This window comes from Carcharodon carcharias, chromosome 14 (genome assembly GCF_017639515.1).
Source record: "Carcharodon carcharias isolate sCarCar2 chromosome 14, sCarCar2.pri, whole genome shotgun sequence".
NCBI lineage: Eukaryota > Metazoa > Chordata > Chondrichthyes > Lamniformes > Lamnidae > Carcharodon > Carcharodon carcharias.
In genome coordinates this window covers 97,720,990-97,865,168 of record NC_054480.1, presented here as the reverse complement: position 1 = coordinate 97,865,168, position 144,179 = coordinate 97,720,990, and the positions used below count along the sequence as shown (strand labels likewise).

The 144,179-nt window shown below is 43.1% G+C and overlaps 1 protein-coding gene across 1 annotated transcript; it reads right to left on the bottom strand.

Moving 5' to 3' along the window:
- Positions 1 to 33,012: 33,012 nt before the first annotated feature.
- Positions 33,013 to 136,139, bottom strand: LOC121287557 (SAFB-like transcription modulator). The gene is made up of 16 exons (XM_041205488.1): positions 135,946 to 136,139; positions 127,947 to 128,037; positions 126,328 to 126,389; positions 122,467 to 122,506; positions 114,340 to 114,772; positions 106,464 to 106,513; positions 104,604 to 104,719; positions 96,082 to 96,197; positions 79,222 to 79,349; positions 77,073 to 77,440; positions 63,977 to 64,119; positions 61,080 to 61,218; positions 59,693 to 59,793; positions 55,799 to 55,955; positions 37,973 to 38,067; positions 33,013 to 35,029 (listed from the first exon to the last, which is right to left on the bottom strand). The coding sequence occupies exons 1-16, from the start codon at positions 136,069 to 136,071 to the stop codon at positions 33,637 to 33,639; spliced, it is 3,558 nt and encodes a 1,185-aa protein (XP_041061422.1). The 5' UTR covers positions 136,072 to 136,139; the 3' UTR covers positions 33,013 to 33,636.
- Positions 136,140 to 144,179: the final 8,040 nt, after the last annotated feature.

Here is a 144,179-nt window from a genome sequence, read left to right as displayed (position 1 = left end):
TTGAGTGGACAATGATCTGGCAAATGGAGTATAATGTGGGAAAATGTGAAATTGTCCATTTTGGCAGGAAGAATAAAAAATAAGCTTTTCATCTAAATGGAGAGAGATTGCAGATCTCTGAGATTCAGAGGGATCTGGGTGTCCTAATGCATGAATCACAAAAGTTTAGTATGCAGGCGAAGCAGGTAATTAAGAAAGCTAATAGAATATTATTGTTTATTGCAAGGAATTGAATACAAAAGTAGGGAGGTTATGCTTCATTTTACAGACCACACCTGGTGTACTGTGTAACAGTATTGGTCTCCTTATTTATGGAAGCATGCAAATGCGTTAGAAGCAGTTCAGAGAAGATTTACTAGACTAATACCAGGAATGGGTGGGTTGTCTTATGAGGAAAAGTTGGACAGACTAGGCTTGTATCTGCTGGAGTTTAGAAGAGTAATAGATGACTTGATTGAAACATAAGATCCTGAGGGGTCTTGACAGGGTAGATATGGAATGTATGTTTCCTCTTGTAGGAGAATCTAGAACTAGGGGTCACTGTTTAAAAATAAGAGGTCCCCAGTTAAGACAGAGATGAGAATTCTTTTCTCTGAGGGTCGTGAGTCTTTGGAACTCTCTTCCTCAAATCATGGTAGAAGCAGATTCTTTGAATATTTTTAAGGCAGAGGTAGATAGATTCTTGGTAAGCAAGGGGGTGAAAGGTTTTCGGGGGTAGCTGGGCATATGGAGTTGAGGTTACAATCAGATCAGCCATGATTTTATTGAATAGTGGTGGAGGCTTGAGGGGCCGAATGGCCTACTCCTAATTCGTATGTTTTAAAGGACTCAATAGATGCTGAGAGGCTGGTTTCCCTGTCAGGAGAATCTGGGATAATAGTGGGCAAAATATGGCTTGTGTGTTCCACAGCTTCTGATGTCAAGACGCAAAGACCAATTCCTGTACCAGGCGGGCATCGCACACTTTACAGCACCCTCCACCAGCGCAAATACAATCATCTCTATGGGTCCTTGAGTGCACATAAATAGGGTGGCACTGGTTATGAGCATGGCTGTAATGGGCAGGAGGTGTCAGAGGCAGAGCTGGCTGTGGGAAGTCCCCCTCAGAGGATGGAGGACAGACACAGCCCAGCTCAGCTGGACACAGATGCAGGGCCTTGGGAGTCATGGGAAAAGAAGTTCTACTTAGTCCAGCAGCAACAGATGTACTCCCCAAGTTCCCTGAGCCAATGCATAGTCGTGGGTGAAAAGTCCTTCCAGCTCCTTTGCACCACTATAACTCAGGGCTTTAAGCACATGAGCTCTTCCATTGAGGGAGTGGCTGACTACATAGAGAGCTATATGCAGCAGCATGCAGGTTTAAAAAAACTGACATTCACAGAATGCCTACCACAATTTGTAGCCTTAACCTGTAAGTGGTGCTGATGGTGCAAAGATGTTTGTCAGGGTTGCCAGTTATACTCCAGGTGGTGGTCCCCTTCAGCCAACAGGAGCACCAGCCAAGAACTGAAATAGTCACTGAGGAGGGTGAGAATGCCACCCCATCATCATCAGCCTCCTTGGGCCCTCTGACAGTGGGAGCATCTGTGTAACAGGACCTAATGACAGAAGCTTCTCCCACAATGATGCAGCTGCAGCAGCCTCTGGAGGTGCCCCTACAGGTATCTCTACAATGAGGACAATTGCCACATGCATCTCAGCCACAAGCTGAGACAAGTAAGCTGCCTTCACCTCCTCTGAGAGCACATGGGGTGCACCATGTAGAACTGGCCAAGAACGGAGGCAAAGAACTGAGTGGGTGACTTGAGCATTTAAACTGAGCATTTTTTTTGTCTATTTGAGACAGGTGAATAACAATGCATGAAGCCAGATATGTGATCTTTATTTATGGTGGGATGAAGTGGTGAAGGAGAGTAGGGGTCCATGAAAGTGACACTGATGACTCTAGACAGACTCATTGACAGTAGGAGCTGAGCTATTCCAGGCTGCATCTTCAATGGAAGTGTTCTCACAAGCAGCTCAAGGCGAATTTTATACTACGCCTTTCCTCCTAAGTTAGAGGCATTCAGCTGAAATGAGCGTGAATCAGATGATGCCTGATGTTGGTGTCTCTGTGCCTTTGTCTCTCATACAGGGGTGAGGAACCACCTCTTTGATGGATATCCCATGCCTCTAGAATCCACCAACGGAGTTTGTGACATGGAACGAAGAGCTGTGGCAGCTTGGACTGGCAGAAGATGAGTCTTGGCAGCTGCCAGGAAAGTGACTGCATGCCGGAACCAGAAACTCTGGTTGTGGTTACAGGCCAGCTAAACATCGAGGGAGTGCAAGCCCTTCCTGTTGATGAATCCCATTGGCTGGTAGTCGGTGCCTTGGTGGCCCCATGGGTGAAATCAATGATGTTCTGTACCTCGGGGAATCCAGCAATTGTGGCAAAACCCACTGCCCACTGTGCCAACGAGGTTCCGTCTGTCTGGAATTGAATGTACTGTCCAGCTCTCACTAATAGGTTATCAGTGACCAGCGAGATTTTTAAAAATTCATTCATGGGATGTGAGCATCGCTGGCTAGGCCAGCATTTATTGCTCATCCTAATGGGCCTTCAGAAGGTGATGGTGAGCTGCCTTTTTGAACCACTGGAGTCTATGCAGTGACGTGTAGCTGTTTCCGAGATGCCAGCAAGATCCGCAGCTGATACTTGGAAGGAGGCAGAGGTATTGACAGGGAACGGCGAGCACAGTGACTCCGACGGCACTGACGGGGAACGGCGAGCACAGTGACTCCGACGGCACTGACGGGGAACGGCGAGCACAGTGACTCCGACGGCACTGACGGGGAACGGCGAGCACAGTGACTCCGACGGCACTGACGGGGAACGGCGAGCACAGTGACTCCGGCGGCACTGACGGGGAACGTCGAGCACAGTGACTCCGGCGGCACCGACGGGGAACGTCGAGCACAGTGACTCCGACGGCACTGATGGGGAACGGCGAGCACAGTGACTCCGACGGCACTGACGGGGAACGGCGAGCACAGTGATTCTGATGGTACTGACAGGGAATGGCAGGCAATGTTGCAAGGTGTGATGTCTTGTGCCACGAGGGCACAAATCTCTGTGACTATTTTCCTGGAGGGCCACAATCTCCTCTGACACAGTTTGTTGGTCTCCATATTCAGAAGCAGATCCTTTGCTGACGATATGGCTTCTGTTGTCTTCCTGCCTCTTTACTCCCCATTGTCACTGGATCCAAAATCTGAGAGTCTCACTCCCATTGCCACCTGCTGCCTTCCCTCTGCTCAGGTGGCCTCCCAAATGTGTCAGGAAGCTTTGTCACTTCCTCACGCCCCCATGATGCCATCAGGGGGTGATGATCCCCTGCACTGCCCCAACGGATACTGACCACTCTCCCCTCAACCTCCGCTGTTCCAATGGTACCTGTGTGCCAATGGCAGAGTGCCCCCTCTGAGCCATTTATATTTATTCCTTGATCAATATCACTAAAGTGGATTATCTCATTAATATCTCTGCTTTTTATAAGACCATGCTGTGAACAAATTAGCTGTCGCTTTTTCAACTGTAGAATATTAACTACACTTTAAAAGTACTTAATTGGTTGTAAAGCACTTTGGGATGTCCTGAGGTTGTGAAAGACACTATATAAATGCAAGCCCCTTCTTTCTAGACTGTAGAAGTTTAGCTTCTATATAATTCCTCCTCACTCATCCCTCTACACTTGGATTATTCTTGCTGCTAACTTCAGTGCCTCTTCTACTGCATGTGTATCTTTTTTTAAATACAGTGGTGACCAGTTGACTGTGCTGTAAAATTGTTCCAACCAGTAATAGTTTGGTGTAACCTCTGTAGGATTGCTACTCCCAAGGTCTCCTTTCTAAGCCTTCTTGTTTTAGCAACAGCATTTTCTTTTGCAGCAACATACATCATTTTTCATGTTAAACTTCATTTCCTGTTGATCTGCTCAAATGATTTTTACTAATTTGTTCTTGTGACGCTCGAGACTTGTAACCAAAGGCCTGATTTTAACCCTTATATAAGTGAATAGGTTTTGAGTGTGTTAAAATTTCACCCCTAGTATTTATTACCCATTTCCAATTGCCTTGAGAGCATTGAGTCAACCCTAGAGTGTGGGACTGACATCACAAGCTGGCTGAAACCGTTTCAGGTTCTCTTCCCTGAAGGATATTGATGACCCAATTGGGTTTTTAGGAACAATCCAATGTTCTTTTCTCCTGGTGCCAGCCCACAAATCCCCAGATTCCGAATTGTAGAGTGTACAATAACGTAGTGGGTATGTCACTAGGCTAGTAATCTACAGACCTGGACTAATAATCTAGAGAAGTTGAAATCCCATCGCAGTTTAAGAATTTCAATTCAGTTTAGAAAAAAAACTAGAAATAAAAATGTTGGTCTCAGTATAAAGTAATCATGAAGTTGTCGATTTTTGTTTAGAAACCCAACTGGTTCAATAATGTATTTTTTAAGGATTAAAATGGCAAGTGTCAGGGAGGTTTGGGTCTTTCTTGCAGACAGTCCACAGGTGTTCTGCAAAGCGGTCGCCCAGTTTACGTTTGGTCTCTCCAAAGTAGAGGAGACCGCATTCGGAGCAACGAATGCAGTAGACTAAATTAGGGGAAATACAAGTGAAATGCTGCTTCACTTGAAAGGAGTGTTTGGGTCTTTGGACGGTGAGGAGAGAGGAAGTGAAGGAGCAGGTGTTGCATCTTTTGCGTGGGCATGGGGAGGTGCCATAGGTGGGGGTTGAGGAGTAGGGGGTGATGGAGGAGTGGACCAGGGTGTCCCAGAGGGAATGATCCCTACGGAATGCCACCGGGGTGGGGGGGTGAAGGGAAGATGTGTTTGGTGGTGGCATCATGCTGGAGTTGGCGGAAATGGCGGAGGATGATCCTTTGAATGCGGAGGCTGGTGGGGTGATAAGTAAGGACAAGGGGGACCCTATCATGTTTCTGGGAGGGAGGAGAAGGCGTGAGGGCAGATGTGCGGGAGATGGACCGGACACGGTTGAGTGCCCAGTCAACGACCGTGGGTTGGAAACCTCGGTTAAGTAAGAAGGAGGACATGTCAGAGGAACTGTTTTTGAAGGTAGCATCATCAGAACAGATGCGACGGAGGCGAAGGAACTGAGAGAATGGGATGGAGTCCTTACAGGAAGCGGGGTGTGAGGAGCTGTAGTCGAGGTAGATGTGGGAGTCGGAGGCTTGTAATGGATATTGGTGGACAGTCTATCACCAGAAATTGAAACAGAGAGGTCAAGGAAGGAAAGGGAAGTGTCAGAGATGGACCATATGAAAATAATGGAGGGGTGGAGATTGGAAGCAAAATTAATAAATTTTTCCAGGTCCCAACAAGAGCATGAAGCAGCTACCTCAACTACAGCTCCTCACACCCCGTTTCCTATAAGGTCTCCATCCCATTCGCTCAGTTCTTTTACCTCCGTCGCATCTGTTCTGATGATGCTACCTTCAAAAACAGTTCCCCTGACATGTCCTCCTTCTTCCTTAACCGAGGTTTTCCACCCACGGTCGTTACAGGGCCCTCAACTGTGTCCGGCCCATCTCCCGCGCATCCGCCCTCACACCTTCTCCTCCCTCCCAGAAACATGATAGGGTCCCCCTTGTCCTCACTTATCACCCCACCAGCCTCTGCATTCAAAGGACCATCCTCCGCCATTTCCAGCATGATGCCACCACCAAACAAATCTTCCCTTCACCCTCCCTGGCGGCCTTTCATAGGGATCGTTCCCTCCGGGACACCCTGGTCCACTCATCCATCACCCCCTACTCCTCAACCCCCACCTATGGCACCTCCCCATGCCCACGCAAAAGATGCAACACCTGCCCCTTCACTTCCTCTCTCCTCACCGTCCAAGGGCCCAAATACTCCTTTCAAGTGAAGCAGCATTTCACTTGCATTTCCCCTAACTTAGTCTACTGCTGCCAATGTGGTCTCCTCTATATTGGAGAGACCAAATGTAAACTGGGCGAGGCGCTTTGCAGAACACCTGCGGTCTGTCCACAATAAAGACCCAAACCTCCCTGTCGCTTGCCATTTTAACACTCCACCCTGCTCTCTTGCCCACATCTGTCCTTGGCTTGCTGCATTGTTCCATTGAAGCCCAACGCAAACTGGAGGAACAGTACCTCATCTTCCGACTGGGCACTTTACAGCCTTCCGGACTGAATATTGAATTCAACAACTTTAGATCTTGAACTCCCTCCTCCATCCCCACCCCCTTTCCGTTTCTTCCCCCTTCCTTTTGTTTTTTCCTATAATTTATATAGATTTTTCTTTTCCCACCTATTTCCATTATCTTTAAATCTATATCTTTTATGCCCTGTTAGCCTTTCCACCCCACCCCCACTAGAGCTGTACCTTGAGTGTCCTGCCATCCATTCTTAATTAGCACATTCGTTTAGATAATATCACCACCTTCAACGCCTCTTTGTTCTTTTGTCTCTGACATCTTTTGATTATCTGCTCCTATCACTGCTTGCTTGTCCCTACAACCACACCACCGCCCCCCCCACTTCTCTCCCCCCACCTTAAACCAGCTTATATTTCACCCCTCTCCTAATATTCACTCAGTTCTGTTGAAGGGTCATGAGGACTCGAAACGTCAACTCTTTTCTTCTCCGCCGATGCTGCCAGACCTGCTGAGTTTTTCCAGGTAATTCTGTTTTTGTTTTGGATTTCCAGCATCCGCAGTTTTTTGTTTTTATCTCTGAGGTTATGTTGTAGCTGTGTGGGGCACTGGTTGGGCCGCGGTGGGTCGCTGTGTGCAGTTCTGGTCGCCGCACTGTGGGAGGGGTGTGGTTGCACTGGAGAGGGTGAGGAGGGGATTTGCCGGGATGTTGCCCGGGCTGAGGTGTTTCAGTTGTGAAGACGTACTGGATAGGCTGGGGTTGTTTGCCTTGGAGCGGGGAGGGCTAGGGGGGAACCTGATGGAGGTGTGCAGGGTTGCGGGGGGCATGGATAGGGTGGGTGGGGGGAGACTTTTCCCCTTGGCGGTGGTGTCAATAGCCAAGGGGCATAGATTTAGAGTTGGGGGGGGTGGTTGGTGGTGTGGTGGTGGGAGGTTTTGGGGGCGATTTGAGGAGGGACTTTGTCGCCCAGAGGGTGGTTGGAATCTGCAGTGCGCTGCCTGGGGGGTTGGTGGAGGCAGGAACCCTCACAACATTTGGGAAATATTTAGATGAGTGCTTGAAGTGCGATAGCATATAGGCCAAGTGCTGGAAAATGGGATTAGAATAGATAGGTGCCTGATGGCTGGCACAGACACGATGAGCCAATGGGCCTGTTTCTGTATGACTCCAGCTGAAGCCTAACCAACAATTATAAACTTCTAGCACAATCTCTCTGCTTTTATACTCTATACCTCTACTTATAAGCCCAAATAACCTATATGGTGTTTAACCATCTTTAAGAATTTGCGTATAAAGAAATATATGAAATAGGAGCAGAAATAGGCCATTCGGCCCCTCGAGCCTGTTCTGCCATTCAGTAAGTTCGTGGCTAATCTGTTTGTGTTTTGAATTCCACATTCCCATCTACCCTCCGATAACCTTCAATTCCCTTGCCTAACAAGAATCTATTCACCTCTGCCTTAAAAATATTGAATGACCCCCAGAGAGTTCCAAAGTTGCACAACCCTGAGAGAAAAAAATTTCTCCTCATCTCCATCCTAAAAGTGCAACTCCTAATTTCAAAACAGTGCCCTCTAGTTCTGGACTCACCCAAAGAGGAATCATCCTTTCCACATCCACCATGTCAAGACCATTCAGGATCTTATATATCAAATAGGTCACACTTCACCCTTCTAAACTCCAGTGGAAACGGCCCTGCCTGTCCAACCTTTCCTCATAAGACAACCTACTCATTCCAGGTACCAGTCTGGTAAGCCTCCTCTGAACTGCCTCCAATGTATTTACGTCCTTCCTTGTGTGGGGAGGCCAAAACTGCACACATTGTTCAAGATGTGGTCTCATCAATGCCCTGTATAACTGAAGTACAACATCCTTACTTTTGTGTTCAATTCCTCTCATAATGGAGGACAGCATTCCATTAGCCTTCTTGATTATGTGCTGTAGCTGCATAGTAACTTTTTGCGACTCATGAAGTAGAACACCTAGATCCCTCTGCACCTCAGAATTACATGGCTACCAAGATGTCTCAACTCACTTCCACTTTTCAAAGTTATGCCATTTATACAGTAATCCATATTAGTCCTCCAAAAATGCATCACTTCACACTCTTTGCATTGAGCTCTAACTTCATTTCATCATCTTGTCAATGTTATCTTGAAGCCTATAACATTTCCTCATCACTACCTATTACTTTGCCAAGTTTCGTGTAATCTGCTAACCTTATAATGCTGCTGTCTACATCTGAACCGAGGTCGTTCATAAAAATTAGTAAGATTAATGGACCCAAAACTGACCGTTCGGCCACATCATTGCAAACCACCTCTCAGTCTGAAAAACATGCATCCACCATCAAACTTTGTTTCCTGCTACTGAGTCAATTGTGTATCCATACTGCCACTTTTCCTCTTAATTCCATGGACCTTTTTGTCAAATGCCTTCCAAAAGCCCATATTCAAACTTGATTGAATTCTTTGAGGAAGTGACAAGAAGGGTTGATGAAGGTAATGCAGTGGATGTTGTGTACATGGATTTTGGCAAGGCATTAAACAAGATCCCACATGGCAGATCGGTCAGGAAAGTAAAAGTCCATGGGATTCAGGGTAATGTGGCAAATTGGATAAAAGGTTGGCTTTGTGACAGGAAACAAAGGGTAATGGTCGATGGATGCCCTTGTGAATGGAAAGTTGTCTCAAGTGGTGTTCCACAGGGCTCAGTGTTGGGACCCTTGCTGTTTGTGTTATATATTAACAATTTGGACGTGAACGTGGGGGGCACAATTGGGAAATTTGCAGATGACACGAAGATTGGCTGAGCAGTGGATAGTGTAGAGGATAGCCATGATCTCCAAAACGATATAGATGGGTTGGTGGAGTGGGTGGTAAAGTGGCAGATGGATTTTAATATAGAGAAGTGTGAGGTCATACATTTAGGGAGGTCAAACAGTTACAGGGATTACAAAATAAATGGGAATATACTAAGAGGGGTAGATGAAGTGAGAGATCTTGGCTTAGTACACAGGTCCATGAAGGCAGCAGTTCATGTAGACAAGGTTGTAAGGAGGGCATATGGAATGCTCTCCTTCATGGCAGAGGTGTAGAATATAAAAGTAGGGACGTAATGTTGGAATTGTATAAAACACTGGTGAGGCCACGGCTGGGGTATTGTGTGCAGTTCTGGTCACCGCGTTACAGGAAGAACGTGGGAGCTCTGGAGGGAGTGCAGAGGAGGTTTACAAGAGTGTTGCCAGGGTTAGAAAAGTGTAGCTACGAGGAGAGATTGGATAGGTTGGGGTTGTTTTCCTTAGAACAAAGAGGGCTGAGAGGTGACTTGATTGAGGTATACAAATTTATGTGGAGAATAGATAAAGTGGACAGGATAAAATTGTTTCCCTTGATGGAGACTTCTAGAACCAGGGGACATAGATTCAAGATAGGTGGCAGAAAGTGTGGGGTGTACATAGGAGGAACTTCTTTGTGGGTGTCTGGAATTCGCTGCCCGGGTTGGTGGTAGAGGCAGAAACTTTAAACTTTTTAAAAAATGTACCTGGATCTGTACCTAAAGTGCTTTAAACTGCAGGGCTATGGGCCGGGTGCAGGAAGGTGGGATTAGAAGAGGCACCTGGGTGCCCTCGGGCTAGTATGGACAAGATGGGCCAAATGGGCACCTGGGTGCCCTCGGGCTAGCATGGACAAGATGGGCCGAATGGCCTCCTTCTGTGCTGTAACTTTTCTATGGTTCTGACTCCCCAAAGCCTGTCCACTGTCGACAAGGCACAAGTCAGGAGTGTGATGGAGTACTCCCCATTTGCCTGGATGAGTGCAGCTCCAACAACATAAGAAGCTCAATACCATCCAGGACAAAGCAGCTTGCTTGATTGACACCCCATCCGCCACCTTAAGCATTCACTCCCTCTACCACTGATGCACAGTAGCAGCAGTGTGTACCATCTACAAGATGCACTGCAGCAACTCACCAAGGCTCCTTCAACAGCACCTTCCAAACTGGTGACCTCTACCACCTAGCAGGACAAGGGCAGCAGGTGCATGGGAACACCTCCTCCTGCAAGTTCCCCTCCAAACCACACACTATCCTGACTTGGAAATATATCACTGTTCTTCCACTATCACTGGCAACTTGTATAAGGGTATTGCAACATTTTGAGAAAGCATAAGCAATTGTCATGGTTCATGAAGAATTTTGGCCCTGGCTTTGCCAATCTTCTCTAATCTTACTGAGCGCTGCTGCTTGTTTCACCCTGAATTGGGAGAAATAGCAAAATATCCAGCACACGAATGGAAAGAAATAGTGGGATAAAAGGGAATAGAGAACACATTTGTCCTTATCCTCACTGTCAGTTACTTTCTCCTTCAAATACCACTCTATTTCTGATAGTAACAATGTTTGATAGAGTGGAGGAATGATTGGAAGAGAAAGAGACACCAATGGTACATAATTGTTTAGTATTGTGGCTGAGATAGAAACCAGATAGGAGAGTGGGAGATAGGGAACATAGTTGCAAGGTTGTGTCTTCCAGTGCTTTAGAGAAAAAGGTTAGAGACAGAGCAAAGAGAACACTGAATGCTGGAAAACAAATAAAAACAGAAACGGCTGGAAACACTCAGCAGGTCAGGCAGCATCTGCAGAGAGAGAATCATAGTTAACAATCAGACCTGTGTCTTTAAGATCTTCCAGTTCTGATGAAGAGATTAACAGCTCTTTAACAAGTGCTGAGCCAGGGAAATGGAGCGGGGAGGGAGGGGATGGGGCATGAAAAGCATGGAGGGGATGGGGCATGAAAAGCATGGAGCGTAGGTAGGTCCGTAAAGGGTGGAGGGCAGGAGTGATTAAGCAGAAAAAGGGATGATGGTGCAAGGCAAAAGGGGTGGTAATGGGAGAAGTAAAGAAACAAAGGATAGTTCTATGGGAGGTGGCACCTTCTTTCTCCTGCTACGTTTACCACGCTCCCCCACTCCCACCCTTGTTCTGCTTTTGCACCTTCCCTTTAATTGGCTCTTAAGGGGCTGTTAACAGTCATTAGCAAAGTACAAATGGTGGCAGTGGATAGATACAGTCACCACATATAGGGCTGAGGAAGTAAACTTGAAATAAAGTCAGAAGCTGGGGCGGGAGATCGAAAATACAAGTGATTGACTTTATCAGTGAGATGCATGTCATAGGTTGAGGGGGAGATGATTACTTAGTTGCATGGAGAACAGAAAGGTAAAGATCAAGACAGACATTGGTGTTATCAAGAGTGATTGATCAAGGCAGACACATCAGAACTTGAGATGGTTCTTGGATGTGAAGTGGGGGTACGTTGTTTTTGAAGGGTGAAAGGTGGCATGAGTCATTTAGGAGTGGGATAGAGAGCAAATAGAAGACTGGTGATGGGAACTGGTCAAAGAGAGCCCCATCAGGCATTAAAGGTGTAAGGTATGGTTGCATATGTGGGTATGTAGGTTGATGTGAAGATGCAGCTGAGGTAGACAAGCCAGGCAAGGATAGCAGTGGAGGAGGGCAAGTGCAGATGAAGAACATGATCACAGAGGATGGAAGATTGTTAAGTGTAGAAGGTGAGATCAGTCAGAACAGAAGGGACATTGTTGGAGACTTGGGGCTAGTAGAGGGGGATGATCTTAAAACAGATAACCCTAAACAATAATTTAACCCAAAATCTAACACTAAACTAGAGAAGTTTTTAACTCTAATTTAGTTCACGTTTTTACTGGCTGAAACAGAAGGACAAAGCCTGATCAAAGAGGATGTTTGCACAAGTGCAAAAGCATGAATGTCTATCACTGGGCTTTGGCCTCTGACCAACACAGTGGGACAATTATGTTCAATCGTTAATATGATAGTCAACTGGCACCCTCTTGCAAAATAGGTGTACAATACACATTGGGCTTATCTGTAAAAGACAGGGAACAGCAGGAAGATGACCCACCAAATTACCCAGCATGAATTGGAAGGCCACAGGTGTCCTATCTGAATTTAGGCTTTTCAGACAAAGGATGGGGCTATGCTTTTTAGATTTATCCACCAAAGAACTGGAGAAACAAGCAGTGAAAATAAAGATACCCATTGGAAACGAGGGGTTGCATAGAGTCAACACTTCAGGCCTGTCTGAGGGGGATCAGAGGATCCTGTTAAGCTGAGGAACATGCTGGAGGATCAGCTTCACATAAAAGTGAACTTCAGGATTCATGTTTGGGAGCTGATGTGCTATAGATATCAACCACAAGAATCATTGGGTAGAATTTTCCACTCCCGCTGGCAGCAGGAATTGTGGCGGGTGGGGAGGCGCTTAATTTGGCGGGAGATAAAAAACCTGTTTCCTGACGGCGGGATAAACTGTTGGAATTTTGGTGGGTAGAGCTTCTTGACGAACAATGTTGGGAACCCTATTTGCATGCATTACCATCTCATACTTGCTCATTGAAAGGCCATGTCACCGGAATTAAGCTCTCCCTCTAAACTAAGTTCCCTGCCAGCAAGAGTTTAGAATTTTCAGTTTTATGGCGGTATGTAAGTGGAGTGCACCTGGCGAGCTTCACCTCTTCCATGACTTTGAGGTCCATGCAGCTTTCTCCTTCGTGAGGACCTCACATAACTTCACTCATATTGAGTGCTGTTAGTAAACACTGTGCCAAGGCTGTACATGGGAGGCAGGCTAAGGCTGGAAGGGGGAGGGTAGGGTGGAGTGAAAGCTGGATAGAGGAGGCAGTCTTAAGGGGGAAGGGTGGGGAGGGTGCCAGCGAAGGGAAGGGGATAAGAGAATGTCTGGGAAGTGGAGGGGGATATCTTAGAGAGTGGGATTGGTGGTGTCAACAGTGAAGTCCTGGGGGGAGAACTCAGGGTGATACATTGATAACACTGGTAACAGGAGTAGGAGGGAACAGTCACAGTCAGAGTGGGGAGTGGGATGCAGTAGGGTGGCAGGTCCAGGGTGAGATTCTGGCAGGTGAAGGTCTCATTGGGTGGGTCATGGAGAAGGATAAGATAGGAGGCTCGAATAACGGGAGGGGACAGGGTCAGGGTGGGCATGGGGATTGTAATAGGTGTGAGCTCTGAGGGGAGGTAAGACTTGTGGAAGTGGATCATGATAGAGTCCAGGGTAATGGGGGGAGGTTAAAGGGTGACAGAGGGAAGAGGAATGGTGATATTGGTGAAGATCAATTAGTGAGATCCCTCGCAGTGGGAGGAAGGTATTTTCAGGTGAGTGGAGTTCAAGGTCAGCACAAATGGCCGACTAAAGAGCCACCCTACTAATTATGAGGTGACTGGATATCAACCAAGCTCATTTGTGTTCTCCTCCTTATGATTAAGGCCGCATCGCAGCAGGTTTGTTTCCAACTCATGGGTCTTATAACATCGATATCCCAGCAAGGTGTGCAGTTGCCGTTCATTCTGGGTCATTTGGCTGCAGTCAGAGGCAGGGATGTAGGGAGGGAGGGAGGTATAATGCTTCCAAGGGGCAGGGCTGGTGGACAGCAGCCAACTCATGACTCCAAACCTCCATCCTCCTGGATGAATGGTCATGGCTGACAAGGGATCATGTAGTTAGTCTTTCTATGCTGCCAGGGCAATGGTCTCTCTATAGAGTTTTGAGAGTAGTGGAGACAAGTGAAAAAGTGTCTACTTGAGGCTTCTTGCACATGGCTCTTATCACCCTGGTCAAAGAGCAAAGTCTCTATTCACATTTATGTATGAACGGGAGGAAAACCAATCTCTGGTCCTCCAGGATGTCCTTTACCTGGAAAGGGTGGGGTGGGGATGCTATGTCTGGACAGAGGCCAGGTGAAGGGCTTAGCACTGGCCTGCTGGCTTTGGGATGGAGGGAAACCTGTAAAGAACATGCTCATGTAATGTATCACATCAATTCATTCACACATCCACTGAGGTGCCGATGCTGCAGGCTGCAGCAACCCTGCCTTGGTAATGACTCTCACCCAGATGTGGAAGTGGAGGTCCCATCGCAGATTGGCACAGGGCCAGCAGGAGAAGGGCCTGAGAAGCGAGAGGAAGTGGGGCCTTTATAAAGTGAAGAGGCTGGTGAACATGGAACACTGCAACAGCGAGCATTGGTCCCGCCATGGTTGTATCGTTGTTGGTGCTCTTATCCAGAGATGAGTGAAAGGCAATGCTGGAGATGCTCTTGTAAGTCCCAGGATGTGGTTGCTCACATCTGCCAGCTTCTCCAGTACGAGCTGCGGCCTCAAGGACTCAGGAGCAATAATGTGGAGCTCCTGGCCAGCAATGAGTGAATGTCTATCTGTATGCTGTTTAAATATGGTGCCAGAACCTTCAGCTGAATGAAGTGCCAGCAGGGTGAGTGACCTGCTCACCATGCCATGAGATTCACCAAGTTCCTTGTGGATGCATAATTATTGAGCTGAAAAGCAGAAGATTGCACATATTCACCCGGGGCACTGCCAAGCAGGAATCACGATGGCTTTCCCACCCGCCACCGGACTTAGTCTCTCCAAAATGGAAAATTCCACCCAATAGATCAGTTCATCAGCAGGTGCCATGATAAGGGAAAAGACTGCGATTTTTTGGAAACTGAGCTGTCTGAATGGATAATGGAGCTGGCTATAGCTTCAACGCCGATCAAAGCCTTCCAAACAGACCTTTTGGAGAAAAAAAGGTCACAATATGAACACACTGCTAAAAGATGACAGAAAATACAAAACCATTTGTGGCTGGACAACACCAGCAAGCATTAGGTACAGCTACCAGTATTGGCGTGGTATCCAGGATGCAGAAAGTAAGTATATGGGAAGTGCAGTCTGCTGCTTCCACTGCAAAGCTATCCTGCATTCCAAGATCTTTGTAAGTTAAGTGGTGTAAAAGGACATTGGGCTCACCTATACAGGAAATCTGGTTCCAGAGGTGTGACCAGAGGTTAAAATAAGATACAACCAATCAAAATGTACGTGCAGCATACTGGCAGCAACAACAGGGGGTGCACCAGAGTCCCGCATAATCACAAGCACATACACAAGGTTAGCGACAAGACAGACTAGGGTGAAGTTTCAGAGCAGAAAGATCTTCAATTGGAAAATGAATGTGCTTTCCACATTGCGAATGTGACATGATGTGTGGATAAAGTCAAACCAGTTTGAGGCTTTTGCTACTATTGGCATCATATCCCCGAAGAAAAGTGGCAGACACACGCTCAGAGCCCAAGTTGACATGGGAGCGAGTGCGAATATCTTACCAGTCAGAATCCTGAAGGATATGTATCTGGATCATTGGAAGTCAATGATACAACCTGAGACATCCAAACTAACTGTGATCACCCAATAGGTCACACTTTCATTGCATTGGTATGTTGACATCAAAACGCAGCTATGGCAAGTCTATATGGAACCACAAGTATTCTACCTGGTGGACATGAGTGGACCAGCAGTAACAGGGTTACCAACATATATGGAACTCAATATTGCGACCATACACGAGATCAAATATACAACTTGTGGCAGAAGCTTCAATGCTTTAATGTCAGTGCTGATGCTATACTACATCTCAGAAGGTGCAATTCCATTGATAACCCTCATAGAAAGCACAGTATCCACATGTACGAGTAGCCTAAGAGTGAATTGGATGACATGGTGAATAACAGCATTATCCATCGTGTGCCTCAGCACACCTACTGGGGCAGTTCCATCATGGGCATCCTTAAAAAAGATGTACAATCCGGGAATATTAGACCCAAGCCATCTAAATCTTACTCGAAAGAGATGCCTACACAAGATTCCAACATTAGATGAATTGAATCCCAAATACACAGGAGCAAAGTTTTCCTCCAAGTTGGACACCAAACACTGATATTGGTCGATACATTTAACAGAGGGATCTCAAGAAATCACTATGTTCAGAACACCATTTAGTAGATACTGCTTACAGAGATTACCTTTTGGTTGATCCATCAGCCAGGATCTGTTCCAGCAGCACATGGACAGAATTACAAGAAATATTTAGAGATGTGTATGCATTGCCGATGATACTGCTGTGATGGGCAAAACCAAAGAAGAGCGTGACTGAAATCTACCTCACTGATGGCAACAGCTTGTTGTGACAGACTTGTCTTCAACAGCAAGAAATGTCAGGTGAATGTAGATCAAGTCAATTTTTTTGGCTCTACTTATTCAAGTACTGGGATCTGTCCTGACCCAAGCAACCTTGAAGATGTATGACTCAAACCTACTCCCCAGGACAATGAGGACTTGCAGTGATGCCTCAGATTTTACAACTTCTTGGCGTCATGCACACCCAACTTTACCAATAGTGATGATGCTTTAAGGAAGGACGTTCCATATGTATGGCAGAGGATCATCAACACATGTTTGAGTCACTTGAACAGTCATTGTCAGAAGAGAATTGTTCAACAATTCCATGACCCCAGTAAAGAGATGGTCTGAGAAGTCAACGCATCTCAAAAAGGGTTAGGAGCATGCATTATGCAAGATGGCAAACCAATAGCAAATGGCTCCAAACATCTATCGCATGCAATCCAATTATCCAGAGTGTGAAACACTCACTGTGGTATTCAGCATCACAAGTTTCCACACGTACCTATTTAGTCAATGAATCATTGTGGAAGTTGACAATAAACCATTGGAAATGATTTGGTGCAGGCCACTGACGAGTGCACCATGTAGACTACAACAGCTTCTGATAAAAATAAAGGGATACAACTTCAATGTCTGTTACAAACCTGGTAGCAAAATGGCTACTTCAGACACACTGAGCAAATCTGAAAAAGACTATGGGTGTTTTGTGTAGACATCCAAAGTAGAAGATATACTCAAGGTTGATCTGATGAATTTTGATCAACACAAACGCAACCAACTTCAGGAGGAAACAACAAACGGTCCTCAACTGAAGGCATTATGGAGAGTCATTGGAGAAGGTTAGCCTGATACGATACGAGAAGTACCAGACACCCTCCGATGTTTTTGGCTGTGCAGAGATAAACTAATTATTTCAAGAGGTGTGATTTTTAATGGGAAACAAGTGCATGTACCTGGAAGCTCTTTGCCAGGTCATATTGTCACAGTTACACCATGGGCATATGGGCATAGAGGGAACAAGGCGCCTGGCAAGGGAAACTGTATATTGGCCAGGAATCAACAAAGATATTGAGAAGGTAGTGAGGATGTACAAAGGATGCCAGAGTCACCAACCCACATCAACACAAAGAACCTTTATAACCCTCACTAGATTTTATCGTACCATTGGTCTAAAATTGCAACAGATTTATTCACTATCCGTGGTGACAACTTTTTCCTAGTCACCGACTACTTTTCCAAGTTTCCAATCATAAGAACATAAGAAATATGAACAGGAGGAGACCATTCGGCCCCTCGAGCCTGCTCCACCATTCAATAATATCATGGCTGATCTTGTGCTTTGATTTTCATGTTCTCATCTAACCCCAATAACTTTGATTCCCTTGCCTGACAAGAATCTATCTACCTCTGCCTTAAAAATATTCAATGGCCCTGCCTCCACCACCTTCTCCAGAAGAGAATTCCAAAGTCACACCGCCCTCAGAGGAAAAATTTCTCCTCATCTCTGAAGGATACCTCATCAACTAAAGGATACCTCAAGTGCATCTGTGGCAGATGCAATGAGTGCAATATTCAGTTTGTTCAGTGCATCTGAAGAGATCATATTGGATAACAGGCCATAGTCTACTGACAGATCTTTTAGGGATGTGTGTGCTAAATGGGGCATAAACCATGTGACAGCCTTGACACACTATCCCAGATCCAATGGTCTCGCCGAATGAACGGTTCACACTGTTAAGGCAAAAATCATGAAGTGCAGCCAAAGAAAACAACACCTCAGCATTGCCATCTCACACTTTAGAGCAAGACCTTCAGATATGAGCTTACCGTCACCAGTGGAAATCATGTTCAGAAGGCAGGTTAGGACCTGCAAAGTCATCACTTGTCCCAATTCTAGGAGAAACCTCTCAAAAAAAACAAGGCAGAATTAAGAAAGTACACAACCGACATACAGGTGCGGAACTGCCTAGTCTGGGTCATACATCCTACTCAGTGAAACTGGTTGCCTGAAGAAGTGTGCAGTAAGCCTAGATCCTAAAAAGCCACAACACAGAATAGGGCTATGTTAAGGAGAAACAGAAGCCAGCTAAGGGAATTGTGCAACTGCATAACACACAGCAGTCCTACTGAATCTAAGACATATCCAAAGATCAACACAAAGTGAAATTATGGAAGATCAACCATGAAAACAACCAACACTCCAATAGCACACAGGATGCCAATGCACCCTCAAGTTAAGGACCCCTAAGTGATAAGTCTAGATCTTAGGAAGGTTATACCATGAGATCCAGAAGGATTAGTATGCCACCAACATGGTATACAGACTCTTGAACTCTTAAAAAGAGGTTTATCTTTTATGTAAGTAGTCTTTGCAACCACCCTACTTATTTTTACTCTTAATAAATGTAATGTTGCCTTGGCGAAAAAAAAGATGTTTGAATATCACTAAGGGAATATGCAAATGAGAAAGTTACCAGGATGTAGAGCAGCATGTGACCAGCAGCTAGCAGTGTTTCTAGGAATTGCCGCTGTGCTGTGCTTGTGAGTAACAGTTGCTGAATCCATAAAATAGGGTTGTCTACTGAGCCACCCAGTATTGTATCTTCAAATAAATCTAACCTACATATAGTTTACCAGTTGTGGTGTGAGATTGGTAAGTTTGTATAAAGCAGATTTAGAAATTCAACAGGAAGGCAGAATGTTAGTGAATATGTTGCACTGTTTAGGGGATGTGCCTGCCATAGCTGCAGGTATGCTGAAGTTGCAAATGTTGGGTGTAAGGCTGGCAAGCACTGACGGGTATGGTAGGGTGGACTATCTAAAATGTTAGACTCAAGTACTGATGACTAAAGATTGCTGATGGGCGAGTGATGCAGGTGTGGTGCATTTACATCGTGAGAAATCGATGGGCAAGAGATGCCAGGTAAAGATGCGTTCACAGACCTTCAGTTGTGTGAGGTCTTTGAACTTCTTGCGGCACTGTGCCAGGCTCTGGGAATTGGCCACCTGCTCCCATTCCTTCTGAGGGTGTGTGTTGAAGACCTTTTGGCTCCCTGCAGAAAGTCCTTCCCCCTTTTCACTTCCTGTACTAATGCCACTAGCATCCCATCAGAAAGCCTGAGAGCGCACACTGTTTCCTGCTGCTCCATTTTCTGTGCTTCTGCGTCTTTCTGAATCTTACGCACACAGTCTGCAGCTATGTGCAAGTATCTGAAACATGTGCTAGTAATGCACTCTGCTGGGCTCCCTTTTCAACGTGTAGCATTCAGGAGCAGGTTGCATGCCAAAACGATTTAAATGAGAAGGTAGCGTGAAGTTTATGTGCTGCCTGTCTTAATGGGATCACACATGGGGCCTGTGCAGTCAAAAATGTGCTTCAATGAATTTTCCTCATGTATTTTGAACAATTGTTGATATTCATGGCAAAAATGAAGCTTTTCACAGTTGTGAATGCAAAGAATGGATTTCAGGATGTCATATTTGATGAAGGCTCTCATTCCTATGTTTCAACATTATTTGGAAAATACAGATGCTTGTACATGCCTTTCAAAAACTCAATTACTCCTGAAGATTTTCAAATACTACGCTGGACAGCACTGTTATCAAATTATATCAATATTAATCGGGGTGTAATTCTGTGGTGCAAACTATGAAAGACATTGGTATCATGTCTCAAACATGCAGCTGTAGATTATGCCTCAAGATCTGTAACTGAAACGGAGATAAGCTTTGTTTAGAAAGATTAGGAAGATTGTTTTTTGTTTGGAGAAGTTCAAACAGTACTTTTGGGAAAGAAGTGACTGAAAATTGATCAAAAAGTGCTTAAAGCCATTTTCGAAAGATTCTAGTGCACCCAAAAGGCTTTTAAGAATGGTGTTACATTTTTGAAATTATGTATTCAATGTGGGGAGATTTTGTTTGGTGGTATGCTGAGCAAATGGCAAGCCTGGTCAATAATAAAGTCATGTCAATTGACACATCCTGAAGCAGAACAAGAGATCAAGACTATCACATTTGTTAGGAGATGGAATCTCCAATGAAGTTAACTACCGGAAGGAATGAAGATCTGTTGAGAACAACAATTAGCAAATCATGTTCTGACACAAGAGAAATGCTACTCGATTATTGTGTATTGTAAACAGATGGACTGGTGTTTGAAGGTCATTGAATTATTACAGTACCACTTTGGGTGAGACTGTAAAGAAGGCAAATGCACATGGGATACAAGGTAATTTGATAAGGTGGATTCAAAATTGGCTTAGCTTTAGGAGGCAGAGGGTGATGACAGAAGGATGCTTTAGTGACTGGAAGCCAGTGTCCAGTGGCGTACCGCAGGGATCTGTGCTCGGTCTCCTATTATTTGTAATTTATATAAACGACATAGATGACTATGGGGGGGGGCGGGGGAGGGTGTAGGGTTAGTATGTTTGTGGATGACACAAAGATTGGCTGGGTGGTTAACAGTGAGGTTGAGTGTTTTGGGCTACAGGAAGATATAGAGGGGATGGTCAAATGGGCAGATAAGTGGCAGATGGAATTTAACCCTGAAAAGTGTGAGGTGATACCTTTGGACGGAGTAATTTGACAAGGAAGCATTCAATGAACGGCATGGCACTAGGAAGTTCTGAGGAACAAAGGGACCTTGGCGTGTGTGTCTATAGATCTCTGAAGGCGGAGGGGCATGTTAGTGGGGTGGTGATAAAGATATATGGGACATTTACCTTTATCACTCGAGGCATAGATTACAAAAGTAGGGAGGTCATGTTGGAATTATATAGCATCTCAGTGAGGCCACAGCTGGAGTATGCGTACAGTTCTGTTCGCCACATTATAGGAAAGATGTGATTGCACTGGAGGGGGTGCAGAGGAGATTCACCAGGATGTTGCCTGGGATGAAACATTTAAGTTATGAAGAGAGGTTGGATAGACTTGGGTGTTTTCATTGGAGCAGAGAAGACTGAGGGGCAACCTGATCGAGGTGTACAAGATTATGAGGGGCATGGACAGGGTGGATAGGGAGCAGCTGTTCCCTTTAGTTGAAGGGTCAGTCACAAGGGGGCATAAGTTCAAGGTGAGGGGCAGGAGGTTTAAGGGGGATGTGAGGAAAAACTTTTTTACCCAGAGGGTGGTGACAGTCTGGAATGCGCTGCCTGGGAGGGTGGTGGAGGTGGGTTGCCTCAATCCTTTAAAAAGTACCTGGATGAGCAGTTGGCAGGTCATAACATTCAAGGCTATGGGCCAAATGCTGGTAAATGGGATTGGGTAGGTAGGTCAGGTGTTTCTCAAGTGTTGGTGCAGACTCGATGGGCCTCTTTTGCATTGATTCTGTGATTCATAACAGTTGAGTTCACTGAGCTGTCAATCAAAGCTACTGCAAGTGGAATATCCACCCCTTTTTGACATGAGGGGACACATTTAATAGCTAAATTCACTGGAACAGAATCACCGTCCATAATAAGTCTTAGTCTGCAAGGGACCATCCTTAGGCATTTCTCTGTTCAGAGAGAGAGTGAGGGACAAGTGTTTACAACTTCAGGGAAACACTTTGCATCAAGCATGGCTGAGCAGCAATCTCTCTTGCTTTTTGCCTGCCATGGGCTTGAATAGAACTATATCTAGCCAGCAAAATCAGCATCCTGGTCAACACCATTGACCAGAAACTGAACTGGAGCAGCCATATAAAAACTGTAGCTACAATGGCAGGCCAAAGGCTGGGAATTCTGCAGTGAGTAACTCACCTCCTGTCTCCTGAAATTCTGTCCATCAACTACAAGGCACAAATCAGGTGTGTTATGGAATGCTCTCCACTTGCCTGGATGAGTGCAGCTCCAACACTCAAAAAGCTCAACACTGTCCAGGATAAAGCAGCCTTCTTGATCAGCATCTCATCCACCACCTTAAACATTCACTCCGTCCACCACCAACGCACAGTGGCAGCAGTGTGTACCATAAACTAGATGCACTGCAGCAACTCACCAAGGCTCCTTCAACAACATCTTCCAAACTTGTGACCTCTAGTATCAAGAAGGACAAGGGCAGCAGATGCATGGGAATACCACCATCTACAAGTTCCCCTCCAAACCACTCACCGTCCTGAATTGGATCCTTCAATTTTACAGGATCAAAATCCTGGAACTCCCTTCTGAACAGCACTGTGGGTGTACATACTCCAGATAGGCTGCAGTGGTTCAAGAAGGCAGCTCACCACTCTCAAGGACAATTAGGGATAGGCAACCAATGCTGGCCTTGATAGCAATGCCCACATCCCTTGAAAGAATTTTAAAAATCTACCTGGTGGTAAGTGTGGTATTTTCTGTTGTCCAAATCAATACAAGACAAAGAGGCCATTCCATGGGTGGAATTTTCCATTCTGGAGTCTAAGTCCAGTGGCTGGCAGGAAAGTCAGAGTGCCTCCTGCTGAGTGGCGGGATGGATGAACACAATCTTGCTCATGAATTATGCATCTGCGAGGAGCTTGGCAAATCTTGTGGCAGGCACCCGGATAGCCATTCACTCATTGCAGGACAGGAGCACTGGACAGAAATGTTTAAGAGGAGAAAGCAGTCTTCACCTCACAGTTCAGCAACAACTTCCTGGAGAATCTTCTCCAGGCCATCTACGAAAGGCGGATGAAGCTGTTTCCTCGGGATGCGAGCAGGAGGTCCGCCCACCAGACCACGGTGGTCTGGGAGGAAGTCAATGGGGTGGTTAGCACCAGTGGAGTCCAGAAAAGGACCAGCCTGCAGCGCTGCTAGAGAATGAATGATCTGCGCTCTACCAGGGTAAGTGAACCTCCTACTCACTGCAAACTCTCACTCTCATTAGGGCATCAGGCAGTCTACGGGTTAAAATGCACAGGAATGTCACACACGACCAGCAGATAGGACATCAACACCGAATACGTGCCAGCCACTTTAAGCTCTGCACCTCATTTTAGTTCCTGTATAAACAGCTTCTTAAACACTTACTGGGCACAAACATGACAGATTTGCCTTCTGCAATCACAAATTAGCTGGACATTCAGAAAATGAAATCCTTTTTGATTGATGAGTCTGACAGGCTGTTGCTAGGGAGTTCTCAAGGCCACATGTGTGCAGTTGATGGTGCCCTGCACTTGCAGGAAATTAGATATTGCTATGAACCCCACAGCTCTGGTACAAAAACAAAAAATGCTGGAAAAACTCCGCAGGTCCAATATCATCTGTGGAGAGAAAGACAGAGTTAACGTTTCGAGTCCGTATGACTTCTTCAGAGTTAAAGGGAAGTAGAAATGTGGTGAAATATATACTGTTTGGCGGGGGAGGTGGGGGGGGGGGGGGGGGGGTGTTGGTGGAATAGGTGAAACTGGATAGAAGGCCAGCGATAGGTGGAGGCCAAGGAGAGATTGCAAAAGATGTCTTACACAAAAAGTCAAAGGGTTGTTAATAGCTAAAGGAGGTGCTAATGGTGACATTAAGAGTGGAAAGAATGTGATAATGGCCGGGCCAGTGACAGATGGCTCTAGTGGGGGTGGGATGGGGTGGGTGGTGGGAAAAAAGATCGAAAATAGGCTAAAAGCTGGGAATAAAACAATGAATAAAAGTGGAAATAAATTTAAAAAAAAATAATGAAAATAAGTGGAAAAAAATTAAATAAAAAGTAAAAATGAATATAGAAAAAAGGGGATCAAAAAGGGATGGGGATGGAGATAGAGTTCATAGTCATAACTGGCTGTAACCCTTCCAGACTTAACATTGAGTTCAACAACTTCAGACCATGAACTCTCTCTCCATCCCCACCCCTTTTTGATGTTGGAGATGGACCATGTGAAGGTGATAGAGAGGTGGAAATTGGAAGCAAAGTTGATAAATTTTTCCAGGTCCAGACGAGAGCATGAAATTTATCAATTTTGCTTCCAATTTCCACCCCCTCCATATGGTCCATCTCTGACACTTCCTTTCCCTTCCTCTGTCTCAATTTCTGGTAATAGACTGTCCACCATCATTCACTACAAGCCCACGACTCCCACAGCTACCTCGACTACATCTCCTCACACCCTGCTTCCTGTAAGGACTCCATCCCATTCTCTCAGTTCCTTCGCCCTCGTCGCATCTGTTCCGACGATGCCACTTTCCAAAACAGTGCTTATGACATGATAGGATCCCCCTTGTCCTCACTTTTCACCCCATCAGCCTCCACATTCAAAGGATCATCCTCTGCCGTTTCCACAAACTCCAGAATGATGCCACCACCAAATACATCTTCCCTTCACCCCCCCTGTTGGCACTCCATAGGGATCGTTCCTTCTGGGACACCCTGGTTCACTCCTCCATCACCCCCAACATCTCATCTCCCTCCCACGGCACCTACTCATGAAATCACAGAAGACGCAACCTGTCCCTTTACCTCCTCACCGTCCAAGGGCCTAAACACTCCTTTCAGGTGAAGCAGCGCTTCACTTGCACCTCCGTCAATTTGGTCTACTGCATTTGCTGCTCCCAATGCGGTCTCCTGTACATTGGAGAAACCAAACCGGGTGACTGTTTTGTGGAACACCTTCGGTCTGTCTGCATGACCCAGATCTTCCTGCCGCTTGCCATTTCAACACCACATCCTGTTCTCATGCCCACATGTCTGTCCTTGGCCTGCTGCAATGTTCCAGTGAAGCCCGACACAACTGGAGGAACAGCACCTCATCTCCCGATTAGGCCCTTTACAATCTTCTGGACTTAACATTGAGTTCAACAACTTCAGATCATGAACTCTCTCCTCCATTGTCACCCCCTTTTTTCAATATTCATTCTCATTTCTTAATTTTTTCCCATTTAAAAATTTTTATTTTTTATCCACTTATTTTCATTTATATTCATTGTTTTATCCTATTTTCAACCTTCTTTCCCACCACTGTCCCCTTCCCCCCGCCCCCCCAAGGACCATCTGTCACTTGTTCATGTTGTTATTTCCAGAGTGCTTACCCTTGTCCTGCCATTATCACATTCTGCTTTCTGATCTTCATGCTACCATCAGTACCTCCTTTAGCCAGTATCACTATCATTAACACCTCTTTGTCCTTTTGTCCAAGTCATCTCTGGCAATCTCTCCTTTGCCTCCAACTTTCACCAGCCTTCTATCCAGCTTCACCTGCTCCATCCCCCTTAAAGAGCATAAATTTCATTCATAAAAAAATTACATTTTCACTTCGCTTTAACTCTGATGAAAGTCAAAAGGACTTGAAACGTTAACTCTGTTTTTTCACTCAAAGATGCTGTTAGACCTGCCGAGTTTTTCCAGCATTTTCTGTTTTGGTTTTCTTCATGTTTGCTTTACCAACTACGTCATTACAAAGTAAAGACGAAGATGGTTCTTCTGACATTTGTGAACGCATCCAGCACTTTTCAACCTCCCTGTCACTCACCAAGTCCCTCCCATTCTCCTCCAGTTACCACCTTCTAATTCCATTCCCTTCTGTGACCATCCAGCCTACTCCCGTTACCCTTGACCCCATTATTTATGTAGAATCGATATTCCTATTCTCCCCATTTCCAGTTTTGATGTTCCCATGTTAATCTGACCCCTCCCTTCTCAAGGCCACCTGCACCCTTACTTTTAGAGACTCCCAACATGAGACCATCCAATGTCCACCCTCCAACCCCCATGACATTGGAATTACGACCTTACTGGATCCAAATGCTCCCCTCCCCCAAAAATGTGCTGTGCCCTCTGGGTTCCAGTGCCATGCATTGAACACTAGGATCAAGTACTGTAGATGATGAACCACACAATTCTGTGCATGACCATCACTGCCCAGAGAAACCTTCCCCTGTCCAAGACCGGGACTAAGATATGCCCGCTATGCAAAGCCCTCCAAAATGGCCCGGACAGTCTTCCAGACTTCCCTAGACAATCTCTGAAACATGCCCCTGATGGTGTGGCCTCATTCCCAGTCTTTCACCCTTCCCCTCTGGTCTTTGCTGCCACCCCAGTCCTGCCTCCCTCTCACTCTTCCCCCTACATTCCTAGCCCTGCTCCCTCTCACCCATCCCCATTCTCCCATCCCTAGTCCTGCCTCTGTCTCATTTCTCCCTGCTGGTCGTGCCTCCCATGCCTAGACTTGGCACAGCTTATGCTACAGCTATCTGATGTGTAGCAGTGATAGTTTAAAAGGAAGACAAAAGCAGTGTCTACTGACATCCAAGTCATGTATGAAGTGAGCTTGCCAGATGCGTGACACTTATATAGTCATTAAGCAGAACGTTCTAATTATCCGCTGGCGGGGAACTCAATTTGGATTGGGCGCGATTCCAGTGAGTTGGTTTTTTAATGAGCGTTCATGAGGTGATAATGAATGCAAATGGAGTTCTCAACATTGCTCATTGGGAAATGCGACCCGCATTGAAAGTTGGGAGAACAAAATTCCAAACTATTTTCCCGCTGTTGGGAAACTGATTTTTTGACTCATGCCAAATTAAGTGCCCCTGCTCGCCACAATTCCCATTGCTGGCAGGGGCGGAAGATTCCACCCTATGTCTTATCCAGAAACCAACTGAACAAGACAAGGATTAGTTCCAAGACCTGGACTACATTAATTCACATACGATAGAACATGAAGACCATGACAGTTCATAGGAGAGCTCATCCTGCTTTTGGAAATTTGGTTCAGTTATTTTAAATGATAAAATACATTGGGGGAGAAAACGAATTATAAATTTGTTTTTTTTTTGCCGATTTGGTCTTTTCTCGTGTGGAGTAAACAATGGAATAGACTAGTTTCTGTGCTGTATAATTCTATATAAACGTATGTGAAACTTCTAAGTAACCAGACCTAACCAGCCACACCAACAACATTTCTATTAGAGTTGGTCAGACTCTGGATATTCTGCAAAGAGTGGCTCATCTCTTGACCTCTTAAAATGTCTCCATCACAAGGCTGAAGTCAGTAAAATGCTGGAACACTTGCCCTGCTGCATTGATGCAGCTGCAACTACACTGACGTGGCTTGACAGGACTTTTTAATTGTTTGATAGGCACCCCTGCCATTCATCTCCATATCTAACACTGACACAGTGTTGCTGCAGTTTGCAATAAACAGGATGCAATGATGACATGTCACCAAGATTACTTCGAAAGCACCTCTAGCGCATCAAGATAAGGGCAAGTTGTTGGGTAGACTAGATCGTCCACTCCTGCCATACAAGTGCTACTATTATTACTATTTGAATAAATTAGCGCAGTTAGCGTCAGTGTAGTGTATTTTTGCTACAAAATATTGCTGTAGCAGTGTTTCATCAGCAAGACTGTATGAACATAGTAAAATTTAAGTGTCGCTATCAAACTTTTGATGTTCTGCACGTTTCATATCTGCACAACATTTTTCTCAGCTCCTTCATATACCATGAAGATGCCACCATAAATAACAATAAATGATTCTCAAATAACAGCTTTATACTGCTCTATAGGATATCTATATTAAAATCTTACCTGTGGTACACTGTGTAAACATGTCAGAGTAGTCAGAACCTTAAGTGGAGACACTGCACTGGTGGGCAAGTGTAATTACAGCATGGCAAGTTAATTTAATCACCACCCATCATAAAAGCGGACATAGGAATTTATAATGAAATGTAAAAAATGACAGATTAAAATAGTAAAAATAAAGGTAGTGTGACAAAGTCCAATTCTCCCTCAACCTCTAACCTACATCCCCTGAAGATTATGCTTGGTCTTGATTCCCTGTGCGTAATGAGGGGAAGCCAGCTAGTAAGCTACTGAAATTTTCATATTCCTGCATTGTGCCACGCTACAAAATTATAACTCGTCATAATTACGTGACTTATAATGAAAATGTTGACACAATCCAGATTCAACAAAACTGCCTATATAAATCTGGTCCAACCCATGTGTTGTAAATAGATGCAGCCTTAAAAGAAATAGTAATGTATCAAAAGAAGTAATACTATGAATGCAGAAGCACAACTCAGTAAAATATCAAAAGTCATGTGAACAGTGGACCAGGAAAATGAATATAGAGCTGTATTAATACATTTATGCAAAGTGGTTTTGGTTGTGCCAGTATTGAAACAGAAAGCAAGAATTTGCATTTATATATCAGATCCTGATCTGACTTTAGAATCCAACGAAGCCAATCATTGGGATGAGGTGCCATTCAGAATTCCATCCTAAACTATTTGGGGGTTGGGCTTCAGGCGAAGTATAACTTCAATCCATGTCTGCGTCCGTCATAAATATGTCAAGAACCATGATAGGGTCCCCCTTGTCCTCACTTATCACCCCACCAGCGTCCGCATTCAAAGGATCATCCTCTGCCATTTCCGCCAACTCCAGCATGATGCCACCAGCAAACACATCTTCCTTCGCTCCCCCCCCCCACCCCCGCCCCCCGACAGCATTCCGCAGGGACTGTTCCCTCCAGGACACTCTGGTCCACTCCTCCATCACCCTCTACACCTCAAACCCCTCCCACGGCACCTTCCCATGCAACCGCAGAAGATGCAACACCTGCCCCTTTACTTCCCCTCTCCTCACCGTCCAAGGGCCCAAACACTCATTTCAAGTGAAGCAGCATTTCACTTGCACTTCCCTCAACTTAGTCTACTGCACTCGTTGCTCTCAATGCGGTTTCCTCTACACTGGAGAGACCAAACGCAGACTGGGTGACCGCTTTGCGGAACACCTTCGGTCTGTCCGCAAGCGTGACCCAGATCTTCCTGTCGCTTGCCATTTCAACACACCACCCTGCTCTCGTGCCCACATGTCCGTCCTTGGCCTGAAGCTCAACGCAAACTGGAGGAACAGCACCTCATCTTTCGACTAGGCATTTACAGCCTTCTGGACTGAACATTGAGTTCAACAACTTTAGATCATGAACTCTCTTCTCCATCCCCACCCCCTTTCCAATTCTCCCTTTTCCCAATAATTTATATATTTTTTTCTTTTCCCACCTGTTTTCATTAATTTTAAATGTATTTCCATCCATTGTTTTATCTCTACCTTTTAGCCTATTTCGATCCCTTCCCCCCACCCCATCCCCACTAGGGCTATCTGTACCTTGCTCGTCCTGCTTTCTACCCTTAATGTCACCCATTAGCAAATTTCTTAGCTAATATCACCACTGTCAACACCTCTTTGTCCTTTTGTCTATGACATCTTTTGGCACCTATCACTGGCCCTCTATCCAACTCTATCTGTCCCAGCCCCCCTTAAACCAGCTTATGTTTCACCTCTCTTCTATTTTTCCTTAGTTCTGTTGAAGAGTCATACGGACTTGAAACGTTAATTGTATTCCTCTCCACAGATGCTGTCAGACCTGCTGAGCTTTTCCAGGTATTTTTATTTTTGTTTTGGATTTCCAGCATCCGCAGTTTTTTGCTTTTATATGTCAATTTCCTCTTTCAAATGTCTATTAGTTTTCTTTCACAATGGTTAAGGTTTCAAGAAATACTGAGGAATTTGCTGAGTTGGTAACAGTTGAACACACTTTCAAAACAAAAGTTGTTTCAGAATGTCACAGTGGTGTCTGATAAAAATGAGAAACTTTAGTCTAAGCCATGGACCATCCATGCTCTATTAGATTAAATGGATTAATTGCCATTGGTAAGAATGCCTTTTGAATTGGTTTACACTCAAAATGCCAGATGGCATCCAGTTCCACCAAGAGTGTTTGTTCTTCATCCAAATCAACTTGAATAAAGCACCATACGTGTGGCTCAATGATAGTGCCCTTTCCTTGGAATCAGAAGGCTGTGGGTTCAAGACTTACTCCAGAGACTTCCATACAATATCAAGACTAACGCTCCCAGTTCAGTGCTGAGGAAATGCTGCACTGTCGGAAACCATCTTTCAGATGAGATGCTAAACCAAGACCTCTTCTGCCTTAATATAAAGGCAAAATACTGCGGATGAAACAAAAAAAAATGCTGGAAAAACTCAGCAGGTCTGACAGCATCTGTGGAGAGAGAGACAGAGATAACGTTTTGAGTCCGTATGGGCTGTTCTGCAGATCGACTCTTCTGCCCTGTCAGGTAGACATAAAAGATTCTTTCATACTATTCTGGATCACCAGGGGAGTTCTTCCCATTCGTTCCCTCCGGGACACCCTGGTCCACTCCTCCATCACCCCCTACTCCTCAACCCCCTCCTATGGCACCACCCCATGCCCACGCAAAAGATGCAACACCTGCCCCTTCACTTCCTCTCTCCTCACCGTCCAAGGGCCCAAACACTCCTTCCAAGTGAAGCAGCATTTCACTTGCATTTCCCCCAACTTAGACTACTGCATTCGTTGCTCCCAATGTGGTCTCCTCTACATTGGAGAGACCAAACGTAAAATGGGCGACCGCTTTGCAGAACACCTGCGGTCTGTCCGCAAGAATGACCCAAACCTCCCTGTCGCTTGCCATTTTTACACTCCACCCTGCTCTCTTGCCCACATGTCTGTCCTTGGCTTGCTGCATTGTTCCAGTGAAGCCCAACGCAAACTGGAGGAACAACAACTCATCTTCCGACTAGGCACTTTACAGCCTTCCGGACTGAATATTGAATTCAACAACTTTAGGTCTTGAGCTCCCTCCTCCATCCCCACACCCTTTCTGTTGCCCCCTTCCTTTTGTTTTTTCCAATTAATTATATAGATTTTTATTTTCCCACCTATTTCCATTGTTTTTAAATATTTTAAAATCCTTTATGCTCCCCCCACCCCCACTAGAGCTATACCTTGAGTGCCCTACCATTCATTAATTAGCACATTCGTTTAGATAATATCACCAACTTTAACACCTGTGTTCTTTTGTTCTGTTGTTTGTGACATCTTTTGATGATCTGCTTCTATTACTGCTTGTTTGTCCCTACAACCACACCAACCCCCTCCACTTCTCTCTCTCTCCCCCCACCCAAACCACCCCCCCCACACACACACCTTAAACCAGCTTATATTTCACCCCTTTCCTGGACTCACTCAAGTTCTGTCGAAGGGTCATGAGGACTCGAAACGTCAACTCTTTTCTTCTCCGCCGATGCTGCCAGACCTGCTGAGTTTTTCCAGGTAATTCTGTTTTTGTTTTGAGTTCTTCCCATTATTTATTGCTCTACCAACATCACAAAGATTATAGAACAAGAATTAATGTTTCAGGTCATTGCCTTTCGTTAACTCTGTTTCTCCCTCCACAGCTGCAACCTGACATGATTATTTCCAGCATTTTCTGTATTTATTTAAGATTTGCAGCAACTGCAATATTTTACTTTTCCATTATAAATTATCTGGTTATCTCATTGTGTACAAATTGGCTGCGCTGTTTCATGCATGACAACAGTAATTACTTTTAAAATTAGTTGTAAAGCGCTTTCTTTTTCTGACCTCTTACCCTCTCTAGACCTTCTCATTGATAAGTGCCAGTATGGCATCAGCCATTTCAATTTCCCTAGTTCTGACAAAAGCTCATCCGCTTGAAACATCAATCCTGTTTATCTCTCCACTGATGCTACCAGACTTGATGTGAATTTCCAGCATTGTTTTTATTTCAATTAACAGCCTTGTGTGTAAAATTTCTCTTCCTTATCTCTGTAAATCTTCGTAAACCTCTACGTTTCTCTCTCTGGCTTCATGTACAACATCCCTCTGTTTGCTCTACTACTGCCTAGCTCTGCTTTCTACTACCTTGGTTCTGGATTTCCTACCTTCAACCCATCCGCCTTTCTGCCTCCCTCTTCTCCTTTAAGACCGTCCAATTCTTTGATGAACCTTTTATTTTTTCACCCACTTTGTCTTTTTTAAAATTTAATTCATGGGGATGTGGGCTTCACTGGCTAGGCCAGCATTTATTACCCATCCCTAGTTGCCCTTGAGTTGATGGTGGTGAGCTGCCTTCTTGAACTGCTGCAATCCATGTGGTGTACCCACAGTGCTGTTAATGAGGGTTTTCCAGGATTTTGACCCAGCGACAGTGAAGGAACGGCGATATATTTCCAAGTAAGGGTTGAGAGTGACTTGGAGGGGAACTTCCAGATGGTGGTGCTCCCATTTATCTGCTGCCCTTGTCCTTCTAGATGGTAGTGGTCGTGGGTTTGGAAGGTGCTGTCAAAGGAGCCTTGGTGAATTCCTGCAGTGCATCTTGTAGATGGTGTACACTGTTGCCAGTGTGCGTTGGTGGTGGAGGGAATGAATGTTTGTGGATGGAGTGCCAATCAAGTGGGCTTTGCCCCGGATGGTATTGAGCTTCTTGAGTAGTGTGGGAGCTGCACTCATCCAGGCAAGTGGGGAGTATTCAATCACATTCCTGACTTGTGCCTTGTAGATGGTGGACAGGCTTTGGGGAATCAGGAGGTGAGTTACTCACTGCAGGAATACTAGCCTCTGACCTGCTCTTGTAGCCACAGTATTTATATGGCTAGTCCAGTTTCAGCACTACTTTTTAAAAAGGTACTGTATGCAAGCTGTTATTATTCTGACACTTGTGTCTGCTTCTCCTTTTTGCCACCCAGCTTTCCTTCTATTTCAGCCACTGGTTCACACATTTCTATCACTGTCCCAAATTACCAGAGACTTGGAGTTTTGATAACCTTCATCTCTTTAAAGTCAAGGTGATGTTCCTGTAAGAGGGTCTTATGATCTAGAAACACCACTCTTTCCTATTTTAAGCTTGGATTCCTTAACCACGGGCCAACAGTAACTTTTCTTGCAGTAATCTGCTGTGAACATCTTTCAATTTTGCACAGTGCTGGCTAATCTTCTCTGAACAGTGGATATTACCATGTAGACCAGATGTTTACAGACTAAAACAGCTAATTACTTTATTTAAACAGCAGTAAACAGCAATATGAAGCACAATACTCAGCAGATATGAAAAGTACATATATATTTAATGATACAAATAAATATACATCGAGAAAGTCTGTAATTAATTAATTACCCTTCTGGTTTAACTGAAGATTCTTGTCACTCATGGTAAATTCGACCCTTGTTATCCTGCTCAAATCATCATCTCCTTCAAGTACAAGCAATTGATAAGAAGTTGACAATCTGTTCAGACACAAGTTACAAAAGACTTCCTGTTCCTTCAAATCCACTTTGCTTTTAAACCCTCATCGGTCAACCGCTTTTCTCTGGGAATTTTCTGATGCAGTTTTTCCTTAACAAAACCTCATGCATACTTCTCACCAAATAGGAGAAGGGTCCCACAAAGTCAAAGGGTGAATATACAGGATATCTATAATGTGACATCAGCAATTAGCACATTACCGAACACACAAATCAGTTGTGTTGTTTATTGGTTCTGGGTCTTAAATTTTCATCAGAGAAATAATTCTAATTAAATCAAGGAACCAATATAATCTCTAAAACAAGGAAACAAACTAAAAATCAAATATTTTACTCTACCACAGTAGCTACCTAGGAATCGAGGTAAGGCTTCATCATGTTAACGTGGTAAATTCTAAATTTATTAAACGGTATTTCAACCGTGTAGTACACGTATTTCCCTGGCTCAACCACAGTATATGGGCCTTCCCAGTGAAGCTGCACTTTTTGTCGTTTGACAGGCTGTAGCACCAGCACTCTCTGGCCTATATCGTATGCCCGGGTCCCAGCATTATGGCAGTACCAGAGATTTCGGCTATTTAGAGAGTGGTCCTGATCTTCTGGAATACTTTCAATTAAACTATTTAAGGCATCCCGCGCATTCAGCACATGCTCCACAATGTTTTTATCTGCGCCAAAGCATTTCCCTAACCAAGCCTCTTTGATCAGAAGCAAAGTCCCATATACCCGGCGCCCATATAGAAGCTCAAAGGGGGAGAACCCGGTTAATTGCTGCGGCACCTCCCTACAGGCAAATAGAAGATACGGCAGCTTTTCATCCCAGTCACAGGGGTTCTGCTCAGCATAGGTACGCAGCATTTGTTTCAGTGTTCCATTGAACTTTTCCACCAGCTCATTTACTTGGGGACAGTAGGAGTTGCTGCGGAGCTGCTTGTCTTGGCATTGCCTTTTCAGTTGCATAACCAACTGGGACATGAAATTTTCACCCTGATTGGACAGTATTTCTTCTGGAAACCCGACCCGTGTAAACATTACTAGCAGGGCCATGGCGACTATGTCTGCTTCCACTGAGACAAGTGCAGTTGCGTCTGGATATCTGGATGCACAATCCACCATCATCAGGATGTATCTTTTCCCAGAGTTGGTTGTGAAGGGTAGTGGTCCCACTACATCAATGCTTACCCTTTTAAATGGTACATTGATAGTGGGTAGGGGACGTAACCCCAAATTGGCTGCATCTCCCAGTTTATGCGAATAGCGACATTTTTCACATGCTTTACAATAATGTGCCACATCCATAAAAACTGATGGCCAGTAGAAATACTGCAGCACACGACGACCTGTACGCTTAATGCCTTGGTGTTCAGCGGATGGAATGTTGTGAGAAACCTTTAATATTTCGTCACGATATAGCTCAGGGACTACTACCTCCTCAAACACTTCCGACCCCTTGAAGAAGCCTTCCTTTGGACTCCATCGTCGAATCAAAATCCCTTCCTTGTACAGGAATGTTCCCCCCATGTCATTATCTGTCTTGCTGTTGGGATGCATGGCCTGATATCGTACAGCCTCAAGTGAAGGGTCAGTCCTCTGACCCTCTGCTAGTTCAATTCTGTGTAAACTTTTCAAGCTCCGCTTGACAGCTGAGCCAAGTGTCAGATCCATGCCCAGAATTCCCTGTGAAGAATGATCAGGAAATCCTTCCATCTTCCAGCTAGGGTTACTGCTTGAACCTCGGCTGTATCTGTTTAAAATCAAAGGAACAAGTCAATACTGGTGTGGGAGGGGGCAAAAGGTGGTGGAGACAAGCATTTAACTTGAAACCTCATAACTCAAGATTGAACAAAATTCACTGGCATATTGCCAAAGCTAAAATCAAGACAATTCATAATTTTGGTGCAGCACCCTTTCTCTGCTGGTATTTGGTTGTAATCTGAAACACTGGCAGTTTATTTGTTCTATTCAAGCATACACACATTTATCTATGTGTCATAAATAATGTGCAATTACTGCAAGCTTCACATTTACATGGTTTAAAGTCCTGTTGCAACTATGCTTACTATTCATGTTACTTACTTCTGCAAGCCATCCAAGCTCCAACAACAGGGTGGCTTTATTGCCCATTAGTCACATGCAAGGCCTTGCAGTTCCACTTGCAATTAAAGGTGAGGCTATGGTGGACAGCTCCACCCAAGGTACAGTCTCTAAATCAGTACTAGGGTGCAATGCTGCCTGCACCCTGCATTATGCCTTTTCTGGCTGCTGTTGTCCTCCAAACTCGTCTTGTATCAATAAAAAAGCTGCATTCCTAGTCATTATTAGGTCAGTAACTATCTGTTGTATACTTTTATGTTTCAAATAGTAAGGCAAGAATTTTTGTGCAAAGAAGGAATACATTGAAATTTGGAAGCTACTAATAATCACTTGTTAGAAAATGTAAATATTTTAAACAGCTGAAAGAAAATGAGAGAGAGAGAGAGGCACAAATAACCTGTGCAGCTATGTGATGGCGAGAATGGCGCATTTATTAGGTGTTGGGATTGAAGATCAACAGTAATGACAAATTCTTTTAAGCACAGGTGTAATTCATGAAAAAACCAAGAGTACCTTCGAGATTTGAATTTAAAGAAGGTGAAGCCGCTTCAATGAATCCTTTAAAGCAAGTTCAGATTGGTTTGAGCATTTCAAGAGGAGGGCAAACTTACATAATCTGATGTTTACTGCTGAAGAAGCAAGTGCTGACTCCAGCGCTGCAGGTGCATAATCCTGCAACTTTAAAGACTATTATTGAGGAAGGAATTTTCATCCCGTGAATTACAACAATGACGAGACAGGTCTCTCTCTATTGGAAAAAATTACCTAATGCATTTCTGCAGGAGAAGCACATGCTCCAGGGTTTAAGGCTGTGAAAGATAAGTTTGGAGATTTGATAGAGGTATTCAAAATTGAGAGGGGTCTGGACAAAAAGAATAGAGGACAAGAGGGCACAGATTTAAACTGATTAGTAAAAAAAACAAAAGTGATATGGGGAAAAACTTTTTCAAGCAGCGAGTGGTTAAGGTCTGGAATACACTGCCTGAGAGTGTTGGTGGAGGCAGGTTGAATTCAAGCATTCAAAAGGCAATTACTGTCCTCCGAAGAGGAAGAATGTGTAAGGTTATAGGGAGAAGACAGGGGAGTGGCACTAGGTGAGTTGCTCATTTAGAGAGCTGGTGCAGACACAATGGGCCAAATGGCCTCTGAAAACAGACAAAGAAATAAACGGAGCAATGGTGACAGAGGCTATCACAGAAGAGGGGAGCGAGAAAAAAAGCCAGCACTGCTATTTGTGCAATATCCATACCCCATTGCTGCCAAGTCCATGCTCCTTTAGAAAACTGCCAGTGAGTCAAACCCACATTCCATCAGCCCAGTTTTGTCAAATCCAATGTTCCCTTTTCACAATAATTTCAGATAAAAGAATAAATATAAAATCATATTATATTAAACAAAGGCATAATTACTCTAAAATGACTAGATTATGCCTGGTTTAATGATCATTTACTCTGAAGACATGGAGGTGGAACAAAAGGTTTTAGAACAAAAGATGGTGTGGAATCCAATTCCCGAAGTAGCTGTAAAATCCCAAAATATAATTTAATAAAAATGGAACTTGAGTCACTAAATCAATAACTCTGATGCTGTCCACCGCATGGTCTATTGCTGTTCACTAGATCTTTGGTCTCTGGGATGAGAGGGTTGTCCTATCATGAGAGGCTGAGTAAACTTGGTCTACATTCTCTGGAGTTCAGAAGAGTTGAGATGTGATTCCATTGAAACATTCAAGACCATGAAGGTACTTGATAGGGTAGACACTTCTTTTCCCTGGTTGGGAAACCTAGAACAACTGGGCACAGTTCCAAGATAACGAATTGATCATTTAGGACTGAGATGAGAAGAAATTACTTCACTCAAAGAATTGTGAATCCTAGGAATTCCTTACCACAGTGGGTTGTGGATGCACCATCATTGACTATATTTAAGGCTGAGATAATCAAGAATTTTGATCTCTCAGGGAATTGAGGGATATGGGGAGCAGGCGGGCAAGTGGATATGAAGTCCAAGATCAGTCATGATCATGTTGAATGGGCAGACTTGATGGACTGTATGGTCTTCTCCTACTCCTATTTCTTATGTTACGTTCAAAAACATACTGAGAACACAATACTTGGGAAATCTGAATTAATCAAATTCTGTTTTTATAATTATTATTGAGATTTTTTTTTTTGCTAGGTATTATGGGGATTGAATTTTGTTAAACTTCCGTCAAAATCGTTAGCATGGTTTTTATGTTTATTCCTTTATCTACTTAATTTTTTTTAGAGTTAAGAACAAACAAGATGCAATATTTTGGAGGTGGACATGTGGTAGTTATTTTTTTTTGGAAGAGGAGTGGGATTAAGTGCACTTAGGGCAGCCTTGCACTTTGGAAGTAATTGAGGGGTGTTCTTGGGATTTGGCAGTCGTGGGTGGAGTTGCTGGGATCTGGAAGCAAGGTTGGTTCCTTTGCTCTGGCATTACTGTGGGAGGGAACCTAGGTTTGGCAATGCTATGGATGAATTTAAAAAATTCTCATCTTTGTAATTAAATACCTCCATACCCTCTCCTTCGTAACTTGGAAAGTTTAGTGACACAATGATCTCCTTACCCAATATCAGGTCTTTTCAGAGTTTCTTCATAGTACATCTCAGGGAGTAAACCTTCTCTTTCATAGTAATTTTTCTCTTGTTCTTTTCCTGTTTGCTATGTAGAAAGAGCACAATAGGTCGCTGCACGTTGTTGAAAACAAACATATGTTCATCATAAAAATGCATCTCATTCCCAAGCTAAGAGCCAGGCTCAACCTTAGGTGAAATTAAAATGTCACTCTTCACTATTATTGCTGCTATTTTTAGGAACACAGGAGCAGGAGCAGGCCATTTGGTCCATCAAGCCTGCATAGATCATGGCTGATTATCTACTTCAGTGCCACTTTCTTGTGCTATCTACATATCTCTTGATGTCATCAGTATCGAGAAATCTATCAACTTGTCTTGAACATGCTCAATGATCGAGCTTCCAGAGTCCTTTGGGGTAGAGAATTCCAAAGGTTTATCACTCTGAGTGATGAAAATCCTCCTCAGGAACATAGTAAAATAGAAGTAGGAGTAGGTCATTCGGCCCTTTGATCGTGCTTTGCCATTCAATTTGATCATGGCCGGTCCTCTTTCTCAACACCATATTCCTGCCCTCTCCACAGGCCTCTTGATGCCTTTAGAGTCAAGAAATTTATTTCCTTCTTAAATATATTCAGTGACTTGGCCTCCACAGCCCTCTGTGGTAGAGAATTCCACAGGTTCACCACCCTCTGAGTGAAGAGATTTCTCCTCATCTCAGTCCTAAATGGCCTACTCTCTATCCTGAGATTGTGACCCCTTGTTCTAGAACCCCCCCTCACCCACCCCACAGCCAGAGGAAACATCATTGCTGCATCCAGTCTGTCCAACCCTGTCAGAATTTTATAGGTTTCAATGAGATCCCCTCTCATTCTTCTAAACTCCAGTGAATACAGGCCCAGTTAGCCAATCTCTCCTCATACGACAATCCTGCCATCCCAGGAATCAGTCTGGTCAACCTTTGCTACACCCGCTTTATGGCAAGTATATCCTTTCTTAGGTAAGGAGACCAAAACTGCACACAATACTCCAGGTCTGGTCTCACCAAGGCCCTGTACAGCTGCAGTAAGACATCCTTACTCCTGTACTCAAGTCCTCTCGCAATTTGTCTTCTGGACTGTTTGCTGCACCTGCATGCTTGCTTTCAGTCTTAAATGGTCTGCCCCTTATTCTGAGACTGTCCCCTCTGGTTTTAGACTCACCAGCCATGCGAAATATCCAATCTACATCTACCCTGTCAAGCCTTGAATGAATTTTACAAGTGTCAATGAGATCACCTCTCATTCTTCGAAACTCTAGAGAATACAGGCCCCATTTCCTTAAACTTTCCTTTAAAGACAATCCTGCTATCCCAGGGATTAGTCTAAGTGAGGATCTGTTGCACTCCCTCTATGGCAAGTAAATCTTCCCTATATTCCATCCTATATCCTTACCTACAAGGAGACCAAAATTCTTCACAATACCCCAGGTTCGGTCTTACCAAGGCTCTATACAACTGCAGCAAGGCATCCTTACTCTTGTAACTCTTTTGAGTACAAACCCGTTTCCATCTGTTTCAGATGAAGTTACATTGTTTTATAGTTTGCCATTGTGAGATTTGAACTCTTGATCTTGGGGTTACAAACCCAGTACCATAACCACTTGGCTATTTAGGCCAAGCCATCCTTACTCTTGTACTCAAATCCCCTCACCATGAAGGCCAATATACCATTTGCTTTCCTAATTGCTTGCTGCGCCTGCATGTTAGCTTTTAGTGACTCATAAACAATGACATCCAGGTCCCTTTGGACACCATTTTCCAACCTCTTACCATTTAAGGAGTACTGCCTGTTTTTTCTACCAAAGTGGATAACTTCACACTTATTCACATTATATTCCATCTGCCATGTTCTTGCCCATTCACCAGCCTGTCCAAATCTCCTTGAAGCCTCCTTGCATCCTCCTCACAACTTACATTCCCACCTAGTTTCATGTCATTAGCAAATTTGAAAATATTACATTTGGCCCCCACATCCAAATCATTTATATAGATTGTGAACAGATGTGGCTCCAGCACCGATCATTGCAGTACCCCACTAGTAACAGCCTGTCAACCCATTTATTCCTATTCTGTTTTCTGTCTGTTAACCTAGTCTCAGTCTAAACAAGTATATTACCCCCAATCTCATGTGCTCTAATTTTGTTTATTAACCTCCTGTGTGAGACCCTATCAAAAACCTTCTGAAAATATAAATACACCACATCTATTGGTTCTCTTTTATCTATACTACAGGTAACATCCTCAAAAAAACTCCAACAGGTTTGTCAAACATGATTTCCCTTCCATAAATTTACGTTGACTCTCCCTAATCATATTATTTTCCAAATGTCTCGTTATCACATGCTTTATACTAAGATTTCAACATTTTCCCTACTACTGACGTCAAACTAATAGGCCTGTAGTTCTCCATTTTCTCTCTCCCTCTCTTTTTTAAATTAGCCGGGTTACATTTGCTATTTTCCAGTGTACAGGAATTTTTCCAGAATCTATAGAATTTTGAAAGATAACCACCAATGCATCCATTACCTCTATAGCCACCTCATTCAAAACTCTAGAATGTAGTGCATCAGTGCAGGGGATTTATCAACCTTCAATCCAATTAATTTTTTTGAATACTACCTCTTTATTACTGCCTCTATTTGTATTTCACTGAACAATAATATTTGTAACCAACTCTAGTTTTTCACCCAAGTATTAATTCTTCATGTATAAATAGATATGGTGAGTCAGAGAGCTCATTCACAATTAGGGATATCAAACAAAGCACAAACTTGTCCTTGTCAGAATGCAAAGACAAGAACACCCCAATGTGTAGTCATTGGAGCTCCTCCATAACCTAAGAGGGCTGAGGCCAACTCTAGTTTGTCCTTCACCATCCCTAAAGTCAGTTAACTCAGCACAGGCCAGAAATCAAACCTGTGAATTTTTCTTGCATGTATGGTTCAGTTCCACACTGCACATCTCAACTGCCAACTGTGGTACCAAAGGAGTTCCTTTTAATACAAAAACAGAATTACCTGGAAAAACTCAGCAGGTCTGGCAGTATCGGCGGAGAAGAAAAGAGTTGACGTTTCGAGTCCTCATAACCCTTCAACAGAACTGAGTGAATCTAAGGAGAGGGATGAAATATAAGCTGGTTTAAAGTGGGGGAGGGGGGTGGAGGGAGAGAAGTGGGGGGGGTAGTGTGGTTGTAGGGACAAGCAAGCAGTGATAGGAGCAGATAATCAAAAGATGTCACAGACAAAAGAACACAGGTGTTGAAGGTGGTGATATTATCTAAACGAATGTGCTAATTAAGAATGGATGGTAGGGCATCGAAGTACAGCTCTAGTGGGGCTTGGCCTAAATAGCCAAGTGGTTATGGTACTGGGTTTGTAACCCCAAGATCAAGAGTTCAAATCTCACAATGGCAAACGATGAAACAATGTAACTTCATCTGAAACAGATGGAAACGGGTTTGTACTCGAAAGAGTTACAGCTCTAGTGGGGGTGGGGTGAAAGGCTAACAGGGCATAAAAGATATAGATTTAAAGATAATGGAAATAGGTGGGAAAAGAAAAATCTATATAAATTATTGGAAAAAACAAAAGGAAGGGGGAAGAACCAGAAACGGGGTGGGGATGGAGGAGGGAGGTCAAGATCTAAAGTTGTTGAATTCAATATTCAGTCCGGAAGGCTGTAAAGTGCCTAGTCGGAAGATGAGGTGCTGTTCCTCCAGTTTGCGTTGGGCTTCACTGGAACAATGCAGCAAGCCAAAGACAGACATGTGGGCAAGACAGCAGGGTGGACTGTTAAAATGGAAAGCGACAGGGAGGTTTGGGTCATTCTTGCGGACAGATGGCAAGTGTTCTGCAAAGCGGTCGCCCATTTTACGTTTGGTCTCTCAAATGTAGAGGAGACCACATTGGGAGCAACGAATGCAGTAGACTAAGTTGGGGGAAATGCAAGTGAAATGCTGCTTCACTTGAAAGGAGTGTTTGGGCCCTTGGATGGTGAGAAGAGAGGAAGTGAAGGGGCAGGTGTTGCATCTTTTGCGTGGGCATGGGGAGGTGCCATAGGTGGGGTTGAGGAGTAGGGGGTGATGGAGGAGTGGACCAGGGTGTCCCGGAGGGAACGATCCCTACGGAATGCCACCGGGGGGGTGAAGGGTAGATGTGTTTGGTGGTGGCATCATGCTGGAGTTGGCGGAAAGATCGGAGGATGATCCTTTGAATGCGGAGGCTGGTGGGGTGATAAGTGAGGACAAGGGGGACCCTATCATGTTTCTGGGAGAGAGACGGTGTGAGGGTGGATGCGCGGGAGATGGGCCGGACACAGTTGAGGGCCCTGTTAACGACCGTGGGTGGAAAACCTCAGTTAAGGAAGAAGGAGGACATGTCAGAGGAACTGTTTTTGAAGGTAGCATCATCAGAACAGATGCGACGGAGGCGAAGGAACTGAGAGAATGGGATGGAGTCCTTACAGGAAGCGGGGTGTGAGGAGCTGTAGTCGAGGTAGATGTGGGAGTCGGAGGCTTGTAATGGATATTGGTGGACAGTCTATCACCAGAAATTGAAACAGAGAGGTCAAGGAAGGAAAGGGAAGTGTCAGAGATGGACCATGTGAAAATGATGGAGGGGTGGAGATTGGAAGCAAAATTAATAAATTTTTCTAAGTCCCGACGAGAGCATGAAGCAGCACCGAAGTAATCATCGATGTACCGGAGAAAGAGTTGTGGAAGGGGGCCGGAGTAGGACTGGAACAGGGAATGTTCCACATACCCCATAAAGAGATAGGCATAGCTGGGGCCCATGCGGGTACCCATAGCCACACCTTTTATTTGGAGGAAGTGAGAGGAGTTGAAGGAGAAATTGTTCAATGTGAGAACAAGTTCAGCCAGCCGGAGGAGAGTAGTGGTGGATGGAGATTGTTTGGGCCTCTGTTTGAGGAAGAAGCTACGGGCCCTCAGACCATTCTAGTGGGGGATGGAGGTGTAGAGGAAGCGGTTGGGACCAGGGAACTGGAAATTGTTGATGTGACGTAAGGTGTCAGAGGAATCACGGATGTAGGTGGGAAGGAACTGGACAAGGGGAGAGAGAAGGGAGTCAAGATAACGAGAAATGAGTTCCGTGGGGCAGGAGCAAGCTGACACGATCGGTCTACAGGGACAGTTCTGTTTATGCATTTTGGGTAGGAGGTAGAAGCGGGCTGTCTGAGGTTGGGTGACTTATCAGGTTGGAATAAAAACAAAAAAAACTGCGTATGCTGGAAATGCAAAACAAAAACAGAATTACCTGGAAAAACTCAGCAAGTCTGGCAGTATCGGCGGAGAAGAAAAGAGTTGACATTTCGAGTCCTCATGACCCTTCAACAGAACTAGGTGAATCCAAGGAAGGGGTGAAATATAAGCTGGTTTAAGGTGTGTGTTGGTGGCTGGGGGGGTGTTGGGGGAAGAAGTGCAGGGGGTGGTGTGGTTGTAGGGACAAACAAGCAGTGATAGAAGCAGATCATCAAAAGATGTCACAGACAACACCAACTTCAACACCTGTGTATTCTTTTGTTCTGTTGTCTGTGACATCTTTTGATGATCTGCTTCTATCACTGCTTGTTTGTCCCTACAACCACACCAACCCCCCCCCCGCCCCCAACACCTTAAACCAGCTTATATTTCACCCCTTCCTTGGATTCACCTTGTCCTGTTGAAGGGTCATGAGGACTTGAAACGTCAACTCTTTTCTTCTCCGCTGATGCTGCCAGACCTGCTGAGTTTTTCCAGGTAATTCTGTTTTTGTATCAGGTTGGAAGCTGTGGGAGGAAGATCTCCAGAGGAGATGAGGTCAGTGATAACCCTGGAAACAATGGCTTGATGTTCAATGGTGGGGTCATGGTTCAGGGAGAGGTAGGAGGAAGTGTCTGCGAGTTTTCGCTCAGCCTCCGCGAGGTAGAGGTCAGTGCGCCAGACAACAACAGCACCACCCTTGTCAGCGGGTTTGATGACAATGTTGGGATTGGACCTGAGAGAATGGAGTGCAGTAAGTTGAGAGAGACAGATTAGAATGGGTGAGAGGAGCAGAGAAATTGAAACGACTAATGTCGCGCCGACAGTTCTCAATGAAAAGATCAAGAGAAGGTAAGAATCCAGAGGAAGGGAACCAGGTGGAGGGAGACTATTGGAGGTGGGTAAAAGGATCCGTTGAACGGGGAGAGGACTCCTGCCCAAAGAAGTGAGCATGGAGACGAAGACGGCGGAAGAAGAGTTCAGTATCGTGCCGAGCCCGCAACAAGAAACTTTTTCTCTCAAGTGCTAAGGAACGCAAGCTCCTAAACTCATCGACACCAACACCATCTAGGACCCTCAACCCCTGCCTGTCCCTCCGTCCCCACCCCATCTTCCAATCCCAGCCTCGGCCGTGTCTTCACTATACCCCCTGAACTTCCCCTCTCCGACGCTGAACCTTCAGTGCTCAGCAAAGGACTTAGCTTCATAACCTTATGCCCTCATCTCAATGAATTTCGGGCTCGGCACGATGCTGAACTCTTCTTCCGCCGTCTTCATCTCCGTGCTCATTCTTTGGGCAGGAGTCCTCTACCCGTTCAACGGATCCTTTTACCCACCTCCAATATTCTCCCTCCACCTGGACCCCTCCCTCTGGATTCTTACCTTCTCTTGAACTTTTCATTGAGAACTGTCGGCGCGACATTAGTCATCTCAATTTCTTTGCTCCTCTCACCCACTCTAACCTGTGCCTCTCTGAACTTGCTGCATTCCGTTCTCTCAGGTCCAACCCCAACATTGTCATCAAATCCGCTGACAAGGGTGGTGCTGTTGTTGTCTGGCGCACTGACCTCTACCTCGCGGAGGCTGAGCGTCAACTTGCAGACACTTCCTCCTACCTCTCCCTGGATCATGACCCCACCATTGAACATCAAGCCATTGTTTCCAGGATTGTCACTGACCTCATCTCCTCTGGAGATCTTCCTCCCACAGCTTCCAACCTGATAGTCGCCCAACCTTGGACGGCCCGCTTCTACCTCCTACCCAAAATCCACAAACAGAACTGTCCCGGTAGACCGATCGTGTCAGCTTGCTCCTGCCCCACGGAACTCATTCCTCGTTATCTTGACTCCTTTCTCTTTCCCCTTGTCCAGTCCCTTCCCACCCACATCCATGATTCCTCTGACACCTTACGTCACATCAACAATTTCCAGTTCCCTGGCCCCAACCGCTTCCTCTACACCTCCATCCCCCACTAGAATATTTGAGGAAGAAGCTACAGACCCTCAGACCAGAGGCCCAAACAATCCCCATCCACCACTACTCTCCTGCGGCTGGCTGAACTTGTTCTCACACTGAACAATTTCTCCTTCAACTCCTCTCACTTCCTCCAAATAAAAGGGTACCCGCATGGGCCCCAGCTATGCCTATCTCTTTATGGGGTATGTGGAACATTCCTTGTTCCAGTCCTACTCCGGCCTCCTTCCACAACTCTTTCTCTGGTACATCGATGATTACTTCGGTGCTGCTTCATGCTCTCGTCGGGACTTGGAAAAATTTATTAATTTTGCTTCCAATCTCCACCCCTCCATCATTTTCACATGGTCCATCTCTGACACTTCCCTTCCCTTCCTTGACCTCTCAGTCTCAATCTCTGGTGATAGACCGTCCACCAATATCCATTACAAGCCTACCGACTCCCACAGCTCCTCACACCCCGCTTCCTGTAAGGACTCCATCCCATTCTCTCAGTTCCTTCGCCTCCGTCGCATCTGTTCTGATGATGCTACCTTCAAAAACAGTTCCTCTGACATGTCTCCCTTCTTCCTTAACCGAGGTTTTCCACCCACGGTCGTTAACAGGGCCCTCAACCGTGTCCGGCTCATCTCCCACGCATCCGCCCTCACGCCTTCTCCTCCCTCCCAGAAACATGATAGGGTCCCCCTTGTCCTCACTTATCACCCCACCAGCCTCCACATTCAAAGGATCATCCTCCGCCATTTCCGCTAACTCCAGCATGATGCCACCACCAAACACATCTTCCCTTCACCCCCCTGGCGGCATTCTGTAGGGATCGTTCCCTCCGGGACACCCTGGTCCACTCCTCCATCACCCCCTACTCCTCAACCCCCACCTATGGCACCTCCCCATGCCCACGCAAAAGATGCAACACCTGCCCCTTCACTTCCTCTCTCCTCACCGTCCAAGGGCTCAAACACTCCTTTCAAGTGAAGCAGCATTTCACTTGCATTTCCCCCAACTTAGTCTATTGCATTTGTTGCTCCCAATGCGGTCTCCTCTACATTTGGACAGACCAAATGTAAACTAGGCGACCGCTTTGCAGAACACCTGCGGTCTGTCCACAAGAATGACCCAAACCTCCCTGTCGCTTGCCATTTTAACAGTCCACCCTGCTCTCTTGCCCACATGTCTGTCCTTGGCTTGCTGCATTGTTCCATTGAAGCTCAACGCAAACTGGAAGAACAGCACCTCATCTTCCGACTAGGCACTTTACAGCCTTCTGGACTGAATATTGATTCAACAACTTTAGATCTTCAACTCCCTCCTCCATCCCCACCCCCTTTCTGTTTCTTCCCCCTTCCTTTTGTTTTTTCCAATAATTTATATAGATTTTTCTTTTCCTACCTATTTCCATTATTTTTAAATCTTTTATGCCCTGCTAGCTTTTCCACCCCACCCCCACTACAGCTGTACCTTGAATGCCCTACCATCCATTCTTAATTAGCACATAATATCACCACCTCCAACACCTCTGTGTTCTTTTGTCTGTGACAACTTTTGATTATCTGCTCCTATCACTGCTTGCTTGTCCCTACAACCACACTACCCCCCAACTTCTCTCCCTCCACCCCCCTCCCCCACCTTAAACCAGCTTATATTTCACCCCTCTCCTTAGATTCACTCGGTCCTGTTGAAGGGTCACGAGGACTCAAAACATCAACTCTTTTCTTCTCCGCCGATGCTGCCAAACCTGCTGAGTTTTTCCAGGTAATTGTTTTTGTTTTGGATTTCCAGCATCCGCAGTTTTTTGTTTTTATATCTATGAGTTCCTTTTAATGGTGCGCATCACGCTCAGAAATCAGGCTTTTCAGATATTACTGAAATAGCTAGAATCATCATTACTACAAAATATAACTGAATAAAAATAAGCAGTTATGGGATTAGTTTTGTTCTCTTGATATTTCCTTTTACTTTTTGTCATTGATTTTGTCTCTAATTATACAACTACACTCTGCCTCAATCAACCTGACATCAGTAGCAGAGAAAATGCCAGAATCTATCATTAGTGACAAGGCAAACAGAGCTCAGAATCAAGGTGGTTACATGAAAGGGAAATCATGTTTGAAAAATCTTTTGAGTTTTTTGTGTGTGTAATTAGCAGAATACATAAAAGGGAACTAGTGGCTATAGCATAGCACATGGAATTTGATAAGGTACCACACAATAGGTTGTTACACAAGATTAGGGCCCTTGGGATCGGGGGTAATATATTAGCATGGATTGAAGATTGGTTAAATGGACATTGGGTGGTTTGTCCAAATTTGTTGATGATACATGGCTAGATGGGAAAGTAAGGCTGTGAGAAGAATGTAAAGCAGCTGCAAAGGATTTTGACCAGTTAAGTGGCTGGACAGGTGGTAGCCAATGGAATATAATGTGGGGAAGTGTGAAATTATCCAATTTTGGTAGGATCTCTCCTAATGTGGCTCATGAATATGTTTTATTTTGCTCTGAAGTGCCATGGGATGTGTTATTACTTTAAAGGTGCTATATAAATATGTTATTGTAGTATCTAGTTGGCTCAAAGGGGTTTCCATCGTGTCCATCCAATGAAGGTGATAATATTTGGCCTCATGTTGTACACTATATGTATATAATATATCATTTTGTATAAGATTATAAACATTATACGCCAGCTGTGATTTTTTTTTTTAAAGTGCTACTGCTCCAAATAGGAGAGGAGAATAGTACATCTCTTGATGGCTGAATTAAGAGAGGACTTGAGAAAAGCCTGAATGCATACTAACTGTTCAACCAATAAGGCATAGAATGCTGCCCAGAACCAAAAAGTTTAAGAGGCAGAAGAAAAAGAATGAAAACATGACAACAACAGGATCGGAGAACAGTGCGGCACTCACACCCCTGCCTCCCACAATGGTCAAGGCTGTATTTTAGAAATGAAAAGAGGTTCAAAACTGAGGTAGAATACAGAATCATAAAGTGCAAGCTATTAAAGGAAAGATAGATCAGCTATTAAAATAAAAGCAAAATACAGTTGATGCTGGAGATCTGAAATAAAAACACAAAGTGCTGAAAAAACTTAGCAGGTCTGGCAGCATCAGTGGAGAGCGAAACAGAGTTAATGTTAAAGTCCAATATGATGCTTCTTTAGAACGCAGGTTGGGCCATTGACTAGTTCCCAGTCACTAGCCTCTAGCAGTGAGACCGTTCTAATTGAGTATTACTGCACAACACATTCTGGATCAATGTGACACATCAGAGGATCCAAGACACAGGAAGAGGAGGAGGCCATTTAACCCTTGAGCTCGTTTCACCATTCAACTAGATCATGACTATTCTGTATCGTAACTCCATTTACCTTTATGATCCATAATGCTTATTAATACCCTTACCTAATAAAAATGATCACAGTCTTGAAAGTTTTCAGCTGACCTAGTATTCGCAACCTTTTAGTCACAAAAAATTGCTTCTTGACATCACACCTGAATGGCCTAGATTCAAGTTTGTCAGGTCCCCTTGTTTCGGATTGCCCCATCAGAGAAAATAATTCACCGATCTTTATTTACTCTATCGAACTTCTAACATTTTAAACACCAATAAAATATCACACTTCAGCCTTCCAAACTCAAGGGAAAGCAAACTAAGTTTTATGCAACAAAAACAAAAAATGCTGGAAAAACTCAGCAGGAGTGACAGCATCTGTGGAGAGAAAGACAGAGTTAACGTTTTGGGTCCGTATGACTCTTTGACCGGCTGCGTTTTTCCAGCATTTTTGTTTAGGTTTTAGATTTCCGGCATCTGCAGAATGTTGCCTTTATCTAAGTTTTATGCAAATTTGTCCTTTTAATTTAACCTTTTAGCACTAGTATTAGTCTGTTGAATCTGGGTGCAAGGTTGATATATATATATTTACAAGATAAGGGCTCCTGGATTTGGGGGTAATATATTAGCAAGGATAGAGGATTGGTTAAAGGACAGGAAGCAAAGAGTAGGGATAAACGGGGCACTTTTAAGTTGATAGTCTGCAACCAGTGCAGTGCTGCAAGGATCAGTGATGCGGCCTCAGCTATTCACAATCCATATTAATGACTGAGATGAAGAGTAATGTATCTAAATTTGTTGACTGTCCAAAGCTGGGTGGAAATGCAAGCCGAGGACAGGAGGTTGCAAAGAGATATAGGCAACAAGGTGGAAAATGGAGAAAAAAGTGGGAAGTGTGAGGTAGTAAGAACTGAAAAGCAGAATATTTTCTAACAGGCATAAAACTTCAAATGTTGATATTCAGAGGGACTTGGGTGTATTCATACAAGAAAAACAAAGCATGCAGCTAGGAAGGCAAATGGCATGGTGGCTTTATTGTAAGGAGTTTGGCTACAAGGATAAGGACTCTTGCACAATTGTATATGGATTCGGATCTCCGTATTTAGGGAAGAACATACTGGGAGGTGGTGAAGTGAAGGTCCTCTGCACTGGTTCTCAGGAAAAGAGGGTCGTGTTATAATGAGAGGCTGAGTAAATTGAGCCTATACTCTGGAATTCAGTAGAATGAGAGGTGGTGAGCTTGTTTTAAAATAGAACATTCTATGAAAAAGGACATAATTGCTTTAGAACAGGCCTGTCCAATGTCAGGCCCGTGAAGCTCCTATATGTGGCCCCCTGAGCCAGTTTTCAAAACTCAGGTCAAACAGGTGAGTTTCAAAAGAAGATTCTGCATGGAGATGCTCCTCCAATCAGAGACTGCTTTTCTCCCGTGTTTGCTGCTGATAGGCTCACTCAAGGGGTTGTTAGTTTGTGGATTTTTCTTCCCCAGAGAGCAATGGAGGCTGGGTCATTGAACTTATTCAAGGTTGAATTAGATTTCTGATAGACAACGCAGTCAAGGGTCAGTGGGGGCAGGGGTCAGGAAATTAGAATTGAGACTACAATCAGATCAACCATGATCTTCTCGAATGCGGAGCAAGCTTGAAGGGCTGAATCGCCTACTTCTGCTCCTAAGTCCTATGTTCCTATTCTGAAGGGATTTGACAGAGGTGCTTTCCCCTGGCTGGGGAATCTGGAACAGTTTCATGATCAGGTCAATAATTTAGGACCGAAATCGTAGGATGGTTACAGCACAGGAGGCCATTCGACCCACTGTGTCTGTGGTGGCTCTCTGAAGGAGCAATTCATCTAGTGTCACTCCCCTGCCATTTCTCCATAGCCCTGCAATTTTTTCCTTTTCAGATAATGATCCAATTCCATTTTGAAAGCGTCAATTGACCCTGCCACCATACTCTCAGTGCATTCAGGTCCTAATCATTCACTGCATGAAAAAGTTTTTCCTTATGTAGTCATTGCTTCTGTGCCCTCTGGTTCTTGATCCTTCCACCAATACGAACAATTGCTTTCTATCTACATTATCCAGACCCCTCAAGATTTTGAATATCTCCATTAAATCTCCACTCAAACTTCTCTTCTCCAAGAAGAATAGTCCCAATTTCTCTAATCTTTCTATGTAACTAAGTTCCTCATTCTTAGAACCATGCTCGTGAATGTTTTCTGCACCCTCTGATGCTTTCACATCCTTCCTGAAGTGCAGTGCCAAGAATTGACACAATACTCCAGTTGAGGACGAATCAGTGCTTTATATGGGTTTAACAAAACTTCATTGCTTTTGTACTCTCTGTCCCTACTGATAAAGCTGAGGATGCCATTTGCTCACCACCACTTTCTCAAGGGTAATTAGGGATGGGCAACAAACATTGACCTTGCCAGTAAAGCCCACAATCCATGAAAATAAAAAGCACTCTCTCAACCTGTCCTGCCATCTTTAATGATTTTCTTTAATTCGTTTACAGGATATGATCATCACAGGCTAGGCTGGCATTTATTCCCCATCCCTAACTGCCCTTGAGAAGGTGATGGTGAGCTGCCTTCCTGAACCACTGCAGTCTCTGTGGTGTAGGTACACCTAGTGTTGTTAGGATGGGAGTTCCAGGAATTTGACCCAGCAACAGTGAAGGAACTGCAATATATTTCTAAGTCAGGATGGTGAGTGGCTTGGAGGGGAACTTCCAGGTGGTGGTGTTCCCATGTATCTGCTGCCCTTGTCCTTCTAGATAGTGGCGGTCGTAGGTTTGGCTTCCTTAGGCACAGGGGTGGTGCCAGAGGACTGGAGAATTGCGAATGTTACATCCTTATTCAAAAAGGGATACAAGGGTAAAGCCAACAAGTACAGACCAGTCAGTCTGACTTCAGAGGTAGGGAATGTTCTAGGAAAGATAGTTTGGGACAAACTCAACAGTCACTTAGACAAGTACAGGATAATTAAGGAAAGCCAGCATGGATTCATCAAGGGAAAATCATGTTTAACTAACTGGAGTTTTTTTTTGAGGTGGTGACAGGGAAGGTTGATAAGGGAAATGCTGTTGCTACGAGGTATTTGGATTTTAAAAGGTATTTGATACAGTGCTATACAACAGACTTGTTAGCAAAATTCTAGCTCATGGAATAAAAGGGAAAGTAGGCACTTTGATAAGAAATTGGCAGAGTGACAGGAAACAGAGAGTAGTGATAAATGGTTGTTTTTCAGATTGGAGGAAGAGTTGTAGTGGAATTGGGGCTCTTGCTCTTCCTGATATACATTAATGACCTAGACTGCGGTGTTCAGGGCATGATTTCAAAATTTACAAAAATTGATTACAAAGATTGGAAACGTTGTCAACTGTGATGAGGATAGTCTTGAACTTCAAAAAGACATAGACATGTTGGTGAATTGGGCAGACAAGTGGCAGATGTAGTTCAATGCAGAGAAGTGTGAGGTGATTCATCTTAGCAGGAAGAAAATGGAGACAAAGTATAAAGTAAAGAGAGAAACTCTGAAGGAGGTGCAGGAACAGAGGGATTTCGGTATGTATATACAAATAAGTCATTGAAGATGGCAGGGCAGATTGAGAGAGCAGTTAAAAAACCATATAGTATCTTAGGCTTTATTCATAGGTGCACTGAGTACAAGAGTAAAGAGTTCATGTTGAATTTTGTATATGACACTAGTTAGGCCTCATCTGGAGCACTGTGTATAGTTATGGGCACCATACTTGAGGAAGGATGTGAAGAGATAGATTACTGAGGAGATTCACAAGAACGATTCCAGATAAAGAACTGCAGCTATAAGGATATATTGGAGAGGTTGGAACTGTTTTTCTTGGAGAAAAGACAGCTGAGAGGAGACTTTATACAGATATTCAAGATTCTGAGGGGTATGGACAGGATAGTGAGAAACTGTTCCCACTCAAGAGAACATAAAGAGCTAGAGCGCACAGTTTCAAAATAATTGGCAAAAGGAGTAAAAGTGATGTGTGGAAAAAATTTTTCACCCAGAGGGTGGTTGGAGTCTGGCACAAACTTCCTGAGAGGGTGGTGGAGGCAGGTTTGATCAAGGTATTCAAAAGGGAATTGGACTGCTATCTGAAAAGAGAGAAAATTCGAGGTTACGGGGATAAAGCAGGGGAGTAGGACGAGGGAAAATGCTCTTTCAGAGAGCCAGTGCAGACTTGATGGGCTGAATGGCCTCCTTCTGCACTATAAATATTCTGTGGGAATATAATGTGACTGTACTTGAACTCTCTCTTTAAAGGCAGCCCTATTCAGTTATAATTTTGCTGGCTAATCTTTTGATTCCAATTTATCTGGGGAGGACCCATTCTTACCCCATTAGAGTTGGCTTTCCTGTAGTTAACTTTTCTTGCTTGTGATTGTTTCTTGTCCTTTTCCATAGCCAACCTAAACTTTATGGTACAATGATCACTATTCCCTAAACGTTCCTCTATCACTTGGTTCACCTCATTCCCAAGAACCAGGTCTAGCACTTCCTCCTTTCTTGTTGGACTGGAAACATATTGTAGAAAATTCCACCCCTAGGTGGTGATTGAATTTAACATTCAGTTTGAGGGAGAGAAGAGTGGACCCAAGACTGGTATTGTAAACTTAAACAAGGGCAATTATGAGGGCTAGCTAAAGTGAACTGGCAAATGAAGTTAAGAGATAGGTCAATAAAGATACAGTGGCAGACTTTTAAACGATATTACAAAATATACAGAATAGGTGCATTCCAATGAGAAAGAAAACTTCCAAGGGGAGGACCAACCATCCGCGATTAACTAAAAAAGTTAAAGAGAGTATCACCACCCGGAAGTTCCCCTCCAAGTCACTCACCAGCCTGACTTGGAAATGTATTGCCGTTCCTTCACTGTTGCTGGGTCAAAATCCTGGAACTCCCTTCCTAACAGCACTGTGGGTGTACCTACGCCACATGGACTGCAGTGGTTCAAGCTCACAATCACCTTCTCAAGGGCAACTAGGGATGGGCAATAAATGCTGGCCCAGCCAGCCAAGCCCACATCCCGTAAATGAATTTTAAAAAATTTAAAAATAAAGAAAAATTGTGCAAAGCTGGATGGCAGGTCAGAAGATTGGACAGAATATAAAGAACAGTAAAGAATGACAAAAAGATTAATTAAGGAGGGAAAATTTAGAGTATGAGAGGAAGCCAACTTGAAAAATAAAGACAGATAGTAAGAGTTTCTATAGATATCTAAATAAAAAAGTGTTTAAAAATTGAGCATTGGTCCAATAGAAAGTGAGTCTGGGGAATTAATAATGGAGAATGAGGAGATGGCAGATGAACTGAACTGGTATTTTGCATCAATCTTCACTATAGAGGGTACAGGTAACACCCCAGAAATGGGTGTAAAACAGGAAATAGAAGGTGGTGGAGAGAGAGAGGGGAACTCAGGAAAATCACAATCACCAGAGAAGTGGTATTGAATAAATTGTTGGGGCTGCAGGCTAACAAATCCCCAGGTCTTGATGAACTTCATCCTAGGGTCTTGAAAGAAGTGGCTAGTGAGATAGTTGATGCGTTCGTTTTAATTTTCCAAAACTTCCTGGATTTGGGGAATATTCCATTAGATTGGAAAATAGTAAATGTAACTCCTTTATTCAAAAAGGGGTTGGGGGGGGGTGGGGGGAAACAGAAAGCAGGAAACTACAGGCCAATTAGCTTAACATCTGTCACAGGGATAATGTTAGAAGCTATATTAAAGATGTTACAGCAGGGCACTTTGAAAAATTTAAAGTAATCAGGCAGAGTCAACATGGATTTGTGAAAGGGAAATCATGTGTAACCAATTTATTGGAGTTCTTTGAAGAAGTAAAAGGCGCTGTGGATAAAGGGGAACTGGTGAATGTATTGTACTTGGATTTCCAGAAAGCATAAGGTTACTGCGGAAAATAAACGCTCATGGTGTATGGGTAACATATTGGCACGGATAGAATATTGGCTACCTAACAGGAAACAGAGTGTAGCCATAAATGGGCCTTTTTCCGGTTGGTGGGATGTAACGAGTGGTGTGCCACAGGGATCAATACTGGGGCCTCAACTTTTTACAATTTATTTAAATGTTTGGATGGAGGGACCGAAGGTATGGTTGCTAAATTTGCTGACGACACAGATAGGTAGGAAAGTAAGTTGTGAAGAGGACATAAGGAGGCTACAAAGTGACATAGATATGTTAAGTGAGTGGGCAAAGATCTGGCAAATGGACTATAATTTGGGCAAATGCGAAATTGTCCATTTTGGCAGGAAAAATAATAAAGAAATATATTATCTAAATGGTGAGAGATTGCAGAGCTCTGATATTCAGAGGGACCAGGGTGTCTGAGTGCATGAATCACAAAAGGCTAGTATGCAGGTACAGCAAGTAATTCAGAAAGCTAATAGGTTATTATTTATTGTGATTACAAAAGTAGGGAGGTTATGCTTCAGTTATACAGGGACCACATCTGGAGTACTGTGTACAGTATTGGTCTCCTTATTTAAGGAAGGATGTAAATGTGTTAGAAGCAGTTCAGAGAAGGTTTATTAGACTGATACCAGGAATGGGCGGGTTGTCAGGAAAGGTTGAACAGGTTAGGCTTGTATCCACTGAGTTTAGAAGAGTAAGAGGTGACTTGATTGAAACCTTTAAGATCCTGAGAGGTGTTAAGAGTGGATGTTTCATCTTGTGGGAGAATCGAGAGCTAGGGGTCATGGTTTAAAAATAAGGGGTCACTCATTTATGACAGAGATGAGGAGAATTTTTTTCTCTTAGAGGGTTGTGAGTCTTTGGAATTCTCTTCCTCAAAAGGCAGTGGAAGCAGAGTCTTTGAATATTTTTAAGGCAGATACATTCTTGATAAACAAGGGGTGAAAGGTTATCAGGGGTAGTAAGGAACGCAGAGGAGAGGTTACAATCAGATCAACCACAATCTTATATATGGCGGAGCAGACTCGAGGGGCCGAGTAGCCTACTATTGCTCCTAATTTATATGTTCTCCTGGACACACTCTTAGAACTCTCACCCCTCTCTCCCCTTTACATTACTGTCCAGGTCCATATTTCGATGATTAAAGCCCCCTAAAACAATCGCAGCCTGAATACAGAAATTTAATTACCAAAAAAGGCAAAGTGACAAAAGCTCTCTGTTTACAAGTCATTATTACATTTTGCTTTGTTCTCCTTACCCCATCCAAGAACAGTCGTAACCTATCCTCCGTCTCTGGTTCCAGTATCTTTCTGTCGAGGCGTAACCTTTCATACTTTACTTGGTCCAATTCCCTTCTTAATATTTCTCTACCTTCCCAATTTTGCCTTGTTTCTCGCTCCCATGCTCCACATGCTCTAATGGGAAAAGAAAATAAATACTTGAAAGCTTCATATTAGGGTCACCAGACTCAAATCAACAAGTAACTATTCAACAGATATAAGGCCCAGTCAGCATTTGCTGGGAAAAGAACAGAGAATGGAAACATACTCTGAATGTTACGTTTCTTAATGGAATGGAAAAACAAAGAAATCCCTATTATAAAGCAGGTGGAAAAGATGTAGTAAATGCCACATAGCAAATGGGATTCTGGATTTAATATGTAGGAACAATGAATATAAAGCAGGGCAATGATGAATCAGCATTATGCATCAATTAAGCGACTCTTATTACAGGAAGGAGATTGAGATATCAGAAAGATGCAGTGTAGATTCACTTGGATGGCAAACAGTTCCACCACTTCCTTTGACTCCACAAATTTGCTCTCTGCTGTCAAACTAGTTGCCAATAGATGAATCAAAATTTCTTCTTAAATTATTAGGAAGATTAAAGCCACTGTTTTCAGCCCCTGCCATAGCATCCTTGATACTGACTCCATTGCTCTCTTGTTAGTTGCTAAGGCTGAACCAAACCATAGGAAACCTTGATATTCTGCTTGATCCTACAATTTACCATCAAGATTACTTAGTTCCACCTCCACAATAATGTTCGCCCCAACCCCTCCTGTTGCTGAAACCCTGATCCATGTCTACGTAATCTCAGGCTCAATATCTCCAATGCTCTCCTTGCCAGCCTAGCATCCTTCAACGTCCAGAGACCGTCTGTGTCCAATTCTCAGCTATCTGTATCCTGGCCTGCACTAAGTCTTGCATGTTCATCACTCCTTTTCCTCAGTCTACCGTTTTCATCCCACCAGTTTCAAAGTCAATTATTCCCTATCCCCAAAGTATTAAACTTAAAATCTCCATCTCCTAATTCTCCCAGTTTCATGGCACCCATGTTAGCAACCCTCTCCAGCCTTAAATACCATCTTGCAACCTACAGGTTTCCAACTGACCTTTTGTAAATCTCCTTCCCTCATTCATCTCACCATTGCTGAAGAGAATCCAGGAACTCCCTACCCCTACTCCCTAAGGTTTTGATAGCATCAATAGAGAGAGAATATTTCCTCTTGCGGGGAAGACCATAAGTCAAGGCCATTAATACAAGATCACCAAGAAAATGAACAGGAAATTCAGAAGAAATTTCTTTACCCGAAGAATGGCGAGAATGTGGAACTTGCTACCACTGGGAGTGGTTGAAGTGAATAGTATAGATGCTTTTAAGGGGAAACTAGACAAACATATGAGGGAGAAGAGAAGAGGGTTAAAATGATGGCTTTAGATAAAGAAAGGTTAGAGGAGGCTCAAGTGGAGCACAAATGTTGGCATGAACTGTTCGGCCAAATAGCCCATTTCTATGCCAGTAACACCCTTCTTCCTTTTTAATCTTTAAAGCCCTTTTACGTAAAAGGGACCTTATAAGGATTAGTTGCTGTTGTATGAGAGGACATAGTTATGAGACACAAAGAAAGAAGATATTCACTTGATAAGAGAAACTTAAAGGGGTGGGGGAATTGAACACAACTCGTAAAACTGTGCAAGTGTTTAAGATGGTAAATAATGAATGTTTGCTTACACTGTCAGATATTGTCTTTTGAATGCCACATTGAAACAAATCTGTCCTCTCCCAATGATACAAGCGGTGTTCAACATGGAGGAGCACAGATTTATCAATTGAGGCAGGGAGGGAATTAGGTGGTAATCAGCAGGAGGATTCTATATCCATGTTTGACTTGGTGCTATGTGACTTCATGGGATCTGGACTAGAAATTGAGGATTCCCAGGGCCCTTCCCTCCTAATTCCCTCCTATCACTGTGTATCACCTTTGGTGGGTGTGTTCTGCTGGTAGGACAGGACATAACCAGGAATGGTGATGGGGAGAATCTGGGACATTGGTTGCAAAGTATGATTTGGTGAGTATGACTACTTCAGGCTTGGAATGCTTGTGGGACATCCCCCCAAATTTTGGGACTAGTCCCCAGATGCTTGTTGAGGTCTTTGCAGGGTTGACTGGGTGTGCCTTTGTCATATCCGATGTCTAGGTAGATGCTTGGTGAACCATGTGGTTTCGTTCTTACTTGACTTTTCTTAGCGGTTTTGATAAAACTGGTGGCTTTCTAGGCCATTTCAGAGGGCAGCTACGTTGCTGTGGATCTGGAGTCACACATAGGTCAGCCTAGGTAAGTATGGCAGATTTTGTTCCCTGAAGGACATGAGTGAACCAGATGGGCTTTTACATTTTTTTTCATGGCCACCATTATTGAGACTGGCTTTTTCTTCCAGATTTATTAATTAGTTTATTTAATTAGTCCAGGCCTCTGGATTAGTCCAGTAGCATTACCACTATTCCCTCACTTCTCCTCCCACCTGGTGACAAAGGTTAATTAAGTGAAAGAAACATGACAGATTGAAACACAGCCAGAACAGTAGCTTTCTGTACTAAGACTAGCTGAGTAAATACTGAACAGGGATTGAATTTAGGGTCCTGTTGGTCATCCTCGGTCAGTACCAGGTATTTTTTACCGACTGAGCTATTAAGGGAGCTACATTTTGTAAAGACATTGTCTTATGTCTTTTTATTTCTGTTGGACTGTGGATTAAAATTACAAATGGCTACAGTTTGAAGGACATGTCTACTGGAACAGTGTAAAGGACGTATATAAGTTGCTGTCCTGGAGCAGAGTGTGCCATGAAAGACAGGATGGTGCCGAGGAGCAGTCTGGTCTAATGGGGAACTGCCTCACAAGTGTTTTAATTGGCTCCTGACCAGGTGATCAGGGTTTCAGAGAGAGCAGTGCAGCAGAATAGCTTCTGGCCTGAAAAGGGAAAAGACCTAAAACCTCTTTCTCCTTTGTGTGTCAGGTTCCAGTAATTCTATAATAATAGCTGGCTGGCCTTTTCTCCTCATGTCTCTATAACCTGCTCTCGCTCTAAAAACCCCTATCAAGAGGCAAAGGGGAAAATCATTGTTTGAGACATTGAAAGGCAAGTTCTCAACCAGTGAATTAAAGGCTGAAAGTGCTGGAAGATCACTTTGTGTCAGCAACAAAGAACTGAAAGGAATTTGGAAGACATCGATCACAAACAACCCACCGAATCCTGTATTCCAGAATTGGTGCTATTGAACAGTTTTATCCCACCCTTAAAATCCATGTTTTTGTGTGTCTTGTATGTGTGTGTAATAGGGATTTAAGAAAGGGTAGAAACAAAAAAATTGCGGATGCTGGAAATCCAAAACAAAAACAGAATTACCTGGAAAAACTCAGCAGGTCTGGCAGCATCGGTGGAGAAGAAAAGAGTTGACGTTTCGTCTCGAAACGTCAACTCTTTTCTTCTCCGCCGATGCTGCCAGACCTGCTGAGTTTTTCCAGGTAATTCTGTTTTTGTTTAAGAAAGGGTAGAGTTTAGTTATAGAGTTAGAAATTTAGCAGTTCATATTTCTTTCCTTTGCCACTGGTTAAGGACAATTTGTTCAATAAACAGTTATGTACTTAAGTTTACAAACCTGGTGCTTGTATTCTGTTAACCTAAATAAACAATTAGGTCGGTTGATCAAACTTCTTCACACGTGTCTCGGCTCGGGGAGCAGTGGGCCTTGATATTGCAGCACACTGTCCCCAGTGAGTCGTGACAATATTTATAAATTCTCACCAATTAGACACCTTCTTTCTGCATTACTTGAGAACTGGAAGAAAAACAAAATTTGCTTTACCCAATGTCAGCAAACGGTTGTTTTACAGCTTCTTCAAAGCACATCTTCCCGAGTAGCTCTTCCCTCTCTCGGTAAGTTCGCTCCTGTGCTTGCACTGTTTCCTATATAAAAGGAACACATTCTGAAAGTATCGCCTTTACCCAGCTCTGAGGCAGGCTTATAGTTTTTAAACTTAGATTATAGCTTAACCCTTTACTAATGTAAGGATCACTGCTGACTCACAATACTTTTCTATTTGCCCAAACCATATTTGGACCCATAAGCAGCATTAATTAAATACTTGCATAAGGGTAACCTCTGAATACTAATATTGTAGCGGGAGCAACTTCAAATAATTCAGCACTCTCCCATGCTAGAGTAGACATCCAAAGGCACGTGCCACCTTCCAGTATATTGCTCAAGTGACTGCTCTTCACACACAAACCTGGCTGGCAAGCGTGAGGAATGTATCACAGCCAAGTCTGACCAGTCCTCACCAACATTCACACCTACAGTTATCAATAACATGCTCTGTTTTTCCTCCTTACCAGAGGGTAGGAGGTTGTTTCTGTTTTTGTACCTTCACACTATTCCCATACAGTTTAGTGTAAAGTATGGCTGATTTCCTTCACAGGCTGATTAGCAATCTGTGACAGAAATGCTTCTTCCATGCTGGAACCACCTTTATGCCAGGCAATAGAGTGGGATTGTTTTATGGGCCTGATTCGGATTGTTACTCAAGAATTGAGAGCCAGATCTCCACTTGCCAGGGCTATCTGGATTACCATTTGAACCATGTGCCTTCTGACTCAGATCACTGAGATAGACAGATTTTTAATCAGTAAGGGAATCAAGGGTTATGGCGAAAAGTGGAGTTGAGGATTATCAGATCAGCCATGATCTCATTGAATGGTGGAACAGACTCGATGGACCGAATGGCCTACTTCTGCTCATGTGTCTTATGGTCTAAAGATTGAATTTAGTTAATTTGATGCACCAGGAAATTCATCTCTTGACTGAAAAAAAAAGAAAAATGTTCTAGATTTTCAACCAAGCAGAAGAAAAATTAATGGTGCATGACCTGATTGCATTCCGACAGTGGTAAACTAAACTTTGAGAGAGTTCGTGCTAATTCCAGAAAGCACTAAAAACAAAGGTAACCCAAAATTAAGGTTAGTTAATTATCCAACCTCTCAGCCAATTAAGATATACATATTAAAAGTGGAACTGGGAGAGCACAACACGTTTGACACCAACATCTTCTCAGTGACCATAGTAGTCTGTTCATTGCAGAAATTAAGACCTGCATGAAAGGAGCTGAAAGGTCAACAGACCCAGAAAAGACAAATTAACAACAGAATTAGTGATAGGGCATTTTCAGATTTCCATCTGTATTCCTTCTCCTTACCTCCTCTAATAATAACCTTTGCCTTTTCAGAACTGATTCATCCAATCTCCCTCTTTCGAGACACATCCTCTCAAGCTGCAATCGCTCTAGATCCCTTTCCAGTAACTCTCTGGCTTCCTCTTCCCATATCTCACGCTCTCTAGTGGAAAACAGAAATTCAACACTTCAGGATCAGATACCTAGAAGCAACGTTTCCACAAACACAAGTCATATTCAACCTTTTTGTGTGAATTAAAAATGAATAAAAGAAGGATCAACATAACCCTAAAAATAAGACACTTAAAATAGCTCAAGGCTAGAGATTTACAATCTTCATGAGAAAATTGGAGGCAATACAGAATGTAAACTCAAAATATCAGTAAAAATGGCTCTGGTGATGTAATTTACATTATTCTGGGTGGTGGGAGGAACAGTGGAAGAAGTACTTTCACTTTAAAGAACATTGTCTGCGTCTCTGTCACACAAGGCTGGGAAATTTTTGGTATCTGGCCTGTGCAGAGTGAACAATCTCAGGCAGGTGAACTGAAGAGAGAGAAATCAGGCACAAAAACTTGGCTGATCACCATCCAGCAATCCCTGCTACGAATAGGGCAAGGGCAGGTGAGGCACGACGTTAGATGTTATATATCCTGTAGTAGAGTAGGACACTAATGTTCAATGATGAAGATCAAAGCCTGGTAGCAACTTTGGCAAGGTAACAGGCTCCCCATGATTTATAACAAGAAACCAAAACAATTAGCAGATGTCAGGAAAGGAGATAAGCAGCAAAATGAAATCTTCAGCTTGGGATTTATTTGCTCATGACATATGGGCATTGCTGGCTAGGCTAGCATTTATTGCCCATCCCTAATTGCCCTTGTTTAGAGGGCATTTAAGAGTCAACCACATTACTGTGGGTCTGGAGTCACATGTAGGCCAGGCCAGGTAAGGGCAGCATTTCTTTCCCTAATGGATGGGGCTTTTATGACAATCAACAATGGTTTTGTGGTCATAATCCAAATTTTTATTGATTCAAATTTCACCATCTGCCGTGGTGGGATTCGAACCCGGCAGTGCCCTGGGTCTCTGGAATATTAGTCCAGTGACAATAGCACTACACCACTGCCTCCCCATTCCACCATAAGGTCGGAAGCAGGGATGTTTGCTAATGATTGCACAATGTTCAGCACCATTTGCAACTCCTCAGACACAAGTAGTCCAAATGCAGCAAGGGCTGGACAATATCCAGGCTTGGGCTGACAAGTGGCAAGTAACATTCGCACCACACAAGTGTCAGGCATTGACCAGCTCCAACAAGGTAGAATCTAACCATTGTCGCTTGACATTCAATGGCATTACCATTGCTGAATCCCCCGCTATCAACATCCTGGGGGTTACCATTGACCAGAAACTGAACTAGACTAGCCGTATAAATACTGTGGCTACCAGAGCAGGTCAGGGGCATGGAATCTGGTAGCAAGTAACTCACCTCCTGACTCCCCAAAGCCTGTCCACCACCTGTAAGGCACAAGTCAGGAGTGTGATGGAATACTCTCCGCTTGCCTAGATGATTGCAGCTCTAAAAACACTCAAGAAGCTCAACACTATCCAGGAGAAAACAGTCCCACTTTACTGGCACCCATTCCACATACATTCATTCCCTCCACTGCCGATGAACAGTGGCAGCAGTGTGTACCATCTACAAGATGCACTGCCAAAATTCACCTCAGTACCTTCCAGGCCCATGACTACTACCATCTAGAAGACAGCAGATACATGGGAACACCACCACCCAGAAGTTCCAAGTCACTCACCATCCTGACTTGGAAATATATCGCCATTCCTTCACTGTCACTGGGTCAAAATCCTGGAAAACCCTCCCTAACAGCACGATAGATTTACCTGTACTACATGGGCTGCAACGGTTCAAGGCGGCAGCTCACCACCACCTTCTCAAGCGCAATGAGGGATGGGCAATAAACGCTGGCCTAGCCAGCAATGCCCACATTCCGTAAATTAATAAAAAAAATCTACCCCTGTCCCGAAGGTTAAAAAACCTAGATCAGCATGAGGAGGAGGAAAGAGCTTGCTTTACCCATCAACATTCCAGTCTTTCATAGCAAGGTTCTCTTTAAAAAGTCAAATTTCAAAGGTTTAAAACCTCTCTCATCCTTGAAAAGCAACCCCGGGGAGCAAAGACACTGTAAGACAACCAGAGGGTCCACAGGACACTCGGGCCAATGTATTAAACCACATCACATAGTGAAGAGCTCATGATGTCGGCATTAAACAATATTGTTCCAAGGAGATTGACAATTACTTGAGACAGTGATGTCAGTAGATGTTTACTGGAGGGCAGGGGAGAAGCCTTGAATTTTCTTTGCATTAAAACTAGATACACAAGCAACATGAAAGTATTTTAATAAACTTGATTTTCAAGCTTGATATTTATAGCTTAATATTGTTATACGATTGTGATCAAATATCAGATCTGCAACTACTGCAGCTTGCATCTTCTCTTAGTTTTTTTATGATGGAGACAGTACTTTTTCCCTCCCACCTCCAGTGTCAGTTTCATCTAAGGAATCTGGCACAACTCTAACAGATATGGTCGGTAGTCAGAATAAGTCGATTCCTGCTTAAGAAGTTTTGTTTAAATATTTCCCTGTGTAACCTGAACAACAAAGGAATAAAATGAGCATCCCCTTGATTTTAAGTATCCATGGTAGATATTACATGCAACAAAAATAATACAATAGAAACATTCAGTGTCAGTATCTGTCTGACTTGCTCAGTGTTTCAGATTTCCAACATAGTCAGTATTTTGTTCTCTGTAGAAGTTATATGTCTTCAATCTATGGTACAAAACTGTAGTGTCGTTATAAGTCTCAAATGCAACCTGGATTCAGTACACTAACCTGCGTCTTTCAACAGCCCATAATGCTTCCTTGGGATCCAACTGCCATGGTTGCTCTTTCGACTCGTGAGTTTTCTCTGTGGATACATCTCTTGACCTATTTTTGCTGGGAGGTCTTCTGTGTTGACTCCTGGATCTTGAAGTCTGCTTTTCCACAGCAAGAAAATAATGGAACATTGGTAGTTTTAGGACCCTGCAGACTCAATAGAGCATCATGCGCATTGTTTGTTCCCAACTAGTTGCCTAACAAAACTGTAAAGACACAGAAGGTGGGCAGGCCATTCATTCTGCGTATGATGATGGATCTTCCCCACCCTCCCACCTCAAGCTGCTCAGCTAAAATTCTAAACAAAAGCATACAATAAGGGATCACAGGAACATAGACTATAAAGAAAGGCAGAGAAAAGCGAATCAAGGCATGGAATATCAGAAAAACTGCAAACTTACAAAAGAAGGAGACATTACAGAAGTACCACTGGGTACGACACCATCCTTATTAATTCACCTAAAGTAACTACCATGAACAAAAGGCTAACTCTTCCATAGCAACTCTTATCATCTCATCATGCCCTAAAGCACTTTACAATCAATTAAGTACTTTTGAAGTGCAGTCATATTGTAATGTAGAAAATGCAGTAGCTAATTTGTGCACTGAAGGTCCCACAAGCAGCAACGTAGTAATGGCGAGATCAACCGTTTGTAATGAGGCTGACTTACAAATTGGGAAGAACACTCTTGTCCTATTGTAAATTCACTCTTGACCAGCATTTACTGCTCATCTCTAATTGCCCTTCAGATGATAGTGGTGAGCTGCCTTCTTGAACCGCTGCAGTCCATGTGGTGTAGCTACACCCACAGTACTGTTAAGGAAGTTTATTTGACTCAACGATACTGAAGGAACAGCAATATAGTCCCAGGTCAGGATGGTGTATGGCTGGAGGGGAACTTTCAGGTGCTGGTGTTCCCATGCATCTACTGCTGTTGTCCTTCTAGGTGGTAGAGGTTGTGGGCTTGGAAGATGTTGTTGAAGGTGCATTGGTGAGTTGCTGCAGTGCATCTTATAGATGGTACACGCTGCTGCCACTGGGCATCAGTGGTGGAGAGTGTGAGTGTTTAAGGTGGTGGATGCATTGCCAATCAAGAGGACTGCTTTGCTTTGCATATATCGAGCTTCCTAATTGTTATTGGGGCTGCACTCATCCAGCCATTACACTCCTGACTTATGCCTTGTAGATAGTGGACAGGCTTTGGGAAATCAAAAGGTGAGTCAGTCACTATAGCATTGCTAGCCTCTATCATGCTCTTGTAGCTACAGTAGTTTTGTGGTTGGTTCAGTTAAATTTCTGGTCAATGGTAACCCCCCAGGGCATTGATGGTAGGGGATTCAGTGATGTTAATGTGTTAAATGTCAAGGGGATTCTTTTTTTGTTAGAGATGATCATTGCTCAATACTTGCGTGGCACAAAATAATGCCACAAGATCTCTTGTGGGCACTTGAGAGGGGAAATGGACATGGGTTTAATGTCTAAGGCGAAAACAGCACATCTAAAAGTGCAGCACTCCCTAAGTACTGTGCTGAAACGCCAGCCTAAATCCCGTTCTCAATTTCTTGGAGCGGGACCTGAACCTATGACCTTCCAACTCAGAGCTGCTATCCACTGAGCCATAGCTGACAACTGAGATAGCTGGCTTCAAATTAAGGGCATTCCCAAAGTATTGTGGCACTTCACAGCTACATTTGAACTTAGTGCAGCATCTCAAATAGAGTAGTAAGGACATATTGGGAGCAGAGACTGAACAAGTCATCACAACCCATGCTCATTCATCACAGAGTATGCCCATGCTAATTAGCATAATTAAGATAACATCTTAGACAGCATGGAGGCAGTGGTTTTAAAGCTGGGAATTGGCGTATTGTTGGAGCTGCACTGTGTCTTGCAAGTGGGGAGTAAACCAAACTCCTGATGTGCCTTGTAGACGGTGGAGAGGCTTTGGAGTCAGGAGGTGACCCTGAAAATACCCAGCATTGACCTGCTCCAGTAGCCAAAATTTTTATGAAGATGGTCCAGGTAAGTGAGCAATGCCTCAGCCAGAGTCAACTTGCCAACCAACTAGGGAACAGACTATTCTACATTTGGTATTGTGCAATGAGAAGGGGTTAATTAATAATCTTGTTGTTCCTTTAGGAAAGAGTCACCATAACATGATAGAATTCTTCACTAGGATGGAAAGTGAAGTAGTCCAATCCGAAACTATGGTGATAAATCTAAACAAAGGAAACTTGATGGGCCGAAGGGCCTTTTTCTGTGCTGTCGACCTCTATGACTCCATGAAAGCATCAAACTTAAGGAAAAAGCATTTAACTGAGCAAAGATCAGTAGCAGGTCAGATGATTGGTCAGAAAATAAAGAATGACAGAGAATGACTAAACGGTTTATTAGAAGTAAGAAATTGGACTATGAGAGGAAGCTAGCTAGAAGCATAAAAGCAGACAGCAGGAGTATTGAGGGTATTGAGAGACAGTTATTTAAACAGAAAAAGAACAGCTAAAGTGAGTGTTGGTCCTCTAGAGAGTGACAATGGGGAGTTAATAAGGAAATAGTGGATGAAATTAACAAATATTTTGCTTCTGTCTTCACTATAGAGAATACAAAAAACATTCCAGTACAGCTGTAATCAGGAGGCGGAAGGAAGAAGGAAACTTGGTGAAATTACAATCACAAGGGAAGTAGTACTGAGCAAACTGATGGAGCTGCGGGCTGTTAAGTTTCTGGGTCCTGATGGGTCTTAAAAGAGGTGGCTCATGAGGTAGTAATTGAGTTGGTATTAATTTTCCAAAATTCCCTAGATTCTGGAAAGTAGCAAATCAGGCTGGAAAATAGCAAATATAACCCCTCTATTCAAGAAGGGAGGGAGGCAGAAAACAGGCCAGTTAGGTTGATGTCTGTCATGGGGAAAATGTTAGAACTGTTCATTGAGGTGGTATTATCTGGTCACAGAGAAACTCAAGGTAATCGGGAAGAGCCAGCATGGTTTTATTGAAAGGGAAATCATGTTTAACCAATTTATTAGAGCTCTTTAAAGGAGTAACGTGCACTGTGGATAAAGGGGGGCCTGTATACGTGCTGTACTCGGATTTCCAGAAAGTGTTTGATAAGGTTGATCAAAGGTTAATGCAGAAAGTAAAAGTTCATGGTGCAGGGGGTAATATATTAGCATGGATAGAAGATTGGCTCATTGGCAAAAACAGAGTATGCATAACTGGTTCTTTTCTGATTGGCAAGATGTGGCGAGTGGAGTCCCGCAGGGGTTTGCGCTGGGGCTGAATCCTCAACTTTTTACAATTTATATCAATGACCTAGCTGAGGGGAGTGAAGGCATGATAGCTAAATTTATGATAGCTAAAAATGATATATAAGACAAAGATAGGTAGGAAAGTATGTTGTGAAGAGGGCATAAAGAGGTTGCAGATGGAAATAGATAGGTTGAATGAGTGGGCAAAAATATGGCAGGTGCAGTATAATGTGGGAAAATGTGAAGTTGTTCACTTTGGCAGGAAGAACAAAAAAGCAAAGTAATACATAAACAGAGAACGACAGCAGAATTCCAAGGGATCTAGGTGTTCTTGTGCGTGAGTCACAAAAAGTTAGCATGAAGGAACAGCATGTAATAGAAGCATAGAAAATAGGGGTAGGAGTAGGACATTCGGCCCTTTGAGCCTGCTCCACTATTCATAATGATCATGGCTGATCATCCAACTCAATAGCCTGCTCCCGCTTTCTCCCCATATCCTTTGATCCTTTTTGCCCCAAGAGCTATATCTAACTCCTTCTTGAAACCATACAATGTTTTGGCCTCAATTACTTTCTGTGGTAGCGAATTCCACAGGCCCACCACTCTTGTGTGAAGAAATTTCTCCTCATCTCAGTCTACCCCGTATCCTTAGACTGTGACCCCTGGTTCTGGACTCCGCCACCATCGGGAACATCCTTCCTGCATCTACCCTGTTTAGCCCTGTTAGAATTTTATAGGTTTCTATGAGATCCCCCTCTCATTCTTCACTGAACTCCAGCGAATATAATCCTAACCGACTCAATCTCTTTTCACATGTCAGTTCCGCCATTCCAGGAATCAGTCTGGTAAACCTTTGCTGCACTCCCTCTATAACAAGAACATCCTTCCTCAGATAAGGCTAATCAAGAAGGCTAATGGAATGCTATCCTTTATTATGAGAGGAATTGAACATAAAAGTAAGGACACTATGCTTCAGTCACACGGCACTGATGAGGCTGCATCTTGAATAATGCGTGCAGTTTTTGTCTCCTTATTTAAGGATGGATGTTAACGTGTTGGAGGTGTTTCAGAGGAGGTTTACTAGTTTGACACCTGGAATGAGCAAGTTGTCTCATGAGGAAACGTTAGGCAGACTGGACTTGTTTCCACTAGAGTTTAGAAGAGTGATGGGTGACTTGGTTGAAGTATATAAGATCTTGAATGGTACTGACAAAGTGGGTGTAGAAAGGAAGTTTCCTCTACTGGGTAAGTCCAGAACTGGGGGCACTGATTTAAAATTAGGGGTTGCCCTTTTAAGACAGAGATGAGGAGAATTTTTTTTCTCTGAGGGTTGTGCGACTTGGGAATTCTGTGCCTCCAAAGGTGGTGGAGGCAGGATCACTGAATTTTTTTTAAGGCGGAGGTAGATTGATCCCCTTGCCTAACAACATAAAGTTATGGCAGGGGGTAGATGGGAATGTGGAATTCAAAGCACAAAGAGATCAGCCATGACCTTAATGAATGGCGGAGCAGGCTTGAGGGGGCGAATGGCCTACTTCTGCTCCTATTTCATATGTTTGTAAAAGCTTCTATAAGCATGTAAAAAGAAAAAGATTAGTGAAGACAAATGTGGGTCCCTTACAGTTTGAAATGGGAGAATTTATAATGGAGAACAAGGAAACGGCAAAGCAATTAAACAATTACTTTTGTTCTTTCTTCATGGACGAAGACACAAATAACTTACTTAAGAGCTAGGAGGAGTAGGCAATTCAGCCCCTTGTGCCTGCCCTGCCATTCAATACGATCATGGCTGACCTCATTTTGGCCTCAACTCCAATTTCCCGCCCTCTCCCCATAACCTTTCAACCCGTTACTAATTAAAAATCTGTCTATCTCCTCCTCAAGTTTATTCAGTGTCCTGGCATCCACTGCACTCTGAGGTAGTGAATTCCACAGATTCAAGACCCTTTGAGAAAAGTAATTCCTCCTCATCTCTGACTTAAATCTACCACCCCTTAGCCTAAAACTATGGCCTCTTGTTCTAGAATGCCCCACAAGTGGAAACATCCACTCCACGTCTACTTTGTCTATACCCTTTAGCATCTTATATACCTCAATTAGATCTCTTTTCATCCTTCTAAACTCTAGCAAGTATAGGCCTAAGCTGCTCAATCTCTCTTCATAAGACAAGCCCCGCATCTCTGGAATCAATCTAGTGAACCTCCTCTGAGCCGCCTCCAATGCAACTACATCCTTCCTCAAGTAAGGGGACCAAAACTGTGCACAGTACTCCAGGTGCGGTCTCACCAATGCCTTGTACAGTTGCAACAACCCTTCCCTATTTTTATACTCTATTCCTTTAGCAATAAATGCCAAGCTTCCACTTACTTCCCTTATTACTTGCTATACCTGCATACTAGCTTTCAGCGATTCATGCACGAGGACACCCAGATCCCTCTGCACTGAAGCATTCTGAAGTTTCTCTCCATTTAAATAATAAGGCGCCTTTTTATTCTTCCGACAAAAATGGATAACCTCTCACTTATCCACGTTACACTCAATCTGCCAAAATTTTGGCCCATTCACCTTACCTGTCCAAATCCATTTGTAAGTTTCTTCATTGCAACTTACTTTCCTGCCTATTTTGGTGTCATCTGCAAATTTAGCTATAGTACCTTCTATCCCTGAATCCAAGTCATTGATATAGATTGTAAATAGTTGGGGCCCAAGGACCGAACCCTGTGGCACCCCATTAGTTATAGCTTGCCATCCAGAAAAAGACCCATTTATCCCGACTCTCTGCTTTCTGTTGGTTAGCCAATCCTCTATCCAAGCTAATATATTACCCCAAATCCGTGTGATCTTATCTTGTGTATTAATCTTTTGTGCAGCAACTTATCAATGGCCTTGCTTGTCACATCTTCAAAGAACTCTGGCAAATTAGTCAAACATGATTTACTCTAAATAAAACCATGCTGACTCTGATGGATTGCATTTGAACTTTCCAAATGCCAATTACTACTTCCATAATAATGGATTCCAACAACTTCCCAACGACAAACGTTAAACTAACTGGTCTATAGTCTTCCCAGAAATGCTAGGGAGCGAAGGGTCTAGTGAGAAGGAGGAATTGAAGGAAATTAGTATTAGTAAAAGAAATAGCGCTGGAGAACTTAATGGGACTGAAGGCTGATAATCCCTAGGGCCTGATAATCTACACCCTAGGGTACTAAAGGAGGTAGCCATGGAAATAGCGGATCTGTTGGTTGTCATCTTCCAAAATTCTGTAGATTCTGGTGTAGTCCTGGCAGATTGGAGGGTGGCAAATGTAACCCCACTATTTAAAAAAGGAGGGGAGAGAGAAAATAGGGAATTACAGACCGGTTAGCCCAATATCAGCAGTGGGGGAAACGCTGGAGTCTATTATAAACAATGTGATAACAGGGCACTTAGAAAATATCAACAGGATTAAACAAAGTAAATATGAATTTAGGAAACAGAAATTATGATTGACAAACCTACTGGAATGTTTTGAGGACGTAACTAGTAGAATAGATAAGGGAGAACCAGTGGATGTGGTGTATTTGGATTTTCAGAAAGCTTTTGATAAAGTCCCACATAAGAGGTTCGTGTGCAAAATTAAAGCACATAGAATTGAGGATAATATATTGGCAAGATTGAGAATTGGTTAGCAAACAGGGAGTAGGAATAAATTGGTCTTTTTCAGAGTGACAGGCGGTGACTAGAGGGGTACTGCAGGGATCAGTGCTTGTGCCCCAGCTATTCACAATATATGTCAATGATTTGGATGAGGGAACCAAATGTAATATTTCCAAGTTTGCTGACGACATAAAACTAGGTGGAAATGTAAGTGGTGAGGAGGATGTAAAGAGATTTCAAGGCAATTTAGATAAGTTCAGTGAGTGTACAAATACATGACAGATGCAGTATAACGTGTATAAGTGTGAAGTTCGGTTTTGTACTCTATGCATCTGCTTATAAAGCCCAGGACCTGGTATGCCTTTTAACCACTTTCATGCCTTCCAATCTTCAACGATTTATGGACATAATCTCTCAGGTCTCTCTGTTCCAGTACCCCCTTTAGAATCGTGCCCTTGATTTTAGGCTGACTTTCCTGCCAAACCATATTACTTCACATACCTTTGTATTAAATTTCATTTGTCACATATCCACCCATTCTTTCAGCCTGCCTGGGTCCTATTGCAGCCTCTCACTTTGTTGCTTACAGTTCACAATATTTCCAAGTTTTGTGTCACATGCAAACTTTGAAATTGTGCCCTGCACACCATAGTCTAGGCCATTAATACATATCAAGAAAAGCAGTGGGGAGTCATAAGGACTCGAGGTGTTGACTCTGTTTCTGAGTTTTTCAAAGATTTTATGTTTTGGTTTCAGCTTTCCAGCATCCACAGTATTTTGCTTTTACATTATTGACCAGGTGCCAAACCTGGGGAACTGCACGTAGACTTTCCTTCGCTCCTAAAAACAATCGTTCGGCACTACCCTCTGCTTTCTTCTGCAGTTTTACACCCAAGCTTTTGGTCAGCTGCCCTAACATTTTTTATTCTTTTCACAGGGCACAATATTCGATGGCTAGGCCAGCAGTTTTATTAACCATCCCTAATTGCCCTTGAGAAGGTGGTAATGAGCCACCTTCTTGGATCATTGCAGTCCATGTGTTGTAGGTACACCCACAGTGCTTTTAGGGTGGGAATTCCAGGATTTTGATCCAGGGACAGTGAAGGAACGACGCTTTATTTCCACGTCAAGGTGAAGTGTGGCTTAGAGTGGAACTTGCAGGTGGTGGTGTTCTCATGCATCTGCTGCCCTTGATGGTAGAGGTCACAGGTTTGGAAGGTACTGTCTAAGGAATCTTGGTGAGTTGCTGCAGTGCATCTTGTAGATGGTACATACTGTTGCCGCTGTGCGCCGGTGGTGGAGAGAGTGAATGGTTAAGTTGGTGGATGGGGTACCAATGAATTGAGCTGCTTTGTCCTGGATGGTGTCAAACTTAAGTGTTGTTGGAGTTGCATTCATCCAGGCAAGTGGAGAGCATTCCATTACACTCCTGACTTGGGCATTGTGGACAGGCTTTGGGGAGTCAGGGGGTGAATTACTTGCCACAGGATTCCTAGCCACTGACCTGCTCTTGTAGCCATAGAATTTATGTGGCTAGTCCAGTTCAGTTTCTGGTCAATGGTAACCCCCAGGATGTTGGTAATGGGGAATTCAGTGATGGTAATACTAGTGAATGTCAAGGGGAGATGATTGGATTCTTTCTTCTTTGAGATGATCATTGTCTGGCACTTGTGTGGCACGAAATGTTACTTGCCACTTATCAGCCCGAGCCTGAATGTTGTCCAGGTCTTGCTGCATTTCAGCGTGGATTGCTTCAGTATATGAAGAGCTGTGAATGATGCTGAACATCAATAGCAAACATCCCCACTTCTGACTTTATGGTAGAGTGAAGGTCATTGATGAAGCAGCTGAAGATGGTTAGACCTGGAACACTACCCTGAGGAACTTCTGCACTGATGTCCTGGGACTGAGATGATTGACTTCCAAAAACCACAACCATCTTCCTTTGTGCTAGGTAGGACTCCAACCAGAGGAGAGTTTGCTCCCTGATTCCCATTGACTCCAGTTTAGCTGGGGCTCCCTGATGTCAGACTTGGTCAAATGCTGCCTTGGTGTCAAGGGCAATCACTACCTTGAGTTCAGCAGCTAAGTGACCCTGGTGGAACCCAAACTGACCATCAATGAGCAGGTTATTGCTGAGTAACTGCCACTCAATAGAACGATTGATGATCCCTTCCATTACTTTACTGGTGATCGAAAGTGGACTGATGGGGTGGTAATTGGCAGGGTTTGACTGGTTCTGCTTTTTGGGGGCAGGACATACTTGGGCAGGTTTCCACATTGCTGGGTAGATGCTAGTGTTGTAGCTGTACTGGAACAGCTTTGGCGAGGGGCGTGGCAAGTTCTGGAGCACAAGTCTTTAGTACTATTTCCAGAATATTGTCAGGTGTTTTCTTGATATCACTTGGCAGACGTGGCAGGACTGCAGAGCTTAGATCTGATCTGCTGGTTGTAGGATCACTTGGCTCTGTCTATTGCATGCTGCTTCTGTTGTAGCTTCACCAAGTTGACACCTCATTTTTAAGTATGCCTGTTGCTGCTCCTGGCATGCCCTCATGCACTGTTCACTAAACCAGGATTGATCCCCCGGTTTGATGGTAATGGCAGAGTGGAAGATATGCTGGGCTATGGGATTACAGATTATGAATGAATATAATTCTGCTATTGCTGATGCCCCAGAGTACCTCATGGATGCCCATTTTTGAGTTGCTAGATCTATTTGAAACTGATCCCATTTAGCATGGCAGTAATGCCACACAACATGATGGAGGATATCCTCAATGTGAACACTGGATTTCGTCTCGCAAGGACTATGTGGTAGTAACTCCTACCAATACAATCATGGGCAGCTGCATGTAGGTTTTCCCTCTTGCTGGTACCCTCAGGACCTGCCGCAGACCCAGTCTAGCAGCTATGTCTTTTAGGATGCGGCCAGCTCGGTCAGTAGCAGTGCTACTGAGCCACTCCTGGTAAAGAACATTGAAGTCCCCCATCCAGAGTATATTCTGTGCCCGAGTCCCTCAGTGCTTCCTCCAAGTAGTGCTCAATACGGATGAATACTGATTCATCAGCTGAGATGGGGTGCTAGGTGATAATCAGCAGGAGGTTTCTTTGCCCATGTTTAACCTGATGCATGAGACTTCATGGGATCCAGAGTTGATGTTCAGAACTCCCAGGGCAACTCCCTCCTGACTGTATACCACTATGCCGCCACCTCTGGTGAGTCTGTCCTGTCAGTGGAACAGGACATGATGATCTGGCTGATTTCATTCCTTTTTGTAGGCTTTGTAGCAGTTTCATACAACTGAGCGGCTTGCTAGGCCATTTCCGAGAGCATTTAAGAGTCAACCACATTGTTGTGGGTTTGGATTCACATGTAGGCCAGACTAGATAAGGACAGCAGAGGACATTAGTGAACCAGATGGATTTTTATGACAATCAACAATGGTTTCACTATAGAGACTAGCATTTTAATTCCAGATTTATTCAATGCATTTAAATTCCACCAGCTGCCATGGTGGGATTTGAACCCTGTCCCCAGGGCATTAGCCTGGCCTCTGAATTCCTAGTGCTGTGACATTACCACTATGCCACCAAGTAACATTCGCACAACATAAGTGCCAGGCAATGACCATGTCCAACAGGAGATAATTTAATCATCGTCTCTTGACATTCAATGGCATTACCATCACTGAATCCCCCACTATTAATATCCTGGGGGTTAACCTTGATCAGAAACTGAACTGGACTAGCCATATAAATACTGTGGCTACAAGAGTAGGTCAGAGGCTAGGAATCCTATGGCGAGTAACTCACCTCCTGTCTCCCCAAAGCTTGTCCACCAACTACAAGGCACAAGTCAGCTGTGTGATAGAATACGCTCCGTTTGCTTGGATGAGTGCAACTCCAACAACACTCAAAAAGCTTGACACTATCCAGGACAAAGCAGCCCACTTGATTGGCACTCTTCCACAAACATTCATTCCCTCTACCACCACCAATGTACAGTGGCAGCAGTGTGTACCATCTACACTGCAGGAACTCACCAAGGCTCCTTCGACAGCACATTCCAAAACCACGACTGCTACCATGTAGAAGGACAATGGCAGCAATGCATGGGGACACTACCATTTGCAAATCCGCCTCCAAGCTACACACCATTCCTGATTTAGAAATATATGACCGTTCCTTCACTGTTGCTGGGTCAAAATCCTTGAACTCTTTCCCTAACAGCACTGTGGGTGTACCTACACCACATGGACTGCAGCAGCTCAGTAAGGTAGCTCACCACCTCCTTCTCAATGGCAATTAGCGATGGGCAATGAATGCTGGCCTAGCCAGCGATGCCCACATCCCATGAGTGAATAAAAAAGGGCACAGGATTTCAGCGTGTATCTATGCTGCAATGAATTCTCAAGCGCAGTGGTCCTGGTGGAAACAGAACTGAGGCATTAACGAGAGGGCTATTGGTGAAAGAATGCCATCTGATATCACAGTCAGCAAATTCTTCCATCACTTGATGGTTAAGAGTACACTGAAAGGAAGTAATTAAGATGGGTGGATTTGTCTTGCCTTTTGATGACAAGGACATAGCCAGATAATTTCTACATTGTGGGGTAGATATCAGTAATGTAGCCATACTGGAATGACTTGGCTAGAGAAATAACTCGTTCTGCAGTACACCTGCAATGTTGTTGAGATCTATAGCTTTTGCAGTGTCCAGGAAAATCAGGCAAATATTGTGATGTTCCTTCCACAGTTGAATACCCAGTGAACATTCATTGTCTAGGTTCAAAAGTGAACATTCAGGGAGAGTCCCAAGTACTCAAGAACCTTTCACCATCTTCAATCACTGTCTAAGACAAGATAACGATGTCTTTCAGACATGAGGTTAAAAAACGAGGTTGTCTGTCCTCTCAGATGGACATGAAAGATCCCATGGCATATCATCAAAGAGGATGGGATGTCTACCTGGTGCCCTAGTCAATATTAAATCCTCAATCATCATAAAAAGCAAGTTATCTGGTCATTATCACATTACTGTTCATGGGAGTTTGATATGCACAAATTAGCTATGTTTCCTGCATTACAATAGTGATTACACTACAAAAGAACTTCACTGACTCTTTTGGGATGTTCAGTAGTCATGAAAGGCACCATATAAAAGCAAGCTTTAATTTTTGTCTAAAACAATATTCCCCAATGCTAATTACCTATTCACAAGTGTGAAATTTACCAAACACCAAGCGCAGAAAAAGCAATTTCAAAATCAGGGGGTCATGAGTCTTTTAGGGAGAAGATGGACCAAGGATTCAGGATCAGGATTTACAAAACTACATGAAAAAAAAAATGAGCTAACGCACTATACGGGGTGAGGAGGGAAGCAGTAACACTGTGAACCCACAGGCACAAGATGACAATTATCACGTGCTGAACCTGTGGGTAGTTTCAGTCCGAGCAGCAGGGCATTCCAAGCAGTAAATCCAGGAAAAAAACAAGTTTATAAAATATTTTTAAAGTGGATATTCTACAGCTTCACACCCCAGTTAAAAAAAGGATCAATTCATGAACTTAACTCCTAGTGCTTAACCAATGCAAATGTTCACAACTGTCTATAAAAACAGAACAATTAAAATTCAGCAATTGTTTTTGTGGGGTTTACAGTAAACTGGTTCACTTTTCAAGTAGCTCTCAAAAGCCTTTGTAAGACTTTCCCCACATAGGAAAGAAAAAAATTCCCATCTCTCTCATTCAGGTTCATCGCACATTCAACATTACTGATTCCATGAAACTGATTTCATTTTGGGATTGGGTTTAAAAACCTCATTCAAAAAATAACCTGAATTGGATACCAAACAATGTTATACAGAAATGGGGTTACAGTAACAGATGACTGTAGCACAAACTCTACAGACAATTCACATCCCTTTTGTTTTGTTACAAGTTAATTATTTTGAACAGAAGCAATACACAGATCAGAGCTTTTAGAAATTATTAAACCTCTCGGATTAGCTTAACGTGAGTATCCGTGCTTCAGTCTGCAAGAACTGCAATGACAACAGTATCATATGGATAAATTTCAGCCTGGTATTCCAACACACATCATAATCTCTAACTCTTTTGTGTTTAGTTGCAAGAATTACTCATGCTAACAATGAACCTACCCTCCTCCTTTCTTTACTTTTCCATCTCTCTGAACTGAGACTCCTTTCTCTACTCCTCCTCCTCCGCCTCTCCGAGCTCCGACTCCTCCTCCGCCACTCCGAGCTCCGACTCCTCCTCCGCCTCTCCGAGCTCCGACTCCTCCTCCGCCTCTCCGAGCTCCGACTCCTCCTCCGCCTCTCCGAGCTCCGACTCCTCCTCCGCCTCTCCGAGCTCCGACTCCTCCTCCGCCTCTCCGAGCTCCGACTCCTCCTCCGCCTCTCCGAGCTCCGACTCCTCCTCCGCCTCTCCGAGCTCCGACTCCTCCTCCGCCTCTCTGGGCTCCGACTCCTCTCTCTCCCTGTCCTCTTCCTCTCTGAACTTTGGGTTCCTAAAGAGAGAGAAAGAAAACACCTTTTAGACAACACTAAACCACTGTTGTGTTCTTTGATATGTATACATTGTGACAACACTTGTTCATTTCGCTTGAGCAAATAATGGCAATAGGCAGGGTTTTGTCAGTAACACAGAGCTCTGATTTTAAAAAAATCAAAGACTGGAAAGAACTGCAGTGGACCTGTAAATCAGGGATACTTGAGGGACTTGCAAATGTCATTTATTTGCAGATGTTCACTATCAAAATGGCCACTGCATGTACAGCAAATCAGAAGAGCCAAATATTCTGGTTTGGCTGCATCTCCTGCGGTGTATCATGCTGAGTTCTGAACCCCTACCTGCGGGATGAGATTTCAGTTTGTTTACTGACTTTTATAGCTTACTGCCATCCTGGGGTCCTCTTCCAACAAGGAAGGGGCACCCTGATCCTGGGAGCTGCCACTTCAGCAGTCTGCACACAGTGAGGGGGTTTGCTGTAGGGCCAGAGTGCCCAACCAAATTGATTGGGGTCAATTAATTTGTGGACCTCTGTCTGGAACTCCCTTCTTCTGTGTGCTGCCGATGGTAATGTTTGAAGTTCCTGGAGGGTGGGTAGGAATCTGTAAGCAGCTCATCAGTAACTGATATACTGGAGGAGTAGGACTGCCAACAGTATGGATTCACATAATGTTCTGACCACATGATACCTGCAGGTTTATTGTCTTGTATTTTATTGTTGTCCACTTTTAACACTGTTATTTTTTCCCTCTCTTAATCCAATATTTCCTTTTCTTTATTTTTCTCTCTATCTAATTTGATATTGAATTCACTATTCTAATTTACATTTAATCTCTCTTGAGTTGGTCAATTCACAATCCTTCAATCTGATTGGATCTCTGATGTCCTGTAGCCAGCATCTTGCCATTTTCCTTTCGCACTTCCAGCAAAACAGGGCAAAATACCATCGACATTAATTAGGCAATGGCAAGTTTAACAGTGGGTGCTGCCCTTTGGCTTGCACTTTTGGTAGACTGTTGCTTGAATGTAATAATTATTAATTCATTCCACAATAACTTCCCCTTCACTGAATCAATTAGGGCTACAAAATCTTTTTTTGCATGAGTGCAGCTGACTAGATAGTGGCTGGAAAACACATACAGGAAGAACATGAACATAGATGTCTGGAAAAGCTGCTGGGCTTCGATAGGGTATGACAAGTGAGAAGGGTGCTTTCCTGATTACTAATTGAAGTTTACACCCTGATCACCCTGATATCTGAGCTGAGATTTAGAATATAAGTAGACCAAAAAAAGGGAGCACTTGCTCTAACTCAAATCAGTACGACTCATAAGTTGGATTTATTTTTGGTGTATTCGGGCTCATCAGGTATATTCAATGCTTGGGAGGAGCATTTCCATGCCTAATGCCATGTGCACCCAAGCAAGGCATAAGGCCAGATAGAGAGGAACACATCCTCTAATCCACCCAAGTAATTAACTTTAAACTCAACCTCAGGAGAAAACATCACCAAATGATTTGGTGCAGCATTTCCATTCCCAACTTACAACCATCTTTGCAGCTTTTGTGTGTTATACAACAAATTAGTTGCTAACTTATGGTCATTTTGGCAGGGACAAATATTTCTCAAGCTCATTCCATTTAGGACCCTTACAGCTAGCAGACAGGAGGCTTACATTCCTACACCTGGTAAGTGATTCAAAGCTAAGCCGCCCGATTATGTACTAATCCAATACTCTCCAACATCACTTCCCACAGGCTTCTCTCAACATCCCTTACTTGAATGTGAAGATCTGTATTTGTGTTCATCCTTTTCTCTGCGTTTGTCCTTCCTATCATCATTCTCCCGTTTCCTGGAGTCTTCTTGGCTGTTGCTTTGGTTATTGCTTTTCCCATGAATTGATGACCTGAAGTGAAGTCAAAATTCATGAGTCTCACATGCTACTGGGATTTTGTAAATGCAATAAGAGAATTAATCTGGTTAGGGAGAATAAAAAAAAGTTTAATGGGAAGTGTTGAGCTTCTAAGATAAGCCACTTATTTGTTCAGCCTCCGTGAGCCATTGATTCAGTGACACATTGTACTGTGTAACAGACATGAAAGGTACAGGGTGAAATTCCTGAGGGGTTGAGCTGGAAAGAAACAAAAATGGCTTCTGCCATTCCAGGAAAACAGAAGGGTATTTAGATATATATAGGAACAGGAGTAGGCCATTCTGCCCATCAAGCCTGCTCTGCCATTAATTTAGATCATGACTAATCATCAACCTCAATGCTACTTTCCCGCACTCTGTCTCTATATCCTGTGACATCAGTCTCCAGAAATTCATCAATTTCCGTCTTGAACATGCAAAATGATTAAGCTTCCACAGCTCTCTGGCATAAAGAATTTTGAAGATTCATCACCCTCTGAGTGAAGAAATTCCTCCTCATCTCAGTCTTAAATGGCCTATCCTTTATCCTAAGATTAAGTCCCCTGATTTTAGACTCACGGGCCAGGGCAAACATCTTATCTACATCTGCCCTGTCACGCCCTGTAAGAATTTTGTAAGTTTCATGAGGTCACTCCTCATTCTTTGAAACTCTACAGACCTAGTCTTCTCATAAAACAATCCCGCCATCCCAAGGATTAATCTGGTGAACCTCCGTTGCACTCCTTCGATGGCAAGTATATCCCTCCTTTGGTAAGGGGACCAAAACTGTGCACAATACTCCAGCTGAGATCTCACGGAGGCTCTAAATAATTGCAGTAAGACATCTTTACTCTTGTGCTCAAATCTCCTTGTGGTGAAGGTCAACATACCATTTGCCTTCCTAATTGTTTGCTGCACCTACATGTTAGCTTTTTGTGACCCATGAACAAGGACATCTGGGTTCCTTTGGACACCTGCACTTCCCAGCCTCTCATCATTTAAGAAATATTCTGCCTTTCTCTTTTTTCCTAACAAAGTGGGTAACTTACATTTATTCACAATTTTTAAAATTCATTCATGGGATGTGGGCTTCGCTGGCTGGGCCAGCATTTATTGCCCATCCCTAGCTGCTCTTGAGGTGGTGGTGGTGAGTTTCCTTCTTGAACCGCTGCAGTTCATGTGGTGTAGGTACACCCACAGTGCTGTTAAGAAGGGAGTTCCAGGATTTTGACCCAGCGACAGTGAAGGAACGGTGGTATATTTCCAAGTCAGGATGGTGAGTGACTTGGAGAGGAACTTCCAGGTGGTGGTTTTCCCATCTATCTGCTGCCCTTGTCCTTCTAGATGGTAGTGGTTGTGGGTTTGGAAGGTGCTGTCGAAGGAGCTTTGGTGAATTTCTGAAATGCATCTTGTAGATGGTACACATTGTTGCTACTGTGCATTGGTGGTGGAGGGAGTGAATGTTTAGAGAGTGTGGTGCCAATCAAGCAGACTGCTTCGTCCTGGACGGTGTCAAGCTTCGAGTGTTGTGGGAGCTGCACTCATCCAGGCAACTGAGGAATATTCCATCACACTTCTGACTTGTGCCTTGTAGGTGGTGGACAGGCTTTGGGGAGTCAGGAGGTGGGTTACTTGTCGTTTTCCCGATTCCCATTGACTCCAATTTTTCTAGGGATCCTTGGTGCCACACTCTGTCAAATGTGGCCTTGATGTCAAGGACAGTGACTCTCACCTCACCTCGGGAGTTCAGCTCTTTTTACCATGTTTGAATCAAGGCTGTAATGAGATTGGGAGCTGAGTGGCCCTGGTGGAAACCAAACTGGGCGTCAGTGAGCAGGTTATTGCTAAGCAAGTGCTGCTTGACAGCACTATTGATGACCCCTTCTATTACTTTACTGACGATCGAGAGTAGACTGATGGGGCGGTAATCGGCTGGGTTTGATTTGTCCTGCTTTTTGTGTACAGGACATACTTGGGCAACTTTCTACATAGCCAGGTAGATGCCAGTGTTGTAGCTATACTGGAACAGCTTGGCTAGGGGCACGGCAAGTTCTCGAGCATAAGTCTTCAGTACTATTGCCAGAATATTGTCAGGGCCCATAGCCATTGCAGTATCAGCCGTTTCTTGATATCACATGGGGTGAATTGAATTGGCTGAAGACTGACATCTATGATGCTGGGGACCTCTGTAGAAGGCCGAGATGGATCACTCACAACTTCTGACTGATGTGCTGGGCTCCATCATCATTGAGGATGGGGATATTTGTGGAGCCTCCTCCTCCAGTGAGTTGTTTAGTTGTCTACCACTAGACATCCAGTCTAAGACTGGATGTGGCAGGACTGCAAATCTTACATCTGATCCGTTGGATGTAGGATCGCTTACCCTGTTTATCCCTTGCTGCTTATGCTGTATGGCACACCGGTAGTCTTGTGTAAAAGCTTTGCCAGGTAGACGCTTTATTTTTAGGTATGCCTGTTGCTGCTCCTGGCATGCCCTCCTGCACTTGAATGAATCCTGCACATTGATTCCGGCTTGATAGTAATGGTACAGTGGGAGATATGCTGGGCCATGAGGTTACAGATTGTGTTCGAGGACAATTCTGCTGCTGCTGATGGCCCTCAACGCCTCATGGATGCCCAGTCTCAAGTTGCTAGATCTGTTTGAAATCTATCCCATTTAGCACAGTGGTAGTGCCGCACAACACGATGGAGGATATCCTCAATGTGAAGGCGGGACTTTGTCTCAACAACAACTGTCACTCATACTGACACTGTCATGGGCAGATGCATCTGCAGCAGACAGGTTGGTGAGAATGAGGTCAAGTATGTTTTCCCCTCTTGTTGGTTCCCTCACCACCTGCCGCAGCCCCAGTCTAGCAGGACTCAGCCAGCTCGGTCAGTAGTGGTGCTACCAAGCCACTTTTGCTGATGGATATTGAAGTCCCCCACCCAGAGTACATTCTGTGCCCTTGCCACCCTTAGTGGTTCTTCTAATTGGTGTTCAACATGGAGGAGCACTGATTCATCAGCTGAAGGAGGGCAATACATGGTAATCAGCAGGAGGTTTCCTTGTCCACGTTTGACCAGATGAGTCTTCATGGGGTCCGGGGTCGATGTTGACTTTATACCACTGTGCCGTGTGGTGATGGTGGTATCTAGGACATTATCTGTGAGGTATGATTCCACGAGGATGACTATGTCAGGCTGTTGCTTGACTAGTCTGTGAGACAGCTCTCCCCCATATGTTAGTCAGGAGGACTTTGCATGGTTGACAAGGCTGAGATTGCTTCACCGCCACCCCCCCCCCACCCCTCCCACCGCCGGGTGGCTTTCCACAAGGATTGTTCCCTCCGGGACACCCTGGTCCACTCCTCCATCACCCCCTCCTCAACCCCCTCCCATGGCACCTTCCCATGCAACTGCAGAAGGTGCAACACCTGACCCTTTACTTCCCCCCTCCTCACCGTCCAAGGGCCCAAACACTCCTTTCAAGTGAAGCAGCATTTCACTTGCACTTCCCTCAATTTAGTTTACTGTATTTGCTGCTCCCAATGCGGTCTCCTCTACATTGGAGACAAAACGCAGACTGGGTGACCGCTTTGCGGAACACCTTTGGTCTGTCTGCAAGCATGACCCAGACCATTTCAACACACCACTCTGCTCTCATGCCCACGTCCTTGGCCTGCTGCAATGTTCCAGTGAAGCTCAACACAAACTGGAGGAACAGCATCTCATCTTCCGACTGGGCACTTTACAGTCTTCCGGACTTAATATTGAGTTCAACAATTTTAGATCATGAACTCTCTCCTCCATCCTCACCCCCTTTCTGATCCCCCTTTTCCCAATAATTTATAATTTTTAAATAAATATATTTTTCTTTTTTCACCTATTTTTAAATTTATTGCGATCTATTGTTTCATCTCCACCTTTGAGCCCATTTCGATCCTTTCCCCCCACCCCACCCACACTAGGGCCATCTGTCACTAGCTTGTCCTGCTTGCTACCCTTAATGTCCCCATTAGCACATCCTTTAGATAATAACACCACCGTTAACACCCCTTTGTCCTTTTGTCTATGACATCTTTGGCAGTCTCTTCTTAGCCTCCACCTATCGCTGGCCCTCTATCAAGTTCTACTTGTCCCACCCCCCTCTACCAGCTTATATTTCATCGCATTTCTATATTTCTTAGTTCTGATGAAGGGTCATACGGACTCGGAACCTCAACTGTATCCCTCTCTTGCAGATGCTGTCAGACCTGCTGAATTTTTCCAGGTATTTTTGTTTTCATTCTGAGATTGCTGTTGTCTTTTCCGGTGCCTAGGTCAATACCGCGTGGTCCGTCCAGTTTCATTCCTTTTTTGTGACTTTATAGCAATTTGTTACAACTTAGTGGCTTGCTAGGCCATTTCAGAGGGCATGAGTCAATCACATTGTTGTGAGTTTGGTGTCACGTGTAGGGCAGACCAGGTAAGGACATTAGTGAACCAGATGGGTTTTTACAACAAGCGACAATGGTTCCATGGTCATCATTGGGCTTTTAATTCCAGATTTTTATTGAATTCAAATTCCACCATCTGCCGTGGTGGGATGCAAACCCGCATCCCCAGAGTGTTACCTGGGTCTCTGGATTACTGTCACTCCTTTTAGCACTATTATTTAGCACTAATGCTTAGGAGGATGAATTCATGGAATGTGTACGAGATGGGTTTCTGGAGCAGTACGTTGAGGAGCCAACTAGTGATCAGGATATTTTGGATTTCGGTCCCAATGCCTCAGAAATCTGATGCCCTCCCTCCTACACCAGTTCTCCAGCCACGTGCTCAATTTTCCTACTTCTATGCTCACTAGCATGTGAGACTGGACGTTATCCTGAGATTACTGCTTTAGAGGTCCTGCTTTTGAATCTCCTTCCTAGCTCTCTGAAATCTAATTTCAGGACCTCCTCTCCCTTCCCAACTGTACTTATGCAGACCACTACCTCTGGCTGTTCACCCTGCCCTAGAACAATGTCCTGCAGCCGCTCCGCAACATCCTTGACTCTGGAACCAGGGTGGCAACACCATCATGGAGTCATGTTTATGGCTGCAGAAGCTACTGTTTGTTCCCCATAGTAACGAATCCCCTATCACTACTGCTCTTACCCATTTCTTCCTCCCCTCCTGTACAGCTCAGCTGACAGTGGTGCCACGAATTTGGCTCTGACTGCACTCAAGGAACCAATGCCTTCACCAGCATCAAAACAAAAAATCAATTAGCGAAAGGGACCTCAGGCTCCTGCACTACCTGCCTGGTTCTCTTGGGCTGCCGTGCATCACCCATTCCCTTACTGCCTCCATGCCACTAACCTGTGTTGTGACCACCTCTCTGAAAGTGCTATCCACGTAGCTCTCAGCCTCGCGGATGCACCAGTGACTCCAACTGCTGTCCCAGCTCCGAAACCAGGAACTCCAGCTTCTGCAGCTGTTGATGCTTTCTGCACATGTAGCTGTCTAGGGCACAGGCAGTGTCCATAACTTCCCACATACTACAGGACACACATTCAATGCGAATGAGCTGCCTGCCATGCCTTATCTTTACTTCGCTTACATTAACTTTATTTTACTTGGTCTCAACTTAATAAACCTTACAACTGTGATAAATCTTAATAGCACTGATAAATCCAACTAATACTTAACACACTTTAGCTATTTAACGATTATTTAAAACTTTATGTTTTTCCAATTTCCAGCTATTTCCACACCTTCCCCAAAAGCAGTTACTTACCAGACAATCAACTTACGGCTTCCCTGTGATGTCACTGTTCGTCTTTTTTTCAAACTCAACACACTCCCTGGACTCTCGGAAACTCCTCTCCCACTCCATGCATATCTCTCTCTCGCAGGTCCGCCTCTCTGCTCCTCTTCCAGAAGGTGAGAGATGTAGGTATGCTCCCTAGACTGTATTTATCCTCTCCCAGCTCTGAGTATCTCCCACAGATCCACCTCTTCACTATTCTTCCTGAAGGTGAGTGATATGGTGGCATTCAAAAAGAGGGGAAGGGAAGAAAGGAGTTAGGGAGGGAAGAGGAAAGAAGGGAGGGAGGGGAGAAGAAGGAAAGGAAGTTGGATTTGGAGGGATGAGAGTTTGGAACAGGTTCTTCCTGTTCATTTTACTGAATCAGATGTGCACTATCAGCTCCTGCTGTCTTGACAAATGGAACAGGCCAGTTATCCACCAATGTCAGACATGAGGACAAATGTTGTGAAATGGCCAAAACCCACTCCGGCCACCAGTACCGGCGGAACAATTGCTGTTATCCAACCAGTATCCACCAGGTAGAAACAGTGCCAATAGAGAGGTACTGACTAAAGAGGCTCTTGGACTGCATGGCACAGAAGAGGCAACCAAATCCAGGAACCAAAGAACCAGAAGAGATGAAGTTGATTTATGGTGTCATGAAATCAGAAGCAATCCAGCTCTTCTAGAAGCTGCTCCCAGGACTTTGAAGATTGTAAACTCAGGAAGTACTCCTGATATCATGTGCTGGACCAATCAGGAAGGCTGATCAGTCAATGTGACAAGTTCTGAGATAACGGAAGTTGCTTATACTGAATGGGCTTCACCCAATCCAGCCAGGGATTTAGGCTAGTATAGTACAGGTTGAGATAACCAAATAAGAGCAAATACAAAATTAATAGAAAGATCGAAGAAAAGGAATGCTGTAAAAATGGGTTAATAAAAGTATTCACATGAACTTTAGAAGCAAGATGACTTAAGTCTGTTGCGGCAATTAGGAACTGTGATGTAATGAAAGTAAACTCCTGGTTTAACATTAACATTTAACATTAAAGAAAGAAAAAAGAAACAACAGGCTTGCATTCATATAGCACTCTTTACGATTATCCAATGTCTCAAAGTGCTACACAGGCCATGAAGTACTTAGTCACTGTTGTACAAAATGTGGCAGCCAATTTGGACCCAGCAAACTCCCACAATAAACAATGCGACGATGACCAGATAATCTTGTTTTTTGTGATGTTGATTAAAGGGCCTAGACAATATTGGCCAAGACAACAAGGATAACTCACCTGCTGTTCTTCAAAATAGTGCCATGGAATCTTATACCACATCCCCCCGTCAGCATTCCGTGGGACCGTTCTCTCTGGGACACCCTGGTCCACTCCTCCATCAGCCCCAACACCTCATCCCCTTCCCACAACACCTTCCCATGCAATCGCAGAAGGTGCAACACCTGCCCCTTTACCTCCTGCCTCCTCACTGTCCAAGGGCCCAAACACTCCTTTCAGATGAAGCAGCACTTCACTTGCACCTCCTTCAATTTGGCCCACCTCCTTCAATTTGGCCTGCTGCATTCGCTGCTCCCAATGCAGTCTCTACACTGGGGAGATCAAAGGCAGAACACCTTTGGTCTGTCTGCAAGCATGACCCAGACCTTCCTGTCACTTGCCATTTCAACACACCACCCTGCTCTCATGCCTACATGTCCATCCTTGGCCTGCTGCAATGTGCTAATAGAGCCCAATACAAACTGGTGGAACTTCATCTTCCGAATAGGTACTTTACAGCCTTCCGGGTTCAACATGGGAGTTCAACAACTTCAGACCATGAATTTTCTCCTCTATCCTCATCCCTTTTTAAAATTTTATTTTTATTTTTCATCTACTTATTTTTATTAATTGTTTTAACCCATTTTCTAACTTTTCCCCCCAACCACCACTCCCTCCCCCTCTTAAGTAGTATAAATTTTGTCACATTTCTACTTCCCTTTAGCTCTGAAGAAGGGTCATATGGACTTGAAACGTTAACTCTGTTTCTCTCTCCACAGATGCTGTCAGATCTGCTGAGTTTTTCCAACATTTTCTACTTTTATTTCAGGCAGAAAGGGCCTCGGTTTAATGTTTCATCCGAAACACCTCTGACACTGCAGTAGTGTCAGTTTGAATTTTGAGCTCAAGGCCTGGAGTGGGATTTGAACCCAAAAACTTGTGATGCAGAGGTGAGTGTGCTACTAACTGAGTCATGGCTGGCTCACAATATTGTTTAGTAAGTATGTAATGAAATGGAAATTTGATGGGTTTTCATTGGTTCAAAAAAGAAAAAGAGGGCAGGTTACTCTATATAGAGATAAGGAAGATCTGCACTCTCTACACCACCCAGGTGGTGTAGAATTTTAGCTACTAGTTAGGAGCATTATAAGCAGTTACTTGCATCTCAACATGATAATGTCAGCCAGCATACTGGGAATTGAAGTAAAGATACCAGGGACCAGAACATGATCTGGGATAATAAAATATTGGACATCAACACAACAAAGGAATGGCATAAGTAAAACAAATGGGGATGTAGTATTTTAGAAAATTTTACTATGCAGGTAAAGTTAGTTAGGCATCTGTCTGTCTTGGGAGTTGATGGACTATGCCCAGGGTGTTTGTCACTTCTGCAATGGGCATCGTCTGTTGTGGTGCAGTCCCTTCCGCAGCTGACACAAATGAATAGTGTTGGCCCAAGGTCAACTGATGTTTCTTCCTTCCGGTGAGCTCTATCTGGTCATTTCTTTTGCCTTCTGTTTTTTCCACATCCTTCCTGACTGCTTGTCTCCAGGCACACCAATCAGTAGCGAGGACTTCCCATGTATTGACACTGATTCCAGTCAACTTGAAGTTTCAGTTGCAGACATGCATGTATTGCAGATGTGAGTGAACTGTTGGCCTTCTGCTAATAGCAAGCTCGCCAAATGGCATGTCTTTGGGGATGAAGCCTGTAGAGATGTACTACTGAGAGGCTTCTTTAGTTGAACAACAAACTTTATTTCCAGAGCTGCTGGATTAGCTGCAGGCCTCTAGCAAGGCTACAATATGCTCTCAAGACTAGGAAAACTCCGCCCCTTATAAACTCCCCATGCTCGATGCTGATTGGCTGTTCTGACCACGTGACCATAACTCAATAAGGCTGGCCTTAAAGCAACAATCACCATATCTCTCCTCCTTTAATTCCTTGTTTTACATTTCTTATTTACACAAATTATTTCATACAGGTGAATAGGAAACAATATCAAAAATCTTAGAAATAATCACACTCACTTTGTCATGAATTCAGGTTATACACTCATATACATAGATTCAGAATTACAAATCAGGTAAAAGCAAAAAACTGCAGATGCTAGAAATCCAAAACAAAAATAAAAATACCTGGAAAAACTCAGCAGGTCTGGCAGCATCTGCGGAGAGAAACACAGTTAACATTTTGAGTCCATATGACTCTTCAACAGAACTAAGTAAAAATAGAAAAGAGGTGAAATATAAGCTGGTTTAAGGTGGGGGGTGGGGGGAGGACACCAGGTAGAGCTGTATAGAGGGCCAGTGATAGGTGGAGATAGCCAAAAGATGTCATAGACAAAAGGACAAAGAGGTGTTGAGGGGGTGGTGATATTATCTCAGGAATGTGCTAAGGTAGAAAGCAGGACAAGCAAGGTACAGATAGCCCGGTGGGGTGGGGTGAAGAGAAGGGATCGAAATAGGCTAAAAAGGTAGAAAAAAAAGAGGGGGGGGGGGGAGAAATCGGAAAGGGGGTGGGGATGGAAGAGAGAGTTCATGATCTAAAATTGTTGAACTCAACATTCAGTCCGGAAGGCTGTAAAGTGCCTAGTCAGAAGATGAGGTGCTGTTCCTCCAGTTTGCATTGAGCTTCACTGGAACAATGCAGCAGGCCAAGGATGGACATGTGGGCATGAGAGCAGGGTAGGGTGTTGAAATGGCAAGTGACAGGGAGGTCTGGGTCATTCTTGCAGACAGACTGAAGTATTTTGCAAAGCGATCACCCAATCTGTGTTTGGTCTCTCCAATGTAGAGGAAACCGCATTGGGAGCAACGAATGCAGTAGACTAAATTGAGGGAAGTGCAAGTGAAATGCTGCTTCACTTGAAATGAGTATTTGGGCCCTTGGAGGGTGAGGAGAGGGGAAGTAAAGGGACAGGTGTTGCACCTTCTGTGGTTGCATGGGAAGGTGCCGTGGGAGGGGGTTGAGGTGTAGGGGGTGATGGAGGAGTGGACCAGGGTGTCCCGGAGGGAACGATCCCTGCGGAATGCCGCCGGGGGGGGGGGGGTGAAGGGAAGATGTGTTTAGTGGCGGCATCATGCTGGAGTTGGCGGAAATGGCAGAGGATGATTCTTTGAATGCAGAGGCTGGTGGGGTGATAAGTGAGGACAAGGGGGACCTATCATGTTTCTGGGAGGGAGAGGGAGGACATGCCATTTGGTGAGGGCAGATGCGCAGGAGATGGGCCGGACACGGTTGAGGCTCCAGTCAACCACCGTGGGTGGAAAACCTTGCTTAAGGAAGAAGGAAGACATGTCAGAGGTCATTGAGGGGGTTGTGTGTTCCGGGTAGAGCAGCGTAATTTTATAGTCTGACATTCTCCCACAGGAGCAACACTAACAGGAACTATGATAATGGGTACCTCTTTTGGCACAGGCAGTTCGTTACTATTTGATTCAATGGAGAAATCAGTTATGTCTATAACAGGTTGATCAGGTACTTCAGTGCTTATGGGTTTGATAACATTCCTTGGTGGCAACACTGACTGTGGAAGTGTCTCCCTGCTCCCCAAGCGATCCACGTGTTTATGAACGCTCCTGCCTTCCACGTCTACTTGGTGTATGAAAGCGGTCTGATCTCTCACACAATAATTCCTGGGATTCAACTTGGACCGCTACTGAAGTTTCTTGCACATACAGCTTCATCTACTATACATTTTCAGGCACTGTTATGCAAATCATGGATTTTTTCCTGATTACCTTGGTTCTTCTCTACCATCCCTGGCAAATTTGGAAACATGAGGCTCACTCTCATTCTGGAGGATGCTTCATAAGCAGTTCTGTTGCATGTGGAGTCGCACGGTAGCTAAGAAGGAAGCGTGAGATTTTGGTTTCCAAGGTTCCTCCCAACAATTTTTTTAGTCCTGGTTTGGAAGTTTGGACAGCTCTCTCGGCTAGCCCGTTTGATGCCGAGTGATAAGGCGCAGTTCCGATGTGTTTAATGCCATGTACATTGATGAAGTTCTGAAATTCAGCACTTGTAAATACGGCTCCATTGTCTGATACAATGACTTCGGGCAACCTGAGAGTCGAAAAGCATTGGCATATCTTTTGATGGTTGCATGCAACGTAGGTGATTTCACCTCAAAAATCTCCATCCATTTCGAGTGTGCGTCGATTATGAGCAAAAACACTGGGCCTAGGAATAGGCCCACATAGTCTATATGGATCCGCACCCATGGTAGGCCAGGCCATTCCCAAGGATCTAGTGGGACTGCGGGTGGCAACTTTTGTTGCAGTTGGCACTGTTAACAGTGTTTGACTAACTTCTTGATATCTGCATCTATACCAGGCCACCTCATGTAATTCCTGGAGAACATTTTCATTTTAGAAATGCCAGGATGAGCGCTGTGTAATTCGGTTAGGAGCATTCCCTGCCTGATACAGGGATGACTACTCTTGCTCCCCAGAGTATGATGCCATCTTGACAACTCAATTTGTATTTGTAGGTAAAATGGTTTCATTTCCATGGAGACTGGCTCATTTAACCATCCTGCAAGTATCTGGTCTCTCACTCTGGACAGAAGTGGATCTCGATTAGTCCAGTTCTCGATCTACTTTGTGCAAACAGGCAATATGTCTAAAAAATCCAATGCAAGGACGATTTCTTGGGGTACAGGAGTAAACGAGATGCTTTCTTGCAAGGGTAAGCGGCTAAGGACATCCGCCTTCGCTATCTGTATCCCAGGTCAGCGCTTGAAAGTGTACTTGTAGGCGGACAGAATTAATGCCCATTGCTGAAATCTTGCTGCAGCTATCAGGGGATAGCCTTGTCTTTTTTGAAAAGGCCCAAAAGCGGTTTATGATCGGAGACGATAGTAAAGTGCCTGCATGTAAGTACTGGTGGAATTTTTTAACTCCAAAGACTATTGACAGTCCCTCCTCCTCAATCTACGAGTAACCTTTTTTGGTCACTGAGAGGGTTCTTGATACGTGACCTATTGGCCTCTCAGAGTCTTCGTCCATTTCATGGGACAATACTGCACCAACGACACATGGAGAGGCGTCGCAGGTCAATATCAATTCTTTAGATGGGTCGAAGGTTGAGGAATGCAACAGTTGTTTTACTCTGTTGAAGGCTGCCTCCTGAGGAGCCTTCCAGGACCAACGATGGTGTTTCTTCAGCAACACATGTGAGGGGGCCATACAGTCGATAAGTTGGGTAAAAATCGCCCGTAGTAGCTTACCATCTCTAGAAATGATTTGCGTTTAGTGATATCTGTGGGGAAAGATGTCTCCTAAAGATCTCCCTAACCTTTCCTTCCACAGGGTGTAATCCTTGTGCATCTACATGGTGCCTCAGATCGATAACCTTGGTGGCTTGAAAAGAGCATTTCTCCTTTTTTAGGCGGACTCCAGCTTCCAGAAATCTTTTTAATACCTCCTCTAAATCTTCTAAATGCTCAGCCTCTGTTGATCCAGTTATGAGGACATCGTCAAGATATACTACAACCGTGGCAATCCTGGCAGCAAACTCTCCACTGTCCTTTGAAATATTGCACATGCCAGGGAGACGCCAAAAGGCAGGCGCGCATTCTGGAATAGGCCTTTGCATGCATTTATTGTGACATAGCCCCGAGATGTGTTACTTAACTCGAATTGATGGTACGTGTGGCTCATATCCAACCTTAGTGTAGGATTGACCTCCTGCCAGTTTTGCATACAAGTCTTCAATTCTTGGAATTGGATATTTATCCAACTTGGTGGCCCGATTAACTGTTAGCTTAAAAGTGCCGCAAATGCTGACGGTCTTATCCGATTTTGGTGCGGAGATGACAGGCGCTGCCCACTCTAAATATTAAACTGGCTGTATGATGCCTAGTTCCTCCAACCTGTTTAACTCAGCATCCATTTCTTCTCTTCAGGCATGTGGTACTGGTCTTGCCTTAAAAATCAGTGGGTACCTCTGGGTCAACATAAATCTTGGCTTGCAAGCCTTTGATTTTTCCTAATTCATTGCGAAAAATGCTGTCATCCTGCCCATACTTTATCCACCTCCATAACTAGAGGCTTCCCGTTTATGTAGAGTGTGACAGTAATAAGGCTTGCCTCAAACAAAAACAGAAAATGCTGGAAAAACTCAGGTCTAACCGCATCGGTGGAAAGAAAAACAGAGTTAACGTTTTGAGTCCGTATGACTCTTCTTCAGAGCTCCGAAGAGTCATATGGACTCGAAACATTAACTCTGTTTTTCTCTCCACCGATGCTGTTAGACCTGCTGAGTTTTTCCAGCATTTTCTAGTTTTGTTTCAGATTTCCAGCATCTGCAGTATTTTGCTTTTATCATGGGGTTTGCCTTAACTGCTTTAAGATTAAAAATAGAATGAATGTCAGAATCAGCTGTTTTAGGCTCTTTCACATTATGTACCTCTAACATCTTTGCCGCCTAGTTACTTGGAAGTCTGGACTTAGCTCTGCATTATCAAATGTCCTCTTTTGCAACAGTAATAGTACTCAGCCTCCTTAAATTTATATGTTTCAGGAGTGTGGTTACCGCAACACAGGCAACATTTCAACTTCAGGATCCCTATCTGGTTGCCTTTTTTTTTTAATTTCTGGGTGATTGGGAACTTCTTGGCTGCTTCTGCGGTTTTGGCGCCATACCTGTTCCCACCCTAACTGGTAAATGGCACCATTTTGCAAGCTTTGTAGCTCCTGCAAATCTTCTTCAGCGCTTTCCATGGCTTGCACTAACCCATTGCTTGCTGAAAATTTATATAGACTTCTGCCAGCAATTACCACTTAACAGCGTCATTGTGCACGCCACAACTAACCGATCCAGTTCAAGGTCGCTCCAAAATCACAATGCTCTGACAATTTCTTCAACTTAGCCAAATAAGTCATAATTGATTTGCCTGGCGGGTCTCCCTCATATCAAACTTGAATGTTCGTATGGTTTGGGCTGAAAATGGCCCTTCACTAAACTCATGCGCTCACTGCACAATTTGGAATCGGGCGCACTTGGGGCTGTGAGATTGCGAATAAGGTTCTAGAGTTGTCTCTCTCAGACGCTCAAGAGAATTGCTTTGCGCTTTGCCTCCTCCCCTATTTCGTTGGCTTGTAAACGAAACCTAAGGCACTCGATGTATTGACTCCAGTCCTCCGTGGAGAGGTCAAATGGGTCGATCCTCCCAAAGAAACACATCCTGGTGAGCATATACTTTTTACCTTCTTTAAAACAAGGTACTGACAGTTGTAGGGCGATAGGCAGTGCCAGGATCATTTATCCTCGTCGCCAGATGTAGAGATGTACTGCCGGGGGGCTTCTTTAATTAACTAACTTTATTTGCAGAGCTGCTGGATTAGCTGCAGGCCTCTAGGAAGGCTTAAATGCACACTCTGGACTTGGAAAGCCCCACCCCTTATAAGCTTCCCCCATTGCTCGGTGCTGATTGGCTGTTCTGACCATGTGATCCTTAGTGAGGCTGGCCTTAAAGCAACAATCACCACATCATCCATTTGGCCCACATGACCCAGTCAACAGAGTCACCGCTGACTCAAAAGGGCAAACACGTTGGGGATCCTTGCATGTTGATGTACATCTATATTCAGCACTCTGTCCTGCCAAGAGACGCCTAATATTCTCCTGAGGCAGCGGTGGTGGAAGCTGTTCAGCTGCTTTTCTTGACTTGCATAAGTTGCCTATGCCTCACTGCTGTAAAGGGGGGTATGGAGAACACAAGCCTGGTACACACAGAGCTTTGTATTTTTGGTTAGTTTATTGGTCCACACTTGACAGCTTAACTTTGACATTACAGCTACAGCCTTGGCAATTCTGATGCTGAATTCGGCATCATGGGACAGGTTACTGTTAAGTGTTGATCCAAGTTATGTGAAGCTGTTGATGTCCTCCAGGATGAGGTTGCCATTATTGATGGAAGATGGAGTCTCTACATCCTGGCCCATAACTTTGGTCTTCCAGATGCTGTCAGTTATATACCAAGAATTTAGTAAGCACTGATTAAAGAAATATAATCCTAAAAAGGTCAAGATAAAATAAGAAAACAAAATTGTACAAAGTCTGTAGGAAGAAGGATGAGAGAAACTGCTGTGAACACAAAATGTTAAAAAGGAAACTGGAATGAATATAGTCACGAGTTAAGTGCATCAGTTAAAAAAACCATTCTTGTATCAGAACAGGACTAAGGCAAAAGAATTGAGATTGCTTTGGGATGAAACATAAGTCAAACAAGTACTCACTTCCAAAAGCACAATACCATATCATCAAGGGGGTTCTATAACTAAATTTAATTTGATTCATGCTTTCTTCATAAATATCCCAAACCGATATTAAAAAAGGTTCAAAACTAATAAATCTCAAAGATGAGCACTATATATCATAGGATACTACGTGCTGACTACACCTGGCAGGATGAAATTGTTGTTTATTGCCAGTTTCTGGAAAATGCTGATGGAATGTACAGATCTTGGTTCTCAGTGTGAATAAGGATTGTTCTGTAGTTCAGTAAAAACGTGTGTGGAAGCTCTATGACCGAATGAAGCCAAACAATAAACAACAAGCACAACAGTAAAATCAATCATGATGCAGAGATGTCCTACTTGCACAAAGGAAGAAAGACTTGTATTTATATAGTACCCTTTACAACCACCAGATGTCCCAACGCACTTTACAACCAATGGAGTACTTCTGAAGTGTAGTCACTATTCTAACAGAATAACATTGCTGGGAACAATGTTAACAAAACAAAACTGGTTCAGCATGTGATGTTCTTGTGCAGATGACTATGAAATAAAATCAAATTATACCTGCAAAGTTGGATAACGAAAAATCTAGAGGCATGGATGAATAACAGGCCTATATTAATGGAAGGCGGAGGTAGACAGAGTCTTATTAGGTAAGGGAATCAAAGGTTATCAGGGGTAAATGGGAATGTGGAAGGCTAACGGAATGCTATTCTTTATTATGAGAGGAACCAAACATAAAAGTAAAGATGTTATGCTTCAGGTATACAGGTCATTGGTGAGACCACATCTCGAATACTGTGTGGAGTTTTGGTCTCCTTATTTAAGGAAGGATGCAAATGCATTGGAGGTGGTTCACAGGATGTTTACTAGATTGTTACCTAAAATGAGCAGGTTGTCTTTTGAGGAAAGGTTGGACAGACCGGACTTTTTTCCATTGGAGTTTAGAAGAGTGAGGGGTGACTTGATTGAAGTATATAAGATCCTGAATGATGCTGACAAGGTGGGTGTGGAAAGGATATTTCCTGTTGTGGGTGAGTCCAGAACTAGGGGGCACTATTTTAAAATTAAAGGTTGCCCTTTTAGGACAGAAATGAGGAGACATTTGTTCAGAGGGTTGTGCGACTTTGGAACTCTCTGCTTCAGAAGGCGGTGCAGGCAGTGCTAATGAATATTTTTAAGGTGGATGCAAAGGAACCAAGGGTTATCAGGGGTAGTTGGAAATGTGAAATTTGAAACACAATCTTCTTGAATGGTGAAACAGGCTCGATGGGCCGAATGGCCTACTTCTGCTCCTATTTCGTATGTTCATATTAATACACAAGGAGAATAAAAGGGTAAGAATTAGAATTTTAGAAAATCTTCTCCAACATTTCATGTCGTCTGGACAAAAACATTGAAGTCATGTAACATGCAGCAGCATTACTTACTTGTCTCCAGATTGTCCTTGGTCATTCTCAGCTTTGGGATTGCAACTTGATTTGGAACCTGTTACATTTCTACCCTCCTCCGACGTAGAACTTTTGTGGTCAGGTTCACTTTTAGCCTGAAGTTACAAATACATATTTTATTTGGTCATACATGGAGTGCTCATTGGATTGCAGATGCATGCACCATTCTCCGCATCCTCAAGTGAACAGAACCACAGATGCAACATTTAATTTCTCCATGGTGCGGAGTGCATAGGAACACACCAGACCAGCTGAGATGATGGACAGGTGACCTACCCATGGTCTCTGTCAATACCATTTGGCATCTGATTAGTCTGCTCTCAGTTGTAGAAAACACCTGACCTCTGCATTTTAACTTATGTGGAAATTGCAGATACTAACCCTAAATGGCAAGGGTGGAGGAAGGATTTGTTAATGTTAACCAGTTTAGATCCATCAACTTTCTGGCCTCACATCAAAAATTCCAATTTTGACCTTTTTACGTATATAAATTGTGTCCAGAAACCAGAAATGGGGAAGCAGAAAAAATCCTGGTATGGAAAGTGGTGGAAGTAGTGAGGCGAGCTATTTTGAAAGTAGTAGTTAATCTTGTGTGGTGCAGCTCACACGCACAAAAAAAAACAATTGGACTTTTTCTGTAATCTCCTGTTCCTCAATTCTTTATTCTCTTTATTCAACCCTTCTTCTCTCTATATCCCTCTTCTGAAATTTTAGTTACCCCATCTTTTTGTCCTCAACTTTTCTTCATCGAATCTCTTAACACATATCTCTCCTGTATATCTTTCCCCTCTCGGCACGCCTGTCAAACACTTTGTCTTTGTATGTGCCTTTCTGTGCATCTGCCACTCTTTCAAACACCTGAAGCCAGACTCATCTCCACTTTTAAGTGGGAAAAATAAAAACATGAGTTGACCCTGCTTTGCCATTCCATTGGACCATGACTGATCAGTACCCGGAAGTATCCTTTGAGGTGAATATTATGTATTTAAATGAAAAATACAGATCCAGAGCAATTTTTAAAATCTCATCGATAAGTAAAATGGAACAAGATTGTATCTTAAGTGTTAGAGTATTTAATTGATTCCAAATGATGGTGGCGAATCTGTTGGTGCTTTTTCAAGAATTAGATAAACAAAGGACAACTTTTTGGGAAGATGCACCTAATTGGTAAATAATTTGAAGTTTGTTTTTCCACTTACAGCAATCACTACAGTTAACGGAATTTTGTTACTCAGATCAGTCACGCATCTACAAAATAAGTTGCGCCTTTCAATGTGTCAAACTGCAGGAAGTCAAACTCAATACCAATCTATAGCAGCTCTCCACAGTAATCTCTTAACCAACCTTTATTTAAAAATATCATATTGCAATGGAGGTCATTCAGGAAAGAGATAGTTTAGGTACAAATAAGGCATATTCCTTTGAAGGGGAAAGGTACAGCATGCAAAGCTAACACACCTTGGATGAAAAAGAAAATAAAAGATAAAATAAAACAGAGAAAGAAGATTTATGACAAATGTTAGGAACAAGATTCAATTAATAACCAAGAAAATCATAGCAAGTACGGGAGGTAATTGGACAAGTTAAAACTTCTGTTTTTCTCCCGTATTAAGATAAAGTTAGCAGGCAACATTAAACTGGACCCGTTTCAACATTTTATAAACGTATAAAGTGTAAACAGTTAGCTAGGGAAAACAATGGACTACTAATAACGCAAAGAGACGCTTTACACAGAGGAAGGAGATATTGCAAAAGTAATAAAAAAGCACATTGTATTTATCTTCACAGAAGCAGATGAAGATTACACGAAAAGAGGAGAGGGAAGTTATGGGCAGCATAGTAGTAGATAGAGAAGACATAATATAAAAGGTTAGAATTACTGAAATGTGGCAAGTCATCTGGTCCAGATGGAATGCATCCTAGGTTGCTGAAAGAAACAACGGTAAAAATAGCAGAGGCAATGGTAACAATCTTTCAATCCTTATTGGATACAGTGTTAGTGTCAGAGGACTAGAGGACTGCTAATGTTATATCACTATTCAAGAAAGGGGAGAGGGATAAACCAGGAAACTACAGGCCAGTTAGCCTAACATCAGTGGTGTGAAGTTATTGGAAATCATTACTGGAGGACAAAATAAACTTTTATTTGAAAGGCATAGGTTAATCAAGGAGAGCCAGCATAGATTTCTTAATGGAAAATAGAATCTGATTAACTTGATTGAATTATTTGCTGAGATAACAGAGAAGGCAGATTAATGTAGTGTAGTAGATGTTGTTTAATATGAATGTTCAGAAGACATTTGATACCCTGTAGGCATTTGTCTTGCTGCAGGCTTATTAATTGAAACCCTGGTATTAAGTGATAGTATGGATACAAAATTGGCTCAATGACAATGCAAAGGGATGCATGTTTTTCAGACTGGGAAGTGGTGTGTGGTGGTGTTTTCCATGGGTCAGCTTCAGGCATCTTGCAAATGAACTCTGTGATCTGTACAGTGTGTCAGGCTAATAGGCAGCACAGAGTCTAAACATATCTTCACCTAATATCCACATTTGTATCTTTCCCTGCCGGTTAAGTCTAGAGCAATGAGAAAGATGCTAATTTTCCCATTCTAACTACTGTGGATTAACTAATCTCACCTCAGGGACTTGAACTACTTCAAACCTATTAAGTTTCTAGTTATTATTATAGTATGCTTCGCCTACCACTTCCCAACCCATGTTTCCACTAAGTTGCACAGCCATGCCTGTAATTTTCCATTCAGGCTTCATACAAGTACATTTTCTGAACTAAAAAGAAGAATCACATGAAAGCAACTTGTTTGGATAAAAATACGTGCAGTCCCAATATGAAAAACCTGAACATTGGTATTAACCCCATTACAATATATAAAGGAGCACTGCCTTATACTACATACTTGACTTCCTCCTCCTTGCACTACATGAAATAATACAGCACAATAATGCTGCTATTCTTGTAGGCCACTGCTTTGTGCTACGTAACAGTGCAGCATTGTACAATTATTATAGATGCGCGGGGGTGGGGGGGTGGAAAAGAGGGCTGGGGGAAGAATTTTAATGAAACCAACCTGCTTGTAGCAAGGAAGCCAGCAGTGGGCTTAGTGGAGTGAGCTTTGCCGTGGCTGTTTAATTCAGTTATGGCATATCCTCTTCTGGGTTTGCTGACCAATCACAGAGTGCAGGCATGACGAGCCACACATGTCAATGGAAGGGTGTCTATTTAAAGGGACCAAGCCAAGGATCAGAATGGCTACATTGCAGATCAGAAAAATCGATGTGCTACTAGAAGGAGGCGATGGTGTTGTGGTATTGTCACTGGACTAGTAATCCAGAGACCAAGGGTAGTGCTCTGGGGACCCGGGTTCAATTCCCACCATGGCAGATGGTGGAATTTGAATTAAAAGTCTAATGATGACCATGAAACCATTGTTGAGTGTTGTAAAAACCCATCTGGTTCACTAATGTCCTTTGGGGAGGAAATCTGTCATCCTTACATGGTCTGGCCTACATGTGACTCCAGACTCACAGCAACGTGGTCGACTCTTAAATGTCCTCTGAAATGACTACTGACCGAGCTGGCCGAGTCCTAAATGACATAGCTGCTAGACTGGGTCTGCGGCAGGTGGTGAGGGAAGCAACAACATATTTGACCTCATTCTCACCCACCTGCCTGCCATTCAGTTGTAACAAACCACTACAAAGTCACAAAAACGGAATGAAACTGGACGGATCACCTGGCACCGGAAATGACAACGGCAATTGCAGCTCTGTCGACCCAGCCAAGTCCTAGTGCCAAAATTGGGAGAGCTGAGACAGCAAGCAACAGCCTGACATAGTCATCCTCACAGAATCATACCTTACAGATCATGTCCCAGACTCCACCATCACCATCCTCATCCCTGAGTATGTCCTGTCCCACAGCAGATGTGGCAGCACAGCAGTATACAGTCGGGAGGGGGTTACCCTGGGAGGCCTCAATATTGACTCCGGACCCCATGAAGTCCCATGGCATCAGGTCAAACATGGGCAAGGAAACCTCTTGCTGATTACCATGTACTGCCCTCCCTCAGCTGATGAATCAGTGTTCCTCCATGTTGAACAAGGGTGCAGAATGTACTTTGGGTGGGGGACTTCAATGTCCAGCACCAAGAGTGGCTCAGTAGCACTACAACTGACCGAGCTGGTCGAGTCCTAAATGGCATAGCTGCTAGACTTGGTCTGCAGCAGGTGGTGAGGGAAAAACATACTTGACCTCATCCTCACCAACCTGTCTGCCGCAGATGCATCTGTCCATGACAGTATCGGTAGGGGTGACCACTGCACAGTCGTCCCACCTTCACATTGAGGATACCCTCCATTGTGTTGTGTGTCACTACCGCCAAGCTAAAAGGGATGGATTTCGAACAAATCTAGCAACTCAAGACTGGGAATCCATGAGGCGCTGTGAGCCATCAGCAGCAGCAGAACTGTACTCAACCACAATCTGTAACCTCATGGCCTGGCACATCCTTCACTCTATAATTACCATCAAGCCAGGGGATCAATCCTGGTTCAATGAAAAGTGGAGGGCATGCCAGGAGCAGCAACAGGCATACCTAAAAATGAGGTGTCAATCAGGTGAATCTATAACAAGGCTACCTGTGTGCCAAACAGCATAAGCAACAAGCGATAGACAGAGCTAAGCGATCCCACAACCAACGGATCAGGTCTAAGCTCTGCAGTCCTGCCACATCCAGTCATGAATGAGGGTGGACAATTAAACAACTCACTGGAGGAGGAGTTGCCTCCACAAATATTCCCATCCTCAATGATGGAGGAGCCCAGCACGGCAGTGCAAAAGATAACGCTGAAGCGTTCGCAAGAAACTTCAGCCAGAAGTGCTGAGTGGATGATCTATCTCGGCCTCCTCCGGAGGTCCCCAGCATCACAGATGCCAGTCTTCAGCCAATTTGATTCATTCCATGAGCTAACAAGAAACGGCTGAAGCCACTGGATACTGCAAAGGCTTTGGGCCCTGACAATATTCCAGCAACAGTACTGAAGACTTGCCGCACCTCCAGCCAAGCTGTTCCAGTACAGCTACAACACTAGCATCTACCAGACCATGTGCAAAATTGCCCAAGTATGTTCTGTACACAAAAGCAGGACCAATCCAACCCAGCCAATTACCGCCCCATCAGTCTACTCTCAATCATCAGTAAGGTAACGGAAAGGGTCATCAACAGTGCTATAAAGTGGCACTTGCTTAGCAATTGCCTGCTCACTGATTCTCAGTTTGGGTTCCGCCTGGGCCACTCAGCACCTGACCTTATTACAGCCTTGGTTCAAAGAAAAGAGTCGAACTCCCGAGGTGAGGTAAGAGTGACTGCCCTTAACATCAAGGCAGCATTTGACTGAGTGTGGCATCAAGGTGCCCCAACAAAACTGGAGTCAGTGGGAATAAGGGGGAAAACTCTCTGCTGATTGGAATCATACCTAGCAGAAAGGAAGATGGTTGTGGTTGTTGGCAATCAGTCATCTCAGCTGCAAGACATTACTGCAGGAGTTCCTTAGGGTAGTGTCCTAGGCCCAAACATCTTCAGCTGCTTCATCAATGACCTTCCTTCCATCATAAGGTCAGATTTGGGGATGTTCGCTGATGATTGCACAATATTCAGTACCATTTGTGACTCCTCAGATGCTGAAGCAGTCCATGTCCAAATGCAGCAATACCTGGATAATATCCAAACTTGGGCTGACAAGTGGCAAGTAACATTCACACCATACAAGTGTCAGACAATGACCACCTCCAACAAGAGAGAATCCAACCATCGCCCCTTGATGTTCAATGGCATTACCATTGCTGAATTCCCCACTATCAACATCCTGGGGGTTACCACTGACCAGAAGCTGAGCTAGCCATATAAATACTTTGGCTACAAGAGCAGGTCAGAGGCTAGGAATTGGGCGACGAGTAACTCAACTCCTGACTCCCCAAAGCCTGTCCACCATCTACAAGGCACAAGTCAGGAATGTAATGGAATACACCTCACTTGCCTGGATGAGTACAGCTCCCAGAATACTGGAGAAGTTGGACACTGTCCAGGACAAAGCAGTCCGCTTGATTGGCAAAACATCCACAAACATTCACTCACTCCACCACCGATGCACAGTAGCAGCAGTGTGTACCTTCTACAAGATGCACTGCAGGAATTCACCAAGGCTCTTTAGACAGCACCTTCCAAACCCATGACCACTACCACCTAGAAGGACAAGGGCAGCAGATAGATGGGAACACCACCACCTGGAAGTTCCACTCCAAGTCACTCAGCATCCTGACTTGGAAATATATCGCCATTCCTTCACTGTTGCTGGGTCAAAATCCTGGAACTCCCTTCCTAACGCCACTGTGGGTGCACCTACACCACATGGACTGCAGCGGTTCAAGAAGGCAGCTCACCACCTTCAACTCAAGGGCAACTAGGGATGGGCAATAAATGCTGGCCCAGCCAGTGAAACCCACGTCTTGTGAATGAGTTAAAAAAAAGTTTGCCTCCCAGTTCTCTGATGAATCTCTGGAAGTCACTCTGCAGGTTGTGAGGACTAGAACTATTGTTCCCTGCAGATGGGAAAAGTCAGCCTCACAAACCAAACTGTTGTGACTGGAAATGGCTGGTTGTCACAAGATGAGGTGCAAATCACAAATGAATAGGAGGAAGTGTTAGAGACAGTGACAGGAGTGGAGAGCCCCAGAGAGCACAGGAAATTCCATGCTCTGCTCAGCTAAACACAGATGCTGAGTTTGGGGCGTTGTCCACAAAAAGGACTACCCTGGAGCAGCAACAGAAAATGAGAGAGGTCCTGATAGCATTTCCAGATGCACTGCGCACCCTTGGAGAGAGCCTGGAGGAGTCCATCCCTAGCATGAGTTCCACGACGCCTTAAGCTTTTGTGATGCTCATCTCTATGGAAAGAGTGGCCACCTGCAAGGACAGTCGGATGCAGCAGGTAACTAAGTATATGCTTGCACTCACCAATGGCCTGAATACTCAGTCTGTCACTTTAAATAGGATTGAGAAAAGGTTCACCTCCAGGGTAGTCCTTTTTGTGGTGGGGAAGTTGGCTCAGTCATGAGAGGGAAGATCAGAGAAAAGGTACAAGGAAGTAGGGACATTGCTCAAGGCATTCTCACTTTTCATCCCTTGCCCCCATCACAACCTTACTACACCCTCAAACCCACACTAAGAGTCTCACACGCTGCTTCCTGATCGAATCTGCCCCTGCACAGATGCAGTTAGGGCAGTCTATGGCTGGCCCCTTTAAGGGTCCCAAGCTCCAGAGGGTATTCCCCATGGGCAGCCTGCCTTTAGCTCTGTTGAAACCACATTGGTAACATTACATAGAAATAATTAGTGGAAGAGGAAGACTTTTTAGTTTGTATAAAGGATACTTGGATATTTACAATAAGGTCATTATCTTAATGTATTTGAAAATGTTAAAGAATCAAACAAGTCTCCATTATCCAGTCATTACTATTGTTGCCTCCAAACTTCGAAATGGCTATTAGCCTCGAGGAGAATGGTATGACAAGAGTAGGAGATGAGTAAGGGTGTAAATGAGATGGAGTGATTACTGAATGTGGGAAATGACTTGTATTGAGGGAGGGAGGGGCAGTGGGTTCAGCACTGGTGTGCCAGTAGGGTTCACACACTCAGGTTATCTGAATCGTATATGTATGAGTCTGTCGTGGACTTCTCTGGCAGCTTGGTGAGCAGCTGCAGCCACTCTGGACACAACAAGCTCCTGCTCCTCCTCTAAGGATGCAGAGCAGTCACCTTCCTCCTCCTGTAGTTCTAGTTCTCTCTGCAGTGCAATATTTTGCACATTAGACCCTATCAATCAGAACACCACTGCTGGTACATAATGAAGGATGTCCACAGATCTGTCCAGGCATCTAAATCGCATCTGGAGCAACTCAATGACTTGCTATATTAGTGTTGTGCTCATGTGGCTCTGGTTATATTTTTCCTCTGCATCAGTGGTAGGGCTCCTCAAGTACATCAGCCATGTCCCTTATATCCAAGGAGCCGTCCGCTGACCCCGTTTGGAGGCACGAGGACCAGTGGAAGTTGTGACTGGTGCAATTTGAAGGTACCACAACAGTTTCCAGAATATCATGCACAGATAAATGCATGAAAACCTAGAATATTTTTTCTGTGTTAAAGATGTTATATAACAAGTTGTTGTTGCTGAATGGGAAGTGCTACTACCATCAGTCCTACAAGAGGATTTAAGCATGACAATGGCTCAGAGTTGCATTTCATATTTAACATGGAACACACAATGGTATCTATTCAACGACAAAACTACAGATCTATTTTTACACATGCCTTTTGAGTGGGTACTGTGACACACCACCCCTACTCTCTTTTGCCCCCTAATTAAATCTGATAATTAACAGCAAAAAGGGAGACAGTTCATATCACTCATACAAGTCTCACCTTGTCATTTTTACTGGAGAGATTCTTTACGCAAGTTCCTTCCTTTGTAGAACACAGGCCGCCCACCAACAGGTTTTTGCCCATGGCGTCTAAAGTGCTATGGTTGCTGGACAGCCCTAAATCACAGATATACTCATTAATCAGTAATATGAAAATAATCCAATTTTTGGCTTACATTAGCTCAGAAAACAGCAAAGCAAACTCTGGGGACTGTGGATAGAATTTTATCATTATTTCTGAAATAAGCCTTTGCATTATATCTGTTTCACTATTGTTGACCTAGCAGCTTTAAATATGACACAGAAAAAATTAATTTTAGTTACTCTCATTTATTACCTCACTACTCCTAATGACTTCACTTTGGCTTATATCCAACATTTCAATATTTCACACATCTAACCTCAATACTGACTGTAAGGGACACAATTGAAAACAACCTGTGGTAATTTTTTTCATTAGAGGTCACTCCCTAGCAGACTGATTAAGAACATAAGATATAAGAGGAGTAGCCTTTCAGTCCATCAAGCCTACTCCGCCATTCAATAAGATCATGGCTGATCAAGAATCAAGTATGAGAAGAATCAATGCAGCCCTCACAGGAGCACCGTACACAATGCAGAGAGCAGCAAAAACCAGAGTTGAGTTCAGAAATTCAGCAGTGATGAAATGACAGGTACAAACTTTCATCACTTATCTTCCCAAAAAAAATTCCTTTAAGCTACACAGCTAGTGTTCAGACACAACCCAATGTTTACACTTCAATCAGCTCTCAAGAACATGTACTTTAATAATGACGCAGCCTTTATGACAGAGTTAAAATACAATTTAGCAGCCCAGTACCTTATAAATGATGACAAGACACTCATTTCATTACAGTTTTTGTTAGGAGTGCCAATATTGTTTAAAATTCAAAATCTGGAAGCAACAAAATTTCTCCAGCTGGCAGACAGACTTCACTTAAAGCTCAACCCTTCTCTTTATCCTGCTGCTCCCAACCACCTTGCTAAAATTCCAATTGCAGATATTTAAACTGATAGACACTGAGGTCTGACCCATCAGGCTTAACTTAGTATCAGTAATATCTTTCAGAAAAGTATCATTAAAGTATCAAAAATTTACAGATTATCAGAAAAACACAAAATGATTTCTTTGCCATTCAATACCTTTTCACCTACTCTTTTATATACTCTGTTGCCGAATTCTAGCTTTGTGCTGCCTCTTGATTCACTCACTGCAGTCAGGGACTGCTGACTACTTCACAGATAAGGTCAATCCATACCAGCCAAAAGGAAGCATGATTTAATGAATGAAGCTGTACTTTTTATCCACTTGAAACACATCTTATCCACACAAAAGAAATCCAATAGGGGCCTGCAAGTTGAAGTCTCACAAACATCAGAATCAACATGCTATGGCCCTGTTGCCTCCTGCAATCAACCAAGATCACCACCCATGATCAAAGAAGCCTGCAAATTACAATTCTAAAGTACACTAACAGGAAGAAACATCAGCTTACATAGCACCAAACACACTAGGAAACAAACATTTCAAATTTTGAACTCTTGCAAATATCAGCAAAATGCTAAGTAATGAACTTCAAAACATAATTTAAAAATCTTACATCTCCTATGGTCTGGCTGCTAGCAAGACTCAAAAGTTCCATAAATGTGTTTTGGATGTAACACCTTCACAGTTAATTTAGTGCTGTTACAGAACTGCAGTAAGTTGTCAGTTTTTATGTTTTCTGAATTTTAGTTATACACATTTTATACATGGGGAATACATACAAATAACTGCTTCTAAAAGTATTAAAAGACAAACTTCAGGTTATTTTCATACTGTTTGTAGCCTATAACGTACCTTTCACTGGATTTGCTTCATCAATAATATTTTTGCCATCCTCATTGGAGCTGAAAATACAAAATTGGATTAAAGTAATTAGAAAGTCTTATAAATCGCTTCCAGAAACATCAGATTTCAGCATCAACAGTTCTATCCAGTCTTTAAAGCAAATTCTTCCACACCTAGCAAAGTATAAAACTACAATCAGTTACATATTACTATCTATGAAGTACTTTTGGATGCCTCAATGATATCTCCTATCTCAGCTGCATACAGGATCATAGAATCATCCAGCACAGAAGGTGGTCATTCGGTCCATTGTTCCTGGGCCGAATCTTTATGAGACCTAACATACATACAAACATACAAAACAGGAGAAGGGCCATTCAGCCCTTTGAGCCTGCTCCGCCATTCACTAAGATCACGGCTGATTTGCTTGTGTTTCCAATTTCACATTCCCATCTACCCCTGATAACCTTTGATTCCCTTGCTGAACAGGAATTTATTTACCTCCGCCTTAAAAATATTCAATGACCCCGCCTCACCACCTTCTGAGGTGGAGTTCCAAAGTCACACAACCCTCAGAAAATATTTCTGCTCACCACTGTCTTAAAATGGCAACCCCTAATTTTAAAACAGTGCCCCCTGGTGCTAGACTTACCCAGAAGAGGAAACATCCTTTCCACGTCCACCTTATCAGTACCATTCAGGACCTTATATACTTCAATTGTCACCCCTCACTCTTTTAAACTCCAGTGGAAACAAGTCCAGTCTGTCCAACCTTTCCTCATAAGAAAACCTGCTCATTCCAGGTATCAAGCTAGTAAAGCCCCTGTGAACCACTTCGAACGCATTTGCATCCTTCCTTAAATAAGGAGATCAAAACTGCACATAGTATTCAAGATATGGTCTCACCAGTGCCCTGTATAACTGAAGCATGACATCCTTACTTTCATATAAGCAAAATATTGTGGATGCTAGAAATCTGAAATAAAAACGGAAAATGCTGCATAAACTCAGCAGGTCTGGCAGCATCTGTGGAGAGAAAGAGTTAACGTTTCGAGTCTGTATGACTCTGTCATGCGGCTAGACCTGCTGAGTTTTTCCAGCATTTTTGATCCTTACTTTTATGTTCAATTCCTCTCGTAATAAAGGATTGCATCCATTAGCTCTTTTATTTACATGCTGTACCTGCATACTAACTTTTTGTGACTCATGCACTAGAACATCTAGATCCCCCTGCAGCTCAGAATTCTGCAGCTGTTCCCCAGTTAAATAATACTTTTTTTTAATTCTTCCTTGCGGGCGGGTTTGCTAGTGCTGTTGGGAGGAGTTTAAACTAATTCGGCAGGGGGAGGGGACACAGAATGTTAGCAGAATAGGGACACATTATAATACAGTAAAACAATCAAGTCAGAGGGAGTACAGCTGCAATAAGCTTCAAGGGAGTAATGCAAGCCTCTACTTTAATGCCAGGAGTATTACAGGTAAAACGGATGAGTTAAGGGTGAGGACTGACATGTGGAATTGTGATATAGTAGCCATCACTGAGATGTGGTTTAGGGAAAGGCAGGATTGGCAGCTCAACATTCCAGCATATAGAATCTTCAGGTGAGACAGGAGAGGGGGTAAAAGAGGAGGAAGCGTTGCATTATTAATTAAGGAGTCAATTACTGCAGTAAGGAGAGATGATATCATGGAGGGGGCATCGAATGAAGCTTTGTGGGTATGGCTTAGGAAGAAAAAAGAGGCAACCACATTATTAGGTGTTTATTAAAGACACTCCAGATAGTCAGCGGGAAATTGAGGAGCAAATATGTGCACAATTTGTGGAGGTGTGTAAAAACAATAACAATAGGGTAATTATATTAGGTGATTTCAACTTTCCCAACATTAATTAGGATACACATAGTGTTAAGGACTTGGATGGAGTGGACTTCTTTAAATGTGTACAGGAGAACTTTTTAGGTCAATATGTACAGGGTCCAACAAGGAACGGTGCATTGCTGGACCTAATTTTGGGGAATGAAGCCGGACAGGCGGCTGAGGTGGTGGTGGGCAAGTATTTTAGTGATAGCGACCACAACATGGTACAGTTTAAGTTTGTTATGGACAAAGAAATCGACAAGTTGCAAAAAAATGTTTTGGATTGGAGGAGAATGGATTTTAGTAAAATAAGGCAGGATCTGGCCGAGGTAGACTGGGAACAGTTACTTGTGGGGAAATCTACAGAGGAACAGTGGGGGGTGTTGAAAAAGGAAATGGGGAGGGTACAGGCTCAAAATGTTCCCTCTAGGGTGATAGGAAGCAGTAACAAGCCCAGAGAACCATGGATGACCAGAGATATTCAGGTTACGATGGAGAAAGAAAAGAGAGGCTTTTAGCAGGTACAAGGGAAACAAACCAGAGGCATTAGTGGAGTACAGACAGTGCAGGGTGGAGCTTAAGAAGGCAATTAGGAGAGCAAAGAGGGGAAATGAGAAAGCTCTGGCTGGTAAAAGTAGGGAAAATCCCAAGATATTCTATATCAATGAGAAAAAGATAACCAATGAAAGAGTAGAGCCCATAAGGGACCAACGGCGCAATCTATGGGTGGAGCCAGAGGACATCGCTAGAGTGTTGAACGAATACTTCACGTCTGTCTTCACCCAAGAGAATGAGGATGGAGGTATCGAACTCGGGGAGAGACTGCGAGGTTCTTAAGCAAATTGATATAGGGGGTGACAAGGTATTGGAGGTGTTGGCAGGCTTAAAAGTGGACAAATCTCCAGGTCCGGATGATTTGTGTCTCAGGCTGCTGAGGGAGGCAAGGGAGGAGATCGCAGGGGTTCTGACCCAAATTTTTAATTCCTCTCTGGCCACGGGGGAGGTGCCAGAGGAGTGGAGAACAGCTAATGTGGTTCCGCTATTTAAGAAGGGTTGTAGAGATGAGCCAGGGAACTACAGGCCAGTGAGTCTTACGTCAGTGGTAGGGAAACTACTGGAGAAATTTCTGAAGGAGTGTATCTATTTCCACATGGAGAGGCAAGGTTTGATCAGGGATAGTCAGCATGGCTTTGTCAGAGGGAGGTCATGCCTAACAAATTTGATCGAACATTTTGAGGTGGTGACCAGGTGTGTAGATGAGGGTAGTGCAGTTGATGTAGTTTATATGGATTTCAGCAAAGCCTTTGTCAAGGTCCCACATGGGAGACTTTTAAAGAAGGCAAAGGCACATGGGATACGGGGTAATTTGATAAGGTGGATTCAAAATTGGCTTAGTTGTAGGACGCAGAGGGTGATGATAGAAGGATGCTTTAGTGACTGGAAACCAGTGTCCAATGGCGTACCGCAGGGACCTGTGCTTGGTCCCCTTATATTTGTCATTTATATAAACGCCATAGATGACCATATGGGAGGTAGGATTAGTAAGTTTGCGGATGACACACAGATTGGCTGGGTGGTTAACAGTGAGGTTGAGTGTCTTGGGCTACAGGAAGATATAGGCGGGATGGTCAATTGGGCAAATAAGTGGCAGATGGAATTTAACCCTGAAAAGCTTGAGGTGATACACTTTGGAAGGAATAATTTGACAAGGAAGTATTCAATGAACGGCAGGGCACTAGAAGTTCTGAGGAACAAAGGGACCTTGGCATGTGTGTCCATAGATCTCTGAAGGCAGAGGGGCATGTTAGTGGGGTGGTGAAAAAGGTATATGGGACACTTGCCTTTATCAATCGAGGCATAGATTACAAAAGTAGGGAGGTCATGTTGGAATTGTATAGAACCTTGGTGAGGCCACAGCTGGAGTAGTATGTGCAGTTCTGGTTGCCACATTATAGGAAGGATGTGATTGCACTGGAGTGAGTGCAGAGGAGATTCACCAGGATGTTGCCTGGGATGAAACATTTAAGTTATGAAGAGAGGTTGGATAGACTTGGGTTGTTTTCGTTGGAGCAGAGGAGACTGAGGGGCAACCTGATTGAGGTGTACAAGATTATGAGGAGCATGGATAGGGAGCAGCTGTTCCCCTTAGTTGAAGGGTCAGTCACAAGGGGGCATAAGTTCAAGGTGAGGGGCAGGAGGTTTAGGGGGGATGTGAGGAAAACCTCTCCTCCTGATTTACAGTTATTACTGGAATGTTTTTTGTATTCTCTATAATGAAGATAGAAGCAAAGTATTTGTTCATTTCATCTGACATTTCCTTATTATCTACTATTAGCTCCCCCTTCTCACTCTCTCGAGGACCAACACTCGTTTCACTTACTATTTTCCTTTTTAAATACCTGTAGAAACTCTTGCTATCCGATTTTACATTTCTAGCTGGATTCCTCTCATATTCTAATTTCTTACTCTTGATTAACCTTTTAGTCATTCTCTGCCATTCTTCATATTCTGACCAAACATCTGACCTGCCACTCGCCTCTCCGCAGTTATATGCTTTTCCTTAAGTTTAATGCTTTCTTTAACTTCTTTAGCTAACTACAGGTGCTGGGTCCTCCTTGTAGAATTTTTATTCTTAGCCAAGGTCATCTCTAACTATTGCACAAATGCCATCCTTGATCAACAGTGCTACCCCTCCACCTTTACCTAGCTTCCTACTCTTCACAAATGTCATATACCCCTCAAAACTCAGGCCCCAATCTTAGTTATCCTGCAGTCATGTCTCCTTAACGGTTATCACATCATATTTATTTACTTCAATGTGAGCTATTATTTATTTTGTTATGAATGCTACTCGCATTCAGATACACAGCCTTTAGTTTTATCTTGTTATCTTTGTAACATCTAGTCTTGGATATTGGTGTATTCTTAGGTTTTCTCTCTTTACCCCTTCCTGCTATTCTCTCTCATTTCTCATATTACTATTCTGGTCTCCTCCCTTGAATTTGCCACATCTACCAAAGCTTGATCCCTCACCGGCCCCCCTTGTTTAGTTTAAAGCCCTCTCTTCCTCCCTATTTATGCAAATCACAAGAACACTTGTCCCAAAATGGTTCAGGTGTAGACTGTCCCAATGGTACATCTCCCAATTTCCCCGTACTAGTGCCAGTGCCCCACAAACCAGAACCCGCTTCTCCCACACCAGTCTTTGAGTTACGCATTCATCTCCCTAATCTTATTTGCCCTATGCCAATTTGCACGTGGCTCAGGTAATAATCCAGAGGTTACTAACTTTGAGGTTCTGCTTCTTAATTTGGTGCCTAGGTTCTCATACTGACTATGCAGAACCTCCTTCCATGTCTTGCCTGTGTCATTGGTGCCTACATGGACCATGACAAATGGATCCTCCACCTCCCACTAGAAGTTCCTCTCTAGCCCTGAGCAGATGTCTTGAACTCTGGCACTGGGCAGGCAACATAGCCCTCTCGACTCTTGCTCTTTGCTGCAGAGGAGAGCGTCAATCACCCTCACCATACTGTCCCCTACCACCATTCCTGTTTGCACCCCCCTGCTTGAACGGCTTCTTATATCACAGTGCCATGGCCAGCCTGCTTATCCACCTTGCAGACCTTGCTTTTGCCCACACAGGTTGTGGGCACCTCAAACCTATTTGACATCTACAAAATCTGATGCTCCACCACTACTGTCTGGCCAGTCCCATTACCTGCCTCACTCACGGTCGCATCCAATGTCCCTCACCGCTAACCAAAACAGACGACCTTATTCTAAGAGTTCTGACCATCTTCCGGTGTCCAGGTATTACTCCCCCTCCTCTATGTTGCGCAATGTTTGCAATTCGGCTTCTCGGTCAAAAATCCTGATCCGAAATTCCATAGCTGCTTACCCTTTCTGTAGATGTGTTTGTCTTGGATCATCTTGGCATCCAAAAGCTTGCACATTCCACAGCTGCAACATGACACCTGTCCTGCCATTGTTACTTATTTTATTTTGTTAACTTAATTACTCACATAATTAACTTGGAATAATTCCACATTTCTTTCTCCCATGTACTGAATTCCCACGTGAACCTAATTCGCTACTCACCCGGTCTCCGTTTCATTCCAGCATAGTCGCCTGTCTCCTCGCACACCCCTTACTGATCGTGTGCTTTGAAAAACCTGTCTCTTTTAATGACCCTCTGATGAGGCACTAGTTAGTTTAGCTTCTTGCTATAGTAAGTAACAGCACTTGAACCAACTGCTTTCAGGTGATTGACAGATAACTGCCACTCCAGGCACTAACAAGCTAACCTAATTTACTTAAGGTTAGTGCTATGTCAGATCTTGATTTTTAATCAATAGTTAAAACCTGAAAAGGAATTACCACAACTTACCATGTGAACCTAACTCGCTACTCACTCAGTTTCCATCTCACTCCAGCACAGTTGCCTGTCCCTTCGCATGCCCCTTATGTATCCAAATAGTTCCACTCCCATTGATTAACCCCAAAGCCCGACACATTTTTCCTATCCAAATATTCATCCAAATCCTTTTGAACATTACTATTAAATCTGCTTCCACAACCCTTTCAGGAAGTGCATTCCACATCATAACACCTATGTAAAAAAGCAATCTCAGTTTTTTTGCTAATTTAATTAAACCTGTGCTCTCTGGTTACTGAATTTTCTATCAGTAGAAAGCTTCTCCTTATTTATTCCATCAAAACCTTTCAATTTTGAACACCTTTATTAAAGTGCCCCTTAACCTTCTCTGCTCTACGAGCAATCCCAGTTGCTCTATTCATGCCACATAATGGAAAGTTCCTTATCCCTGGTAGGATTCCAGTAAATCACATGTATCCTTTCCAAAGCACTGAACTCCTCCTAAAGTCTAATGCTTGGAATTGAACACTGTATTTGAGATGAGGCCTTACCATTGACTTATAAAGGTATGGTACAACTTCCTTGCTTTTGTACTATATGCCTTTATTTAAAAGGTCAAGGATCCAGTATTTAGGAGTTTGGAAGAAGAAACAATGGGAATGTGCATTCAAAGGGGAAAATATGTATAAAGGAGCAAAGGCTGTGTGTAAGGGTAGGCATTTTAAGATCTAACAAGTGTGAAAAACCTTCAGCAACTACGCCTCAAGCTGCTGTCTAGAAAGAATTGAAGTTAAGGGAACCCACTTTGAATTGGATTGTTTAGGTTATCATGTTTCTTTGCCTGGGTCTTTTAAAATCTGTGTGTCTTACTGTTGCCTTAATGAAAGCATAACAGGGAGTTAGATTAATTAGGGGATTTAGAAGTTATCACATTCGTAATATCTATGTGTTTAAAATCATTTCTCATATTAATAAATGTTTAATCTAGTTTTGTAGAAACCTATGAGACTTGGTGGTCTTATTACTACTGAATTCAAGGCATGCATCTCGAAATTTATGCAAATTGCAAAACAAGCTGTGGCAGTTATTTCAAGCTTCCCTCTGGTATTTGAACAACTCAGCATTTACCATTGGCTGTGCCATAACACACCTTCAAAGACTTATATGTAAATTCCCCACCTCTCTCTGTTCCTTCGCCACCTTCAAAATTGTGCCATTTATTTAGTTTATTTTGCCTCTCCTCATCCTCTCAAAATGCTTTGCTGCATTAAATTCCATCTGCCAAGTGTCTGCCATTTTATCAGTATATGTTGTCTGGAAGTCTGCCTTGTATTTGCCCATTTCACTAGTCTATGTTTTATGAAGCTTCTTACTATCTTCACTGTACAAAAATCATCTCAATTTATTTTGGTGCCATCAGTGAACAGTACACAGAGGCAAAATATTTCAATATGTGAATAACCTGTTGGGTTACAGATGAATACAAAAAAAATAAAAATAATGCAGCCTCTAACAGAACAGGAAATAAGCCATTAAGAACTTTTACACAGCGCAAAAAGATCAACATTAATACAGCTAGGCCCATTTCAAAATGTTCATGAGAATCATCGTAGTATGAATAGAAATAAGGTTGAGAACTAAGAAGCAAACCTTTTATCTGGTTCATGGCCCACTACAATCAAAGGATCATTCTCATCTGCTTTACCAACTCCTCCATCTTTCATGGTTTTGCCATTGTTCTGCTCAATTCCTGGATACTGTTCGTTCTTTGTACTCTCAATGCTTGCCCCTCGCATTTCACACTCCTGCTGGCAATTTTTCATCTCACTTGAATTTCCAGTCACAACCATCTTTTCTGTGGTGACTTGTGTAGAGTCTGCTTTGGGTGCATCCAGCTGCATGTCATTGTCCACATCCAATGTTAGCATTTCCTCCACTTGCAGCTCGACTAAGGAATGATCCTCATCCTGATAGGTGTCTGTGACAATCATATATTGTGCCAATAGCTGCAAGTCTTCAGAGGGAGTCTCTGTAGGAACTGAACTATGAACTTCCCCCGGATCTTCAGCTATAGTTTCCTTTTCTATAGGGGAATAGAAGAGCACATGTTTAAATTACTACAGTTAGAGCAAATATAAATATGAAGCTAGTATTTCTTTGTACTCAAATCAGGGATTGGAAAAACGAAGGAGTTTAAATATTGTCAGAAAACAAACTCATTTCTCATTCTCCCCAGTAGCACTATTTTTTTCTCTTGCAAGTATTTATCTTTAACCATATATGATTCTGAGGGATCGCGACACGGCAAATGCTGAGAGGATGCTTCCCCTTATGGGGATGCCCTGAATTAGGGGTCAGAGTTAAAAAATAAGGGGAATTCCATTTAAGATGGTGATGAGGAAGAATTTCTTCTCCAAGGGTCATTAGTGTTTGGAATTCTCTTCCCCAGTGAGCAGGGCAGGCTAAGTCACTGAATATGTTCAAGGCTGAGTGAGCCAGATTGCTGGCTGACAAGGGAGTCAAGGATTATGGGGGATGGACAGGAAAGTGGAGGCGAGGCCACAAGCAGGTTAGCCATGATCTTACTGAATGGCAAGGTTGGCTCGATGGGCCAAATGGCCTATGCCTGCTCCTATTTCTTATGATCAAGGCATTGTTACAGCCTGGTGAGGAGGCGGCGAATGGCTCCCCTCTTTTCCCACTCCTTGTTTGATCGTGACAGGGATTTTTTTTAATTTAAAAAGGATATACTTGCCAATTTTGTTAAAGTTTAACTATTTAAGCACTGTGATCACAAAAAAACAAACAGGTTTCTTTCAGTGTAACAAAGTAAGAGGTTAGTTTTATTGTACATACATTGATCTGGGTGAAATAATAAAATGCACGCCAACTTTCACATGCATACATAAACTTGGAGGGCGCACCCACACACAATTACAGGTTGGAGTGAGGAAGGGTAGGTTGATCAAATTAAGAGTCCATAAGTAAAAAGAATATACGGTCAGTGGCTCAGTGACTCTGTTGGTTAGCCCCTCCTTTGGTGGTCCTTATGTTTCTATTTAAAGTTGCGGCCTGTTACTTTGGTTGTGCCTCTGGTGACAATGGCGTTGAGCAGAATTTCTGTTTTAAAAGGTCTCTGTTCACAGCAGGTATGCTTCTGATTGGTCTTGGTCAGCAACAGTGCTCAAAGCTTGCTAGGAAGGGTGGAGTAAGAGCAAGACTCAACAGCTTCAGTTGCTTGTCCTCAGTTCATCAGAATCAACTCACCACAAAATTTGTCTTCTTTAAACACAAAGGGGTTTGCTGGTCATGTGACAACTGTCAAAGGGAGGAATCCAAATAAGAATGTTGTTTGTATATTCCAAAAGGTAGCTTGATTAGCTTATGTCTGCAATGTTACCTCAGCCATTGTCTCATGGTCCAAGTGATTAGATTTAATGCCCCTTCTCCAGCAGTTGAATCTTAAGGTTCCCATCTTAGTACCTTGTTAATGGCACAGGAGCAAGTTCAGGGAGAGAAATCATTGGTCCCGGTGTCTTTCCTGTTTCTGGGCCCCTTAACCCCCGACCCCCCAACCCAATCACACCCTTTGGGTGCCCAGAATTGGGAACCATAGTCACACTGTTTTTATATAGGTTTAGTAAAACCTTTTGGCTCTATGCCTTTATTTATAAAGCCCAGCAAAAGGTCAGGTTTCATTATGATACACTTTACAACCATGGCTTTGTCAGACAATTACAAACAACTTGGTCATTCAGGCAGTCAAACATTTCTGCTTCTTTGAACGTAGCCCTATACAATATCCAAAAAGCAACATCCAAAAGACTTAAACCTCACAAGCACTTCAAACATCAATCCTATGTACAAATTCGAATATCTTGAACTAACAGTGACATAATCGATTGGTGCATGGCTCCTGGTTTCACTTCTAAGTTTAAAAATAGCAAAACCTTCCAGTAAAGTAGCACCAACCAATTTACCTGCAATAATGTGCTATTTCTATCCCCACAAGTGGGCTTTCTTAACAGAAACTTTGCATCAAGTGATATTTTCTCATTTTAAATTGAAACTAACCACACTTATGAATGCCCAGCATGGAGCATACAATAGGAGAACAAAATCCTGCAGATGTTGGATATTTGAAATATGAACAGAAAATGCTAGAAATACTCAGCAGACCAGGCAGCAACTACAGTGAGAGAAACAGTCAATGCTTCAGGTTCACGATCTGCACTAATTCTGATGAAGGGTCATTGACTTCTGTTTCTCTGCCACTAAATATGCTGAGCATTTCCAAACCTTCCTGTTTCTATTGGAGCAAAAATAACCTCTTTTGCCAGCCCTCCACAAAGCAATCAGGCTTGTGAGCACAAAAAATCGATGTCAAGGGAATAAATCGATAATTTTAAAAATGAGTAATTAATTGGTCATTAAAAGGTACCAAGCAGCAGAACTAACTAATAAAACTTTTTTTGCCTTTTTGCTTAAGAAGCAGAGCTAGAGAGAGACAGACTAGGTTCCAAGTCCTGGTCACCAGGGAAGGGGGAGGGTGGCCAGGGCCGATTTGGGTTTAACAAACATCAACTTCTGGTGGCGCACACTCTGAGCTGGCAGAATTCATGTGATAGTGGGGGTTGGAAGCAAGTTGCCTTCCAGCTTGGGTTTTCCTCCTCTCCCTGCCCAGTGTGTACATTTGTTTTTGGGGAGGGAGGAGGAGGTGGTGTGTATGTCCGCACCAAGTAGCCTTTGTCTGTGTGTGTCCAGCTCACTCCCAGTCCCAAGGTTCTCTCTTTCACATGCTCCACCACCTCACTCTCACTCCTTCCCCCCTGGGCTGGCAGGTACTTTACCAATTTTAAGTCTGCTATAGCCATGCAACATAAACATTCAAATTTGTATTGGTGGCTCAGTGCTGCAGCATCTCATGTAACTAAATGCACCGAATCACGTTTAACACCCACTATTTCCTACAGAATGTCTTACCAGTTCCACTCAGGGTACTACCTTGTCCACTTTATTGGGCAGACCAGTAGTGCAAATGCATTTAAACAGATGAGCTTTAAAGTGGATGCCACGTGTTTCCCCCCCACATTTTGGCAGGTAGGTGATTGCAGATAGCTTTCAAAGACATCACGATTACTCCTGTGGTACAAAAACCACATAGTTTTATCAGTTAATTAATGGAGATTAATATTGCTGAGGAGGAGTTTGGGATGGTTGTGAAGGTGGCAAGAAGGAGGAGGTCGGGTCTGGAAGGGCCTGATCCAGGGCCACACCATCAAGAGGGAGGATGCTGGGAAGGGCCTAGGGGTAGAGGTTAAGCATTAGGCGCTTTACTTTCCCTTGTGTTCTAGCAGCCTCTGGCTAGGTCTGAAGTGAAGGAAACACCAGCGCTCAAGTTCCGACAGAAACAAAACAGTCCTCACACAAGTATCGACATGAGGGACACTTGTAGGCCTCTCAAGCTTATTCTGCAATTCAATAAGATCCTTTTTTAAAAATTCTGTCCCCTAGTTCTGGTCTCTCCCAAAATGGGAAACATCCTTTCAGCATCCACTCGTCGAGACCCCTCAGGATCTTACATGTTCAATAAGGTGACGTCTCATTCTTCTAAACTCTAATGGATACAGGTCCAACCTGTCCTCATTGGATAACTCCCTCATCCCTGGAATCAGTCAAGTGAACCTTCTCTGAACTGCTTCTAATGCACTTTCTTAAATAAGGAGACCAAAATTGGTAGAGTCTTTACAGAACTGGTATCTCCATCCCAATGAAGTGGAATGTGGAATGCATAGTGATGCAAACTGGGGCAGCCATTTTTTTTGGCTGTGATTTCCTGTCATCTTTTTAAGCCTTTTGTTTTTAGAAAGTCTGTTCTTAAACGTTAAAGCTCATGTTTCCAGCTGGCAGATTAAAAATCATTATCTTCATAACAGTGTCAACAAGAGAATTTCAACCAAGGAGAACGGAAAAGATTTAGTCAACTCCTATAAATTCAGAGTTGCTGAACTGAACACCAAGACATGATAAAAACAAAAAACTGCGGATGCTGGAAATCCAAAACAAAAACAGAATTACCTGGACAAACTCAGCAGGTCTGGCAGCATTGGCAGAGAAGAAAAGAGTTGACGTTTCGAGTCCTCATGCCCCTTCAACAGAACTGATCTTTCTTTACAAGGAGAGGGAAATATAAGCTGGTTTAAGGTGGGGGGTGGGTTTAGAAGAAGTGGAGGTGGAGGGGGGTGTGTTAGGATAGGAGCAGATCATCAAAAGATGTCACAGGCAAAAGAACACAGAGGTGTTGAAGTTGGTGATATTATCTAAACGAATGTGCTAATTAAGAATGGATGGTAGGGCACTCAGGTATAGCTCTAGTGGGGGTGGGGGAGCATAAAAGATTTAAAAATAATGGAAATAGGTGGGAAAAGAAAAATCTATATAAATTATTGAAGAAAAAAAAAACAAAAGGAAGAGCACCTCATCTTCCGACTAGGCACTTTACAGCTTTCCGGACCGAATACTGAATTCAACAACTTTAGGTCTTGAGCTCCCTCCTCCATCCCCACCCCCTTTCTGTTTCTTCCCCCTTCCTTTTGTTTTTTTTCTCCAATAATTTATATAGATTTTTCTTTTCCCACCTATTTCCACTATTTTTAAATCTTTTATGCTCCCCCACTCCCACCAGAGCTATACCTGGAGTGCCCTACCATCCATTCTTAATTAGCACATTTGTTTAGATAATATCACCAACTTCAACACCTCTGTGTTCTTTTGTCTGTGACATCTTTTGATGATCTGCTCCTATCCTAACACCCGCCCTCTCCACTTCTCTCTCTCTCTCCCCACCCCCCCCCCGCCCCACCCCCCACCCCACCCCACCTCCCCCCCTCCGCACCTTAAACCAGCTTATACTTCCCTCTCCTTGTAATGAAAGATCAGTTCTGTTGTAGGGTCATGAGGACTCGAAACGTCAACTCTTTTCTTCTCTGCCGATGCTGCCAGACCTGCTGAGTTTGTCCAGGTAATTCTGTTTTTGATCAAGATGTGATAGTTGAGTATACAGTATTTCAAAAAGTATGTGTTCATAAATGAATACCAAACAATGCGAAATGACCAACGTCTCTCCTACTACAGAAAACGTTAAATTGTACACAGTATTGTCACTGACAAATGATTATAGCATACCACTGCTAAAACTTCAGATCCTCTTAATTTCTACAATGCGAAACACACATTGGCATATACATGGATCATATGATGACATATCTATTTAATGGGTTCCTCCTCATTTCAAACTGTTCTACACACTTTCACTCTGCATTGTTTATTAGATTCAGGATGGTTACAGCACAAGCAGGTGGCCATTTAGCCCATCATGTCCATGCCAGATCTCTAAGAGCAACTCAGCTAGTTCCACCCGCCCACCTTTTCCCACAACACTGCAAATTTTTTCCCTTCAGAGTGTTATCCAATTCCCTTTTGTAAGCCACAATGGAATCTGCCTCTGCCACACTCTCAGATCCTAACAGCTCACTGCATAAAAAAGATTTTACCTTGATCATCTCAGGTTCTTTTGCCAGTTAGCTTAAATCGGTCCTCTGGTTCTCAACTCTTGTGTTCATTGGAACAATTTCTCCCCAACTACTCTGTCCAGACCCCTCATCATTCTGATCACCTCTATCAAGCATCTTCTTTACTCTTCTCCTTAGAAAAGAAATGCTTAAGTGTAAATCAGGATAAATTGTTCCCAGTGGTAGATGGGCCAAGTTACCAGAAAGCACAGCTTTATGGTAATTGGTTAATAAAAGAGGCAGCAAGTTATGATCTGCAATGCAGTGTTGAAAAGGTGATGGCAGCAAATTCAATAATAACTTTCAAAAGGGAATTACAGAACTATTTTATTCATCCATGGGATGCAGGTGTCACTGGCTAGGCCAGCATTTTTTGCCGATCCCTAGTTGCCCTTGAGATGAATAATACTTGAAGGGGCAAAATTTGCAGGATTATGGGGAAAGAGGTGAAACTAATTGGGTAACTCTTTCAAAGAGCTGGTGCAAGCACATTTGGCCAAATAGCATCTTTCTGTGCTGTATGCTTCTATCGTACTTGCCTCTTTTTTGGGCACTGATTGCAAAAAAGCAAATCAATTAAGATTGTTTTATCCTATCTTTCTCCTCCACTGAAGTTAAATACCATGACAGAGCACAGGCTGACAGCATGGTCGATGAAGTCACAGGTGAACACTGTTCATAGACCCACAATCTCTATGGGTTTCTCTTACTAATTTAGATTGCCAGCTGCCCTTTCCAATGGAGAAGTTCATAAAATAGAGACTTGCTTTTCTATACATGTCTTTCAAATGTGGAGGTCCTAGAACTTTTTCAGAAATTTATTCTTTTATGGGATATGGGTGTCGCTGGCAAGGGCAGCATTTGTTGCTCATCCCTAATTACACTTGAACTGAGTAGCTTGCTAGGCCATTTCAGAGGGCAGTTAAGAGTCAATCACATTGCTGTGGATCTCGAGTTATATGTAGACTAAACTGGGTAGGGATGACAGATTTCCTTCCCTAAAAGGACATTTGTGAATAAGATGGGTTTATACAACAATCAATGATAGTTCCAGAGTCACCATTATTGAGACTAGCTTTCAATTCCAGATTTTATTAACTGAATTTAAATTCCACCAGCTGCTGTGGTAGGATTTGAACTCTTGTTCCCACAGCATTTTTCAGGGCTTCTAGTGATTGCCATCACCTCCTAGAATAGAAATGCATGAGGCATGCAGGGAAGTGACATGGAATCACTTGTGTCTGGTGCTGAGTATTTACACAGAGTCATTGCTAGGTCTGCAAAGTTCTCTCAAAACAGAAGTATCATATACAAATATGTGGTTCTACATATTAGGCAGCCAAGGACAAGATGTCTCTAATTCAACTGAAAAATTGCAAGAAAATCCCCATGTCTATGACATCACTGGAATACACAGTTTGGGTCCTTGATGTTCGAGTACCACTGATGGTGGGAGGATCAGTTTTCTGCTCAATAAAACTAAACTGAAAAGAGCAAGGTCAAGAGAGAGACAGTTGAAAAGAAAAAGCTCTAATGGATCTGGCTGCAGACTGAACTTTGAAGATTTAAGTTTAGAATGACAACATGGTAATAAATTCAACTTTTCATTTACCCATTGTTTAAATTAGATTCAACAGTCCACTTCGTTCACCTCTACCCTGAATCTTTTGGATAGAAGGCAAGCTGGCTCTGTGTGTAGGTTTTATCTCACTGCACTTTTAGCTTTCTAAATAACTCAAATACTCTAATTAACAATAAAAACAGAAAATGCTGGAAATTCAGCTGATCTGGCAGCATCTTTGGAGAGAGAAACAGATGTGACATTACAAGTCGATGACCTTTCATTTGCTGAGCATTACCAGCATTTCGGTTTTTATTTCAAATATCCAGGATGCACATTATTTTGCTTTTATACTCTACTTAGCAGTTTGGTTGGTTGCACATTTGTATTCCCACCTCTGTTGGGGACAGAAAGAATTCAGCATTAAATTGACTTAAAGCACATGTAGGAGCAGGTGTACCCTAAGGGTTTAGTAGCTGAATGATCAATTTGAAAGGTATAGGACACGTCTCAATTTTCCATTTTTCCTGTATGAGCGTTATTTTCTAATTGATCACTAAATATGCACACTTGCAAGTGAGTAGGTTTGAGGGAGGGAAAACTGAGAAGTAAAGCAGTGAGCCACATGGATACAAAATGGATCACCTTCAACAACATCTGCTTCTCCTGATATGGCATTAATTTCCTAAAGGGAACAGAAATACAAATGCATTAGAGATAGTCACATCTGATAAATACATATTACTTATATTATCATATGGAGTAACTGATCAAGTCATTAGGAATCAAATTAAGAATAATGGGAGGTATGCTAAATTAGTAGATTACAGATGTGTGTGTCAATGATGGTAATTGTACATACACAAGTAATCTGAGCTGACAAGATATGGCATCTTTAACATAAAATCTCCCAGGGCGCTACACAGGAGCATTATAGAACAAAATTTGACATTAAGCCACATCATGATATCAGGGCAGATGACCAAAAGCTTGGTTTTAAAGGTGTGCCTTAGAGGACAAGAGAGGTAAAGAGGCAGAGAAGTTTAGGAAGGGAATACCAAAGCTTGGGCTTCAGGTGGCTGAAGGCGCAGCTACCAATGGTGAAGTGATTAAAATTGGTGATGCTCAAGAGGCCAGAATTAGAGTGCATATACTGTGGAGGGTAGTGGGGCTGGAGGAATTTACAAAGATAGGAAGGGGTGAGCTGTGGAAGGATTTGAAAATATGGACAAGAATTTTAAAACCGAGGTGTTACATACAAACATACGAATTTGGAGCAGGAGTAGGGCATACGGCCCCTTCAGCCTGCTTCACCATTCAATAAGAACATGGCTGATCTGTTTGTGGTCTCAACTCCACATTCCACTGACCCCCAATAACTTTTGACTCTCTCGTCAGTCAATAATCCATCTATCTCTGCCTTAAAAATATTCAATAACCCTGCCTCCAGCACCCTTTGAAGAGAGTTCAAAAGATTCACAACCCTTACAGGAAAAAAAAACTCTTCTCATCACTGCCTTAAATGGGAGACCCCTTATTTTTAAACTGTGTCGCCTACAACTGTCTCGCCCACAAGAGAAAACACCCTTTCAACATCCAGCCTGTCAAGTCCCCTCAGGGTCTTAAGATGTTTCAATAAGTTCACCTCTCAATATTCTGAACTTCAACAAATACAGGCTCAGCCAGTCCAACCTTCTCTCATAAGATACCCCAGATATCAGTTGAGTGAACCTTCTCTGAACTGCTTCTAACCCATTTATATCCTTCCTTAAATAAGGAGGCCAAAACTGTACCTAATACTCCAGATGTGGCCTTACCAAAGCCCTGAATAACAGTAGCAAAACAACCCTACTTCTATATTCCACGCCCCTTGCAATAACAACATTCCAATTGCCTTCCTAATCACTTGCTGTACCTGCATACTAACTTTATGATTCATGTACCAGGATACCCAGGTCCTTCTGTACCTCAGAGTTCTGCAATTTCTCTCCATTTAAATAATATGCTGCTTTTCTATTCTTCATGTTTGCCCACATTATACTCCATCTGCCAAGTTTTTGCCCACTCACTTAACTTATTTATGTCCCTTTGCAGACTCCTTACGTCTGCTTCACAACTTACTTTCTTACCTACCTTTGTGTCATCAGCAAATTTAGCAACCATATATTCGGTCCCTTCATCCAAGTCATTGATATAAATTGCAAATAGTTGAGGCACCAGCACTGATCCCTGTGACACTCCACGCGTCACATCTCGTCAAGCTGAAATTGACCCGCTTATGCCTACTCTGTTTCCTGTTAGCTAACCAATCCTCTATCCATGCTAATATGTTGCCCCTTGCACCATGAGCTCTTGTTTTGTCTTGGTAGTAACCTTCAGTGTGACACCTTGTCAAATGCCTTCTGCAAATTTAAGAACATCACATTTACAAGTTCCTTTTTATCCATATTGCACAGGAAATCATGTTTGACTAATTTAATGGAAATCTTTGAGGAAGTAACAAGCAACATGGATAAAGAGGAACTTGTAGATGTGCTGTACTTAGATTTCCAGAAGGCATTTGTTGCTTAGCTGGGAGCCAATGTAGGTCAGTGATCATTACGGGGGAGGATTGGGTGAATGGGACTAGCTGTAAGTTAGGACATGAGTAACAGGGTTTCAGATGGTCACAAGGGTAGAATATGGGAGGTTGGCCGACAGCAACTTGCTGTAGTCAAGTTTAGGGGTGACAAGGGCATGGACCGCGGCTTCAGAAGCCAAACCAGGGATACAGTTGGGTGTTTACAGAGATGAAAGTTGGCAGTTTGAGTGATGATACACATATGCGGTCAGAAGCTCAACTCAGGGTCAAGTCTGACAACAAGTATGTGAAAGTATGGTTTAGTCTCAGACAGTTGCCAGGGAGAGGGATGGAGTCAGTGGCTATGGAATGGAATTAATAGTGGGACTAAGTTTTGTTGATATTTAAACTGAAGAACTTTCAGCTCATCCAGTGCTGGATGTCAGACAAACAGTCTGATAATTTAGAAACAGTGAAGAGTTGAGGGAGGTACTTGTGGTGGTGAAGTACAGCTGAGGTATAGCAGAACAGAAACATACTGGCATTAATACTCTAAACAAATCAAGTGACATTCTTATAACATCAAATACCACAGGCAGGGTTTTATCTTAGAGCAGACAGAAAGCAGAAATGGCCACACAGACAGCCATTCAAATGATAACAGCTTTGGTTCCAATAAAGAATTTGGCTTGGTAAGCACAAGCATTTGAAACACAAATACATATTTCCACATAAAATGTTGGGAGTTGGATGGTTAAATTTAGCAGAAACAGGACATGCCCATTTTCTTTTCTTGTCGTACACACTATGCTCTGAATGACTACTACTGCTGAGCATGATCATACTTGCAAATAAACAGGCTTAAAAAAAGTACCAAACTGTCATTTATTTTGTGTATTGATGCCAGTAAGTTTCAGTGTAGTCAATTTACAGTAAGACGAGAATACAATGCAATAGAATTCTAGCATGACAGTTTGTATGGTTCATCATCTAACCGATGATAAATAAGCACACACATCTTGATACAGATAGAGCACACTTAAATATAGTAACAATGATTAAGTTATGACCACGAAAACAGCTCAAAAATGTTCTATCAACATAATTTTGGTTGCCCATGTGTGATTATTTGCATGCTGTTTTCCAATTATATAGGTATGTTCGTTTAGTGTATGGTATTTGACTAGCAACCCAAAATTTGTAAGTGCAAATCCCATCATGGTGAGGAAACCAATTCAATAAATTTGGTGAATTGATAGAAAAGCTGCTGGTGAACCACTGTTGTAAAGGGAACCTCCCATCCCATCACGTCTAGCCTACACTTGATTCCGGATACACAGATGTTGTAGATACTCAATACACTCTGAAGTAAAAACAATTCCCATGGTACTTTGCCAGTTCACAACCTTCTCTTCCCAAGAAGGATTTTTAAAAAAACAACAACACATCACCACAACCTCATTATTCCTACTTTTCATTCATAGTTATAAAAATGGCTATGTGTAAAAGGTAGTCAATTCATCTCCTGATTGGCACCAGCTTTGGGATGCCCTGAAAATAAATTCTTTCTAGGACAATAGATGTTTTAATGAGGAATTGTTTTAAATTTCCAATTTTCCTTCAGAGATATATTTTGAAATAAATACTTGAGAAGACCAGTTGAAAATATAAGTTGAAAGTATTATTTTAATTAGGGGTCAATTCTCATTCAAATTTTTGGAATCCAAAACACTTTCCACACAAAAGCTTAAAGCTATTTGTACTTGTAGGAACCCAGAACCTTGCATGATCTGTTATTCATCAGTTAAGTTCCTATAATGTCTTCTTGGTGAATTTCTGTGCTCACTAAGGTGAAGAGTATTAGCATAGGGAAAAGAAACACCTTTGTAACACAAGGCAAGACAAGTAGTCTACATTTCTTAATTCATCCCTGAGGAAGCACTTACTTGCTGTTCACTAAAATCCCCATCTCCACAGTCTTGTGTCTGATCATCCTTCAAGGTGTTCCCTAAAGAATAAAGCAAATGTAGCATTTACACCAGTTAATTTTGTCTTTGTAGGACATCAGAAACCACTGTTTGTTCATAAAATCATACAGCACAAATCGTTATTTAGCCCATCATGTCTGTGCTGACTCTTTGAAAGATTAACCCAACCAGTTCCACTCCCCTGCTCTTTCCCCTTAGAGACCGAAGGCTTTTTAAAAGAGATGAATTTCCCAACAACCAATGGAAAGAACCAAAGGGCAAGATTTCACATTTTAAGACTTTTACTGTGACAATCTAAAATCAATATAGATCAAACATTAATTTGCATTAGTTGCCTATTAATTAAGGAAAAGATACTTCCACATGAACTATTGCAATCAAAATATGTCTTATTGCCTTTCACTGTGTACCATGGTCCTGGCAGATATGTAGCACTATAGGAACAATCCCAGTCATTCCCAGATCTCCAGTGGAGGTTCACTTCTCTCCACCATGCCAGGTCGAAACTTCCAGTGTCTTTTGACAATTGTTCCACTCCATGTTCGTGTTTTCAGGGCCTGATTACCACCAGCACTTTGGTGATTCTCTGTTCCTTAAATTTTCAAGAGCCCCTTCCGTTGTTCCCTTTCTTTTAAATGGAAACTGAACTCTCACAAGTATCTAGCTTGGTTGTTAACATACAAACAGTTGATCTGTTTCCCCATAGTAGTAGCTCCTTTTTTTCTGCGTCTCAAAGAGGAGCTGTCCTTTTTCTGAGATACTGTAGAAAGGTGTTAAAACTGCAACCCCCACCCCTCTTCAAGGGTTGATGTTCACATTTCTTTCCCCATGGCATTCGGATCATATGGGCATGATTCAGAGCTGGTGTGTTTATCCAGATTCTCTGTTTTACTTTGAGTTTAAGGTAAATCTCAAAACATAACTATCTTGTAAATGTCAGCATTCACGACAGCCTATTTCCCTACGAAGTGTTATCAGTTTCCTTTTGAAAGTTACTACTGAATTTGCTTCCACAATCTTTTCAGGCTATTCGTAACTTATTGCATAAAGAAAGATTCTCTGTTTCCACCAGAAATTTAGCTAATTATCTTAAATCTGTATCCTCTGGTTATTGACCTGAACAGAAAAAGTTTTTCCCCCATCTACTCTTATCAAAACCCCTCATCAGATTATTGGGAAGTAGTGATGCTATGGGTTAGACCATTGCCCTTAAACTTTGGAGAGTTGGGCTCAAATCAAGACCTTGCTGTTCAGAAGGAAGCTTCTTATTCACTGACGCAAAAATCTCCAGTAAAATAATTCTGGGCTAGTAATCTGGTTACAGTGGATCCACAAGACAGTGCAGCCACTCAGCCAATCTTACTTAGCATTATCAGAGATCTGGTCAAAAATAGAAATAGACTCTGAGGCCGAAGCAATGTTGCCAGAGTTTTGTTCTGCATCTAACCCACACAACTTGCAATGAGCACCCGATTTCCAGTTTAATTTCAACATTATGACTTCTAGCATGGAAAAGTCTCAAAAAATACATCAAAACAGAAACTTAAATACTTTCAGAAAGTTACTTAATTTCCTACCTTTCCCCATCTTCTCTGGTATTTTATTGCCAGGAATCTCTGGAGCGCTTGAAATTTCATCAGGGTTTCCTCTTGCCTCTTCTTTTGACTGCTGACAGTAATGAACATTGTGTGAGTCAAGTTACTAGAAATTAAAAGGAGCCATCAGCAGATCCAACTGGCCCATCATTTAACTGCTCATTGCTAATTCAACGTGAGGAGGGATAACCAGTATAACATACAGTCTCCATACAAGCCCAACAATCTTGGACTCCTAAATGTTGTACTTCTCAATATTCTTCAATAGTACAGTACTCTACACAGAACCAGGTGACCGACTAAACTCCTGCAATGAAGGGGTTAACATAGAAAATAGGAGCAGGAATGGTGATATGGTCCTTTGAGCCTGTGCCACCATTCAATATGTTGATCCTCTATTTCACTGCCATACTCCTGCTCTCTCCCCATACCTCTTGACGCCTTGGGTCTAGAAATCTATTTCCTTCTTAAATATATTCAGTGACTTGGCCTCCACAGCCTGTGGCAGAGAATTCCATAGGTTTACCGCCCTCTGAGTGAAGACATTTCTCATCTCAGTGGTGGGCAAGATTCTAGAAACAATTATTTGGGATAGAATTAGTAATCACATGGAAAAATATAGGTTGATAAGGAAGACCCAGCATGGATTTCTAAATGGGAAATCGTGTTTAACTAACTTGCTGGAGTTTTTTTGAAGAGGTGACAGAAAAGCTCTTTGAGGGTAATGCCGTTGATGTGGTGTACATGGACTTTCAAAAGACATTTGACAGAGTGCCACACAACAGACTTATGGGAAATGTTATTGCTCATGGGATAAAAGGGATAGTAGCAACGTGGATACAAAATTGGCTGAAAAATAGGAAGCAGAGAGTAATGGTCAATGGATATTTTCCAGGCTGGAGGAAGGTTTTTGGTGAAGATTCCCAGGGGTCGGTTTTGGGACCCTTGCTTTTAACATAAGAGAATAAGAACTAGGAGCAGCAACAGGCAATTCACCCCTCGAAACTGCCCTGCCATTCAATATGATCATGGCTGATCTCATTTTGGCCTCAAATACAATTTCCTGCCTTCTCCCCATAACCTTTCAACCTGTTACTAATTTAAAATCTATCTATCTCCTCCTTAAATTTATTTATTCAGCATCCCAGCACCCACTGCCCTCTGAGGTAGTGAATTCCACAGGTTCACGACCCTATGAGAAAAGTGATTCTTCCTCATATCTGATTTAAATCTACCACCCCTTAGCCTAAAACTATGGCCTCTCGTTCTAGAATGCCCCACAAGGGGAAGCATCTGCTCCACATCTACTTTGTCTAACCCCTTTAGCATCTTATATACATCAATTAGATCTCTTCTCATCCTTCTAAACTCTAGTGAGTATATGCCTAAAATGTTCAATCTCTCCTCACATCTTTCCTGATATATATTAATGATCTAGATCTTGGTGTGCAGGGAACAATTTCAAAGTTTGCAGATGATACGAAGCTTGGGAATGTTTCGAACTGCAAGGAGGATGGTGTGGAACTTCAAGAGGACATAGACAAGCTGGTGGAGTGGGCAGATAATGTTCAACAGGGAGAAGTGTGAGGTGATGCATTTTGGTAAGAAGAACATGGACAGACAATATAAAATGAGTGAAATTTTGAAAGGGTGCAGGAGCAGAAAGACTTGAGTGTATATGTGCATAGATCATTGAAGGTGGCAGGACAGGTGGAGAGCAGTTAATAAAGAATATAGCATCGGGGCTTTTTTAATAGAGGCATAGGGTACAAGAGTAGGGAGGCTACGCTGAATTTATATAAGACACTCGGTTCGGTCTCAGTTGGAATATTGTGTATAGTTCTGGGCACCATATTATAGGAAGGATGAGAACACACTGGAGAGAGTGCAGAAGAGGTTTACAAGAATGGTTGCAGGGATGAGAAACTTCAGCTTTGAGGATAGATTGGAGAGGTTGGGACTGTTCTCCTTGGCAAACCATATCTCGTAAAAATTTAGATAACCCTTCCACAATCCCCATTGCTGTAATATTTCGCAAAGGTATTGCTTCCAGAAACCTCGCAGACACGTCCATTATTGTCAGCAAGTGCTGATTTCCACTTTTAGTCTGAGGGAGGGGTCCTACACAATCAATCATGACCCTAGTAATTGGAATTAAAGGTGCCGGTTTAATTACTGCTTGTGGTTTCCTTGTCACTTGACATATGTGACATGTTCTACAGAATTTGACTATATCTCTATGCAATCCAGGTCAATAAAAATGTTTTTGTATTTTCGCCTAAGTCTTCCAAATTCCTAAATGCCCCCCATTGGAATTTCATGAGTTATTCTCAGTATCGAGACGGTATAACTATCTGATGCACTTTTTTATTGGCTAAAACCTGATTTGGCCTCTACTTCTTCATTACCCTTAAGGTAATAACATTCTGGAATACATTCTGCCTCTGTTTCTAAGTAAACTGTCAGACATAACTTCTTTATTCGTGGATCCTTTTGTTGTAACTCTACCAACTTCCTTGAGCTAAACACTTCAGCTTCATTCTCTCTCCCTGAACAATCTTATCAAAGATAATATCAACTAATTGAACTTCCACACCTTTGCCCCGCCTTTTAACTTTCTCCTCTTCCTGTTTCAACATGTGAGTTTATGATCTTGTTACTACACAAACTGAAAACAATCCAGGATGCTCTTTCCGCAACACTTCTGATGAATGCACCGCCCCAGACTGCTCAACCACCATAGGCATCGCCTACATTTGTGACCCAACTATATTACCTAAAATAAATTGAATCCCTCCTACGGGCAATTTTTCCACTACTTCAACAATCACCTCACCTGTTTTCCACTTACTCTTTAAATTTACCTTCGACAATGGAATAGGTTTAGCATCTCTATGAACCCCACTTATCACCTTTTCTAGGATTAGTCACTCTGAACAACAAATATCACTAGCCTATAACATTAAGGATTAACTAGCCCCAATGTCTCTTAACCTCCGCTTCACATACAGAATCTTTAACATTTCTGCAACGTGCGCTTCCGAACTTCTTTGGTTCAAATATGGACAAAACAGCTGAACTCCAGAGGTGAGGTGAGAGTTCTTGTGAAAACACCTGGATTGTTTTCAGTTTGTGTAGTAACAAGATACTATCTTTGATAAGATTGTTCAGGGAGAGAGAATGAAACTGAAGTGTTTAGCTCAAAGAAGTTGGTATAGAGCTCTTGACACCAAGGCCAAATTTGACCCAGTGTGATATCAAGGAATCCTAGCAAAACTGCAGTCAATGGGAATCAGAGGGAAAACTCTCCACTGGTTGAAGTCATACCTAGCAGAAATGAAGATGGCTGTGGTTGTTAAAGGTCAGTCATCTCAGCTCCAGCACACCACTGCAGGAGCTCCCCAGGGTAGTGTCCTCAGCCAAACCACCTTCATGTGCTTTATCAATGACCTTTCTTCCATCATAAGGTCAGAAGTTGGGATGTTCGCTGATGATTGCACAATGTTCAGCACCATTTGCGACTCCTCAGATACTGAAGCAGTCCATGTCCAAATGCAGCAAGTCCTGGACAATATCCAGGCTTGGGCTGACAAATGGCAAGTAACATTTGCGTCAAACAAGAGAGAATCTAACCATCGTCGCCTGACATTCATTGGCATTACCATTGCTGAATCCCCCACTATCACCATCCTGGGGGTTACCATTGGCCAGAAACTGAACTGTGGCTACAAGAGCAGGTTGGAGGCTAGGAATCCTGAGACGAGTAACTCACCTCCTGACTCCCCAAAGCCTGTCCCACCATCTACAAGGCACAAGTCAGGAGTGTGATAGAATACTCTCCACTTGATTGGCACCACATCCAAACATTCACTCTCTCCATCACCGACACACAGTAGCAGCAGTGCAAGATGCACTGCAGGAATTCACCAAGGCTCCTTAAATTGCACCTTCCAAACCAACAACCACTACCATCTAGAGGGACAAGGGCAGCAGACAGATGGGAACACCACCACCTGGAAGTTTCCCTCCAGGTAACTCACCATCCTGACTTGGAAATATATCACCATTCCTTCACTGTCGCTGGGTCAAAATTCTGGAACTCCCTCTCTACCAGTACTGTGGGTGTACCTACACCACAGGGACTGCAGTGGTTCAAGAAAGCAACTCACCAGCACCTTCTCAAGGGCAACTTGGGATGGGCAATAAATGCAAGCCCAGCCAGTGAAGCCCACATCCCATGAATAAATAATAAAAAAAATTGTGAACACTTTCTCACTTCTTTACCGATCATTGATTCTTACCACTTTACCTGTACATAAACTACTGGTTTTTCATGTGCCTGAACCTCAGAACCCACAGTCCTCTTACTTGCGGAATTTTTCTGCATTCCAGTTACTGCAACAGATTTTCCCTGTAACGTCCAACACATTGACGTTGTGTGCCCAACCTTATTACAATGAAAAATCTCAATTTCTGAGTGTCACTTCTACTTTCAGCACCTTCCTTTTCAGTCTGAGAAAAAACTTCCTGAGAACTTCTACCTACTCCTTCTCTTCCCTGATCTTCTTTCTTTCTATCCTTCTCTGATTTAAAAGGGTGATGAAAAAACACATTTAGGTCTATGAACTAATTCAATCATCAGCTATCTCTGCTGCTTGTCTTGCTGTTTTAACTTGCTGTTTCCTCCACATGAGTTCTCACTACTGAAGGAATTGAATCTTTAAATCCTTCCAAAAGGATTACTTCTAAGGACTGCATATGTTGTCTCTACCTTTAATGCCCACACCCACCTGTCAAAATTACTTTGTTTTACTCTCTCAAACTCAATACAAGTTTGCCCAGGCCGTTTCCTTATATTCCTGTTTTTTTGCCTGTACACCTCAGAAGCCAACTCATTGGCACTCAAGAGTCTTTTTTTACTGCATCATAATCTACCGATGCTTCTTCTGACATTGAAGCATAAACCTCATGAGCTCTACCTACTAACCTAGACTGTAAAAGCAAAGTCCAGTTTTCTTGTGGCCATTTCATCTGCTTAGCTATCTTCTCAAATGAGATAAAGAATGCCTCAACATTTAGACTTTGGAAGAGCTTGTAAACATTTAAACATCTCCCCACTGGGCTTTAGACTGAAAGTGGCTATTTCCACATCAGAACCTTCCTCAGCATCTGAGATCTCTTTTTTTAAACTTCCAACTTCTAAGCTGATATTCTCTCTCTCTCCCTCATTTTCTCTTTCCTCCCTTGCCAATTTCTCCAGTTCCAATTCCCTTTCGTTTTCTTTCTCTCTCCTTCCTTTATGCTTGCTCCCTTTGAAATACCCTCTTTCCTTTTCCTCTTCCTTCAATTCCAGTCTTCTCATTTCCAATGCACTAGTTTCAGGTATCCCTTCAAACTTCAAATGCTGCGCTATCACTTCAACTATGTCTGCTTTCTTTGCAACTACAGGTAATCTTAACTACAACTTATTCACCAATTCTGTTAACTTATCCTTAGATATTTTTTGTAACCCAATAAGAGTTATATCTTCTACTTCCAGAAAAGTTTTAGCCATGGATAAAGCCATTTTTGCAGTCTCACCACTTTAAAATCCCTCGCACCAATTCCTGAGTTCAGTATGCTTCTTGTACTTATAGCCTTAAGATTCACCAACTCCAAACCAACCAAAGAATTTCAAATATCTCAGACAAGCCCCAATTTTATGATGTGGCAGATGATGTGTGCCAGGCAGATCAAATCCATAAGGGACATGTGGCCACGCTATCACAACGATTTTGCAATTTGTATTTATCATGAGAAGATGTGTGCACCGAATTCAGAAGTAATGAGTCCACCAAGGTCTTTAGAGATTTTAAAAGATTAAGTTAAAATATTTAACAAACTAAAAGATTTCAAGAACATACATAAGACTACAATTACTTAATACTATGACACATCCTAAAATTCCTAATTAACCTGACTTCCAGTTACACATCCCCTTTAAGGCAACAGTCCAAAATAGATTTAGATTTTAAAAAACCAAGCCAGCAAGTTAACAGTATCCACTTAACAGTGGAATTCCAAATAGTTTTCTCCAACTTCAGTTACTGGACCCAACAGATTTATGCACAAATGGCTGGAGGATTCTTCAAGGCTGTTTCACACACACCTGTTAGATCTTACATGGCACCCAACATAGCCTTTCATTCTCCTTTATATATGTTTCTGTCTAATATGCAAATTCCATAGTTCCACAGATCTTTGGAACTGTACCTTCCCCATAATATAAAAACTTTCATGTTGCCAATATTGTCAGTAACCTTAGGGAAAAATTAACACTCATTAGCCTTCCTTATCTGGCTAGTTGTAAACATCCCTTTGAAATCCAAACAATCCCTTCACTTATCTAAAAATGCAAATTCCTTTCACACCTTACATGTTAAGACAGCATTCATGTTTACTCATTAGCATTTCAAGTACATTTTTACACCTAGCTTCTTTTGATAATTTCAAGCTTGCAATCTACCAGATTTCAAATGTAATTAAATCAGAGACAGAACCCTCTATGCTCACACCCATTAACTCACTTTACAACAAACCAGAAAAATATGAGAATTATTATACTTTTGTAACAAAACATTGCAAAGCTTTACTACCACTGCAAAACCTTAATCCTTTTAATTGATTATTAAGTCTCATCTACAAAACAGCAATCCTATTAAACAAAAACAGAAATACCTGGAAAAACTCAGCAGGTCTGGCAGCATCAGCGGAGAAGAACAAAGTTGACGTTTCGAGTCCTCATGACCCTTCAACAGAACTAAGTAGAAATAGGAAAGGGGTGAACTGCCCTTTCCTATTTCTACTTAGTTCTGTTGAAGGGTCATGAGGACTCGAACGTCAACTTTGTTCTTCTCCGCCGATGCTGCCAGACCTGCTGAGTTTTTCCAGGTATTTGTTTTTGTTTTGGATTTCCAGCATCCGCAGTTTTTTGTTTTTATATTAGCAATCCTATTAACATTGGTTAATCCATCTAAGGATTATTTTGGACACAGTGTCACGTATTTTTCTCAGTTATCAAGGCATATGGAGCTAAAGCAGGTAAATAGGACCAAGATACAGAAAAGCCAGGATAGGAACAGAGAAACAGGAGTAGGCTATTTAGCCCATTGAGCCTACTCCACAATGAAGGGTCATACGGACTCGAAATGTCAACTGCATCCCTCTCCGCAGATGCTGTCAGACCTGCTGAGTTTTTCCAGGTATTTTTGTTTTTGAGCCTGCTCCACTATTCATCTACTTCAATGCCTTTTTCCGTGCACTGTCCCCAAATTCCTTTATGTCACTGACAGATTCCTAAATACCAATGTCTGCTTTAAACATACTCAATGACTGAGCTTCCACACCCTCTGGGGTAGAGAATTCAAGCTGAATAGGATAACAGGCTCAGGTAGCTGAATAACCTATTCGAGTTCCTACTTTTCTTTCACATTTACAAGCAGCATGACAACATAGTAACAGTTGGATTTCAGCACTTTTTAATGGTTATGATTCATTGTAAACATTGGTACTGCTTCCTGAGGGGGTGATGCCCGAGTTCAAGGCTTGCAATTTAAACAGGCACTCCTGGAAATTAATCCCAGTCCATGCTGAATTTTCAGCTCAGAAAAAGAGGTAACCCACTTGTGACAAGACGACAAGGTGATGGCATTGAGTGATCACAAAGGTGCTGGGTTATTGGGCCAGTGTGTGTGTCCTTTCTGATTAGATTCGCCGCCCAAACTAACAATGAAGCAAGCTAGCCATCACAACCCACTACTGAGCACAACTCCAGGCCCTGCCCTGCCACACATATTGCAGACCGGGCTCCTGCCATCAGGCGCGTGCTCCAGGCTCCCTCACGCTCCCGTTCCAAACAGGCATTAGCTCCGCCCACCTTCCCAGCCCCTTCCCCAACTTCAGGCCCTTCTTTCTCCCGCGCCCCCCTTCCCTGGTACTTCACCTGGTGTAGCTGCACAATCAGATTGCTATTGTTGCCTTCCGTGTTTCCCTTTTTCGGATCCCTTTTCAAGTCCACCACACTAAGCTCAGTGATATTGTGCGCCGCGGCCTCGCTCTCATTCGCCATTGCAGCCGCTCGGCCTCACGCAACACCGGAATGGGAAGCTCAACAAAATGGCTCCCTCTCGCTTCCGAAGCCGCGCATGCGCTCGGGTGGGAAACGCCTCATTGCGCATGCGCTGGTTGGAACAATGCTGCGTGCCGCCGACCGGGCGGTGGCGCTCTGTGCGGCATCCCCAGCGCTGTCAATTTCGCCAACAGCACAGACGCTAAATAGTGATTATCCCGTTCTTTCTCTCACTGCTGTTTGGCTGTCATGTTTCCTACATCGAAGCAGTGAGTACATTTCAGGAACAAAATCACCTTGAGACACCCTCAGGACGTGAAAGACGTTACATAAATGTAAGTTATCGCCTGGTGTTAACAGTGCGATAGAGGCCAGGCGCAGTTTTAATGACAACTGGCTCTTAGCCCCTTTAGACCAATAGGGCTGTTCACTTCACATTTCCAACATCTGTTTTTTTTAACAAGAAGGTGCAGATCATGTACAGTTATGAACTCTGGCTGAATATATTCATGGAAAAAATCACCATATAACTTCCAGCTGTCCCATCCCCACCACTCCTGTCATTGGTCTACCCTACACCAATTGGAAAGTTTAAAGACTTTTCATTCTAATTGGCTGATGACAATCAGTTACACAACCCCTTTCTCCATCTCCAATGTTTTACAAAATAGAAGTGGGAAAACAAAATGAAAAATAAAACAATTTTGAATGACCCTCTGATTTTTCTCTCAGGTTTTTGTTTATACTCATGGGCTGTGAGTTTCACTGTCTAGGCAAGTGTGTATTGCTCACCCTCATTGCCCTTCAGAAGGAGGTGATGAGTTGCTGTCTTGACCTACTGCAGTCCATGTGGTAAGTCCTCACCCAAAGTTGTGGTTGAGTGCCTGAAAATCACGACTTCAAGTGAAACATTGGTTCCTGTAGGAATCAATGTTAAAACAAGAGTTAGGTCTGTAGGATCTTCCTATTAGAAAGTCTCTCAGAATAACCAAAAAAATTAATTCCTACATTGGTAAATGAAATAATTTTTATATTTTTAAACTTAATTTAAAAGAAAAATGTAACTTTCTACATACCATACCTCCTGCTTGCTGTTGAAGCTTTTTCCCCGAACCTCCCGCTCCCTGATCCTTCTGGTCATGCAGATACACCCTCTTCCCAACACTCCAAGTTGTGGTCTCCCCCTCCCCCTTCTGGCCTCTTCCCCCCAGCAAATCCTCTCGCCACTTCCCTCTGCTGGTGTTAAGCTCCTGCTCAAGATCCAGATCCAATCCGAAGCTAGATGTTGTGGAAGTATGAGTCCCGCTGGTGCAGAAGTGCCAAGCCAGGGACTGCTACAACCCATGTTTTTTCAAATGCTTCCGCTAGCTGCTTCCCCTCCTGAACCCTTGCTGTGAGCGAGGTAGGAGCAGCTTAAACAGTCCTTTAAGAAAAAAACATGGACTGTAGCAGCCCAAGTTCAGAACTTCTGAACCACTGGGACTCGCACTTCCACAACATCAGAGCTCTGGCTTCTGATCAAATCTGAATCTTGAACAGGAACGGGAACGCAGATCCAGGGGAGGGAAACGGTGAGAGGGTGAGTCGGGCTGGGGGGAAACAGCAACTCGGAGGAGGCCGCAACTTGGAGGTGGGCAGGAGGCTCCAGTCAGAGATTGGGGAGGAGAAGAGGTGCAACTCAGAGTTTGGGGAGGCGGGTGGCTGCAACGTGAGGGATGGGGATGGAGTTGAGGCTGCAAGCAGGAGGAGGGGAGGAGGACACCACAACTTGGAGGTCAGGGAGTGGGAAAGACCACAACTCGGAGTGTTGGGAAGGGGGTGGATCTGTATGACTAGGAGGCTCGGGAAGCAGGATCTGTAGCAAGCAGGAGGTACTGTATGTTAACAGTTACATTTTTCTTTTATAGTGCTGTTAGGAAGGGTGTTCCAGAATTTTGATCCAGTAACAGTGAAGGAACAGTGATATAGTTCCAAGTCAGGATGGTGTGTGACCTGGAGAGGAACTGCAGGTGGTGATGTTCCCATGCATCTGCTGCCCTTGTCCTTCTAGGCGTTAGAAGGTGCTGTCAAAAGAAGCTTTTACAAGTTGCTGCATTGCAGCAGCAATCTTCTGGAGATTAGTTTTCAATTCCTGGGGACTCCTGACCAATCTTGAGGCTTTGCGACCCAAGGTCAGGATAGAAAGATCCATTTCTTGTTTGTCATCCCAGTTGGTGTCTGACACACGTGGAATTCCACCATTATATTTAAAAGTCTCCGGATTGCTGTGAGTGATAAGTATCCTATACCTGGGAGGTGCATGACAGCCTGCAGCTGACCCCTGCATATGGCCTTTTCACCTGCTCCACTCTTTCTCCTATACTCACAACTGAGGTAGGGGAAGATGAAATTTAGTTCTTGTGAAATGCGAGCCATTTTAGCATCTCCATTTTTGGAAAACATAGTAGTGGGATGATGCAGGCTCATTAACAGTCTGACAAGCTGTGACATCTAAGGCTTCTTCTGTGGCCATCTTTATACCAGCTGATTTAGCCTTGTACGCTAAGGGTTTTGTGAGCTTCCAGAACCCATAACTTGAGGGGGGACCACCCTCATCTGTGCTTGATGTTAGCCTAGATTTCAGAAACAGTTCTCGGAACTGTCTGGAGCATGGTTGGAATCCTATATCTTCTGATTCAAAGTAGTAATGCCCCCACTGAGACAAAAATCACTGACGAACGGTGAATACCACTCAGCGACAAGATGTCACCACAGCTAAAGCACAAGAAAGTAGTTTCTGAGCTGTACAATTTATATACTGGAATAACTTCGGTGTTTCAAGACCTTTGTCTTGTATCACCTGTTAGAATCATATATCTCAATACTTAAGTTTTCTTTTACAAAATGGAAGGGCATGGCATGATCTGGATCTAAACTGGGATTTTTTTTAAAGAAGGAACTAAAAACAAGCAAGCGTCTTCCAAGAACTGACCTATATGGTACTTGAGAAGGAGTTGTTTGTTTGTTTGAACTGCAAAACAAGAACTGACCTATATGGTACTTGAGAAGGAGTTGTTTGTTTATTTGAACTGCAAAACATTTTAATTAATGAAAAGCTAGGGGAAAAAAAGGCAGTCTTATGGGACAGAGGGAAAAAACTTAAGTTGTGAACCTGTTTGTTTTGAGGCAGTCTTGTTGGAGAACAAGCTGAGGAAAGAAGGCTACCTTGACTGGCTCCCTCTCTCTGCCTTGCCTAAAATTGTGTGGCTATCAACCTGTAGAACCCCCATCTGAGTGTAACTAGTCTGCATATGGACCTGCAAAGCTGAGAGTTGGTGAGAACATCTAGTACTTGCAACTTGTTAAAGGAAGTTTTGTTTTAAAATAAATTAATCATTCTGAGCTTTTGAAAGAAGCCTGGTCAAGTCTCTTCTCTTCTGGGAACTAGAGGTATAGGTACACAATTGGCCATTTCAGCGAGAAAATTGAACATTTAAATTAATAGTGCAGCCTGCGGAGTAGTGGGGCTTGTTAATTCACGCACTCCTCCCATCTCGATCATAACACATCTATTAGTTATCATTTGCCAACTATTTTTACATTACCCATTGCAAACATACCTCACTGTGATTGTAACATGTGAGGATTTAACACCAAATTAAATAGATAGTATTTAGTATTGCAGTCCAGCAAAATGTCACCCATCCCCCAACAGGAAGATGAACACCGCCTTCATCAGTTGTCCTGTTATATGCACTGTGCATAATAATTGCTAAAATTGACACATTGCTATAAAACAGCATATCCTCCAACTCACCACAATCAATGCCTTGGGAAGAACTGCTGGTGTATTATAGAACTGATGGCACCAAAATGTCTTTGGTGCCTGGGGTGGAATTCTGAATAAAAGGGGTCAGAGAATACAGACTAGGCAGAGAGTCTGGTGGGAGACAAATGTTCAGTCTGGCCCCCAAAGGTGACACGCTTGGCATTCTCATTGAAGGCAGGCATAGGTTGCCAAAAGTTCCATCCACTCAATTGCTGACCTACTGTCAAGAAGAATGGGAAGGTATCACACGCTGGCATTCCAACTGCTTCTATCTCCTTTACCTCAAGCTGGACAGAAGGTACTAACCAAGTCATGGAGCAGAGGAACTGGGGCCCACAGGAGTGTCTAATATACAAACTTCAGTTTACAATTCATCATCTTACTCATTTAAGTTAACAGTAGTTCAATTTCTGTGTAATATATTTCTACTATTTATTCTATTTTTCTTTAATTTCTTTATTTTTAACCAGGTTTTCCTTTATTCCCAACAGTCAAAATATACAATTATGTATCCTTTATTACACCGTTACCTCATCAAACATATTAGTTTCCTTAAAGAGATTGTTTTCCTTATAGACACAGGATTGCATTTTTCTTTATGCTTGTATACTTCTGTTGTAATGTCTAATATTCTGTGTGTTGGCTGACCAATAACAACCTGATCATAACTTGTATTCCATTGTTCTAGCTACATATAGAATCATACAGGAGGCCATTCAGCCTATTTTGCCTGTGCCAGCTCTGTGAAAGAGCTGTCCAATTAGTCCTATTTCTTTGCTCTTTCCCCATAGCCCTGCAAATTTTTCCTTTACAAGTATATATCCCAATTCCCTTTTGAAAGCTATCATTGAATCTGGTCAGCATTTTTATCAGCTTTGTTTAATTGTCTCTCCACATGGTTTGAACAACTGTAGAACTAATCCACGCCCAGGTCCCATTCTGTGCAACTGTGCTAATTTTATTCAATTAATTTTTGTATATATTTCATCTAATGTGCAGCAATTTGTCAGTCCTATGTTTCATCTCCTGTCTTTCCATCCTCATATATCATTTTTTCTAGTCCTCGTGTTTATCTCTTTGCCAAGTAACATTGACTAGCTAGTTCTTCCTGGGGTAAGGGAAAAGATATAAATGGAGTCTCTTCGAGGTTGAAGCAGTTCCAAGATGACATGCTAGTCATGGTCTTGCAAATAAGCCTTTGCTCTGTGCCAGACTTGAGTATCCAATGGCAGAGCCAGGAAGTTACAGCACATTGGGGCAAAGTTAATGATTGACCAGTCAATCTGGCGCATTGATGAAATGCGAAGAGGTAGACTTTTCACTGAAGGATAGAATTCTTTCACTTGGCTCTAGTTAATATCTTAACCAGTAGAAGGTTTTAGCTGGACATACAACAGAAAGCTTGTCAGCAAAACTCTATAGTTTTAGCTGGTTAAATTCCCGGAGTGATCTAAAAACTTGGCAGTTGCTAAGCACCAGTTTTCAACTAAGTTTACTAGGCTTCAGTAAGTAAACCATGACCAGCCATTTCACCCTGTCTAGAATATTAAAACAAAGAAACACACATGGCCTGCCCATGAAAGGGGTTAAATTCAAAATAAATGCTCAGAAACAATATTTCAGTGAGTCTTGGTCAATCTATGGAAAAGGTTTCCCGGGGAGATGGTGAAAATAGTTACTAGTGATTTCTTCAAATGTAAATTTGGTAGAGTTTTTTTTCTGAAATAACACTGGGACACAGTATATGATTAATTTGAAACATGGCCTGGTAGATTTGGCATGCTTGAGAGGACCAGGTGATTTTCCACCTATAATTCCCTAAAGTCTCTGCCACTGGGAGCTTTCCTCATCTAGACCTGTTGTGGAATAATTGATGGAGGCTACGATTACTCAACAGCTCCATTATTACTATATCATGTGAATAACAAGATGGGAGAGGCAAAAATAAACGGAACCAAAGTACTGCAGATGCTGGAGATCTGAAATAAAACAAAAAGTACTGGAAAATCTCAGGTCTGGCAACATCTGTGGAGAGAGAAACAAAGTTAAAGTTTCAAGTCTGAAGAAGATCACATTGGACTCGAAATGTTAACTCTGTTTCTCTCTCCACAAATGCTGCCAGACTTGATGAGTTTTTCCAGCACTTTCTGTTATTATTTCAAAAATAAGAGGATCTTGGTCTTTTTGATTTGGTAACTTCTATGTTCCTAAAATGTGCCTATGGAGAGAGAGTATGTGCAATTCATCTCGGGCAAATAGAAACCTACTTTTGGGGATTCAAACTAATTTAATTCAGAGATTTGTAAACACAACGGTAGGTTTCTGCATGTACAGGCAACTAATTAATCGAAGGAAATAAACATGAGCAAAGATTCAGAATATTAGAATATATCTAAAATTTTATCTGCTTTAAGACTTTAATAATATCTCCAGGTTAGAATTGAGTGTTGAAGGTCTTTCGTAAGATTTTGTCTTCTTGAGTCTGCAAAAAACAGTGCCTGCTCCAGCCCACGGGCGCCATCACAAGGTAAGGTAATGTCATTACCTCTCTCTCACTCAGACACACACACACACAAGCTGATCCTCCGTGGTGTTATTCATGGTCAGTTGAAGGGCATGCTGTTTCAAAGTAACAGGAACATTATATCCCAAAGGTGCAGTTCTGCTTAACCTAGCCAGGCTCTTTAAGGTTGCAACATACAATTGCTGTAAATGGGCACATCTCAAGCTCTGAAGAAGGGTCATATGGACTTGAAATGTTAACTCTGTTTCTCTCTCCACAGTTGCTGTTAGACCTGCTGAGTTTTTCCAGCATTTTCTGTTTTTTGCTTCAGATTTCCAGCATCTGCAGTATTTTGCTATGATCACAAGTTCAGTTGTTAGTGAGGGAAATTTGTGTTTAAAATCTTACTACATTTACCACTCGGAGGAAATTTTCTGCCACAATTAACTGTGGCCTCATTATCTTCCATTGCATTAGAATTAGATTGATAGCAACTGAATTAAATTTTTGCACATAAGGGACATATGATGTGCTGTACAGTAACAAAATCCTTTTTCCAACTTATGCTAAATGATCACTGCAATAATATTGCAGAGTAGCGCTTATGCTGATAAAGTCATATTAGAGTCATAAGGAGCCATATGGCCCATCAAGTTCATGCTGGCTCTCTGTTGAGCAATCTGATCAGTCCCATTCCTCTGCTGTAGCCCTGAAAGCTATCCAATGTGCCTATCCAATTTCCTTTTTAAATCATTAATCATCTCCACTTCCACCACCGTTATAGGCAGCAAGTTCCTGGTCATTACCTGTTGCTACATAGAAAAGTTCTTCCTTATATCTCTCCTGAATCTTTTGCCCAAAACCTTAAATCTGTGTCCACTAGTCTTTGTACCATCAGCTAATGGGAACAGCTTTGCTTTGGCTATCTTATCTAAACCTGTCATAATCTTGTACAACCAAATCAACTCTCCCCTCAACCTCCTTTGTTCCAAGGAGAAAAACCCCAGCTTCTCGAACCTAACCTTGTAGCTAAAATCCCTCATCCTTTGAACCATTCTGGTAAATCTCTTCTTCAACCTCTCATGGAACTTCACATCCTTCCTAAAGTATGGTGACCTGAACTGGATGTAATACTCTAGTTGTGGCCTAACCAGAGCCTTATAAAGGTTCAGCATAACTTCCCTGCTTCTATACGCAATACCTCTATGAAGCCCATGATCCCATATGCTTTGCTAACTATTCTCTCAATATGTCCTGTCCCTTTAAAGATCTGCGCACATGAACCCTCAGGTGTTCCTTTCTCTGCACACTTTTTAGAACTGTCATTAAGTATATATTTCCTCTCCCTATTAATTTGCAAAAAATCATTACCTTACACTTCTCTGTGTTAAATTCAATTTGCCATCTGCCCATTCTGCTAGTCTATCTATGTCCTGTTGCAATTCATTGGTATCAAGTTTGGTATCATTTTCAAATTTTGTAATTTTACTCTATATTCCAAAAGAACAAAAGGAAGTTGGCTTTTATTCTGCATATTTAAATAAATTACCAGAAATATTTATGACTCACTCTCTGTTTCTACAAACCCAATTGGGGTCATGACCTACAGTTTGGGAACTGCTGCTCTATTTACTGCTGAGCTTTTTATTGCCATGGCACTTTCTGGGTCACTCACTCACCTTGCCCCAAGTGAATGCAAAAAATGAAGAAAGGTTAAAAGCTGGCATAAGAGAGAAGTGAATGAAGAGAGAAAAAGAAAGAAAGGGAGACAGGAGAAGAAAATATTTTGTTCCATAC

Excerpts from the sequence above, each read along its gene's own strand:
- LOC121287557 (XM_041205488.1), bottom strand. The coding sequence starts at position 136,071 with ATGGCGAATGAGAGCGAGGCCGCGGCGCACAATATCACTGAGCTTAGT. Across the intron at positions 126,390-127,946 it reads ACCAGAGAAGATGGGGAAAG|GGAACACCTTGAAGGATGAT; the intron begins GTAGGAAATTAA and ends TTTATTCTTTAG. Across the intron at positions 104,720-106,463 it reads TGAAGCAAATCCAGTGAAAG|GGCTGTCCAGCAACCATAGC; the intron begins GTACGTTATAGG and ends TCTGTGATTTAG.